The sequence below is a fragment of the Hemiscyllium ocellatum genome, chromosome 38 (assembly GCF_020745735.1).
Source record: "Hemiscyllium ocellatum isolate sHemOce1 chromosome 38, sHemOce1.pat.X.cur, whole genome shotgun sequence".
Classification (NCBI taxonomy): Eukaryota; Metazoa; Chordata; class Chondrichthyes; order Orectolobiformes; family Hemiscylliidae; genus Hemiscyllium; species Hemiscyllium ocellatum.
Genome location: NC_083438.1, coordinates 32475602 through 32619339, shown reverse-complemented (window position 1 = coordinate 32619339; position 143738 = coordinate 32475602). Strand labels below are relative to the sequence as shown.

Sequence of the window (143738 nt, the reverse complement as noted above, 5' to 3'; positions counted from 1 at the left end):
TTAAACCTGTTGGACTATAACCTGGTGTTGTGTGATTTTTAACTTTCTTCTATAGATTCATCTTTCTTGCGCCTGCTATTCCCCCCTTCATACAAGCCTCTCTCCACTCTTTCCCCGTCCTCTCCCTCCACCCCCAAACCCCCCTCCGACTCTACATCCCCGAGCACACACTCGCTCTTTCCCCGATTCCCAATCGATTTTGCTCCACTCACACTCTCCCTTGACCGTCTAGCCTCACTCGGTACCTGCTGTTCCTGTCCAGCCATTTCCAGGGCAGAGAGTGAACAACCAGCCCTTACTGTATCCCGGACTGGGAATGGGATCCCAAAAGAAAGGAGAATCCCGGAGATGCGAGGGGATCATGCGGTCCCCTGGATCACAGGGTAGGGGAGGAGAGTAATCCTGGAGCCTCAGGACACAGAGCTGGATCCCTGAGTGAGGGCTGCCACAAAAGATTGAATCCCACGAAGAACTGATTCATCTCGCAGCTCCTTTCGCGCTTTGAAATTTCCCCTTTCCGTGTGGCAGGTTCTGGTTGGTTAGTGTCCCGGCTTCTTGCGAAGTTGCAGTTTCAAATAAACCTGTTGGACTAGCCTAGTATTGGTGATTTTTGACTGATTGACGATAGAATCATTCAACTTTTAAATATAAGATATTGGAACAGAAATATGGCCATTCAGCCCAACAAGTTTGTTTCATCCCCATGACAGTTTTTAGATTAGATTACTTAGTGTGGAAACAGGCCCTTCGAGCCAACAAGTCCATACCGACCCGCCGAAGCGCAACCCTAACACTACGGGCAATTTAGCATGGCCAACTCACCTGGCCCGCACATCTTTGGACTGTGGGAGGAAACCGGAGCACACCCACGCAGACACGGGGAGAACATGCAAACTCCACACAGTCACCTGAGTCGGGAACTGAACCCGGGTCTCAGGCGCTGTGAGGCAGCAGTGCTAACCACTGTGCCACCGTGCCGCCCACTCAGCAGCTAGCAGCACGTGTGAAGAGAAAGCAGAGTTAATGACCCTTCTTCAAAGCCTATTCATATCCGTCTAACATACACACAGTGACTTCACCTCCACATTCTCTGCCACAATGAGTTCCACAGATCCACCCTCTGACTAAAGAAATTCCTCCTCATCTCAGGTCCCAACCTCTCCATCGAGTGGAAACATCTCCATGCCCACTCAGACTCATAATTCTGAGTATAGTATTTCTCAGAAACCTGATCCCAGGGTTCAGTTCTGATGAAGGGCTCTTGCCTGAAACTTCGATTCTCCTGCTCCTCGGATGCTGCCTGACCTGCTGTGCTTTTCCAGCACCACACTCTCAACCCAGTGTTCAATACCCGATCCCTCGAATCTCTGTGGTGTGGAAATAGGCCTTTTGACCCAACAAGTACACACCAACCCTCTGAAGAGTAACTCACCCAGAACCATTCCCTTACCCTTTTGCTCTACATTTAATACACCTGACTAATACACCCGACCCACATATCCCTGAACACCAGTTGCTCCAAACAACCATCTTGTAGACATTCCATGACTTCCCTTTCTTGAGATCCACTCTCAATCTGATTTTCCCAGTCCATCTGCTAACTGAAGCCCTCCCACCCTTGGTTCTTGTAACATTGCCTTTCTTACATGCCTTTTCCATCTCTGGATTTATTTTCTTCCCCACATCCTGACTACTACTAGGAGGCCTGTACACAGCTACCATCATTGTTTTATTTCCTTTATGGTTCTTCAACTCAACCCAGATGCGTGGACACTTTCTGACTCTATATCAATTCTTGCTTTTGATTGACATAGTGCGGGATCAATGACGATTAACAGGAGGTGGAATAGGTGCTGATTAGGGCAGCACAGTGGCTCAGTGGTTAGCACTGCTATGTCATAGTGCCAGGGATCTGGGTTTGATTCCACCTTGGGTGATTAAATGTGTGGAATTTGCACATTCTCCTAAAAGTCTGCATGGGTTTTGTCTGGGTGCTCCAGTTTTCTCCCACAGTCTAAAGATGTGCATGTTAGGTAGATTAGCCATAGTGTCCAGGATGTGTAGGTGAGGTGGATTAGCTGGGTTGAATATGGAGTTACGCGGATAGGGTTGGAACTGGACTTGGGCGGAATACTCTTTGGGGGTGTCGGTGTGGGAGCAGTGGGCCAAATTGTCTCCTTCTGCACTGAAGGGATGATATGATTGACAGAAGGTGGGGCCAGGGCTGATTGACAATGAGCGGGGCCAATGCTGACTGACAGCTGCAGGGTCAATGCTGATTGAAAAGTTTCCTCAATTGAGGCCATCCTGAGTCACCCAAACAGCACAAAATGGGACTTTGGCTTATCTAGTATCGAGAACTTAAGAACAAAAAGGAGACCATCACTTTGCTGATGGTACAGTATAGTCTCCACGAGATATGAAGGCTAATTTTGAAGTGTAAAAATGATATACTAATAGCAGAGGATTTAAGCTTTGCAAATATTAACTGGAATAAGCAAAACGTGAAAGTGTTAGTATAGGCAGGATTTTTAATATGAATTCCAGAGATCTTTTTAATCTAGCATGCAAGAAATTCCAGAAGAGAGGGGACAGTGCTGGGTCTAGATTGCAGAAATGAAACTGGTCAAGCAATGGAACTATCAATCAGAGGGTATTTGGTGTTAGCTATCAGAACTCAGTGAGATTTAAGGTAGTTATGAAAATGAGCAAAAACAAAACTTCTAAATCGGGGAAGGCAAACGTTAATATAAGAAGGTGCAAAGTAGTCTGGGAGCTACGACATGAGGAAAATCCAAATCCAACCAGTGAGAGTATTTCAACAAGGACATAGTAAGAGTACTGGGCCCAAATATGTCTGTGAAAGTGAAGGATGGGAAAAACATGTGCAGTGAACCCTAGATGTTGAAGAATGTAAAGGGTTGGATTAGGATAAAATGGAAGCTTATGGTAGATATCAAGGACTCAAAACACCAGGTCTCCCAGAGGAGAATAAGTGCAGGAGCTACTTAAACGGAACAGAGGCAAACCAAGAGGGCACATGGCATAACATTGGCAAGCAAATTACAGGTAAATCTAAAGTCACCTTTAGGAACATTAGGTCGAAGAAGATAACCAGGGAAAGAGTAGAACACTGGAAGGGCCAAAGTTGGAAACTGTATTTTGAATGAGAAGAGGTGACAAAGTTTGAAGCAAGTACTTTGCATCTGTATTCAGTGTTGAGGAGGATGAGGGAGGTCTGAATATCAGAGAGGAAGATTGTATTATACTTGAATAAATTGTAATTGGGATGCAGAAGGTATTAACAGCTTTAGATTAAATTTATATTAGGTTAGATTTATTGTCACTTAAAAAAAACAGTAGAAAGTATTGTTTTGCATGTTATTTGCAGAGTCACCACTCTCCAGCACCTGGTTGTATCTCTGTTTAAATACAAAATATTTCAGCAATAGCTTTGATATTTTACCCAACTATTCTTTGTAGAATGGTTTACTTCATACTTGACTGCAAACTCTTTGACTCTGCTGCCTGCTACTGGATATCAGCCGGTCTTGGTACAGTGCTGCACCTCAGTCTCTGCTTCAATGCCGTGTGTAACCTGCAAAACTTGGACAGGGCCCAGCGAGGGTCCTTGTTCCAGACCTCTCCTCCACTACCATTCCTGTGGCTGTGTCTGACCTGGTAACTTGCACAGGGCCCAGCGGGGTCCTTGTTCCAGACCCTCCTCCTCTACCATAGCTGTGGCTGTGTTTGAACTGGAAACCTGCACAGGACCAAGTGGGGGTCCTTGTTCCAGACTCTCCTGCTCCATCACTCCTGAGGCAGTGTCCAAGCTGAAGACAAACGTGAATAAATCCTCAGATCTCGATGAGATGCATCTCAGGATGCTGTGTGAGGGAGTGAAGAGATTACAGGGTCCCTGAAACTAATTTTAGAATTCACTGCAGACATGTACGAGCTACTGAGGACTGGAAGGCATATAATGTTGCACCTTTCTTATTGGTAAGGATGGTAAGGATAAAACAGAGAACTGTAAGCCAGTGAGTCTAACCTCTCTGCAAGGTAAACAATGAGAAAATATTCTCAGGGGCAGAATAAATCTCTGCTTGATGAGGCAAGAATTAACGAAGGATAGTCAGCAAGGCTTTGTCAGGGAGAAATAATATCAGAAACCTTTCAAGAAAGTGACCATACATATTGATGTCAGTAATACAGTGGATCTACGTTACATGAACTTCAGTAATGATTTTTAACAAGGTTCCAGTGTTCAAATAATTCAGGCAGACAAGCCCAAAGTCTGGTTCCTGTCTTGAAGGTGTTCAGTTAGATGTATACAGAATTTAGTTTCTGCATTGATGGGGTTGTGCAGTGACCAGGAGAGTCATTAAACATAAGACTGTACACTTACTAATATCAGCACCAATTTATCTCTTTATTCACAGTTCGGAGCAAAAACTTCAGATAGCAAAGTACAACTATCCAGGATGAAAATATAAATACATCCGTACATAAAATATTCACAGAATATATATCAAACATATCAGCACCAGTTTCCTTTATTCACACCCAAGAGCAGATAGTTCATATAGAAAAGGAACAACTCTATTAAATATTAACAGTACTTCTATTACAGTTAAATGTGCAGGACATATATTTAGCCAGATGTAGTTAAAAATCTATAAACCATACAGATTATTAATTCTGGAGACAAACTGTTTCTGGTAATCAAGTAGTTCCTGGCTTTGCCCAGTAAGTGCTGCTGCAGGGGGAGTTTCTGAAGCCTCTTCCCATGTTCCCCACTGTGGGAGCACCATCCCTACAATGACTGCAGTGGGTCAAGGCCTCATGGACAATAAATGGGGCTCTGGCACGAAGAAAAAGTTAATGACATATTAATTAAGCCATAAATAAGGAAACTACCTAAGAAAAATGATTCTTGGGGTTGAGTTTGAACACGCTCTGCATAAGGAATGCAGAGGATTAAGGAATGAGGCAGACATAGAGAGATAAAGCCCAGAGGCAGACCCATTGGTCCACTCGTCCATAACAGTCAGACATCTTCATCTGACTTAATACCATTTGCCAGAATTTGGTCCATATCCCTCGAAGCGCTTCCTTTTCATTTACCAATCCAGATGCCTTCCAAATGTAATTGTACCACCCTCTACCACTTCCTTTAGCAACGAGTTCCATACATACACCAATCATTTTATAAAAGGGATAACATTTCCACTGACAGTTTTCCACCTGAGATTGTGCTGATCAGAAGGGTCATGCAAAGTCGGATTGCTGATCCCAATCATGAGCTTAGACTTTCCACCAGGAATCACTCGATCCCCCCCCAACAACACTGGGCTGACTCCCCCCTCCCTGAGCCAGGCTCAGTGCAGTGGAAACTCAGTCAGTGCTGGACAGCCCCGTTCCCCAGAAGGTTTTGTTCTCCAGCCGCTCCATCCTGATGCTCAGGTGCTGTTGGTACAAGGCTCCGAGCTTCACCTGAACAGGTCACCTCTCTCAAAGGGACACCATGTGATGCTTCATTTCAAATGCTGGAGTATTGGTTGCAAGTACATTTCAAAGCAGCCCACTGGTGGTTGTTTCCAAGGAGATAGAAAACAGCAGTGAAGGGGTTAAAAGAAATCAATACTTTGAACATGTGTGTAAAGGAGCTGCTAAGGAGCACAGACCCATTAAATAACACTCAACATCCTGGGGAGCAATGGCAACTGGAAAATGGGTGACAGGAGCTGCACGGTGATGGAGCACAGAGTGTAGAGGAGAGGAGGCTTATAGGGGAGGCAATGGGCAAGAGCTGGGCACTCCACAAGAGCTGTGCTGACTGACAGAGGGAGGGCCAGAGGAGAGAGTGAGTGAACCCTGCAATAGTTCCTCCTCCCACTGTGAGGGCTGTGTGTGGGGAAAGGTGGGAGCGCAGAACTGTGGATATTGAGTGAAACAAGGATATTGAGATGGGCTTCCCAGTGAATGAACCCTGTGATGCCTGAGATAAAGGAGAGGGTTCAAAATGGCAAATGGAGAGGGAGAAACAACAACCTGAATTTATATAGCACCTTTAACATTGAACAGGGGATTGATAAAAAGCAATTTCACAGGGAGAAATTTAGGGTGATATTGAAGCTGAGGCTGGGGTTGAGAAGAGTAAGAGACATAGGAAGAGAGAGAGGAGTGGAGGGATACAGAGGTTTAGGTGAGGATTTGCAGACCTTCACGGCCAGGCAGCTGAAGGCACAGCCACCAACAAGGCAGCAATGGAAATATCAGGGAGACAGGAGCACAGAGATCTGAGGGCTGTACATGGAGGGAATTCAAAACTTTTGGGAATGTTCAAATGTTGAAATATGTTTAACGGTGGAACATCCACACCCACATGGAGTATAAACGTGAACCAGCATATCCCTGTTTGCAGCCTCTGTATCCTCCTCACAGCTTACTTTCCCACTGAGCTTTGTATCAGCAGCAAACTGGGACAATTCCACTCTATCTCCCCATCTCAGTCACTGATATAGATTGTGAGTCACTGAGGTCCCAGCACTGATCCTTGCAGCACCAGTTACATCCTGACAACTGACAATGACCCATTTGTTCCTGCTCTGTTCCTGTCCACAATCCATGCTATTTTACCCCTCATCTTGTACAACAACCTATTGTGTTGGCACCTTCTCAAATACCTCCTGAAATTCCCAATATATGCCCATCCTCTGGATCTCCAGTGGGGTAATATTTGCTCCTTTCCAATCCACGGGGACTGTTCAGCAGCGAGAGGATGACAAGCTGGAAGTGCCTGGATGCTGCTGCTCAATGACAGGCTGGATTGAAGCATCCTCACAGCTCAGGGAATGGACAGGGACAGAGCTCAGCAACATTTCACACAATGTTATACAAAGATCAAAGGGTTACCATGGAACTAGTGCAACATTCCAGAACTAGAATCATTGGGGTGTACAGCATGAAAACAGACCCTTTGGTCCAACCCGTCCATGCCGACCAGATATCCCAACCCAATCTTATCCCACCTGCCAGCACATGGCCCATATCCCTCCAAACCCTTCCTATTTATATACCCATCCAAATGCCTTTTAAAAGTTACAATTGTACCACCCTCCATCACATCCTCTGGCACCCTCCATACACGTACCACCCTCCGTGTGATAAAGCTGCCCCTTAGGTCTCTTTTATATCTTTCCCCTCTCCCCCATTGCCGCGGCAGCTCGGGCGAGCGAGATCTGGACTGAGAGACCCTGGAAACAAGACGGGCAGACGCGACGCGGCGGGTTGTGCACAAGATCCGGATATGAAAAAGGTCTTAAATAAGTATTATCCGGGCGACCGGGGTAGGCAGCAGGTTTTGTTTTGTTGACGAGCGAGGCACACTAAGACCTGGCAGGTTGGTCAGGTAACTCTTATGGACTTAAGACCCGCATTCGCGGGTGGCCAGGATTTGCAGCATTACTTGCTGTTTCGCCGCGGTGCGAAGGGCACTAAGACGTGGTGGTTCGGTCGGGTTACTCTTGTGTACATAAGACCCGGGTGAAGGTAAATTTTCGGGCGACCTAGATTGACAACAGTTTTCGCTGTCTGGTATGGCCGCGGGACGGGGCGCGCATTCGACCAGGTAACTTTTGTGCACAGAGCAAGGGATGAAAATTGACCTTTACGTATTACCTTGGTGGTCGGTTCTGTACGGGGGAATTGGCAACTTTAAAGAAAAGAGAATAATGGTCTTTAATTGGCTAGATTAATCTCACAAGTAAGGTGTCTAACTGATTGGATCACCCAGCCTTAGACCGGTTATTAAGAGGGGAAACCCCCACGCGGAGGCTAGGATCCTGAAGTGGATGTGGAAGAACGTAACACCGAACCTCAGAGAGGTTAATTAAAATTATATAAAGAAAACGGCCGAGTATTAAAATGGGAAATAAGAATAGCAATTCAGATGTCGAAAGAGAAATGAGAGAGACATCCGAAGGCTATATCCCAATGGACAGTCCTTTAGGAAAAATGCGAAGAGATTGGAAATACAATCCTCGGACGTGAGGAAAAGACCAAAAACAAATGATAAAACTTTGTTGTTTTGAGTGGACTAAGGAAAGCATTAAAGCCCCAAATGTATTTTGGCCTAAATATGGGTCAGACGAGGATTGGTTATGTCAAGATTTAAATATATATGTAAATAGGAAACATAAGTGCTCCTATAAAGAATCTGACTACGCCGCCTGTTATATAGGGAGCCCAAAAATTTTAAATCTGAAAAAGTCAAGAACGGAAGAAGGCAATGAGGAAACAAAGGATTCCCGCTGGGATCCTTTGTCAAGCTCCCCCCCCCCCCCCCCCCCCCCCCTCCATATAACAGTGATAATAATGGCCTGTCGTTTCCCTCTCCCACAGCACCCCCTCCGGTACAAGGACCTGAAAGGGGTCTGGTGGAAGACCTTCCCTTGAGTCCGATTAGAACGAGATCAGCAGTAAAAAGAAGTGAAGAGAGAGACATAGGTGGGGCATCGGTACAAATATATCCCCTTAGAGAAGCACCCGTTGTTAATGGCGAAATCGGCTATGTTAATGCACCGCTGACCAGTAGTGAAGTTAGGTGTGTATGTGTCTGTCTGGGGTGGGGGTTGTGAGTGTGAGAAAGTGTGTGTGTGTGTATATGTATATGTGTGTGTAGTGAGTGCAGAGTGTCTTAAGACTGTGAGGGGGTACATGTGTGAATTTGGGAGTGTGTGTGTCTATAAGGGTGTCTGACCCCAAGGTCCCAGTTGAAGCCCTCCCTATGGGAACCGAACTGAGCTATCAGCCTCTGCTCGGCCACTTTCCTCTGCTGCCTGTCCCGAAGTCCACCTTCATGTTTCCATCACCTCATAGCTTCTGAGGAGAAATGTTTGTGATCCCTGTCTCTCTCCCTCTGCACCCAAAGTTCTCCGGGAGTCCCCACTTGTCTCAATCTAATCCCTTCAGCTTTGCCAGCTTTGACCTGCATTTCCCGACAGAGGCTGCTACCGGATCCTTCAGTCACCCCTCTCCCTGTGTGAGAGTGGAAGAATTCATCTGTGGAAACAGAATGAATGTTTCCGTTCTGATTATAGCTGTTGTTCAGACCAGGAGTTCCCCTGAATGACGGTAAATCCAACTGCATTCTTTTCAAATGAACATTCTCTGTAGGCTGAAAGGTCACGTACAGACCGGGGGAGGGGAGTAGGGACAGGCCCCATTGACGTGGCCTTTCTGAGAGAGCCAGTGTGGGTGCTCTTTGGTTTGAAGCAAGTCAGTGAGTGAGATGTTGTTTAGTATCAGAATAAGTTCAGCCAGGCAGAAAGAGATGGTGATATAGACTGGAGGGAACCTGGCAGTGACCCAGAATGTATGCAGCTGTAATTAACTCACAAGGAAAAATACAAGTGTCACTTCAGTTTTATTTGGCGGTAGTTGTATGTGCTGTCCAAAATGGGTGTTGGGGAGGGAATCTGCAATTGGATTCCAGTGGTCTGCAACAACAGAAATTGCAGGAAAAACTCAGCACGTCTCACAGCATCTGTGGAAAGAAATCAGATTTAATGTTTTGGATCAAACGACCCTTCCTCAGAACCAGAGGAGGTTTTCCAAGAATTTCTGTTTTTGTTTCTGATTTACAACATCTGCAGTTCTTTCATTTTTTGTTCCTCTACACCATATTGTTAGCGCAGTCTCAGTCAATGGCTGGGAATCAGGAAGGTTCCCGATCCGATCTGGAGTCAGGCGGGGCTGCCCACTCTCTCCTGCCTTGTGTGTGGTTGTTGTATGGAGCCCTCTGCTGAGTCCATCAGGAAGGATGTGAGCCTCAGAGGGGTGATTATTCCAGGCAGCCGGGGGCCAGTGGGTCAAAGCCTCCCTGTACATGGATAATGTTGCCATTTTCTGCTCAGATCCATTATCAGTGCACAGACTGATGGGAATCTGTGACCTGTTCGAACTGGCCTTGGGAGCCAAGGTCAATCGAGGCAAGAACAAGGGCATGGTCTTTAGGAACTGGGCTGACCGATCTTTTATCTCTTTCCCTGGGACAGATTACTTGAAGGTGCTGGGAATATGGTTTGGAGGGGCCGGGGCATACACAATATCTTGGGAGAAGGCCATCGCCAAGGTGAAGCAGAAACTGGTCTTTTGAGAGCACTGCTCTCTCTCTATTGTGGATAAAAACCTGGTCATCAGCTGTGAGGCACTCTCTCTGTTGTTGTACGCAGCTCAAGTCTGGCCCACTCCCAGAATCTGCACCATTGCAGTCACCCGAGCCATCTTCCATTTCATCTGGAGGTCTAAGTTTGACCGTGTCTGCAGGACTGGGGAGGGGGTGGAGAATGTACCCAATGCCACCCTCATGCTGATGGCCACCTCTGTGTGTGGCTGCATCAAGCTGTGTGTAGACTCTCGATACACAAACACCAAGGGTCACCAGCTACTAAGGTTCCACCTGTCCCCAGCATTGTCAAGGTTGAGACTGACCTCGCTGTAACAGAACGCTCCAGGTATTTGGTCCGTTCCGTATCACCTGTATTTCATGGAGAAATTTACAAAGAAAACCATCTTGGACCACAGGTTCATCAGAAAGTGGTTAGCACATAGCAGCCTCGGGACCCTGAGAGAAAAGGAGAGAGTGTTTCCTGTTCCTTGGTTCCCTGAGCAGACTGTCAAAGTCATTTAGGTAAAAACAATGACTGCAGATGCTGGAAACCAGATTCTGGATTAGTGGTGCTGGAATAGCACAGCAGTTCAGGCAGCATCCAAGGAGCAGAAAAATTGACGTTTCGAGCAAAAGCCCTTCATCAGGAATAAAGGCAGTGAGCCTGAAGCGTGGAGAGATAAGCTAGAGGAGGGTGGGGGTGGGGAGAGAGTAGCATGGAGTACAATAGGTGAGTGGGGGAGGGGATGATGGTGATAGGTCAGGGAGGAGAGGATGGAGTGGATAGGTGGAAAAGGAGATAGGCAGGTAGGACAAGTTCGGACAAGGTATGGGGACAGTGCTGAGCTGGAAGTTTGGAACTAGGGTGAGGTGGGGGAAGGGGAATTGAGGAAGCGGTTGAAGTCCACATTGATGCCCTGGGGTTGCAGTGTTCCGAGGCGGAAGATGAGGAGTTCTTCCTCCAGGCGTCTGGTGGTGAGGGAGGGGCAGTGAAGGAGGCCCAGGACCTCCATGTCCTCGGCAGAGTGGGAGGGGGAGTTGAAATGTTGGGCCACGGGCGGTGTGTTTGATTGGTGCGGGTGTCCCGGAGATGTTCCCTAAAGCACTCTGCTAAGAGGCACCCAGTTTCCCCAATGTCGAGGAGACTGCATCGGGAGCAACGGATACAATAAATGATATTAGTGGATGTGCAGGTAAAACTTTGATGGATGTGGAAGGCTCCTTTAGGGCCTTGGATAGAGGTGAGGAAGGAGGTGTGGGCACAGGTTTTACAGTTCCTGCGGTGGCAGGGGAAAGTGCCAGGATGGGCGTGTGGGTTGTAGGGGAGGCGTGGACCTGACCAGGTAGTCACGGAGGGAACGGTCTTTGCGGAAGGTGGAAAGGGGTGGGGAGGGAAATATATCCCTGGTGGTGGTGGTAGTTGTAGGTGGTAGAAATGTCGGCAGATGATTTGGTTTATGTGAAGGTTTGTAGGGTGGAAGGTGAGCACCAGGGGCGTTCTGTCCTTGTTACGGTTGGAGGGGTGGGGTCTGAGGGCGGAGGTGCGGGATGTGGGCGAGATGCGTTGGAGGGCATCTTTAACCATGTGGTAAGGGAAATTGTGGTCTCTAAAGAAGGAGACCATCTGGTGTGTTCTGTGGTGGAACTGGTTCTCCTGGGAGCAGATACGGCGGTGGCGGAGGAATTGGGAATACGGGATGGCATTTTTGCAAGAGGTAGGGTGGGAAGAGGTGTATTCCAGGTAGCTGTGGGAGTCGTAGGCTTTGTAAAAAATGTCAGTGTCAAGTCGGTCGTCATTAATAGAGATGGAGAGGCCCAGGAAGGGGAGGGAGGTGTCAGAGATGGTCCAGGTAAATTTAAGGTCAGGGTGGACTGTGCCGGTGAAGTTGATGAATTGCTCAACTTCCTCGCGGGAGTACGAGGTGGCGCCAATGCAGTCATCAATGTGGCGGAGGAAGAGGTGGGGAGTGGTGCCGGTGTAATTACGGAAGATCAACTGTTCTACGTAGCCAACAAAGAAACAGGCGTAGCTGGGGCCCATACGTGTGCCCATGGCTACCCCTTTGGTCTGGAGGAAGTGGGAGGATTCGAAGGAGAAATTGTTAAGGGCGAGGACCAGTTCGGCCAAACGAATGAGAGTGTCGGTGGAAGGGTACTGTTAGGGATGTCTGGAGAGGAAAAAACCGAGGGCTTGGAGGCCCTGGTCATGGCAGATGGAGGTGTAGAGGGATTGGATATCCATGGTGAAGATGAGGCATTGGGGGCCGGGGAAACGGAAGTCTTGGAGGAGGTGGAGGGTGTGGGTGGTGTCTCAAACGTATGTGGGGAGTTCCTGGACTAGCGGGGATAGGACAATGTTGAGGTAGGTAGAGATGAGTTCAGCGGGGCAGGAGCATGCTGAGACAATGGGTCGGCCAGGGTGGTCAGGCTTGTGGATCTTGGGAAGGAGGTAGAACAGGGCAGTGCAGGGTTCCCAGACTATGAGGTTGGAAGCTGTGGGTGGGAGGTCTCCTGAGGTGATGAGGTTCTGTATGGTCTGGGAGATGATGGTTTGGTGAGGGGGGGTGGGGTCATGGTCGAGGGGGCAGTCGGAAGAGGTGTCATTGAGTTGGCATTTGGCTTCAGCGGTGCAGAGGTTTCATCACCAAAACTTCCCAACAAGCACCAAGACATCGCTTGGCTGGTGGTGGGAAGGAGACTACCAGTGAGATCCTTCATGTACACCCGGTCAGTCTGTGCCACCATATGCTGGGTTGAGGGGGGAAGGTGTAGAGATTGTCACACATCTCCTTCTGGAATGTGCCTTCACAAAGGAAGTCTGCAGAGAGATGCAGTGGTGCATGTTGAATATTGTCCTGAGGACCACCGTGGTCCAGGACTCTGTGCACTCCGGTCTGTTCCCCAGGATGCAAACCTAGACAAACATTGACTGTGCCTGGAGGACCATCAACTCAGTGAGAGGCACTCTCAAAGCTTGAGCCAAGGTGCTGCAGAGCAAGACACCATTAAAGGTCTTTCTGTCAAAGTTAAATGGAGGTCTGTACAATTATCTGACCTTCCTAATGCCCAAAGTTCATGTAACTGTTGTGTTATATAAGTAAGAAATTCCTTGGATTTGTTTGATTTTCATATGTAACAACAATGCAGAATTGAACTGCTCAAGTGACTATGTTTCTAAAGATTTTATGAATAAAGCATATTTTTGAAATTATTTTTTAAAATTTAAGACACCACCCCTCTCCGCCAAAACACCTACACTCCCCACCACCAGGAACATTGACAAGCTGATCATTCCCAGCCTCCTCCTGAGATTCCCACAATCACTGATCCCCGTCTTCAGCCAATTCCATTCACTCCAAGTGGTATCAGGGACTTACTGCCTGTAGACAGCAGCCCCTCTGTTCTTGCAGTGACCAGCAGAGTCAATAAACATAAGTCTGTAGACCCACAAATATCAGCAGCAGCTTCTCTTTAATCACAGCTTGGAGCTAAAACTACAAGTAGAAAAATACAAATATCCAATATAAAAGGTATTGTATTTCAATTGATAAAATATTGACAACATAAAATCCATTACTCCAGTGAAAAATATAACTATTGGAGCAAATGCCTCATATGTGAAACTAATACTGAAATATACAAGATGTATCCGTACAATCAGTACAGATATCCAGGATAGAAATATAGATATATCCAACTTTAAAATATTTACAGAATTTCATATATGTCACACATATTAACACTAGATCCTTTTGAATTGTACCCTGGAGCAAACAGCACACAAATAGAAAATGAATAGCTGTACCTGACAGATTCATATATAAAATAGTTATGATACAATTATATAGATATATTAGTCTTTAAAAATGTATTTTTTTATATTCGTATGCATAAACTCACAAAGATGGACAGCATGGAAACAGACCCTTCAGTCCAACTTGTCCATGCCGACCAGATATCCTAACCTAATCTAGTCCCATTTGCCAGCACTTCACCCATATCTCTCTAAACCATTCGTATTCATGTACCCATCAGATGTCTTTTAAATGCTGTAATTGTACCAGCCTACACCATTTCCTCTGGCAGCTCATTCAATACAGGCACCTCCCTCTGCATGAAAAAGCTGCTTCATATGCCCCTTTAATATCTTGCCCCTCTCATCCTAAACCTACGCCCTCTGGTTCTAGACTCCCCAACCCCAGGGAAAAGACTTTGTCTAATTATCCTATCCATGCATCTCATGATTTTAGAAACCTCTACAAGGTCACCCCTCAGCCTCCGACACTCCAGAGAAAACAGCCCCAGCATATTCAGCCTCTCCCTGTAGCTCGAATCCTACAACCTTGACAACATCCTAGTAAATCTTTTCTGAACGCTTTCAAGTTTCACAACATCCTTCTGACAGGAAGGAGACCAGAATTGCACGCAATATTCCAACAGTGGCCTAACCAATGTCCTGTACAGCCGCAACATGACCTCCCAACTCCTATAATCAATGGTCTGACCAATAAACGAAAACATACAAATACCTTCTTCACTATCCTATATACCTGTAACTCTACTTTCAAGGAGCTATGAACCTGCAACCCAAGGTCTCTTTGTTCAGCAACACTCCCTAGGACCTTACCATTAAGTGTATAAGTCCTGCTCAGATTTGCTTTCCCAAAATGCAGTACCTCACATTTATATGAATTAAATACCATCTGCCACTCCTCATCCCATTGGCCCATCAGATCAAGATCTGTTTGCAATCTGAGGTAACCTTCTTCACTGTTCACAACACCTCTAATTTTGGTGTCATCTGCAAACTTACTAACTATACTTCCTATGTTCACATCTAAATCATTTATATAAATAACAAAAAGCAGTGAACCCAACACCAATCCTTGTGGCATTCCACTGGTCACAGGCCTCCAGTCTGAAAAGCAATTTTCCACCTTTCACCTTCGAAGGTCTCCTACCTTCGAGCCGTACCAAATGGCTAGTTCTCTCTGTGTTCCATGAGGTCTAACCTTGCTAACCAGTCTCCTGTGAGGAACCTTGTCGAATGCCTTACCAAAGTCCATATAGATCACGTCCACCACTCGACCCTCTTCAATCCTCTTTGTTACTTCTTTAAAAAAACTCAATCATGCTCGTGAGATATTATTTCCCATGCACAAAGCCATGCTAACTATCCCTAATCAGTCCTTGCCTTTCCAAATACATGTAAATCCTGTCCCTCAGAATTCCCCTCCAAAAGCGTCAGGCTCACTGGTCTATAGTTCCCTGTCTTTCTCTTACCACCTTTCTTAAATAGTGGTATCACGTTAACCAACTTCCAGTCTTCAGGCACCACACCTGCGACTATCAATGATACAAATATCTCAGCAAGGGGCCCCGCAATCACTTCCCTGGCTTCCCACAGAGTTCTAGCGTACACCTGATCAGGTCCTAGGGATTTATCCACTTTTATGTGTTTGAAGACATGCATTCCAGCACTTCCTCCTCTGTAATGCGGACATTTTTCAAGATGTCACCATCTATTTCCCTACATTCTATATCTTCCACGCCCTTCTCCAAAGTAAACACTGATGTGAAATACTCTTTTGGTGTCTTCCCCATCTCCTGTAGCCTTGCTGATCTTTGAGGCCTATTCTCTCCCTAGTTACCCTTTTGTCCTTCATGTATTTATAAAAATCCTTTGGATTCTCCTTAACCCTATTTGCCAAATGTATCTCATGTCCCCTTTTTGCCCTCCTGATCTCCCTCTTAAGAATATTCCTACTGCCTTTACACTGTTTTGAATATTCTCGCAATATCTTCTGTCTGTGTCTGACATCTGCTTCCTTCTTTTTCTTAATCAAAACCTAATTTTCTCTAGTCATGCAGCATTCCCTATAGCTATCAGCCTTTCCTTTCACCCAAACAGGAATATACTGTCTCTGGACTCACGTTATCTCATTTTTGAAGGCCGTCCCTTTACCTGTGAACATCTACCCCAATCAGCTTGTGAAAGTTCTTGCCTAATATCATCAAAATTAGCCTTCCTCCAATTTAGAACTTCAGCTCCTAGAACCAGTCTATCCTTTTCCATCACTATTTAAAAATTAATAGAATTATGGTCGCTGGCCCCAAAGTGCTCTCCCACTGACTCCTCAGTCACCTGTCCTGCCTTATTTCCCAAGAGTAGGTCAAGTTTTGCACCTTCGCTCATTGATACTTCCAGATACTGAATCAAAACATTGTCTTGTACACACTTAATAAATTCCTCTCCATCTAAACCCTTAACACTATGGCAGTCCCAGTCTATGTTTGGAAAGTTAAAATCCCTACCATAACCACCCTATTATTCTTACAGATAACTGAAATCTTACAAATTTGTTTCTCAATTTCCCACTGACTATTGGGGATCTATAATACAATCCCAATAAAGTGATCATCCCTTTCTTATTTCTCAGTCCCACCCAAATAGCCTCCCTGGATGTGTTCCCAGGTATATCCTCCCTAAGTACAGCAGTAATGCTATCGCTCATCAGAAATGCCACTCCCCCTCCTCTCTTGCCTCCCTTTCTATCCTTCTTATAGCATTCGCATCCTGGAACATTAAGCGGCCAGCCCTCTCCACCCTTGAGCCACGTTTCTGTTATTGCTATGATATCTCAGTCTCATGTTGCTAACCATGCCCTGGGTTCATCTGCCTTCCTTGTTAGGCCTCTTTCATTGAAGTAAATTTATCAATCCTCCCTTGTTCTCTGCTTTGTTGCTGCCTGCCCTCGTTGTTTGACTCACTCCTTTTTCCACGTGTTCCAGTCTGAGATTGATCTATCTCCCTAGTCCCACTCCCCCACCTTACTAGCGTAACCCCTCCTGAGCAGCTCCAGCAAATCTCCCTGCCAGTATATTAGTCCCCTTCCAATTCAGGTGCAATCCATCCTTCTTGTACAGATGACTTCTATCCCAGAAGAGATTCCAATGATCCAAAAATGTGAACCTTTTTCCCATGCATCATCTCTTCAGCCATGCATTCATCTGCTCTATCCTCCTATTGCTACGCTCACTAGTTTGTAGCAGCAGGAGTAATCCAGATATTACTACCCTCAAGGGCCTTTTTAAATTCCTGCTTAATTTTCTATATTCTATCTTCAGAATCTCATGCTTTTCCCTGCCTGTGTCATTGGTTCCAATGTGTACAATGTCATCTTATTGGTCCCTCTCCCCTTTGAGAACACTCTGCACCTTCTTTGAGACATCCTTGATCCTGGCACCAGGGAGGCAACACACCATTCTGATTTTTTTGCTGCTGGCTGCAGAAACGTCAGTCTGTGCCTCTGACTAGAGTGTCCCCTGTTACAATTGATCGCTTGGAACCAGAAGTACCCCTCATTACATTAGAGCCTGTCTCAAAACCAGAAACTTGGCTGTTCTTGGTACATTCCCCTCAGAGTCCAGTGTTTACAGTAGAATTGTTAAAAATTCAAAGAAAATTAACAGTTTCACTTACAGGTCATATCAATACAAATGTTTGTCCAGATACAGTTTCATGATTCCTGATGAAGGGCTTATGCTCGAAACGTCGAATTCTCTATTCCTGAGATGCTGCCTAACCTGCTGTGTTTTGACCAGCAACACATTTGCAGCTGTGATCTCCAGCATCTGCAGACCTCATTTTTTACTTACAGTCTGTAAAGCAACCAGAATCTGAATTCTGGATATAAAACAGTTACTGGCAATAACGTAGTTCCTGGCTTTGCCCAGTAGGTGCTGCTGCAGGGTGAGTTTCTGAAGCCTCTTCCCATGTTCCCCACTGTAGGAGCACCATCACTACAAGGACTGCAGTGAGTCAAGGCTACATGGACAATAAATGGGGCCCTGGCAGTGTCACTCACACTGAGAACAACTTAATAAAGTTCTTAATTAAGAATAAAGAAATTACATGTGAAAAATATCTCACAGGATTAGCGTTGGGGACACAGCTGTTTGGACACAGTCTGTAACAGTACGACTGAAATATTAGCCAGAGAATGAAATACTTGGGATTTTTTTTTCTCGTAAACAGATAACAGTCACACTGGGAGTTTCTCTCCAGAGATTGTGCTGCTCAGAGGAGTTTGTGCAAAGTGGGAAGTGATTGTTGATCCCAATCCTGAACTCAGATCTTCCACTCGGAATCACTCTATCCCCCCAACACTGGGCTGATTCCCCCTTCCTGAGCCAGGCTCAGTGCGGTGGAAACTCAGTCAGTGCTGGGCAGCCCCGTTCCCCAGAAGGTTTTGTTCTCCAGCCGCTCCATCCTGATGCTCAGGTGCTGTTGGTACAAGGCTCCATGCTTCACCTGAACAGGTCACCTCTCTCAAAGGGTCACCATTCGATGCTCCATTTTGATTGCTGGTTTCAATATAGCCCATCTGGTGGTGTTTCCGAGGAGCAAGTACAGTACAGGTGACAAGAATTCAACACTTTGGACGCGTGTAACGTGTGTAACGGAGCTGTTCAGGAGCACAGACCCATTAAATGATGGTCATCATCCTGGGGACCAATGGCAGCTGGAAAATGGGTGACAGGAGCTGCACGGTGATGGAGCGCAGAGTGTAGAGGAGAGGAGGCTTATAGGGGAGGCAATGGGCAAGAGCTGGACACTGCACAGGAGCTGTGCTGACTGACAGAGGGAGGGCCAGAGGAGAGAGTGAGAGAACCCTGCAATAGTTCCTCCTCCCACTGTGAGGGGTATATGTGGGGAAAGGGGGTGAGCACAGAGATGTGATATTGAGGGAAACAAGGAAATCCGAGATGGACTTCCCAGTGACTGAACTCCCTGATGCCCAGGATAAGGGGAAGGTTTGAAAAGTCCAGGAGTAAAGTGAGTAACAACAACTTGCATTTATATTGTAACTTTACCATTGAACACAGGACTGATATAAAACAAAAATTGACACTAAACTACACAAACCACAACTCAGACAAAACTCAGTTTTCAAGAACCATCCCTGCTTTGGGACTGGGAGGGGAGGAGCTTAGAGGTGTAATGGTTAGAGGAAAAGCCAAAGAGAGACAGAAGGGAACAAAGAAAAAGTACAGACAGAGGAACACAGAGGGAGACAAACACAAAGAGGTTGAGGTGAGGAATTACAGAGCTTCAGAGCCAGGCAGCTGAAGGCACAGCCACCAATGGGGCAGCAATGGAAATATCAGGGATACAGGAGCACAGAGATCTGAGGGCTGTACAGCTGAAGGTGGTTACACATAGGGAGGGCTAAGGTCACAGAGGGGTTGGAAAAAGGATAGGAATGTTCAAATCTGTCCATCTCAGTCTGAAACAGATTTAATAATGGAGCATCCACGCCCACATGGAGAAGAAAATTTCAACCAGCAGGCATGGGGAAACAGAAGCTACCCTGTTCATAAGTCATAGGGGCAGAAGGAGGCCATTCGACCTATCGAGTGTTCTGTTAATTACTGAGACCATGACTGATCTGATCATCCTGGGCTCCATTTTCCTGCCTTTTCTCCATAATCCCTGATTCCCTTCCTGAATAAAAATGTATCTCTTTCAGCTTTGAATATACTTACTGTTCTACCCTTGACAGCTCTCTGTGAGATTCAGTAAGATCACTTCTCCTTCTGAACTCCTGTTAATACAGGCCCATTCATCCCAGGATTCTGTCTAATAAAGGAGACGGAGACTGTACACAGCCCTCCAGGTCGGGTCTTACCCATATCCCACAGAGACTGCAGCAAGATCTCCTTCCTCTGTCCCGGGTGACATCAAGCCACCCAAAATCCCATTTACCTCCCTTGTTTTCTACATGTTAACTTGGTGAATTATCCACAATTCTTTTCCATTCTTCCAAAGTGATTAGTTCACACTTTCCCCTGTTTTCTTTATCTACCACCAGTATTGCCCATATATTTATCCAGCATATCCCTGTTTGCAGCCTCTGTATCCCCCTCACAGCTTACTTTCCCACTGAGCTTTGTATCAGCAGCAAACTGGGACAATCCCACTCTATCCCCCCATCTCAGTCACTGATATAGATTGTGAGTCACTGAGGTCCCAGCACTGATCCTTGTAGCACCAGTTACATCCTGATAACTGACAATGACCCATTTGTTCCTGCTCTGTTCCTGTCCATTAACCAATCCTCAATCCATGCTATATTACCCCCCAATTCCCTGAGCCCTCATCTTGTACAACAACCTATTGTGTGGCACCTTCTCAAATACCTCCTGAAATTCCCAATATATGCCCCATCCTCTGGATCTCCAGTGGGATAATATTTGCTCCTTTCCAATCCACGAGGACTGTTCAGCAGCGAGAGGATGACAAGCTGGAAGTGACTGGATGATGCTGCTCAATGACAGGCTGGATTGAAGCATCCTCACAGCTCAGGGAATGGACAGGGACAGAGCTCAGCAACTATGTCCCACAGTCTCCCAAGTTGGACCCCAGTCCCCAGATATTAGTGAGGGGGACTTTGCAGGGTCAGCTGGGCTGGCTGTGATATTGCCAGTGACCCATTCGGTTTTATTGTGGATTTTCATGTCTTGGGGTTTGGTATAAACTGATTGATGTGCTCAGACAATTAAAGAGGGCAGTTAAATGTCAACCACGGTAATTTGGGACTGGAGTCACCCAGACATAGTAACTCACTCATTGCATTGCTGTTCCTGTAAAAATGGAGATTAAATAGAGAATACCTGGAACAAAGAATTCTAACCTGTTAGAGAGAGATGGATGAAGTCAGATTGCTCCAAGTCACAATCTGGGCTCATGCTTTCGTAAATCTGACACTGGTAGTCATTCTGGTCTGTCTCCCTGAGGTCAGAGATCAGAACTGACCAGTTGCCTTGTTCCAGTTGATCTTTGAACAGGTTTGTTCTGTTTCTGAACAGTGGGTCTTGTTCTCTCAAATCATCGCTCCCATTCACAAACTTGTGTACAAATTCACTCTTATGTGTCCCCCAGATTACCAGAGAGACTGGGACATTTCCTTTATAGATACAGGGCAGCACAACCTGCTCCCCAAGGAACCCAGAAACTGGGATAGGCGAGTCACCTGGAAACGATTGAAAGGATTTATCCACAGATAGACCCTTCCTGCTGGTATGTTACATCCCAAGCTTCACATGGTTACACTGAGATGCTGGAGCAGAGGGTGGTACGTTTATGGAGTGAGCTGCCAGAGGAAGTGGTGAAGGCTGGTACAATTACAACATTTAAGAGGAATTTGGATGGGTATATGAATAGGAAGGGTTTGGAGGGATATGGGCCAGGTGCTGGCAGGTGGGACTAGATTGAGTTGGGATATCTGGTCAGCATGGATAGGTTGGACCAAAGGGTCTGTTTCCATGTTGTACATCTCTATGACTCTAAAACTCAGATCAACAACTCACTGCTTTTATTTTTTGGACGGAAGCTTAAAAGTCAGAAATGTACAACTTACAAAGACACCCAGTGAGAAAACTGGGTGATTTCATAGAATCATACAGTGCAGAAGAAGCCCATCAGATCTCTACTCCAATACCACACTAATTCTGTAATTAGATCCACTTTTCAGCATTAGGCCCAGAGCCTTGAATAATATGTCTTTTCAAGTGGACATCCAAACACTTTGTAAAGGTTGTTATAGATCCCCCTACAGAATTAACCTTCCAGGTAGTGCATTTCAGACTTCTGCCACTCACCAGGTCAAAATATTTTTCCTCAATCTCTTTTACAATTCTGCTTACCACTTTGAAATGATGCCTCTTGTTGTTAACCCTTCAATGAAGAGGAACAGCTGTTTTCTATTAACTCTGTCCATGCCCCTCATATCTTATGGACCTCTATTAGGTCTCCCCTTCAAAAGAAACTAACCCAAGCTTATTTCATCAAAACATTTCAACATCACACATTGGACCATATAAAACTCCAAGCATTTGTAAAATCTACTTTTTCTACAGTAATATTGTTTTACTCCATGGTCAATACTGTCCACTGACTTCAATCAGCATCACTCCCAATCCTATCAGTTTCCGAGCAGGAGGGTTCCGTTAAAATTGTACCGAAATTTGTCACACAGATTTCCAGAAATATTAATGCTAGTAGGAAGCAGAAATCCCCAGTGTTCCAAATCTGAGGGATAGAAAGGTGTGTCTCAGGAACAGAAATAACAATTCTGGGATGTTTGAGGACAGGTTCCAGGTAACAGTGATCCACACCACTCACTCTCACTGAGTCATTCTTTGGTAAAGTATCACACAGGATTTCAAGCCTTCCAATGTTCCTCCCTGTCTATCCAGCATGATCCAATGTAAGAGCTGAAAACACATGTAGTAGTTTAGAAACAGATTTACCTGGTACAGGTGTGTTCAGTCCAGGTGAAGGAGCTCGCTCTAAAGAAAACATCATGTGTTTAGTATGATGTCTGAAACAAACTGCAGAAATGTTCAAAGTCTAGTGTAGTGACTGCACTGCACTACTATTCAGATCAGACCAGCTGAAAGAAAACACTTATGTGTGACAAGAGAGATGGACTGATACAACTCCCTCCCATTGAAAGCGATCTCCCATCTTGCTGTAAATCTGACATTGATACTGATCCTGGTCTGACTCCCTGAGGTCAGAGATCAGAACTGACCAGTTGCCTTGTTCCAGTTGAGCTTTGAACAGGTTTGTTCTGTTTCTGAACTGTGGGTCTTGTTCCCTAAATCTTCACTCCCATTCACTTGTGTACAAATTCATATTTGGGTGTCCCCCAGGTTACCAGTAAATCTGAGATTGGGACATTCCCTTTGTAGGTACAGGGCAACACAACCTGCTCCCCATGGAACCCAGAAACTGGGACAGGTGAGTCACCTGGAAAAGATGGAAAGTATTTATCCACAGATAGACCCTTCCTGCTGGTATGTTACATCCCAAGCTTCACATGGTTACACTGCGATGCTGGATTTACAAGAAGCTCTGATCAGTAACTCACTGCTTTCACTTCTGGGGGAAGGTTAAAGCTCAGACATTGAGGGTCTTCAACTAAAAGCAGCTTGTGCTGAATATTTGTCAGCACTGAGCAGCTGGACAGCACTTTGAATCACATGGTTCCCATTTGGACACTCACTGGGAAAGAACAGCTGGATACTGGTCACTCATTGACTCAGCCACAGCACAGAAGGAGGCCATTTGGCCCATCGTGTTTACATTACTCAATAAAGATCTGACCACAGCTACTGCATCTGCAGCTCCTGGCCATATCAGGAGGATATGGCAACATAAATGTCGGAGTGTGGGGGACAGGGAAAGCCGGTGGAACCCAAGTTCTGACCCAGAAATATAAAGACGGAAGTCAATGTGGGGAGAGGGTACCAGAGGAAGTGGAATGGGTTTGCACAGGTTGGGGACACAGTGACAATTGAGCACATTATTATTAGAGTGAGACAGCAGCTGAATGTCCGAAAGAGGCCGAGAAGCTGCTGAGAAACATTTGGTAAAACTCCGTGTTGGAGGGAGAGCAGGTTGTGTCTCAGTCAGATACAGCCCGGAGCCGGCCCTACAATCTCTCTGTCCTGGTTATTAAAACTTGCGCGCACAGCCGGGGTGGGGGGAGCTTGTCACAGACTGACCCACATTGTACTGTGAGATATGGGTGGGTGGGGGTTAGATCAATCCCTGTATCTCACCTCCTGTCAACTCCCCGGCTCTGGACCCACAGTTTTCCAGGAGTCTTGCACTCAGATCGGTATCTCACTCCAACCCCTCCAAGGGAAAAGCAGCTTTCACCCGGCTTTTCCCGACAGGGTTCTGCACCCGGATCCCTCACTCCTCCCTCCCCACCCCTCCCTGTGAGAATGGGAGTGTCACGCCCCCAGTGTAACAATATGTATGCACCAGAGCGGGTCATTGTAACACACCATGGTAACATGCTGCACTGCCTGTCCTCGGCACGCTGCAGTGTTCCAGTGAACCACAGTGAAAACTAGAGGGACAATATCCCATCGTTACACTTTACAGCCTTCTGGGCTCAATCCTGAGTTCAACACCTTCAGATTATGAGCCCACTTCTTCCCTTTCTTTTAATTTTACCTGTTGTATTTGCTGTCACCATGTCCTCTCTCCCCTCACCCCAGTGGGTCTGTCTGGTCCTTCCAGTCTGGCAGTGAGACACACCCATTGTTCTGCCTTTCTCACGTTTACCTCATCTAAACTATCGACATCCTTTCTCCAACCCCTCCCCCCACCCCCAATGCTGCCCCCCAACCACACTTCAGTTCCTGATGAAGGGCTTATGCTCGAAACGTCGAATTCTCTATTCCTGAGATGCTGCCTGGCCTGCTGTGCTTTGACCAGCAACACATTTGCAGCTGTGATCTCCAGCATCTGCAGACCTCATTTTTTACTCTGATGAAGAGTCACCGAGACTGGAAATGTGAGTTTACTCTCTCTCCATGGCTGCTGCCTGACTTTGCTGTGGTCTCCGGCATTGGTTGTTTTCAGTACAGATCTCAGTCTCTGCAGTAATTTGAATGTTGCAGGAAGAGCGGATTTGAGTCTCAGCCAGAAACAGCCTACACTCACGTTGATCGTAAATGTCATGATCCCTGAGTAATTCCGTGCTTTTCGAAACTAAACCTTTGTGTTTCGAAATGCAAATCAAACTGGGGATTCGCCCGGCTTTCCGGGACGCCTCGTCTTTCTGGGCTGTGCGGCTGCTCTCTTTTTATTGTTGGGGGTGGCCCCCTGTACGCCTTCATCGTCAGAGGACATGCTGATGTGTTTGACCTGCTTTTCTTTTCCAGTTGTTTCTCACCGATATTCACTCCCCTGTCTCCTCCATTGAGACTGTCAGCTCAGCTGGACTGATTTGGAGATGCCGGTGTTGGACTGGAGTGTGACAGAGTTAAAAATCACCCAACACCAGGTTATAGTCCAACAGGTTTAATAGGAAGCACTAGCTTGTGCCACTCCCTTAGCCCACCTGATAATCACCTGATGAAGGAGCGACGCTCCGAAAGCTAGTGCTTCCAATTAAACCTGTTGGACTATAACCTGGTGTTATGTGATTTTTAGCTGGAGGTTGACTCAGTTATTGTGCCTCCACGCTGACTAGCTTTTCCTCCTCTCCAGACTGTCCCTCTTTCTGGGGGCCCCTTGTTTCAGTTTTCTTGCTGGGGTAAGGGGTGGGCACCCTACCTGATGAAGGAGCAGTGCGCCAAAAAGTAGTGATTCTAAATAAACCTGTTGGATAGTAACCAGGTGTTGTGTGATCTTTAACCTTACCTCAATGCAGAATATCCCAACAGTTCGCCCACACCACGGGGATGCAGGGAGTCCTCAGTGACAACTCCACAGGTGAATGGACATGGAGTGTCCGGGTCAGTCCATAAGCTCTCAAAATAGGTTTTAAAATTGGCACTATCAATGTGTTTCGTGCTATACAATGTAGAGTCACAGAGCTCTACGGCATGGAAACTGACCCTTTGGTCCAACTCATCCATGCCGACCAGATATGCTAAATTAATCTAGTCCCATTTGCCAGCACCCGGCCCATATCCCTCTTAACCCTTCTTATTCATTTACCCATCCAGATGCCTTTTGAATGTTGTAATAGTACCAGTCTCCACTACTTCCTCTGGCAGCTCATTCTATGCACGCACCACCCTCTGTGCAAACCTTAGGTCTCTTTTAAATCTTTCCCCTCTCACCCTAAATCTATGCCTTTAGTTCTGGACTCGCACACCCTGGGAAAAAAAGACCTTGTCTGTCTTCCTTATCCATGCCCCTTATGATTTTATAAACCTCTATAAGGTCACCCCTCAGCCTCCTACACTCCCAGCCTGTTCAGCCTCTCCCTATAGCTCAAATCCTCCAACCCTGGCAACATCCTTGTAAATCTTTTCTGAACCCTTTCAAGTTTCACAACATCCTTCCTACAGGAGGGAGACCAGAATTACTCACAATATTCGAATAGTGGCCTAACCAATGTCCTGTACAGCCGCAACATGACCTCCCAACTCCTGTACTCAATACTCTGACCAATAAAGGAAAACATAAACATTCTACAGGATGTGTCTCCACAGTAGCTTACCTGACCAACATCAAAGTGAACCTCCTGTTTCTGCAGGAGTGTGGGATACTGTCCCTCAGCAGCTACAGGAGATGGTTAGGCATATGGGCCCACAGGCCTTCGATTTGGTTGGGGGGTGGGAGTGAGAGGGAGAACGATTGCTGTTTCTCCTGCCTGTGTATCCTGCTGTGAGGAGGCAACTTCACCCTCTCCAAGGTTAAGGAGGTGGTGGGTAGGCGCCTCCTTGTAGCAGGTGTTATGTTGAGAAATGCTCCCCTGAGACTAATTAATGTATACGCTCTGGTGGTAAAGAGTGAGCAGCTGACCATCCTGTAACTGCTCTGCCTACTGCTGGTGATGGCCAGGCCAGTCATCCTGGCTGGAACCTTTGGCTGCATCATCGATGTGGATGGACAATCTGGAGGGGCTGACAGTAAACCGGACTCCACATCTAGGTTCCTGATGGAAACAGTTAAAGTCACCAAGCTGCATGATATCTTCAGGCCCCCTAGAGACAGAGCGCAACGGAGTTCCATCTGGTCACAGACAGATAGGTCTATCCGCTCAAGTCATTCCTGTCCGGTATCACAGATGACAGCACACAGGGGAGGCTGAGCCAGCTGCTATCTCTGCAAGAGCTGACCAAGGCCCAAGAGTCCTTAAGAGGAGAAAGCGAGATTCCTGCACCTTGGATGCTGCCTGACCTGCTGCACTTTTCTAGCAACACACTTTCAGCCAAGAGTCCTTAATAAAACTTCCAGAACCAATGGCTTACCGGCCGAGTTATATTTGGCTCTGTGGGACTTGATTTGCCAGGATCTGCTGGAGGGAGATGACATTTTGCTTCTGGCACGTAGCATGTGGGAATCCATGAGGAAAAGTATCAGCACCCTCATCTACAATTGAATTGAATTGAATTTATTGTCATGTGTACCAATGAAAAGCTTTGTCAAGGGGAAGGGGAAATGGAGGAAATTAGAAATTAGCTATCCATTTCACTGCTGAATGCTGATTAAAAAGACCTATGTAAGGTCATTGCCAACCAGGTCAGGTCTACTTGGGATCGGTGATCCACCCTGACCAAACCTGTGCTGTACTCAGCAGGACGATGTCTGAAAACCTCACGTTCCTCAGGGATACGATCGCCTACGTGCAGGACAGTTGGGTGGATGCTTGCTTCATCAGCCTGGACCAGGAGAGGGCCTTTGACAAGATATTGCACATCTACATGTGGGACCTGCTGTCCAAAATGGGCTTTGGGGAGGGAATCTGTAACTGGATCCAACTGCTCTACACCAACATTGTCAGTGCAGTCTCAATCAATGGCTGGGAATCAGAAAGCTTCCCGATCAGATCCGGAGTCAGGCAGGGCTGCCCACTCTCTCCTGCCTTGTGTGTGTGTTGTATAGAGCCCTCTGCTGAGTCCATCAGGAAGGATGTGAGCCTCAGAAGGGCGACTATTCCAGGCACCAGGGGCCAGCAGGTCAAAACCTCTCTGTACATGGATGACGTCGCCATTTTCTGCTCAGATCTTCTGTCAGTGCACAGACTCATGGGAACCTGTGACCAGTTCAAACTGGCCTTGGGAGCCAAGGTAAATCGAGGCAAGAGCGAGGCTCTGTTCTTTACGAACTGGGTTGACCAATCCTTTAGGAGAAAGTGAGGACTACAGATGCTGGAGAGTCAGAATCAAAAACTGTGACGTTGGAAAAACCAAAGGAGGTCCGGCAGCAACTGAGGAGCAGGAGAGTCGATGTTTCAGCAGAAGCCCTTCATTAGGAATGTGGAGGGGGAAGAGGGCTGAGAGATAAATTGAGAGGGGGGGGGGGGGGGTTGCTGGTGCTGGGGAATCCTTTATCCCATTCACAATCGGGACAGATTACCTGAAGGTGCAGTTCCTGCAGAATGGAGAGTAGCTAATGTCACTCCAAAATTCAAAAAGAGAGGGAGAGAGAAACCAGGGAATTATAGATCAGTAAGCCTAATGTCGGTAGTGGGGAAAATTCTCGAATCCATTCTCAAGGACTTTATAGCAGTGTATTTAGAAAGCAGTGGCAGGGTCAGACAGAGTCAGCATGGACTTATGAAGGGGAAATCATGCTTGACAAATATGTTGGAATTCTATAAGATGTAACTTGGTGACAAGGGGGAGCCAGTTGATGTGGTATATTTGGACTTTCAGAAAGCGTTTGACAAAGTCTTGCATAAGAGATTATTGTGCAAGATTAAAGCGCATGAGACTAGGGGAAGTGTACTGAGATGGTGAGAAAACTGATCGGCAAAGTGGAAACAAAGGGTAAGAAGTCTCCAACCCCAGCTGCATCCTTGTAAATCTTTTCTGAACCCTTTCAAGTTTTTCAACATCCTTCCTGCTTGTAAAGAGACCAGAATTGAACACAGTATTCATCAGGTGTGCAACACACTCTCTGTTCTAGGTGATACAGGTGTGGCCCATTTCCTGAAACTGTGCTGTTGCATTCACCTGAGCTAACATGCACTTCATCTGGAGGTCTAAGATTGACCATGTCTGCAGGGACTCCATGTACGAAACGCTGGATAAGGGAGGGGCAACAAGGTACCCAACGTCACCCTCATCCTGATGGCCACCTCTGTGTGTGGCTGTATCAAGCTGTGTGTAGATTCTCAGTGTGCAAACACCAAGATATTTCTACCTTCCCTGGTGTTGCGAAGGACAGGACTGACCTCTTTGCCATGGAGTGTTCCAAATAGTTGGCCCGTTCCATATCACCTGTCCTTTGTGAAGAAATTTGCAAAGGGAAACACCTTTGACCACAAGTCCACCAGGAAATGGTCAGCACGTAGCATTCTTGAGACCCTGGGGGAAAAGGAAAGGCTGAATCCTGCCATGTGGTTCCCTGAGCAGAATGTCAACGTAACTTGGCAGAATGCTTCATCACCGAAACTTCCCAACAAGCACCAAGACATCGCCTGGCAGTGTTGGGAAAGGCACTACCAGTGAGATCCTTCATGTACACCCGGTCGGTCTGTGTCACCTCAGGCTGCCCTTGAAGCTACTGTGGGGGGTAGAGACTGTCACATGTCTCTTTCTGGCATGTGCCTTTGTTGAGGAAGTCTGGAGAAAGATGCAGTGGTTTTTGTTGAGGTTCATCCAAAGCAGCTACATGATACAGGACTCTGTGCTCTACAGTCTGTACCCTGGGATGCACAACAAGACAAACTTCGACTGTGCCTGGAGGACAATGAACTCAGTAAGAGACACTCTTTGGCTTTTTCCCAGGATGGAGAGGTCAATTACTCAGGTAAATGTACAGGGTGAGGGGGGAGTTTAAGAGATGTATGAGGCAAGTTTTTCACTCAAAGAGTGTTGAATGTCTGGCATACACTGCAAGAACGGTGGTGAAAGCAGACACAACAGCAGTATTCAAGAAGGACATGGGCATATACATGAATAGGAAGGGAATTGAGGAATACGGATAGTATGGAGCACAAAATGTGTCAACACAGGCGTGGAGGGCTGAAGGGTCTGTTCCTGTGCTTCTTTGTTCTTTGTATACACACACACACACACACACACACACACACACACACACACACACACACACCACGGTAGCTCAGTGGTTAGCACTACTTCCTCACACCATCAGGGACCCGAGTTTGATTCCACCCTCGGTCGACTGTCTGAGTTTGCACATTCTCCCTGTGTCTGCATGGGTTTCCTCTGGGTGCTCCAGTTTCCTCCCACAGTCCAAAGATATGCAGGTTGGTGTGGACAGGCCATGCTAAATTGTCCCATAGTGGTAGGGGATGTGAAGGTTAAGTGGATTGGCCATACTAAATTACCCTGCAGTGCCCAGGCTTGTGTAGACCACGTGGGTTAGCCATGGGAGGTGCAGGGATGGGACAGGGGGTGGGTCTAGATGTGATGCTCTCCAGAGGTTCAGTGTGGACTTGATAGGCCGAATGGCCTGCTTCTACACTGTAGGGATTCTATTATTATATAAGCAAGACACACATACACACACAAAATAATGTGCACACTCACACCCTTATACAAACTCATACACTAATGTACACCCTTTGTTAAAAGACCAATGAGGAAGGACTGTAATATTACAGCGAGAGGTCGGAGGTTTAGAGGGGGATTTGAAGAATTGATTTGCACCCAGCGGGTGATGAGGTCCAGAATGCACTGCCTTCAGAGGGGAGTTGAGGGGAGAAACTTCCCAAACCTTACAAAGTACTTGGATGATCACTCAAAGGGTCAGAACATTCAAGGCTGTGGAGTGTGGGAAAGCGGGACCGGTGTACTCACTCAATGGGCCGAGGGGCTTGTTCTGGACTTCCCGAATGAGGAGTCAATAAGACCATTCCATGGGTTAACTTTGACGGGCTGAACTGGAATAGCTGCGGCACAGACTTGCATAGGAAGGGGAAGTTGAGTGAGGAAGACCAATGGGCAGGAAGCAGAACTGGATGGTGCTGGTGGCTTTGCACAGTGTTGTCCAATCAAGGCTGGAAATGAAGTTAGGAGCTGAGTGGCCCTAACTGGGCCATCAAACTGGTCTCATAATTCTTTCAGTTTGGAAACCAATAAAAATGATCGTTCCCAAACGCATTGAGATTAAAACAGTTTTATTGATCCCATGTGAACTTAAAATCATTCACATTTCATGCAGTTTCCTTCTAGACAGAAAAGGCTTGTTCTTTTGCAGTTTCTGAGTAAATGCCTTAAACCATACCGTACAATGTAATTCTACTGTCTCTACATCTCAAATAAAGTTCAGCATTTGAAAATTGAACGGTAAAGCAGATAAAATGTTTAGACCGGTACGTTACCTTAATAGTGAGAGGTTATGGAGCTCTGAGGTGCAGAGAGAACTGAGTGAGCTTCTTCTTATTCATTCACAGGATGAGGTTATCACTGGCTGGGCTAGCATTTATTACCCAGAGGGCATTCAACAGTCAACCACATGGCTATGGGTCTGGAGTCACATGTAGGCCAGACCAGGTAAGGATGGCAGTTTCCTTCCCTGAAGGATACAGATGGATATTTCCAACAATGGATTAATGGTCAGCATTAAACCCTTAATTCCAGATTTTTATTGAATTCAAATTCCACCATCTGCCATGGCAGGATTCAAACCCAAATCCCCAGAACATTATCTGGGTCTCTGGATTAACAGTCCAGCAACAATACCACATGGCCATTGCCTCCCCACTAGATTCATGGACTCAGCCCATGAATCCCAGAAGGTTAGTTTGCAGGGACAGCGCGTAATCAGGAGAGCCAGTAGGCTGTTACGGTTTACTGTGAAAGGAGATTGAATGCAAGATTCAGGAGTTTATGCTTCAGTTCTACATGACGTGGAGTGCCGGTGTTGGACTGGGGTGAACAAAGTTAAAAATCACACATCAAAACCTGTTGGATTATAACCTGGTGTTGTATGATTTTTAACTTCAGTTCTACAGTTCATCCTTGTCTCTGCATCCAGGGTACTGTGCAGTACTGCTCCCCATCCTTGCAGAAGGATGTCAATGTTGGGGAAGCAGTTCAGAGAAGGCTTACCAGACTAATCCCTGGAATAATGAGGAAGAGGCTACTTAGGCCAGGCCCCTGTATCCTCTGGAGTTTTGAAAATTCAGGGGCAACTGAATTGGCATGGATAAGGGGGACGTGACCTGGTGGATATGGAGAGGTTGTTTCCCCTCGTGTGTGCGCAAGTCTGGGACCAGAGGGGTAGCGTCTCCGAGTAAGGGCAAAGACAGAGATGGGAAGAATTTCTTATCTTCGAGGGGGAATGAATCTGTGGAATTCTTTCCCACAGAGGCTGGATCATTGACTGCATTGAAGGCTGAGATTTTTAATCAGGAAGGGGATTTGAAAGTGAGGTGTGGAAAGTGGAGTTGAGGATGATCAGATCAACAGTGGTCTCATTAAATGGTGGAACAGGGTGGAGGGGCTGAATGACCTAATTCTGCTCTGATTTTCTATGTCTGGTCAACAATTGGAAAAAGGTAAACATTAAAAAGGCAAATGGAGGGTAGAGAAAATGACAATTTTCCCCTAATGTTTAAGGACAATTTGATTCTGTTCTTCCTGCACTTTCTTTTGTAAAAACATGATTTATATTCAAGTTCTGGAACTGATTGAACATTGTTGGGCTGGTAAAAACAATGACTGCAGGTGCTGGAAACCAGGTTCTAGATCAGTGGGTGCTGGAAGAGCACAGCAGTTCAGGCAGCATCCGAAGAGCAGTAAAATCGACGTTTCGGGCAAAAGCCCTTCATCAGGAATAAAGGCAGAGAGCCTGAAGGGTGGAGAGATAAGCTAGAGGAGGGTGGGGGTGGGGAGAAAGTAGCATAGAGGACAATAGGTGAGTGGGGGAGGGGATGAAGGTGATAGGTCAGGGAGGAGGGTGGAGTGGATAGGTGGAAAAGAAAATAGGCAGGTAGGACAAGTCATAGGGACAATGCTGAGCTGGAAGTTTGGAACTAGGCTGTGGTGGGGGAAGGGGAAATGAGGAAACTGTTGAAGTCCACATTGATGCCCTGGGGTTGAAGTGTTCCGAGGCGGAAGATGAGGCGTTCTTCCTCCAGGCGTCTGGTGGTGAGGGAGCAGCGGTGAAGGAGGCCCAGGACCTCCATGTCCTCGGCAGAGTGGGAGGGGGAGTTGAAATGTTGGGCCACGGGGCGGTGTGGTTAATTGGTGCAGGTGTCCCGGAGATGTTCCCTAAAGCGCTCTTGAGCTGAGGGGGAAAGGCTGAACAGGCTGGGGCTACTTTCCCTGGAGTGTTGGAGGCTGAGGGGTGACCTTAACAGAAGTTTATAAAATCGTGAAGGGCATGGATAGGGTGAATAGTCAAGGTCTTTTTTCCCCACTGGGTATGGGAGTCCAAAACTAGGGTTAAGATGAGAGGGGAAAGATTTAAAAGGCACCTAAGGGGCAACTCTTTTAAATGGTGCATGTAAGGAATGAGTTGCCAGAGGAAGTGGTGGAGGCTGGTACTATTACAGCATTTAAAAGGCACTTGGGTGGGTATATGAATAGGAAGGTTTAGAGGGATAGCTTTATTCCTGATGAAGGGCTTTTGCCCAAAGCGTCGATTTCGCTGCTCGTTGGATGCTGCCTGAACTGCTGTGCTCTTCCAGCACCACTGATCCAGAATTAGAGGGATATGGGCCAAATGTTGGGAAATTGTTCTCGATTAATTTAGGATATCTGTAAGTCCATACTGTCCGTGCTGTATATCTTTCTTTATGACTCTAAATGAGACCAGGTTAAATTAGGATATCTGGTCAGCATGGATGAGTTGGACCAAAGGGTCTGTTTCAGTGCTTACATCTCTGACTCTGGGAGATAAAGAGCTGGGTTCTAGATTAATGACATCGACATTTCAAGCAGCTCATTGTCTTGCCCTTGACTGAGAAATTCACGAGAAAGATTAAACTGATGAGGAAACGGCATGCATAATGAATGGGAGGCGAGCGCTCATAGCTCTGATCGCTGAGGGAGGGTTGTTTCAGCGGAGGATACACCAGCTGCCGATGTCCAATAGTTAACTCCCAAGTTTTGCCTCAACCTTCAAACCTTGGCACTCCGTTGAGGGCATTGCGCCCCCTGGTGGAGACCAACCAGAGAAAGGGCTGCCACCTCACGCCCGTCTGGAGGCAGTGCTCAGTCAGGTGTCCTGCATTCACATAGCCACCTCAGCAGAGGTGGGATTGAATCTCATGGTTGCATCCTCAGGCAAGTGACCAACAGACAGGAGAAGCAGGGTAAGCTGTCGCAAGCTGAGATCTTCCAGCGCTTAAGACCCAATGTCTGTGCTGTAGACTGGATTGATAATATCAAACTCTTCAGCATGTCCCTCCAATCTGAAATGACCTTGAGAGGACAGAATGCAAAAGACAATGAGTTTGGCTTGAGATAAGTTAAACACTGATCCCCAAACTAGCTCCGATATCAAATCCATTATTTCTCTGAACCATCTTTTCAAAACTGAAATGTCACTGTGGATAGGAGAGAAACAGACCTGAGACAGGTCATCTCTCAGAGAGTCATAGAGTTGTACAGCATGGAAACAGACCCTTTGGACCAACTCATCCATATAGCTGACCAGATATCCTAAATTAACCTAGTCCCATTTTCCAGCATTTGCCCACATACCTCCAAACCCTTCCTATTCTCAAATCCATCCAGATGTCTTTTAAATATTGCAATTATATTAGCCTCCACTATTTCCTCTAGCAGCTCATTCGCAATGTCTGCATGAAAAAGTTGCCCCTTAGGTCCCTTTCCCCTCTCACCTTAAACATATGTCCTCAAGTTTCAGACTCCCCCTACCCTGAGGAATAGATTTGGACTATTCACCCTATCCATGCCCTTCATGATTTCAATAAGATCACTCCTCAGCCTCTGATGGTCCAGTGAAAGTGGCTCCTGCATATTCAGCCTCTCCCTATAGCTCAAACCCTCCAACCCTGGCAAGATCCCTCTAAAACTCTTCTAAACACTTTCAAGTTTCACAACATCTTTCCTATAATAGGGAGACCAGAACTGAACACAGTATTCCAAAGGTGTCCTCACGAATGTCCTGTACAGCCGCAACATGACCCTCCCAACTCCTGTACTGAATGCAATGACCAATAAAGGCAAGCATACCAAACACTTTCCTCATTACCCTATCTACCTGTGACTCTACTTTCAAGGAGCTATGAATCTGCACTCCAAGGCCACACTTCCCAGGACCACGTCTTGACGTGGATGGCAGACAGGGAGCAGAGAGTTGGGTTCTTTTCAGAGTGGCAGGCAGTGACGAGTGTGGCACCGCCAGGTTCAGTGCTGGGACCCAAGCCATTTGCAATATACATGCACAATTTGGACAAAGGAACTGAGTGCCAGATCTCCACATTTGCAGACGATACTAAGCTGGATGGCACTAAGGAGGATGCCAGAAGCTGCAGGGTGACGTGGACAGACTGGCTGAGTGGGCAAAGATAATGTGGGTAAATGTGAGGTTATCCACTTTGGTCACTAATGCGGGAAGGCAGATTATTATTTGGAAACAGTGAGGTGCAATGAGCCCTGGGTGGAACAGTCGCTGAAGGTTGGCGTGGAGGTGCAGCAGACAGTGAGGAAAGCTAATGCTGCCTTCATAGTAAGAAGATTGGAGTATAGAAGTACAAGCCTTGGTGGGGCCACACTTATGTGCAGGATGGGTCTCCTAGTCTGAGTAAGGACATTCTTGCTGTTGAAGGAGTCCAATGAAAGCTCATCAGACTGATTCTTGGGAAGCCAGAACTGACATATGCAGAAAGACTGGATCGACTGGGCTTGTACTTGCTGGAATTTAGAAGAATAAGGGGGAATTTCCTAGAAACATCTCCAATCCTGATAGAACTGGACAGATTAGATGCAGGAAGAATGTTCCTAATATTGGGGACCCAGGAAAACACACCGTAGGAATAAGGGGGAAGCCATTCAGGACTGAGATGAGGAAGAGAATTTCTTTACTCGGAAAGTTTTGAACTTGTGGAATTCTCTCCCACCGACAGCCATTGGGGCCAGTTCATTCGACATATTCAAGAGGGAGTTGGATATAGCCCTGAAGCTAAAGGGATCAAGAGGTATGGAGACAGTGTGGGAGTTTGGAGACTGAAATTGCGTGATCCTATTGAACAGTAGTGCAGGCTTGAAGGGCCGATTGGCCTAATCCTGCACCTATTTTATGTTTCTATGCTAACTCTGACACCCCCAGCAGGCTGCTACCATCAAACACATCAGCCCAAGTCTTGATCTTCGAGATCCACTGTGCATTTTGTGATCCAGTGATAAACTTGTGTTGAATTTCAGCTCAGGGCTTTAGTCCCACACATGGCCCGGTGATGTGAGTCTTTCTCACGGTTAATGCCTCGATTGAATCAATGATCATTTCTGTGAAAGCACAGGCACAGCAGGCAATGAGAAAGGCAAATGGGATGTTGGCCTTCATAGAGAGTGGGCTTGTGTCTGCGAACAGGAATGTCCTGCATTGACTGTTCTGGACAAAACTGTCCCCTGGATTATCGCCTGTGTGGTTTCGGGGGTCTCCATATCTGAGGAGGGACATTCTGCAGGGAGCACAGACTGGTTCCTGGGTGACAGACGAAGAGAGGCCGAAGAAAATTAAGATTATATTCACTGGAGTTTAAAAGAACAAGGGGTTGGAATCTCATAGGGAATTCTAACAGCTGTAAAAGCAGGAAGGATATTCCTAACAACCAAAGGGACAGTCCAGAATCAGTGTAAAGGAGACTGGGCAGGACTACAATGAGGTCTTCACCCAGAGAGTGGGGGAGCCTGTGGAATTCTCTGCCACCGAATGCATTCAGGGAGGAGTTGGATGGTGTTCTTAAGGGTGAAAGCAAGGGGAAGATGGGACTGAATTGGAAAATTCTCATGAATAGAGGGAGGAGTTTAGAAGGGCTGAATGGCCAAATCCCACTCCCACTTCCTATGTTTTAGAGTCACAGAGATGTACAGGACGGAAATAGATCCTTCAGTCCAACCCGTCCATACTGACCGGATTACCTAAACTAATCTAGTCCCATTTTTCCAGCACTTGGCCCACTTTGATTCCACAAGACAAGATCATTGCTTTACCTTGCTTCGACTTGTTTCGAGCTCGGATTACAAGAACAATTGTGAGAACTGCTACCAACAAGGCTACCACAGCGATGACATAGTAATATCGTGGGACCGCATGCCTCCCTGATGGCTTCCTGTATTCTGGATTGGAGAAAAACATTTCAGTAACTTCTTCTGTTCGTCTCCTCTACCCGCAACTTGACTCCAAATTTGTGCCACACATAATCGGTTTAATCAACGCGTGATATTTATAGAGGCAGGTTGATCCTGGAATTTCACAATATACTTGTCAGACCTCAGCTGGAGTATTACAAGCAGTATGGGCCCCACATTGTAGGGAAGATGTCAATGCATTGGAGAGAGGAGCCCTGTCCCTAGTTGCCCCCTTGAGAAGCAGCCTTCTTGAGCCACTGCAGTTCCATGTGTTGCAGGTAGATCCTAAGGGAGGGAATTCCAGGGTTTTGATGCTGAAGGAACAGTGATATATTTCCAAGTCAGGGTGGGGAGTGGCTTAGAGGGACACTTGCAGGGGGTGTGTTCCCATGTATCTGCTGCCCTTGTCCTTCTAAATTGAAGTGTTCGTGGGCCTGGAAGGTGCTGACCGAGGATTTTTGGTGAATTTCTGCAGTGCATCGTGCAGAGGTACATACTACTGCCACTGACCATTGGTGGTGGAGGGAGGGGATGTTTGTGGATGGGGGGGCCAATGAAGTGGGGGCTGCTATGTCCCATTAATTCCTGGAGTGTTGTCAGAGCTGCACCCATCCAGGCAAGTGGGGAGTTGTCTCACTTGTGCTTTGTTGATGTTGGCACAGGCTTTGTCGGGGGGGAGAGTCAGGAGGTGAGTTCCTCACAGCAGGATTCTAGGCCTCTGACCGGCTCTTGTAGCCACCATGTCTATGTGGCAAGTCTAGTTCAGTTTCTGGTCAATGGTAATCCCCAGGATGTTGATCGTGGGGGGATTTCAGTGATGGTGACACCATTGAATGTCAAGGGGGCACAGATAGACTCTCTCTTATTGGAGATGGTCATTGCCTGGTGTTTGTGTGGCGTGAATGTTACTTGCCACATGTGAGCCCAAGCCTGAATATTGCCCAGATCTTGTTGCATTTGAACATGGAACTTTTTAGTATCTGAGGAACTGTGAGTGATGCTGAACATTGCGGAACCGTCAGCAAACACATAAACGACCCTCAATGCAATATCACCCAATATTGCAGACCTGTCAATTTCACTATCGACCCGTCAATCTCGCCCAGCCGCCACACTCAATCCAAGCGGTTTCTCCCCCAGCCAATGGTTTCGCCTTTTGCTACTTCCTCCTGTCCTATGACACCTACTCTCCCACCGTTGGGGTTAACCCATTCAACTGTTTCATCAGTTACACCTTCCTGTTGGGGAGCCCGGTTATCGCCTCCATCCTACTCACCGCTGACGGTCACTTGCATGCTTTCGCTGAAGACGGATGCCAACACTGTCCCGTTGACCGTCAGGTTGTAGCCACAGGAATAGTTCCCTGCATCATCCTGGCTCACATCGGTGATGATGAAGGTAACAGAACCATCTGCCTTCCATACCGTCCAGTAGTGAGGCAAGGAAGTGGCGCCATCCCTCTGCAGAAAGAACTCTTCACTGGGCTGACTCCCCTCGCTGAGGCAGGTTATCGAGAGGTTCCCTCCAAGCTCATCCACCGCCGACACTCCAGTTATCACCGGCTTCACCGCCTCTGAAAGTGAAAAAACAGGTGAGAGAGTGCGGGATCGCAAATTCTGACAGTGTGGCCCAATCCCTTCCCAATCTGTGACCAGGACTAGCAGAGGCATCCTTTCCATTTGACACGACCAGACAAGAATTTGAAAACCTCCATGAGGGAGGTTGGTTATGGGTTTTGGAAAATACAGGTAGAGTCGGTTATAGTTTTGGGAATTCAGATGGACTCAGTCACCATTCCAGTCAACACAGATGGAATTGGTTAGAGTTTCAGGCAACCACCTGAGAATTTTGTGAAGGCACAGATCAGTGGAATGATTATTGAGCTAGCAAATGACAATTCTTTTTCGATATACCCCATAACCCTGTCCGACTGTCCATGTGTGATTGAGCTTTAATTGATGATGTTAATTAGATTGCCTTGTGGTTTATCTTTGTTATCGAATCATAGAGATGTACAGCATGGATACAGACCCTTCGGTCCAACCCGTCCATGCCAACCAGATATCCCAATCCAATCTAGTCCCACCTGCCAGCACCTGGCCCATATCCCTCCTACGTTCAAGATGATAAATTCTTAATTTTTGTTTAAGTGACAAACTTGATGCCCAAGATTCGTTATTCAAAAAGCCTGTTTGGGGACAATTGAGCAATTTGGAGTGCCGTTCAATGTTGTAATTTCACTATATTGCATCTCCAGTGAAAGGGAGGTTGATTTGGTTCGGCTTGTTGTCCATGTGTTGGAATCAATTTGCCTTGAGTTTATCTGTGTTCTGCTAAAGTCTCATTCTATATAATAAATTTTTAATTTGCGTTTAAATTATAAACTTGGCAGCCAAGATCTGTTATTTGTAAAGAGGGTGTCATTTGGGGTGGCTCAGTGGTTAGTGCTGCAGCCTCATGGCGCCAGGGGTTTGGGTTTGATTCCAGCCCCTGTGTGGAGTTTGTACATTTTCCCCCGTGTCTGCGTGGGTTTCCTCTGGGTGCTCTGGTTTCCTCCCACAGTTCTAAAGGTGGATTGGTCATGCTAAATTGCCCTGTAGCATCCAAGGATGTGCAGGTTAGGGTGGATTGGCCATGCTAAATTGTCCCATAGTGTTCAGGGATGTGAGAATTAGGGTGGATTGGCCGTGCTAAATTGTCCCATAGTGCCCAGGGATGTGCAGGGTAGGATGGATTGGCCATACTAAATTGTCCCACAGTGTTCAGGGATGTGCAGGTTAGGGTGGATTGGCCATGCTAAATTGTCCCATAGTGCCCAGGGGTGTGCAGGTTAGGGTGGATTGGCCATGCTAAATTGTCTAGGCGAAAGTGAGGGCTGCAGATGCTTGAGATCAGAGTCTAAATTATAGTGGTGCTGGAAAAGCACAGCAGGTCATGCAGCATTCAAGAGCAGGAAAATGACATTTCAGGTAAAAGCCCTTCATCAGGAATGAGCCCTCATTCCTGATGTAGGGCATTTGCCTGAAACATTGATTTTTCTGCTCCTCGGATGCTGCCTGATATGCTGTGCTTTTCCAGCACCACTCTAATCTAGACCATGCGAAATTGTGCAGGTTAGGGTGGATTGGCCATGCTAAATTGCCCCATAGTGTCCAGGCTAAATTGTGCAGGTTAGTGTGGATTGGCCATGCTAAATTGTCCCATAGTGCCCAAGGATCTGCACGTTAGGGTGGATTGGCCATGGTAGTTGTGGGCATAGGGGGCCAGGGTGGGATGCTGCTCAGAAGGTCAGTGCAGACTCAACAGGCCAAATGGCCTCTTGCTGCACTGTCGGGATTCCAATAGTGACGATTGACAGGTTAAGCCCATGCGAATTATGGGTCGGAAATATATAGATTGCAACATCAGGAAGAAATAAATAAAGAGACATTGTTACCCTGTACGGTTATTGACACAGCGTTACTAAGACTGGATGTTAGGTGTCTCCCAGACACGGTCATTTCACACTGGCAAGTGTAACTCCCTCCGTTTGCGCGGGTGAGATTTCCGATGGAGATGGATGCCTCATGTTGATCAGGGCGCGCCTCCAGTGAATGTAAGAGCTCTCCGTCTTTGTAAAACATGACCGATTGGAGCTTGGACTGACTGGGATTGGAGCAGCTCACGGTCGCTGCACTCCCTGTCAGGTACAGGCCGGTCTGATGGTCCAGGGAGACAGTCACGGACAGAGTTAACCCTGGAACACCAACATAAGAGATTGTGAGCCTTCAGCTCCAGAAGTAGGTCTTCCAGCCCATCGAGTCTGCTGTGCTGTTCAATGGCTGATCTGATCTTCTTCAACTACAGCCCTCTCAACTCCCCCTTCCTGATGAAACATTTCAGCATCCTGTACACTCAATGACCCAGCCTCGGTGGGAAGGAATTCCACAGATTCGCTACTCTCCTCGGAGAGAGGAAATTCTTGTGTGTCTCTGTCTTTCCCCTTATTCTGAGGTGATGCCCCTCTGGTCCCAGAATCTCCCACATGCAATGAGAAACTAGGTCTCTCTCCGCATCTATCCTCAAATCAACTCATCTAAGAATCTTCAGTCAGCTTGCCTCTCATTCTTTTAAACTCCAATGAGGACTGGCCTGAGCCACTCAACCTCTCTTATTAGACAGTCCCTCCACACTCAGGATCAGTTGAATGGACCTTCTCTGGATTGCCTCCAATGCCCAGTCTATCTTTCCTTAGATATGGGATTCATGGGATATTGGCATCGCTGGCTGGGCCCAGCATTTATTGCCCTCTGTCCCCAAATGCCCCCTTGAGAAGGTTGGGGGTGAGCTACCTTCTTAAACCGCTGCAGTTCACATATGGTAGGTAGACCCACAATGCCCCTTAGGAAGGGAATTGCAGGATTTTGAGACTGTGGCTGACATATTTCCAAGTTAGGACGGAGAGTGGCTTGGAGAGGAACTTACAGGTGGTGGTGTTCCCAAGTCCTTGACCTTCTAGATGGAAGTGGTCATGGGTTTGGAATATGCTGCCTGAGGATCTTTGGTGACTTGCTGTGATGCATTTTGTAGATGGTACACACAGCTGCTACTGAGCGTTGGTGGGGGAGGGAGCAGATGGTTGTGGATGTGGTGCCAGTCAAGAGGGGGCTGCTTTGTCCTTGGAAGGTGTTGAGCTTCTTGAATGTTGTTGGAGCTCTCCCCATCCAGGGGAAGAATTCCATCTCACTCCTGACTTCTCTCAATGTAATCCCCAGGATGTTGATAGTGGGGGAATTCAGTGATAGTAGCACCATTGAACACCAAGGGGGTGATGGTTAGATTCTCTATCAATGGTAATGCCCAGAATATTAATGATGGGGTATTTAGTGATGGTAATGCCACTGAACATCAAGGGGCTGACAATTAAATTTTCTGTCAGTGGTAACACCCAGATGTTAATAGTGGGGGATTCAATGATGATAATACAATTGAACATCAAGGACATGATGGTTAGATTCTCTTTCAACGGTAATCCCCGGGATGTTTATAGTAGGGGAAATTGAGTAATGGTATCATCATTGAATGTCATGGGGTGGTGGTTAGCTTGTCTCTTCCTGGAGATGGTCATTGTCTGGCAATTGTGTGGTGTGAATGTTAATTGTGCAATGCCACTTGTCAGGACAGAACCCCACTGGTCCTCACCTACCACCCCACCAACCTCCAGATACATCGTATCATCCTTCATCATTTCCGCCACCTCCAAACAGAATCCACCACCAAGGAGATATTTCCCTCCCTTCCCCTATCAGCATTCCGGAGAGACCACTCCCTCCGCGACTCCTTCGTCAGGTCCACCCCCTCCACCAACCCAACCTTCACTCCCAGCACCATATCAGAGAGAGATAGAAACAGAGAGAGAGAGAGAGAGAGAGAGTAGAGAGAGACACACAGAGAGAAGCAGACATAGAGAAAGAGAGAGAGGGAGGGAGAGAAAGAGAAAGACACAGAGAGAGAGGCAGACATAGAGAGAAAGAGACTGAGAGAATGGGAGAGACGGAGACAGATGCAAAGAAAGAGAGAGATGGAGAGAGAGAGAGAGAGAGACAGAGGCACAGAAAGAGAGGGGGAGGCAGAGAGAGAGAGAGAGAGAGAAAGATAGAGGAAGAGAGAAAGAGACAGAGACAGAGAGGGAGAGAGAGAGACAGACAGACAGAGCGAGTACAGAAGCGATTTACGAGAAGGGTCCAGGGATAAGAAACGCCAGCGATGAGGATCAATCTAAGAAGCTGGGAACTGTTCTCCCTGGAAGGAGAAGGCTGAGAGAAGGAGGTCCCAGTGAGGAGGGGGAGGGAAAGGGGGCTGGAGAGAGATGGCAGGGGGAAGCTGTTCCCGCTTGGAAAAGGAACAAGAACGAGGGAGGCAGAAGGTGCATAGGTTTAAAGTAATGTGTAAATGGAGCAAGGTAGGGATAGGGAACGGAGGGAAAAATGTTCTCACCTAGTGAGTAGTTAGAGTGTGGAATGTAGTACCTGGAAATGTGCTGGGAGCAGGTTAAAAGGAAGCGTGCATTGGATGAGGCAGATGCATAAAGATGGGGTATGGTGCAGACTAGTTGGGGATAGAACCAATAAAAGCACGACTGGCCAAACTGTCTATTTCCACCTACTCCTGCTCCTATGTCTAAGGGAACAGGAATCCCCCAGGAAGCATTAACTTCACAGACCCAAGTGTAGCTGTGACCCACCTGTCAGAACGATGGAGACGGACCGACTGGAAGATGAAGTGACCCAGCGACCAGACACCATGGTCTTGTAGGAACACGTGTAGAGCCCCTGGCAGCTGTTAGTCAGGCTCTGAATGGTGTGTCTGAGGGACTGTTGGCTGGTGGTGTCCTCCACAATGGAGATCGAGTCCTTTCGCAAACAGACTTGAGCCGGGGAGATGCCGTTGGGAAGAACGCACTCAATGGTGACTGTCTCTCCCTCCAGATAGACAGGGAACACGGGACTCAGAGAGATGCTGGGCTCTGTTGGTGGATCTGAAACAGGAGGGACAGGCAAGATCATTTTCAACCAGCGTAGTAATTGGACCAGCCACCACCTCTTCCTCTGGCAGCTCATCTCATATGCGCAGCACCTTCTACATGAAAAGGTTGCCCCTCAGATCCCTTTCCCTTCTCACCTTAAACCTACGCCTCCTCTACCCTATGGGAAAAAGGTCTTGACTATTCACCTTATTTATGCCCCTCATGGATTTACAAACCTCTGTAAGGTCACCTCTCAGCCTCCGACTCTCCAGGGAAAATAGCCCCAGACTATTCAGCCTCTCCCTGTAGCTCAAACCCTCCATAATCATTGTAAATCTTGAACCCTTTCAATTTTAACATCTTTCCTATAGCAGGGAGACCAGAATTGAATGCAATATTCCAAAAGTGACTTCGCCAATGTCTTGTACAGCTACAACATGACCTCCTGACTCCTGTACTCAATGAACTGACCAATAAAGGCAATCATACCAAACGCCTTCTTCATTATCCTATCTGCCTGAAACTCTATTTTCAAGGAGCTATGAATATGCACCCAAAGGTCCCTCTGTTTGGCAACACTCCCCAGCATCCTATTATTAAGTATATTAGTCCTGCCCTGATTTGCCTTTCCAAAATGCAGCACCTCACATTTATCTAAATTAACTTCCATCGGCCACTCCTCAGCCCATTGGCCGATCTGATCAAGGTCCCATTTTGTACTCTGAGGTAATCTGCTTCATTGTCCACTACACCTCCAATTTTGGCGTCATCAGCAAACTTACTAACCATTTGTATTACGTTCACATCCAAATCATTTATATAAATGACGAAAAGCAGTGGACCCAGTACCAATCCTTGTGGCACTCCACTGCTCACAGGCCTCCAGTCTGAAAAGTAACTCCACCCTCTGTCTCTTATCTTTGAGCCAATTTTATATCCAATTGGCTAGGTCTCCCAGGAGGTAAAAACAATGACTGCAGATGCTGGAAATCAGATTCTGGATCAGTGGTGCTGGAAGAGCTCAGCAGTTCAGGCAGCATTCAATGAGCAGCGAAATCGACGTTTTGGGCAAAAGCCCTTCATCAGGAATACTAGTGAAGGGCTTTTGCCTGAAACGTCGATTTCGCTGCTCGTTGGATGCTGCTAGGTCTCCCAGGATATCAAGTGATCTAATCTTGCTAAGTTGGAGAAAGTGAGGACTGCAGATGCTGGAGATCAGTGTCAAAAAGTGTGGTGCTGGAAAAGCACAGCCAGTCAGGCAGCATCCGAGGAGCAGGAGAGTCAACATTTTGAGCATAAGCTTTTCATCATGAATGTTGAGGGGAGGGAGCCAATGGGGCTGAGAGATAAATGGGACAGGGTTGGCGCTGGGGGGAAGATAGCTGACAATGCAATGGGTAGATGAAGTTGGGGGGGTAGGGTTTGGTGTTAGGTCAGAGTGGAGGGTCACCTCCATCCAAGACCCCAAAAGATCCTTCCACACCCAACGGAGATTTTCCTGCACATCCAACTACCTCATCTATTGTGTCCATTGCTCTCGATGTGGTCTCCTCTACATTGGGGAGATAGGACGCCAACCTGTAGAACATTTCAAAGCACATCGTCGGGACACATGTACAAAACAACCCCATTGCCCTGTGGCCGACCACTTCAACTCCCCCTCCCACTCTCCTAAGAGCATGCAAGTCCTGAGCTCCTCCACAGCCAAATCCAGCCACCCGACACCTGGAGGAAGAACACCTCATCTTCTGCCTTGGGAACCTCTAACCACATGGAATCAATGTCGATTTCACCAGTTTCCTCATCTCCTCTCCCCCATGTTATCCCAGATCAAAACCCCCAACCCGGCACCGCCCTCTTGAATTGCCCTACATGTCCAGATGAAAGGGGTAGCCATGGGCATCCACATGGGCCCCAGCTATGCCTGTCTCTTTGCCAGCTATGTGGAACAGTCTATCTTCGGAGTTACACTGGCACCACTCCCCACCTCTTCCTCCGCTACGTTGATGACTGCATCAGCGCCACCTCGTGCTCCCGCGAGGAGGTTGAGCGATTCATCAACTTCACCAACACATTCCACCCTGACCTTAAATTCACCTGGACCATCTCTGACACCTCCCTCCCCTTCCTGGACCTCTCCATTTCCATCAACGGTGACCGACTCAACACTGACGTTTTTTTACAAACCCACTGACTCTCACAGCTCCCTGGTTTACACGTCCTCCCACCCTGCCTCCTGCAAAAATACTATCCTGTATTCCCAATTCCTCAGCCTCTGCTGCATCAGCTCTCAGGAGGATCAGTTCCACCACAGAACACACCAGATGGCCTCCTTCTTTAAAGACCGCAATTTCCCCTCCCACATGGTTGATGATGCCATCCAGCGCACCTCATCCACTTCCCGCACCTCAGCCCTCGAACCTCACCCCTCCAACCACAACAAGGACAGAACCCCACTGGTTCTCACCTTCCACCCACCAACCTCCATTACATTGCATCATCCTCTATCATTTCTTTCACCTACAAACGGACCCCACCACCAGAGATATATTTCCCTCCCCATCCCATCCACTTTCCCATCGTGACTACCTGGTCAGGTCCACACCCTCCAACAGCCCACCCTTCCCCCCTGGCACCTTCCCCTGCCACCACAGGAATTGCAAAACATACGCCCAACACCTCCCCCCTCACCTCCATCCAAGGCCCCTAAGGAGATTTCCACATCCATCAAAGTTTCACCTGCACTTCCACACAACATTTACTGTATCCACTGCTCCTGGTGCAGTCTCCTCTACTTTGGGGAGACAGAACTCCTACTCAAAGAACATCTCCAGGACACCCGCACCAATCAAGCCCAACGCCCCATGGCCGAACATTTCAACTCTCCCTCCCACTCTGCTGAGGACATGCAGGTCTATGGCCTCCTCCATCACCACTCCCTAACCACCCGACTCCTGGACGAGGAACACCTCATCTTCCACCTCGGGACCCTTCAATCTCATGGCATCAATGTGGACTTCACCAGTTTCCTCATTTTCCCTCCCCCCACCTTACCCCAGTTCCAACCTCCCAGCTCAGCACCACCCTCATGACTTGTCCCACCTGTCTATCTTCCTTCTCACCCTCACCTCTATCCACCTATTGCACTCAAAGCTACCTTCTCTCCACCCCCACCCACTCCCATTGATCTCTCCACCCCCGAGACTCCCAGCCTCATTCTTAATGAAAGGCTCCGGCTCGAAACATCAATTTTCCTGCTCCTTGGATGTGGCCTGACCTGCTGTGCTTTTCCAGTGCCTCACTCTCGACTGCAATCTCTACTATCTGCAGTCCTCACTTTTATCTTCCTTCCCACGTATCCGTTCCACCATCCCCACTGACCTATCACCTTCACCCTCCATCTTCATCAACCTATTGCATTTTCAGCTACCTTCCCCTTAGCCCCACCCCCTGCCATTTATCTCTCAGCCCCCCCCTCCCCACCCCACATTCTGGTGAAGAACTTATGCTTGAAATGTTGATTCTCCTGCTCCTTGGGTGCTGCCTGACAATCTGTGCTTTTCCAGCATCACACATTTTGACTCTAACCTTGCTAACTTGTCAAATGCCTTACTGTGGTCCTTATAGACAATGTTCACGGCTCTGCCTTCCTCAAGCTTCTTTATCATTCTTCAAAAGTCAGTTAGGTCAGTGAGACATGATTGCCCATGCACAAAGCTATGTTGACTATCCTTAATCAGTCCTTGCCTTTCCAAACACATGTAAATCCTGTCCCTTAGAATTCCCTCCAACAACTTGCTCACCACTGATGTCAGGCTCTCTGGTCTATAGTTCCCTGGCTTTTCCTCACCACCTTTCTGAAATAATGGCACCATGCTAGCAACCCTCCAGTCTTCCGGCACCTCACTTGTGATTATCAATGATGCAAATACCTCAGCAAGGGGCCTAGAAATCACTCCCCTAGCTTCCCACAGAGCTCTGGGATACACCTGATCAGGTCCTGGGGATTTATCCACCTTTAACTTGCTGCTTGCAAGGGTTGGAGAGACAGAAACCCTCATCAACTGAAGGAGACTTGAGATAGGCACTTGCAATACCAGGTCTATGTTCCAAAGCTTGGGGAAATATGATTGGAGATTATTGAGCTGCTGCTTTTTGATGCCCTAATCCTGCTCCTGTGTCTAAGGGAACAGGAATCCCTCAGGAAGCATTAACATGACAGACACAGGCGTAGCTGCGACTCACCTGTCAGAACGATGGGGACAGACCGACTGGGAGATGAAGTGACCCAGCGACCAGACACCATGGTCTTGTAGGAACACATGTAGAGTCCCTGGCTGCTGCTGATCAGGTTCTGAATGGTGTGTCTAAGGGACTGTTGGCTGGTGTTGTCCTCCACGATGGAGGTCGAGCCCTTTCGCAACCGGAATCGAGCCGGGGCAATTCCTTTGGGAAGAACGCACTCAATGGTGACTGTCTCTCCCTCCAGATAGACAGGGAACACAGGGCTCAGAGAGATGCTGGGCTCTGTTGGTGGATCTGAAACAGGAGGGACAGCAAGATCATTTTCAACCAGTGTAGTAATTGTACGAGCCATCACCTCTTCCTCTGGCAGCTCATTCCATACATGTACCACCCTCTGCATGAAAAGGTTGCCCCTCAGGTCCCTTTCTCCTCTCACTTTAAAGCTATGCCCTCTCGTTCTGGACTCACCGGCCCCTTTGGGAAAAACACTTTGACTATTCACCTTATCCATACCCCTCATGAACTTAACAACCTCAGCCTCCAATGCTCCAGGGAAAATCACCCCTGACTATTCAGCCTCTCCCTGTAGCTCAAACTCTCCAAATTCCTTGTGAATCTTTTCTGAACCCTTTCAATTTTAACAGCATCTTTCCAATAGCAGGGAGACCAGAATTGAATGCAGTATTCTAAAAGTGGCCTCATCAATATTGATGAAGGGCTTCTGCCCGAAACGTCGACTCTCCTGCTCTTCAGATGCTGCCTGACCTGCTGTGCTTTTCCTGCACCACACCTTTCGACTCACCAACGTCCTCTACAGCTGCAACATGACGTCCAAGCTCCTATATTCAATGCGGTGACCAATAAAGGAAAGCATATCAAACACCTGCTTCACTATCCTACTTAACTTTTAAGGAACTATGAACCTTGACTCCAAAGGCTCTCTGTTCGGTAACACTCCTCACAGATTTAATCATTAAGTGTATAAGTCCTGCCCTGATTTGCCTTTCCAAAATGTAGCATTTCACACTTATCTAAATTAAACTCCATCTGCCAATCCTCGGCCCATTGGCCCATCTGATCAAGCTCCTGTTGTACTCTGAGGTAACCTTGCTCACTGTCCATCACACTGCCAATTTTGGTGTCATCTGCAAACCTACTAACCATCACTCCTTTATTCAGATCAAAATCATTTATATAAATGATGAAAAGCAGTGGACCCAGCACCGATCCTTGTGGCACACCACTGGTCACAGACCTCCAGTCCGAAAAGCAACACTGCACTAACACCCTCTGTCTCCTAACATTGAGCCAATTTCGTATCCACTTGCCAACACTCCCTGGGTTCCAAGTGATGTAACCTTGCTAACTAGTCTGCCATGCAGAACATAAAACAGTACAGCATAGTACAGGCCTTTCAGCTCTTGATGTTGTGCCGATCTTTTATCCTACTCTAAGATCAAACTAACCTACATAACCCTTCATTGTACTATCCTCCATATGTCAATCCAAGAGTCGTTTAAATGTCGCTAATGTATCTGACTACTCCCACCGCTGCCAGTGCATTCCACACACCCACAACTCTTTGTGTAAAGAACTTCCCTCTGACATCTCCCTTAAACCTTCCTCCAATCACCTTAAAATTATGCCCCCTTGTGATAGCCATTTCTGCCCTGGGAAAAAGTCTCTGACCATTCACTCTGTCTGTGCTTCTTATCATCTTGTACACCTCCATCAAGTCACCTCTCATCCTTCTTCGTTCCAACGAGAAAAGCCTTAGCTCCGTCAACCTTTCCTCATAAGTCATGCCCTCCAGTCCAGGCAGCATCCTGGGAAATCTCCTCTGCACCCTCTCTAAACCTTCCACATCCTTCCTATAATGAGGCCATCAGAACTGAACACAATATTCCAAGTATAGTCTAACCGGGGCTTTATAGAGCTGCAACAAAATCTTGCGGTTCTCAAACTAAATCCCTCTACTATTGAAAGCCAACACACCATATGCCTTCTTAACAACCCTATCAACTTGGGGAGAGACAAAAAAGCTGCAGATGCTGGAATCCAAGTTAGACAAGAGGAGGCTGGAAGAACACAGCAAGCCAGGCAGCATCAGGAGGTGGAGAAGTCAATGTTTTGACCCTTCTTCAGGACTGGGAGTGGGTGTGGGGGAGTTGCAGATAAAGGGTGTGGGGGGCGGCGCAGGGTGGTGAAGTGGGAATAGGTGAAGGCAGGTAGAGGGTACGACCTGGTTGGTTGATGGGAGGGATGAATCCGGTTGGTAGCTGGAAGGAAGGGTCAATCAGAGGAATGGAACAGAGGGGAGATGCTGGGAGGGGAGTCGGGGGGATGGCAAGGGAGGTTATTTGAAATTGGAGAACTCAATTTTGAGTCCTCCAGGCTGTAGGCTGCCAGGGCAGCAGATGAGGTGTTGTTCCTCAACTTGGGTGGCAACTTTGTGGGATCTATGGGCATGGACCCCAAGATCCCTCTGTTCCTCCACACTGCCAAGAATCCTGCCTTTATGCAAAATCTGCATTCAAATTTGACCTTTCAAAATGCATCACTTCACACTTTTCCAGGTTGAACTCCATCTATCATTTACCAGCCCAGTTCTGCATCCTGTCAATGTCCTGTTGCAACCTACAATGGCCTCCACACTATCCACAACTCCACTAACCTTCATGTCATTGTCAAACTTGTGGACCCATTCTTCCACTTCCATATCCAAGTTATTTATAAAAATCACAAAGAGCAGAGGTCCCAGAATAGCTCCCTGCGGTCACTAAGCTCCAGGTTGAATACTTTCCATCTACGACCACCCTCTGTCTTCTATGGACCAGCCAATTCTGTGTCCAGACAAACAGCTTTCCCTGTATCTCATGCCTCTTTACTTTCTGAATGAACCTACCATGGGGAACCTTATCAAATGCCTTGCTAGAATCCATGTATGCCACATCCACTGCTCTACCTTCATCAATATGTTTTATCACATCCTCAAAGAATTCAATAAGGTTTGTGAGGCATGACCTATCCCTCACAAGGCCATGCTGACCATCTCTAATCATACAATGGTTTTCCAAGTCATCATAAATCCTGTCTCTCAGTTTCCTCTCCAATAATTTGCCCAGTACAGATGTAAGACTCACTGGTCCCTAATTCCCAGGATTATCCCTATTCCCTTTCTTGAACAAGGGTATAGCATTTGCTACCCTCCAAACGCCTGGCATTATTCCAGTGGACAGTAAGGATGCAAAGATCATTGCCAAAGGCACAGCAAACTCTCCCCTTGCTTCCTGTAGTAACCTTGGGTATATCCCGTCTAACCCAGGGGACTTACCTATCCTCCTGTTTTTCATCAGTTTCAGCACATCTTCCTTCTTAACATCAACCTGTTTGAGCATATCAGCCTGTTTCATGCTGTCCTCACAAACTACAAGGTCCCTCTCAGATGTGAATACTGAAGCAAAGTATTCATTAAAGAACCTCCCCTATCTCCTGCAACTCCAGGCACAAGTTCCCTTCATTATCCTTGACTGGCCCTACCCTCACTCTAGCCACCCTTTTGTTCCTCATAGAAGTGTAGAATGCCTTAGGGCTTCCCTTAGTCCTACCCACCAAGGCTTTTTCATGCCCCCTTCTGGCTCTCCTAAGTCCATTCTTCAATTCCTTCATGGCTACCTTGTAACCCTCTAGTCCCATCTGATCCTTGCCTCCTCAACCTTAAGTAAATGTCCTTCATCCTCTTGACGAGATGTTCCACGTCCATTGTCACCGAAGGTTCCTTCACCCTACCATCCCTTCCTTGCCTCAATGGGACAACTCTGTCCAGCACTATCAACAAGTGCTGCCTGACCAACCTCCACATTTCTGTTGTGCATTTTCCTGAGAACATCTGTTCCCAGTTTAGGCCCCCCTGTTCCTGCCTAATAGCATCGTAATTTCTCCTTCCCTAATTAAATACTTTCCCAAACCACCTGCCCCTATCCCTCTCCATAATAAAAGTCAGAGAGTTGTGATCACTATCACCAAAATGCTATCCCAGGAATAGTGTTGGGGATTAATGAGGTAGTGGTTTGTAACAGGAGTGGACTCAATGGGCTGAATGGCCTACTGCTGGCCTGGTCGTTGCCAAGCACCAAGTCTGATACGACCTCCTCTCTAGTCGGCCTTTCTACATATTGAGTCAGGAACACTTTCTGGACACATCTGACAAAAACTGCTCCATCCAAACTGTTTGAACTAAGGAGGTTCCAATCAATATCAGGGAAGTTACAATCACCCATGACAACAACCCTGATACTTCTGCACCCCAATCTCCTCCCAATCTGCTCCTCTGTGTCTCCGTTGCTATTGGGGCGGTCTGTAGAAAACTCCGAATAAAGTGACTCCTCCTTTCTTGTTTCTGACTTCCATCCAGACTGACTCTGCAGACAAACCCTCCTCGACGATCTCCCTTTCTGCATCTGTGATACTATCCTTGATTAGCAATGACAATCCCCCACCTCTTTTACCTCCCCCTCTGTTCCTTTTGAAACATCTAAACCCTGGAGCATCCAACAACCATTCTTGCCCCTGTGATATCCAAGTATCTGTCATGGCCACAATGTTGTAGCTCCAAGTACTGATCCATGCTCTAAGTTCTTCACCCTGATTTGTGACACTTCTTGCATTAAATAGACACACTTCAACCCATCACACTAACTGCAACTTTGCATGATCAAATGTCTATCCCTCATCACAGTCTCCCTGCATGCTAGATCTGGCTGTTCACTAGCTACTGAATCCTTTGATCCATGGATAGCTCTGGTTCCCATCCCCATGCCAAACTAGCTTAAACCCTCCCGAAGAGCTCCAGTAAACCATGTTTGAACCTTGTTGAACGCCTTGCTGAAGTCCTTATTGATAAGGTCCACCACTCTGCTTTCATCAATCTTCTTTGTCACCTCTTCAAAAAGCTCAATTAAGTTACTGAGACATGATTTCCCATGCAGAAAGGCATGTTGACTATTCCTAATCAGTCCTTGCCTTTCCAAATATATGTAAATCCTGTCCCTCAGAATTGCCTCCAGCAACTTACCCAGCACTGATGTCAGGCTGACCAATCTATAGTTCCCTGGCTTTTCATCAGTGCCTTTCTTAACTAACGGCACAACATTAGCCACCTTCCATTTTCCAGCACCTCACTTGTGTGGCTATTGACGATGCAAATATCTCAGCAATGGTCCAGCAATCACTTCCCTAGCTTCCCACAGAGTTCTGAGATACACCTGATCAGGTCCTAGACAACTTATCCACCTTTAATTGCTGCCTGTCAGGCCACGACAGACAGAAACCCTCAGCACATTGAAGAAGGTTCGAGATAAGACGGCACAGTGGCACAGTGGTTAGCACTGCTGCCTCACAGCGCCAGAGACCCGGGTTCAATTCCCGCCTCAGGCGACTGACTGTGTGGAGTTTGCACGTTCTCCCTGTGTCTGTGTAGGTTTCCTCCGGGTGCTCCAATTTCCTCCCACAGTCCAAAGATGTGCGGGTCAGGTGAATTGGCCATGCTAAATTGTCCGTAGTGTTAGGTAAGGGGTAAATGTAGGGGTATGGGTGGGTTGCGCTTCGGCGGGTCGGTGTGGACTTGTAGGGCCGAAGGGCCTGTTTCCACACTGTAAGTAACCTAATCTAATAAGCGCTTGTGATACCAAGGCTATGTGTCAAGGGCTGGGGGAATAGGGTTAGGGATTAATGAGGTAGTAGTTTGTAACAGGAGTGGACTCAATGGGCTGAATGGCCTACTGCTGTTCTTATGTCTAAGGGAACAGGAATACCTCAGGAAGCATTAACACCGCAAACCCAGGTGTAGCTGCGACTCACTTGTCAGAACGATGGGGACAGACTGACTGGGAGATGAAGTGACCCAGCGACCAGACACCATGGTCTTGTAGGAACACGTGTAGAGTCCTTGGCTGCTGTTGGTCAGGTTCTGAATTGTATGTCTGAGGGACCGTTGGCTGGTGGTGTCCTCTACGATGGAGATCATGTCCTTTCGCAAACAGACTCGAGCAGGGGAGATGCCGTTGGGAAGAACGCACTCAATGGTGACTGTCTCTCCCTCCAGATAGACAGGGAACACGGGACTCAGAGAGATGCTGGGCTCTGTTGGAGGATCTGAAACAGGAAGGACAGGCAAGATCATTTTCAACCAGTGTAGTAATTGTACCAGCCATCACCTCTTCCTCTGGCAGCTCATTCCATACATGCACCACCCTCTGTGTGAAAAAATTGCCCCTTAGGTCCCTTTTACATCCTTTCCCATTCACCCTAACCCTATGCCCTGTAATTCTGGACTCCCCCACTCCAGGGAAAAGACCTTGACTGTTCATCCTATCTACGCCCCTCATGATTTTATAAACTTCTATAAAGTCACCCCACAGCCTCTGACACTCCAGGGAAAATAGCCCCAGACTATTCAGCCTCCCCTATAGCTGAAACATTCGAATATCCTTGCAAGTCCTTTCTGAACACTTTCAATTTTAAAAGCACCTTTTCTATAGCAGGGAGACCAGGATTGAATGCAGCATCCTAAAAGTGGCCAGGCTATACATGTCCTGTATAGCCACAACCTGACCTCCCAGTTCTATACTGACCAATGGAAGCAAGCATACCAAATACCTCTTTCACTATCCAGTCTACCCATGACTCCACTTTTTAAAATTTTTTTTCCACAAGTTTACAAAAGAAAATTTAAAAAAAGACCCAAGTAGAAACATTGATATACAGTTAAATCTTAAATAAATGATAACCAAAATCTATCAAACAAGAAAACAGAAATAACAAGAGAAAAAAAAGACAAAACTCAACTAACTACTCATCTAACTTACAACTAACCAGAGTGTATCATTAAAATTCTTACATTATTCAAGAGAAAAAAAAAGAAAAAAAAATCCAACGGATAACACATAAATTGAGCAGTGATATACATGCTTGGAATGTGTTAACATCAGATCACAACAAAACCCGTATATGTCCAAAACATCCCGAGCATAGAGCATATAAAATACACAAAAATGAAAGCTCTGTAGTACATTCAGATCAATATAACAAAAAAATTTCTAAATAGTAAATAAAAGTATAAAACGTATTTACATGGAGATCTTCCCCCTTATTCCCAGGGGGCATCACTTCCTTTCCAAAAAACCCATGATAATCTTTCCCAACCAGTGCCCCACCCTTGACCCAGGCACCCACGATAGGATAAAGAAAATTCAAGTATACCAATGAACTAGAACTAACAGTGAGTACCCCATTCCCCACCTCCCCGCCCCACACCAACACCTGGATATATTTGGTAATGTTAATACCATATATGAACATATATGACTATAAAATTTACAGTGTCAGCAAATAATAATTAAATATATTAATACAAAATAACAGGGGAAAACAACCCCGCTCCCAAGGACAAAGATAAAATAAGATAAGGTAGCCACCTTCCTCCCATCTACATTAACTAGACCCCCTGGCCTATATATATATAAAGAAAAGGGGGGGAAAAGGAAATCGCTAAGTAAAGGATAAATAAATAAGCCTGTCTTCCCATCCCCCGGAGATATTATTAAACAGTAAGATAATGAAAGGAAAAAAGGGGGAGGGGGTGGGGGTAAAGCAAAACAACATCAATGAACTTTTATAGTTTGTCTAAAAGAGTCGCAAAGTTCCTTGGCCTTCTCCTGTTAAACATGGACCCTTCATGGCTGAAGCATAGTATAAGTGGGTAGCGCAAGGAGTATTGAATGTTTAAATCCCTTAAACGCTTCTTTGCTTCATCAAACACCTTCCTCTTTGAAACCAAAGCTGGGGAAACGTCCTGAAATAACATAATCTTGGATCCTTTCATAGTCATGGCTTGTGGATCTTTCCCAAGATTTCTGGAGGCTTCCAAAAGCATCTGCCTCACCTTATAGCTCTGCAGCCAGAACTGGACCGGGGTGGGGGGGGGCGCTGGTTCAAGCCGGGCCTACGAATTGCGACCCAGTAGGTCCATTCTACCCTTACCTGGCCTGATCCAGCTTCAGATTCAATAACTGTGGAAGCCACTGTTCAAGGAACCTTATAAGCTGGCCTTCTTGCTGTTTGGGAAGGCCCAGCAAACGAACATTTTTTCGACGACCTCAACCCAATCCACGGCCGATTCTGCAATGGTCTCGGAGGTTGCGGCCTTTAGCTCCACCCCTCTGACTCGGCATTCAATTTCTTCGATGTCTTGGCCGTGCTTTTGTAGCGCGGCCGAGAGTGAATTCCACCGACTTCGGGACTCTTCTATGAAAGCATCGGTCTTTGCGACGTGTTTGGAGATTATTTCCACGAGGCTTGCCACTGTAGGTAAGTCCCCCCGGGGCGGCTGCGGGCGCCGCTGCTGCAGCTGGGGAGGCTGGGGGAGGGGCTCCTTCCTGCCTGCTGAGAGCAGCAGGCTCTTTTCCCCCTAGTCATTTTTACAGGAGACTGAGCTGCATAAATTTAGTACTAAACCACTAATAACATTAAAGGAAAACTATTTTTAGTTGATTTGGTGAGTGTGGTGGGGGAGGGGGCCCACTTTGCCTAGGTCTTGGGAGGAGCACTATAGACTCAGACTTGCTGAGTTGCCGCCATCTTGGATCTCCATGACTCCACTTTCAAGGAGCTATGAACCTGCATCCCAAGGTCTCTGCGTTAGGCAACATTCCCCAGGTCACTATTATTAAGTGTATAAACCCTGCCCTCATTTGCCTTTCCAAAATACAGCACCTCACATTTATCTAAATTAAATTCCATCGGCCACCCCTCAGTCCATTAGCCCATCTGATCAAGGTCCTGTTGTACTCTGAGATAACCTTCTTCGCTGCTTGCTACACCACCAATCTTGGTGTCATCTGCAAGTGTACTAACCATCACTCCTATATTCAGATCCAAATCATTTATATAAATGATGACAAGCAGTGGGCCCTGCGCCAATCCTTGTGCACACCGCTGGTCACAGGCCTCCAGTCCGAAAAGCAACTTTCCACAAACACCCTGTCTCCTAACTTAGAGCCAATTTTGTGTCCAACTGGCCAACTCTCCCTGGATTCCACATGATCGAGCCCAGCTAACCAGTCTACCATACAGAACCATGTTGAACGCCTTACTGAAGTCCTTATAGACAATGTCGCCCTGCTCTCCTTTCATTCATCTTCTTTGTCACTTCTTCCAAAAACTCAGTCAAGTCGATGAGACATGACTTCCCACGCAGAAAGCCATGTTGACTGTCCCTAATCAGTCCTTGACTTTCCAAACTCAAATAAATCCTGACCCTCAGAATTCCCTCCAACAACTTACCCATCACCGATGTGAGGCTCACTGGTCTATAGTTCCCTGGCTTTTCCTTACCACCTGTCTTAAATAATGGCACCACATTAGCCACTGTCCAGTCTTTTGGCACCTCACTTGGGTCTATCGATGATCCAAATGTCTCAGCAAGGGGCCCAGCAATCACTTTCCTAGCTTCCCACAAAGTTCAAAACTCAATCGCCTGAGTTGAGGTCTCAGGCAATTTATCCACCTTTAACTTGCTGTCTGTCAGAGCAGGAGAGACAGAAACACTCAACACATTGAAGGAGGCTCAAGACAAGTGCTTGTGATGCCAAGGCCTATGGGCAAAGGGCTGGGCAAATAGAATTGGGGACTAGTGAGGTAGTGGCTTGTGACAGGAGTGGACTAAATGGGCTGAATGGCATACTCCTGCTACTACATCTAAGGGGGCAGGAATCCCTCAGAAAGCATTAACATCATAGACCCAGGCGGAGCTGCAACTCACCTGTCAGAACGATGGGGACAGACTGACTTGGAGATGAAGTGACCCAGAGACCAGACACCATGGTCTTGTAGGAACACGTGTAGAGTCCTTGGCTGCTGCTGGTCAGGTTCTGAATCGTGTGTCTGAGGGACTGTCGACTGGTGGTGTCATCCACGATGGAGATTGAGTCCTTTTGTAGCCGGAATCGAGCCGGGGACTTGCCGTTAGGAAGAGCGCACTCAATGGTGACCATCTCTCCCACCAGATAGACAGGGAACGCAGGGCTCAGAGAGATGCTGGGCTCTGTTGGAGGATCTGAAACACGAGGGACAGGCAAGATAATTTTCAACCAACTGAGCTCAGAGCTCATTCAAGAGAGCCGCATACATCAGGCCCAAAGAGCTGTGATATCTTTTAACAGAAGATCCATTATGAAGCTTTGATCTAATGTAAGGGCTTACTTTGTTCCCCAAAGCAACTCTGAGCAGGTAGACAGCATGGATAGGTAGACTCATGGAAGGTGATGCTGGAAGGTAAACCAGGCAGGACTTACACATTTAATGGTCAGGCCTTGAGGAGTGTTGTCAAACAGAGAGACCTAGGAGTGGAATAGTTAGTAAGTTTGCAGATGACACCAAAATTGGTGATGCAATATACAGTGAAGTTGGAGATAGAGTTTAATATAGATAAACATGACACATTGCATTTTGGTAAGGCAAATCAAGGTAGGGTTTAATGGTAAGGTCCTGCCGAACCAAGGGACTTTGGGATGTAGGTTTATAGTTCTTTGAAAGTGGAGTCACAGGTTAACAAGACAGTGAAGAAGGCATTTGGCATCCTTGCCTTCATCAGTCAGAGCAATGAGTGTAGCCATTGGGATGTGATGTTATGGCTGTATAGGACATTGATATGGTGCTTTTGGAATATTGCATTCAATACGGGTCACCCTGCTATACTGGTCACTTATTAAACTGGAAAGGATGAAATAAAGGATGTTACCAAGACTTTGAGTTACAAGGAGAGGCTGGGATGTTTTCCCCAGAGTATCAGAGACTGAAGGGTGACTTTATAGAGGTTGATAAAATCATGAGGACATAGAAAAAGTGAATAGCCAAGGTCTTTTCCCCAGGGAGGGAAGTCCAAAGTTGTACCAACAGATTCAAGAACAGCATATTCCTCGCTGTTATCAGACTCATGAATGGACTTCTCAGATGTTGGAGTTGGTCTTTCTCTGTCATTGTGACACTATATTCTACATTCTGTTCTGTTACCCATCTAAACTCCTATAGACCTAAAGTTCTCCATCTTTCTCCATAATTTGGAATTGATTGAGTGTACCTCCTCTGATCTCCGTCCAATACAACTCCATCCCTCCTCAAGTAAAGGGGACAAAAACTATACAGGGTACTCCAGGAACAGAAACAGTTGTACAGTTATGACACTTTAGCTACTCTCCCTCTTTTCTCTGAGCTACCTCTGATGCAACTCCATCTCTCCTCGAGTAAGAGAACCGGAACTCTACGCAGTACTCCAGGAGCAGAAATACCTGTACCGTTATGACACCACTTTAGCTACTTTTCCTCTTTTCTCTGAGCTACCTCCGATGCAACTCCATCCCTCCTCGAGTAAGAGAACCGGAACTCTATGCGGTACTCCGAGTGCGGAAGTGCCAATACCTTGTTCTGTTGTGACAACACTTTAGCTACTCCCCCGCCTTTCTCTGAACTGCTTCCAATATAACTCCATCGTTCCTCAAGTATAAGTATCAAAACTCCTCACCATGTCCCAGTTGTAGTCTGGCTAGTGCCTGGGACAGTTTTTGTTGTACCCCATTTGCTTCTTCTCCACAATCCCTCTGTCTTGGGGCTTTCCGCAGTCTTTCTCCTGTTTAATTAATCTTCATCTCCTCTCTTCCTCCTGCATCACCTCACACCTCCCCTCAATGCATTCCATCTGTTTACCCACCATTGAATCCTGTCTAAATCCCACTTTGCATCATCCTCAGCATCTACCTTCCCATCTATTTGAGGACAACTGCAAACTTGCTGACAGGCCATTCACTTTCCTTCATCCGGGTTGCTGATGTATATTGTGAATAATTATGTTCCTGGCATTGATTCCTGTGGCGCACCATTAACTACAGTTTGCCATACTAAAAAGATCCCAAATTTGGAAATTTACCACAATCTAAAGGTGACTAATACCTTTTTCTACCTGAAGAGTAGTTTGAGAGCAGAGAGCATCACCTCAGAGAATAAGGGTCATCAGTTTAAGATGGAGACAATGGTGCAAAGCCCTCTAAATCTTTTCTGCACACTTTCCAGTTTAATAACATCCTCCCTATAGCAGGGAGGCAGAATTGTACTCAGTTTTCCAAAAGTGGCCTCACCAATGTCTTGTCCAGCTGCAACATGACAACCCAACAGCTGTATTCAATGCTCTGACCAATGAAGGCAAGTGTGCCAAGTATATGAAATAGGAGCAGGAGTAGGCCATCTGGCCCATTGAGCCTACTCCGCCATTCGATAAGATCATGGCTGACCTTTCTTGTGGACTCAGCTTCACTTACACACCCACTCACCGTCACCCATAATTCCTTTACTGTTCAAAAATCTATCTTTACCTTAAAAACATTCAACAAGGTAGCCTCAACTGTTTCACTGGATGGGGAATTCCACAGATTCATAACCCTCTGGGTGAAGAAGTTCCTCCTCAACTCAATCCTAAATCTGCTCCCCCTTATTTGGAGTCTGTACTCCCCTAGTTCTATTTTCACTCACCAGATATTCCACCCCTCTCACTTCTAAATCCAAATTAATAAGCAGAAGGTGCTAGAAAAACTGAATGGCCTGAAGGTGGATATATCACCTGGACCAGATGGACTACACCGCAGAGTTCTGAGAGGTGAAAAATGTGTTGCTGGAAAAGCGCAGCTGGTCAGGCAGCATCCAAGGAGCAGGAGAATTGACGTTTCGGGCATAAGCCCTTCTTCAGGAATGAGGAAGGTGTGCCAAGCAGGCTAAGATAAAAGGTAGGGAGGAGGGACTTGGGGAGGGGTGTTGGGAATGCGATAGGTGGAAGGAGGTTAAGGTGAGGGTGATAGGCCGGAGAGGAGGTGGGTGCGGAGAGGTCGGGAAGAAGATTGCAGGTCAAGAAGGCGGTGCTGAGTCTGAGGATTGGGACTGAGATAAGGTGGGGGGAGGGGAAATGAGGAAGCTGGAGAAATCTGCATTCATCCCTTGTGATTGAAGAGTTCCAAGGCGGAGGATGAGGCGCTCTTCCTCCAGGCGTCATGTTGCCATGGCCTGGCAATGGAGGAGGCCAATGGCCTGCATGTCCTTGGCGGAGTGGGAGGGGGAGTTAAAGTGTTCAACCACAGGGCGGTTGGGTTGGTTGGTGCGGGTGTCCCAGAGGTGTTCTCTGAAACGTCCCGCAGGTAGGCAGCCTGTCTCCCCAATGTAGAGGAGGCCACATCGGGTGCAGCGGATGCAGTAAATGATGTGTGGGGAGGTGCAGGTGAAGGATCCCTTGGGGCCTTGGAGGGAAGTGAGGGGGGAGGTGTGGGCACACGTTTTGCATTTCTTCTGGTTGCAGATGAAAGTGCCGGGAGTGGAGGTTGGGTTGGTTGGGGGAGTGGTCTTTCCGGAACTCTGATAGGGGAGGGGAGGGAAATATATCCTTGGTGGTGGTGTTTGTTTGGAGGTGGCGGATATGACAAAGGATATACGATGTATCTGGAGGTTGGTGGGGTGGTAGGTGAGGACCAGTGGGGTTCTGTCCTGGTGGCGATCGGAGGGGAGGGGTTCAAGGGCGGAGGAGCGGGAAGTGGAGGAGATGCGATGGAGAGCATTGTCAACCACGTCTGAGGGGAAATTGCGGTCTTCGAAGAAGGAGGCCACCTGGGTTGTTCGGTATTGGAACTGGTCCTCCTGGGAGCAGATGTGGTGGAGGCAAAGGAATTGGGAATACGGGATGGCGATTTTACAGGGGGCAGGATGGGAGGAGGTGTAATCTAGGTAGCTGTGGGAGTTGGTCGGTTTATAGTAAATGTCTGTTTTGAGTCGGTCGCCCGTGATAGAAATGGAAAGGTCGAGGAAGGGGAGGGAGGAGTCTGAGACAGTCCAGGTAAATTTGAGGTCGGGATGGAAGGTGTTGGTAAAGTTGATGAACTGTTTAACCTCCTCATGGGAGCACGAGGCAGCGCCGATACAGTCATCGATGTAGCGGAGGCAAAGGTGGGGGGTGGTGCCAGTGTAGCTGCGGAAGATGGACTGTTCCACATATCCTACGAAGAGGCAGGCATAACTGGGGCCCATGCGGGTGCCCATGGCAACTCCTTTAGTTTGGAGGAAGTGGGAGGATTGAAAGGAGAAGTTGTTAAGAGTGAGGACCAGTTCAGTCAGTCGAAGGAGGGTGTCAGTGGAAGGGCACTGGTTGGGTCGGCGGGAAAGGAACGAGACAGGCCGCCTACTTGTGGAACGTTTCAGAGAACACCTCTGGGACACCTGCACCTACCAACCCATCCACCCTGTGGCTGAACACTTTAACTCCCCCTCCCACATGCAGGTCCTTGGCCTCCTCCATCGCCAGACCATGACAACACGACGCCTGGAGGAAAAGCGCCTCATCTTCCGCCTAGGAACCCTCCAACCACAAGGGATGAATGCAGATTTCTCCAGCTTCCTCATTTCCCTTCCCCCCACCTTATCTCAGTCCCAACCCTCGGACTCAGCACTGCCCTCTTGACCTGCAGTCTTCTTCTGGACCTCTCCGCCCCCACCCCCTCTCTGGCCTATCACTCTCACCTTAACCTCCTTCCATCTAAGACATTCCCAACGCCCCTCCCCCAAGTCCCTCCTCCCTACCTTTTATCTTAGCCTGCTTGGCACACCTTCCTCATTCCTGAAGCAGGGCTTATGCCCGAAACGTCGATTCTCCTGCTCCTTGGATGCTGCCTGACCTGCTGCGCTTTTCCAGCAACACATTTTTCAGCTCTAATCTCCAGCATCTGCAGTCCTCACTTTCTCCTTCTTTCAGAGTTCTGAGAGGGACAGCTGGAGAGATGGTGGAGGCATTAGTGGTGATCTTTTAGGAATCACTAGAGTTAGGGAAGTTACTGGAAGACTGGAAAATCGCTAGCGTGACACCCTTGTTTAAAAAGGGAGTAAGGCAAAAGATGGAGAATTACAGACCGGTTAGCCTAACCTCAGTCATGGGTAAGATCGTGGAATCCATTGTGAAGGATTAGATTTCTGAATAGTTGGAAGTGTGTGGTAAAATAGGGCAAAGTCAGCATGGTTTCATCAAGGATTGGTCCTGCCTGAAAGGGCAACTTTTTCACACAGAGGTGGTCTGTGTATGGAATGAGCTACCAAAGGATGTGGTGGAGGCTGGTACAATTGCAACATTTAAGAGGCATTTAGATGGGTATATGAATAGGAAGGGTTTGGAGGGAAATGGGGCAGGTGCTAGCAGGTGGGACTAGATTGGGTTGGGATATCTGGTCGGCATGGACAGGTTGGACCGAAGGGTCTGTTTCCATGCTGTACATCTCTATGACTAAGTAACGACCAGATTAGACCAAGGAGAGCCAATGGATGTTATCCACCTGGACCTTACAAAGGTCTTTGACAAGGTGGCATACAGGAGGATACTGAGTAAGATAAGGGCCCATGGTATTAGAGGCAAGATGCTAGTATGGCTGAAGTCTGGCTGTCTGACAGAAAGCAGAGACTGGGGATAAAAGGGTCTTTCTCAGGATGGCAGCTGGTGACAAGTGGTGTTTCTCAAGGCCCAGTGTTGGGACCACAGCTTTTCACTTTATACATTAATGATCTAGATGAAGGAACTGGGGGGGTTCTGACAAAGTTTGCAGATGATACAAAGATAGGAAGAGCGACAGGTAGGCATTGAGGAGGTGGGGAGGCTGCAGAATGATTTTGACAGGTTAGGAGATGGGTTCTTGAGTGTGAAGGGTTATGTGAAGAAAGTGTGAGAATGGGGTTGAGAAACTTATCAGCCATGATGAAATGGCGAAGCAAAGTCGATGGGCTGAATGGCCTAATTTCTGTTCCTTATGGTTTCAAGGAATATTGTCCCAGTCTACTCAATCTCTCCTCATAAACTAACCGTGTCAACTCCAGATTCGACCCCGTGAACCTTCTCTACACCCCCTCCAGTACCGGTACTGTAACGCAATGGTAGTGTTCTTGTGTAACCCCCATGTTATAGAAAAGTCACATTGTAAAACAGCGCTTAAAGTGTTGGTGCCATAATCACGTTACAGCTAACACAGGTTTAAAACGTTCGCGCTTTAGATACAGCATCCCCAATTTGTAATTCCCATTATGGTGAACCCGTTCTGAAGAAACACGTGTTATCACGGAATGACACATAAACCCTTTCTCAAGTAAGGAGACCAAAACTGTACACAGTGATCCAGATGTGACCTGACCAGCACCCTATACAGCTGCAGCATCACCTCCCTGTTTTAGATTCCGCCCCCCTTGCAACGAAGGACAATATTCCAGTCGCCTCCTTAACTACCTGCTGCACCTGCAAACCAACTTTTGTTTGCGATCCATGCTCCTTCTCCGCTCTACCTCCCTGCAATTCCACTTTCATGGAACTTTGTCCCTGCACCACCCTGGGTCTCTCTGTTCTACAACACTCTAGCAATGGAGGACAATATTCCAGCTGCCTGCTTCAATACTTGCTGCACCTGCAAATACCAATGTGATTTTACGGTTCCACGCCTCCTTCGACACCCTGTCTCCCCATTGATGGAAGAGCTGGCACAGCGAGTTCCAAAGACGGAGATGGGAAAGGCACTGAAACGTGACTCACCTACGACCCGGATGGGAATGGAGGGGCTGGCCCGGAAGGTGACCCAGAAGCCAGCGACCAGCCTCTGGTACAGGCAGCTGTAGCTCCCCCCGATGCTGGTGCTCACGTTACGGTACAGGAAAATAGCTCCGTTTCTCCCGGGGTCCAGCTGGTGCTCCTTGGCCACAGACGTACCCCTCAGGATACGGAAGCGGCCCCCACGGTACCCCTTCGGAGCCAGGCACTGGATTGCCAGGGGGATCCCAGACACGTGGAGGGGGCTGTCCGGTGTGATTGTGATGAAGGGTCGGAGCAGGAAGCCTGGTGGGAGGGAGAAGGGACAGAAGGTCATCAGGATTAGTGTCGCATTCACTCCCCTTCACCCCTCACCGCTATCACTGTGGAACACATCCATCACAGTCTCTGCTCCCCCCTCATGGGGAGAGTTGGGCTGTTGTCGTTGGTTTGTGAAGGGAGAGGGATTGGGGTTATCATGGGAGAGGCTATATGAGACAGACAGAGGGAGAGGGTGGGAGAGAGGGAGGGAATGTGAAAGAGAAGGATTGGGGGAGGAAAAGGGGGACTGAGAGGGATGGGGGGAGAGAAAGGGGTGAGAGGGAGAGTGTGTGTGTATGAGAGACACAGTGTGCAAGAGAAAGTGTGTGAGAGAAAGAGAGTGTGAGTGAGAAAGTGTAAAAGAGAGAGAGTCAGGCTGTGGGAGAGAGTATGAGAGGAGTGAGAGAGAGAAACTGAAAAAGCGATAGAGTGAGAGAGACAGAGACAGAGAGAGTGAGTTTATGAGGCAGAGTATTTATGAGCAAGAAAGAGAGTGTGAGTGAGACAATGTGTGAGAGTGAATGTGAGAGAGGGAGAGAGTGAGCGTGTGTTTGTGCAAGTGTGGGTGTGGACATGAATATACGTGAATGTGAGAGTCTGCGTGAGTATGAGTGTGTGTGAAAGTGAGTAAGAGTGTGGTGGGATTGTATGAGAGAGTGTGTGAGTGTGTGAGTGAGTGTGTGAGTGTGTGAGTGAGTGAGTGAGTGAGTGAGTGTGTGTGTGTGAGTGTATGTGTGTGTGTGTGTGACAGTAACTCCCGCCCACTCCCCCCGCTCCTTTCCCAGATGGTTCCCCCTGCCCCATTCCTTACTGGGGTTACAGACCACACTGGCATCTTCCTGGTGCCCACAGTTGCCCCGGCCCCATCCACTGAATGGACACGACCAGAGGCTCGGCTCTGTCCCTCCGCAGGACACCTCGTCCATCCAGACCGTTCCTGACCCATGTCCGAACCCAGCCCCGGGAAGTGCAGCCACAGCTGACCCACACCCCAGCTGGCGGCACACCACCCTGGCTTCCGAGATGTTCCAGGAACGGTCGCACACTGTCCCCCACTCTCCGTTGTACTGCACCTCCACTCTCCCCGAACACGAGTCGCTGCCATTCACCAGCCTGACACGGGGCTCTGTAAGATCAGAGAGAGAGAGAGAGACAGGGCATTATCACAGCAGGAGACATAGAAGCAGAAGGAGGCCATTCAGCCCATCGAGCCTGCTCCACCATTCAATAGGAATGGATTAGAATAGATTCCCTATCGTGTGGAAACAGGCCCTTCGGCCCAACAAATCCACACCGTCCCTCCGAAGAGCAAACCATTCCCCTACATTTACTGCTGACTAATCCACCTAACATTACAGGCAATTTAACATGGCCAATTCACCTAATCTGCACATCTTTGGACCGTGGGAGGAAACTGGAGCACCCGGAGGAAACCCACGCAGACACGGGGAGAATGTGCAAACTCCAAACAGACAGTCACCCGAGGCGAGAAGTTGCCCGAGGATCATGGCTGATGTGATCATCCTCAACCCCACTTCTCCTGTATCCCCCTTGATTCCCCCTTCCTGATTAATAATTTCTCCATTTTAGCTTTCAATATACACTCAATGACCCAGCCTCAACAGTCCTCTGCAGTAAAGAATTCAACACTCCCCATCTCGGAGAGCCTCTCTGATCCCAGACTCTCTCACATGAAGGGAAACAACTTCTCTCTCCATCATCTTTCAAATCAAGTTACCTAAGAATCTTCAACCTGGTCACTGCTCATTCTTCTAAACTGGAATGAGGACAGGGCAAACCTATTCAACCCTCTCCCTCATTTGAGGGTCCCTCCTTACATGGGACCAGCCAATCGAACCTTCTGTCAACTGCCTCTGAAGCCTTCTGAAGAACGTTCCACCCAGACGCATCCTTACCCCGTCCCGATAACCCTGCTTTATCCTCTTCACTCATCCACCTAACCCACACATTTGTGTACACTTCAGGGCAGGTCCCTATGGCCAATCCACCCTAACCTGCATATCTTTGGACTGTGGGATGAAATCGGAGCACCCGAAGGAAACCCACACTGACAGTCGCCCAAGGGTGGAAGTGAACCCAGGTCCCTGGTGCTGTGAGGTAAAAATAATGACTGCAGATGCTGGAAACCTGATTCTGGATTAGTGGTACTGGAAGAGCACAGCAGTTCAGGCAACATCTGAGGAGCAGTAAAATCGACGTTTCAGGCAAAAGCCCTTCATCAGGAATCTGGTGCTGTGAGGCAGCAGTGCTAACCACTGAGCCACCATGCCTCTCTGTAAATTTATACTCTGTTTCTTTTCCTCTCTTGCTCCACAGAGTTGCTGACTTTCTCCAGCAATTTTCTGTGTTTATAACCTGAAAAGTTAACTCTGCCTCTCTCTTTCTGCGTTAATCAGATTAATGTTAATGTGCAACACAGCGGGTGTTCATACTCACGAGTGAGGGCGATTTTCACTGGGAGGCTGGGGGCTGATGAGAACAACTGTCCATACTCCAGGGTCTGGTAAGAACACGTGTAGTTCCCCACATCGACGGAGGTGAGGTGGAGGACATTGTGGGTGAATCGCCGTTGGTTCCCAGTGCTGTTGGTGACGAGGGCAGAGTCTTTCAGAAACTGGATGTGAGCGGGTGTGTAACGGTTTGGGATTACACACGTCAGGGTGACATTTTCTCCCACCAGATAGGCCGGGTGCGAGGGAGCGGCTGTAATCTCCGGCCGGGCCGGTGTATCTGCAAGAAGAACATGAGAAATCTTCAGAAACGGACTCTCCGAAGTACACTGTTAACAGAAAATGAAACAACACAGATAGGTGCCGGGAACAGAGTGCAGAACGTAACCGTGGAGGATAAAAGCAGGGAAGCTGTTGTTTATAGGGTCTTCGAGATGTACAGCATGGAAGCAGACCCTCCGACCAGATATCCCAACCCAATCTAGTCCCATCTGCCATCACCCTCCAAACCCTTCCTATTCATATACCCATCCAAATGCCTCTTCAATGTTGCAATTGTACCAGCCTCCACCACATCCCCTGGCAGCTCATTCCATACCCATACCACCCTCTGTGTGAAAGCGTTGCTCCTAAGATCTCTTTATATCTTTCCCCTCTCACTCTAAACCCATGCCCTCCAGTTCTGGACTCCCCGACCCCAGGGAAAAGACTCTGCCTATTTACCCTATCCATGCCCCTCATAATTTTGTAAGCCTCTATAAGGTCACCCCTCAGCCTCTGATGCTCCAGGGAAAACAGCCCCAGCCTGTTCAGCCTCTCCCTGGACAAATCCTCAACTCTAGCAACATCCTTGTAAATCTTTTCTGAACCCTTTCAAGTTTCACAACATCTTTCTGATAGGAAGGAGACCAGAATTGCACGCAATATTCCAACAGTGGCCTAACCAATGTGCTGTACAGCCACAACATGACCTCCTAACTCCTGTACTCAATACTCTGACCAATAAAGGAAAGCATACCAAACGCCTTCTCCACTATCCTACTACCTGCGACTCCACTTTCAAGGAGCTATGAATCTGCACTCCAAGGTCTCTTTGTTCAGCAACACTCCCTTGGACCTTACCATTAAGTGTATAAGTCCTGCTAAGATTTGCTTTCCCAAAATGAAGCACCTCGCATTTATTTGAATTAAACTCCGTCTGCCACTTCTCAGCCCATTGGCCCATCTGATCAAGATCTGTTGTAATCTGAGGAAACCCTCTTCGCTATCCACTACACCTTCAACTTTGGTGTCATCTGCAAACTTACTAATGGTACTTCTTATGCTCGCATCCAAATCATTTATGTAAATAACAAAAAGTAGAGGGCCCAGCACCGATCCTTGTGGCACTTCACTGGTCACAGGCCTCCAGTCTGAAAAACAACCCTCCACCACCACCCTCTGTCTCCTACCTTTGAGCCAGTTCTGTATCCAAATGGCTAGTTCCCCCTGTATTCCATGAGATCTAACCTTGCTAATCCGTCTCCCATGGGGAACCTTGTCGAACGCCTTACTGAAGTCCATATAGATCACATCTACCACTCTGCCTTCATCAATCTTCTTGTTACTTCCCCAAAAAGCTCAATCAAGTTTGTGAGACATGATTTCCCACGCACAAAGCCATGTTGACTATCCCTAATCGGCCCTTGCCTTTCCAAATACATGTACATCCTGTCCCTCAGGATTCCCTCCAACAACTTGCTCACCACCGAGGTCAGGCTCACCAGTCTATAGTTCTCTGGCTTGTCCTTACCACCCTTCTTAAACAGTGGCACCAAGTTTGCCAACTTCCAGTCTTCTGGCACTTCACCTGTGGCAATCGATGATACAAATATCTCAGCAAGAGGCCCAGCAATCACATCTCTAGCTTCCTACAGAGTTCTCAGGTACACCTGATCAGGTCCTGGGGATTTATCCACCTTTACCTGTTTCAAGACATCCAGCACTTCCTCCCCTGCAATATGGACAATTTGCAAGATGCCACCATCTATTTCCCTACATTTTATATCTTCCATATCCTTTTCCACAGTAAATACTGTTGCAAAATATTCATTTAGTATCTCCCCCATTTTCTGTGGTTCCACACAAAGGCCGCCTTGCTGATCTTTGAGGCGCCCTATTCTCTCCCTAGTTACCCTTTTATCCTTAATGTATTTGTAAAAACTCTTTAGATTTTGCTTAATTCTATTTGCCAAAGTTATTTCATGCCTCATTTTTGCCCTCCTGATTTCCCTCTTAAGTATACTCCTACTTCCTTTATACTTTTCTAAGGATTCACTCGATCTATCCTGTCTATACCTTACATATGCTTCCTTCTTTTTCTTAACCAAATCCTCAATTTCTTTAGTCATCCAATATTCCCTATTCCTACTAGCCTTTCCTTTCACCCTAACAGGAATATACTTTCTCTGGATTCTCATTATCTCATTTCTGAAGGCTTCCCATTTTCCAGCTGTGCCTTAACCAGCGAATATCTGCCCCCAAACAGCTTTCGAAAGTTCTTGCCTAATACCGTCAAAATTGGCCTTTCTCCAGTTTAGAACTTCAACTTTTAGATCTGGTCTATCCTTTTCCATCTCTATTTTAAAATGAATAGAATTACGGTCGCTGGCCTCAAAGTGCTCCCCCACTCACACCTCAGTCACCTGCCCTGCCTTATTTCCCAAGAGTAGGTCAAGTTTTGCACCTTCTCTAGTAGGTGCATTCACATGCTGAATCAGAAAGTTGTCTTGTACGCACTTAACAAATTCCTCTCCATCTAAACCCTTAACTCTCTGGCAGTCCCAGTTGATGTTTGGAAAGTTAAAATCCCCTACCATAACCACCCTATTATTCTTACAGATAACTGAAATCTTACAAATTTGTTTCTCAATTTCCTTCTGACTGTTAGGGGGTCTATAATACAATCCAAATAAGGTGATCATCCCTTTCTTATTTCTCAGTTCCACCCAAATAACTTCCCTGGATGTATTTCTGTGAATATCCTCCATCAGTACATAAGTATAAAAGGAATTGGCGTTTCCTCACCTGGAGAACCGTGGAGAATTTTGGTTCCCTGTACTTGAGGAGAGATGGAGTTGCATCGGAGGTAGTTCAGAGAAAAGTGGGAGAGTAGCTAAAGTGTTGTAAATGTATAAAGGAATTGGCATTTCCGAACCCGGAGTACAGTGTAAAGTTTCAGTTCCCTTTTACTTGAGGAGGGATGGAGTTGTATCAGAGACAATTTGGAGGAGATTCACAAAATTCCAGGAACAAGGAGTTTGTCTGATAGAAGAGACAGTTTCTCAGGAATTTGGAAGAATGAGACGAGTTCTAAATGAATGATGTAAGACACCAAAGGGAAGGATTGACAAAGGAGACAGAGAGAGAATGTTTCCTCATGTGGGACAGTCTACAACAAGACAAACATCGCTTGAGGATGGGGTAACACAGGGAGTCAGTGGTAAGCACTGCTGTCTCACAGTACCAGGGACTTAGGTTCAATTCTATTCTCAGGTGACTGTCTGTGTGGAGTTTGCATATTCTCCCTGTCTCTGTGTGGGTTACCTCAGTTTCTTCCCATTGTCCAAAGATGTGCAGGTTAGGGTGGATTGGCCATGCTAAATTGTCCCACAATGTCTGGTGATGGGCAGGCTGGGTGGGTTAGTCAGGGGAAATATAGGGTTACAGGGATAGGGGGCTGGGTCTAAGTGGAACATTCCTTGGAAGGTGAGTGTAGACTCGGTGTTTCCGTACTGCAGCAATTCCATCAATTTTATGAATGGCCTGTATGCTGATAAATCCTCCCTATTCATGTACCTTTTAAATGTTATTATTACACCAATCTCCACCACCACCTCTGACAGCTCATTCCATACACATATGACATGGGAACGTTTCCCCTCAGGTCCTTTTTCCCTCTCACCCTAAACCTATACACTCTAGTTCTGGACTCCCCCACCCAGGGAAAAGAGCTTGTCTATTTACCCTGTCCATGCCCCACATGATTTTATAAACCTCTGTGAGGTCACCCCTCAGCCTCTGACACACCAGGGAAAAATGCCCATCTGATTCAGCCTCTCCCTATAACTCAGACCCTCCAGTTCCAGTAACATCTTTGTCAATGCTTTCCTGCACCCTTTCCAGTTTAATAACATCCTTTCTATAGCAGGACCACCAGAATTGTACACAGTCATCCAAAAGCGGCCTCACCAATGTCTTGAACAACCACAACATGACATCCCAACTGCTGTAGTCAATGCTCTGACCGATGAAGGCAAGTGTGCCAAGGATACTGAATAGGAGCAGGTGTAGGCTATCTGGCCCATTAAGCCTGCTCCGCCAGTCAATAAGATCATGGCTGACCTTTCTTGTGGAGCTGAAAATGTGTTGCTGGAAAAGCGCAGCAGGTCAGGCAGCATCCAAGGAGCAGGAGATTCGACGTTTCAGGCATAAGTCCTTCTTCAGGAATGTGGAGTCAGTCCCACTTTCTTATGGAGTCAGTCCCACGTACCCACCCACTCACCGTCACCCGAAATTCCTTTACTGTTCAGAAATCTATCTTTACCGGATAAATATTGAACGATTTAGCCTCAACTGTTTCACTGGGCAGGGATTCCACAGACTAACAACCCTCTGGGTGAAAAGGTTGTTCCTCAACTGAGTCCTAAATCTGCACCCCTTTATTTGGAGGCGATGCCCCTAGTTCTAGTTTCAGCCACCAGTAGAAACAAACTCCTGCTTCTATCCTAACCATTCCCTTCATAAGTTTATGTTTCTATGAGATCCACCCCTTCTGAATCCACGTGAGTATATAATCCCAGTCAACTCAGTCTCTCCTCATAAGCCAACCCTCTCACCTCTGGAACCAATCCAGTGAGCCTCCTCTGCATGTTCTCCAGAGCCAGATCTTCCACAACGTGCTGGTGGTATTCTTGTACAACCCCGTGCTATAGAACATCACACTGTAGAACAGTGCGTAAAGTGTTGGTGCTGTAACTGCGTTACAGCCAACACATGTTTAAAACATTTGTACTTTAGAAACAGCACCCCAAATTTGTGAATCCCATTGCGGCGAATTGACGTTGATGAAACACGTGTTATAATGGAATGACATATAAACCCTATCTCAAGTAAGGAGACCAAAACTGTACACAGTGATCCAGATGTGACCTGACCAGCACCCTATACAGCTGCAGAAGCACCTCCCTGTTTTAGACTCTGCCACTCCTTCAATGAAGGACAATATTCCAGTCGTCTCCTTAATTACCTGCTGCACCTGCAAACCAACTTTTGTTTGCGATCCAAGCTCCTTCTCGGCTCTGCCTCCCTGCAATTCCACTTTCATGGAACTTTGTCCCTGCACCACCCTGGGTCTCTCTGTTCTACAACACTCTAGCAATGGAGGACAATATTCCAGCTGCCTGCTTCAATACTTGCTGCACCTGCAAATACCAATGTGATTTTACGGTTCCACGCCTCCTTCGACACCCTGTCTCCCCGTTGATGTAAGAGCTGGCACGGAGGGTTCCAAAGATGGAGACGGGAAAGGCACCGAAACGTGACTCACCTACAACCCGGATGGGAATGGAGGGGCTGGCCCGGAAGGTGACCCAGAAGCCAGCGACCAGCCTCTGGTACAGGCAGCTGTAGCTCCCCCTGTTGCTGGTGCTCACGTTACGGTACAGGAAAACAGCTCCGTTTCTACCGGAGTCCAGCCGGTGCTCCTTGGCCACAGACGTACCCCTCAGGATGCGGAAGCGGCCCCCACGGTATCCCTTCGGAGCCAGGCACTGGATTGCCAGGGGGATCCCAGACGTGTGGAGGGGGCTGTTCGGTGTGATTGTGATGAAGGGTCGGAGCAGGGAGCCTGGGGGGGGGAGGGAGCGAGGACACAAGGTCATCAGGATTAGTGTCTCATTCACTCCCCCCCCCCCCCCCACTCCCCTCACCGCTATCACTGTGGGACACATCCATCACAGTCACCACTCCCCCCTCATGGGGAGAGGGTATGCAGTTTGTAAAGAGAGAGGGATTGGGGTTATTGTGAGAGAGGCCGTGTGAGACTGACAGAGAGAGGGAGAGACAGAGGGAGTGGGAGAGAGAGGGGGAGAAAGAGACTGAGAGAGAAAGGGGTGAGAGAGAGAGAGGGAGAGAGTATTTGTGTTTGAGGGACAGACAGTGTGCAAAAAAAAAGTGTGAGAGAGCGTGTGTGAGATAGAAAGGGAGAGTATGTGAGAGAAAGAGAGACAGAGAGAGAGACAGAGAGGGTTTGTGAGAGAGGCACTGTGAGAGAAATGTGAGACAGTGTGTGAGAGAGTATGGGTGAAAGACAGTGTGTGAGACAGAGTGTGTGAGAGTGAAAGAGTGTGAGTGAGAGTGTAAGACTGTGTGAGAGAGGCTGCTGAAGAGTGTGTGATAGAGAGTATGAGAAAGGCAGTGTGAGAGAGAATGTGAAAGAGAGACACACTTTAAGAGAGAGACTTTGAGAGAGTTTAAGAGGGAGAGTATTTACGAGAGAAAGAGAAAATGTGAGAGAGACAATGTGTGAGAATGAACGTGAGTGAGGGAGATTGTGAGTGAGTGTGAGTGTGACAATATGTGTCAGTGTATGTTAGAGTCTGTGTGTGTGAGTGTGACTCTGTGTGGGGGGAGGGGTGTGGGGGTGTGAACGTGAATGTGTGTACGTGTGGGTGTGAATGTGAGTGTGAAAGTGTGTGAGAGCGTGAGAGTATTTGTGTGAGTGTGTGTGTGTGTGTGTGAGTGTGTGTGTGTGAGTGTGAGAGACAGTAACTCCCGCCCATTCCCCCCGCTCCTTTCCCAGATGGTTCCCCCTGCCCCATTCCTTACTGGGGTTACAGACCACACTGGCATCTTCCTGGTGCCCACAATTGCCCCGGCCCCATCCACTGAATGGACACGCCCAGAGGCTCGGCTCTGTCCCTCCGCAGGACACCTCGTCCATCCAGACCATTCCTGACCCATGTCCGAACCCAGCCCCGGGAAGTGCAGCCACGGCTGACCCACACCCCAGCTGGCGACACACCACACTGGCTTCCGAGATGTTCCAGGAACGGTCGCACACTGTCCCCCACTCTCCATTGTACTGCACCTCCACTCTCCCCGAACACGAGTCGCTGCCATTCACCAGCCTGACACGGGGCTCTGTAAGATCAGAGAGAGAGAGAGAGAGACAGGACGTTACCACAGCGGGAGACATAGAAGCAGAAGGAGGCCATTCAGCCCATCGAACCTGCTCCACCATTCAATAGGATAACAGCTGATCTGATCATCCTCAGCCCCACTTCCCCCCCAGCCCACTCGATTCCCCCTTCCTGATTAATAATCTCTCCATTTCAGCTTTCAATATACACTCAATGATCCAACCTCGTCAGCTCTCTGCAGTAAAGAATTCAACAAATACGCTCCCTGTCTCAGAGAGAAGAAATTCCTCCTTGTCTCTGTCTTCCCCTTTCTTCTGAGATGATACACCTCTGGTCCCAGACTCTCTCTCCATCGTCCTTCAAATCAAGTTATCTAAGAATCTTCAACCTGGTCATTCTTCTGAACTGGATTGTGGACAGGGCCGACCTATTCAACCCCTCCCTTATCAGACAGTCCCTCCTTCTGTGAGATTAGCCAAGACTATCTTTGATCGGGTACAGGGCCCCAAACCTGCTCCCAGTTCCAGTACTCTCTCTGTTTATAATCTGTAATCATAGAATCCCTACAGTGTGGGAGCATCAGGTCCACACTGACCTTCTGAAGTATATCTCACCCAGATGTATCCCTATCCTATCCTATCCTATCCCTGTAACTCTGCTTTACCCCGTGGCTAATCCACCCTAATCTACATATCCCTGGGCACTTTGGGGCAATTCCCCAAATTAATTTACCTCTTCATGCACATCTTTGCACTGTGAGAGGAAACATGGAGTTAACCCGCACAGACACAGGGAGAACATGCAAACTCCACATGGATAATCACCCGAGGTTGGATATGATCCTGTGTCCCTGGCGTTTGAGGCAGCAGTGCTAACCACTGAGCCACTGTACAACTCTGTCATATTAGCTCTGTTTCTGTCTCTCTCATTCCACAGACTTCAGACTTGCTGACTTTCTCTAACAGCTTTCTATGTTTATAACCAGCAATGTTAACTCCGTCTCTCTCTTTCTGCGTTAATCAGATTCGGAAATCATCTGATGTGCGACGCGGCAGGAATTCAGACTCACGAGTGAGGGCGATTTTCACTGGGAGACTGGGGGCTGATGAGAACAATTGTCCATACTCCAGGGTCTGGTAGGAACATGTGTAGTTCCCCACGTCAACGGAGGTGAGGTGGAGGACATTGTGGGTGAATCGCCGTTGGTTCCCAGTGCTGTTAGTGACGAGGGCAGAGTCTTTCAGAAACTGGATGTGAGCGGGTGTGTAACGGTTTGGGATTACACACGTCAGGGTGATGTTTTCTCCCACCAGATACGCCGGGTATGAGGGAGCGGCCGTAATCTCTGGCCGGACCGGTGGCTCTGAAAGTAGAACATGAGAAATCTTCAGAAACGGACTCTCCGAAGTACACAGTGGACAGCAAATAAAACAACACAGATAGGCGCCAGCAACAGAGTGCAGAACGTAACCGTGGAGGATAAAAGCAGGGAAGCTGTTGTTACAAATATACAAGGAATTTGCGTTTCCATGGAGTACCAGGGAGAGTTTTGGTTCCCTGTACTAAAGGAGGGATGGAGTTGCATCAGACGTAATTTAGAGAAAAGTGGAAGAGTAGCTAAAGTGTTGTAACTATATAAGGCATTGGCATTTCCACACTCGGAGTACAGTGTCAAGTTTCAGTACCCCTTTACTTGAGGAGGGATGGAGTTTTATTGGAGACAGTTCAGAGGAGATTCACTCAATTCCAGGGATGAGGAATTTGTCTGATAGAAGAGACAGTTTCTCTGGAATTTGGAAGAATGAGACGAATTCTAACTGAGGGATGTAAGACACCAAAGGGAAGGATTGACAAAGGAGATGGAGGGGGAATGTTTCCTCATGTGGGACAGTCTACAACAAGACAAACATCGCTTCAGGATGGGGTAGCACAGGGAGTCAGTGGTAAGCACTGCTGTCTCACAGTACCAGGGACCTGCGTTCGATTCTACTCTCAGGTGATTGTCTGTGTGGAGTTTGCATGTTCTCCCTGTCTCTGTGTGGGTTACCTCAGTTTCCTCCCATTGTCCAAAGATGTGTAGGTTAGGGTGGATTGGCCATGCTAAATTGTCTCACAATGTCTGGTGATGTGCAGGCTGGGTAGTTTAGTCAGGGGAAATGTAGGGTTACAGGGATAGGGGGGTGGGTCTAAGTGGACCATTCCTTGGAAGGTCAGCATAGACTCGATGTTTCCATCATTTTTATGAATGGCCTGTATGCCTCTAAATCCTCCTATTCATGTACCTTTTAAATGTTGTTATTACAGCAATCTCCACCACCACCTCTGACAGCTCATTCCATAAACATATCAAATGGGAACGTTTCCCCTCAGGTCCCTTTTCCCTCTCACCCTAAACCTATACACTCAAGTTTTGGACTCCCCCACCCAGGGAAAAAGGCCCTATCCATGCCCCTCATCATTTTGTAAATTTCGATAGGGTCACACGTCAGCCTCCAACACACAGGGAAAAATGCCCATCTGATTCAGCCTCTCCCTATAACTCAGACCCTCCAGTTCCAGTAACATCTTTGTAAATCCTTTCCTGCACCCTTTCCAGTTTAATAACATCCTTTCTATAGCAGGACCACCAGAATTGTACACAGTCATCCAAAAGTGGCCTCACCAACGTCTTGAACAACCACAACATGACATCCCAACTGCTGTAGTCAATGCTCTGACCGACGAAGGCAAGTGTGCCCAGGATACTGAATAGGAGCAGGAGTCGGCTATCTTGCCCATCGATCCTGCTCCGCCATTCAATAAGATCATGGCTGACCTTTCTTGTGGAGTCAGTCCCACTTACCCACCCACTCACCGTCACCTGAAATTCCTTTACTGTTCAAAAATCTATCTTTACCTTTTCAACATTCAGCGAGGTAGCCTCAACTGTTTCACTGGGCAGGGAATTCCACACATTCACAACCCTCTGGGTGAAAAGGTTCTTCCTCAACAGAGTCCTAAATCAGCACCCCTTAATTTGGAGGCTATGCCCCTATTTCTAGTTTCAGCCACCAGTAGAAACAAACTCCCTGTTTCTATCTTATCCATTCCCTTCATAAGTTTACATTTCCATGATAACCTGCCCTTCTAAATCAAAGTGAGTATAATCCTAGTCGACTCAGTCTCTCCTAATAAATCAACCCTCTCAACTCTGGAATTAATCCAGTGAACCTCCTCTGCATGTTCTCCAGTGCCAGATCTTCTGTAACACGATGGAAATGTTCTTGTGCAACCCAGTCTGATAGAAAAATCACGCTGTGGAACAGAGATTAAAGTGTTGGCACCGTAATCGTGTTATCATGGAACAACACATAAACCCTTTCTCAAGTAAGGAGACCAAAACTGTACACAGTGATCCAGATGTGACCTGACCAGCACCCTATACAGCTGCAGAAGCACCTCCCTGTTTTAGACTCTGCCCCTCCTTCAATGAAGGACAATATTCCAGTCGTCTCCTTAATTACCTGCTGCAACTGCAAACCAACTTTTGTTTGCGATCCATGCTCCTTCTCGGCTCTGCCTCCCTGCAATTCCACTTTCATGGAACTTTGTCCCTGCACCACCCTGGGTCTCTCTGTTCTACAACACTCTAGCAATGGAGGACAATATTCCAGCTGCCTGCTTCAATACTTGCTGCACCTGCAAATACCAATGTGATTTTACGGTTCCACGCCTCCTTCGACACCCTGTCTCCCCGTTGATGGAAGAGCTGGCACAGCGAGTTCCAAAGACGGAGATGTGAAAGGCACCGAAACATGACTCACCTATGACCCGGATGGGAATGGAGGGGCTGGCCCGGAAGGTGACCCAGAAGCCAGCGACCAGCCTCTGGTACAGGCAGCTGTAGCTCCCCCTGTTGCTGGTGCTCACGTTACGGAACAGGAAAACAGCTCCGTTTCTCCCGGAGTCCAGCCGGTGCTCCTTGGCCACAGACGTACCCCTCAGGATGCGGAAGCGGCCCCCAAGGTACCCCGTTGGAGCCAGGCACTGGATTGCCAGGGGGATCCCAGACACGTGGAGGGGGCTGTTCGGTGTGATTGTGATGAAAGGTCGGAGCAGGGAGCCTGGGGGGGGGTGGAAACGGAGGACACAGGTCATCAGGATTAGTGTCGCATTCACTCCCCTTCACCCCTCCCCTCACCACCATCACTGTGGGACACATCCATCACAGTCTCTGCTCCCCCTTCATGGGGTGAGTTGGGCTGTTGTCATCAGTTTATAAAGGGAGAGGGATTGGGGTTATCATGGGACAGGCTGTACGAGATAGAGAGAGAGGAAGAGAGGGATGGAGTGTGAGAGATAGGGGGAGAGAGAGAGACGGAGAGAGCATCTGTATGTGGGAGACAGTGTGCAACAGAAAGAGAATGACAGAGAGTTTGTGAGATAGAAAGATAGAGAGTGTATGTGAGAGAGAGAGCCTGTGAGAGAAATGTGAGACAGTGTGTGGGAGAGCATGAGTGAGAAAGAGAGTGTGAGTGAGAAATAGTGTGTGAGAGATAGTGTGTGTGAAAGGGAGTGTGTGTGAGAGACAGTGTGTGAGAGTGAAAGAGTGTGAGAGAGAATGTGTAAGACAGTGTGAGAGGGAGGCTGCTGGAAAGTGTGTGATAGAGAGTATGAGAAAGGGAATGTGAGAGGAAAAGTAAAAGAGAGACACAGTTTGAGAGAGAGACTTTGAGAGAGTTTATGAGGGAGAGTATTTATGAAAGAAAGAGAAAATGTGAGAGAGACAATATGTGAGAATGAATGTGAGAGAGGGAGATTGTGAGTGAGTGTATGATAATGTATGTCAGTGTCAGTGTATGTTAGAGTCTGTGTGTGTGAGTGTGACTCTGTGGGGGAGAAAGTGAGGTCTGCAGATGCTGGAGATCAGAGCTGAAAATGTGTTACTGGAAAAGCGCAGCAGGTCAGGCAGCGTCCATGGAGAAGGGGAATCGACGTTTCGGGCATGAGCCCTTCATCAGGAATGAGGAAAGTGTGCCCAGCAGGCTAAGATAAAAGGTAGGGAGGAGGGACTTGGGGGAGGGGCGTTGGAAATGCGATTGGTGGAAGGAGGTTAAGGTGAGGGTGATAGGCCGGGATGGGGGCGGAGAGGTCGGGAAGAAGATTGCAGGTTAGGAAGGTGATGCTGAGTTCGAGGGATTAGACTGAGACAATTTCGGGGGGGAGGGGAAATGAGGAATGGAGAAATCTAGGTTCATCCCTTGTGGTTGGAGGGTTCCCAGGCGGAAGATGAGGCGCTCCTCCTCCAGCCGTCGTGTTGCTATGGTCTGGCGATGGAGGAGTCCAAGGACCTGCATGTCCTTGGTGGAGTGGGAGGGGGAGTTGAAGTGTTGAGCCACGGGGTGGTTGGGTTGGTTGTTGTGGGTGTCCCAGAGGTGTTCCCTGAAACATTCCGCAACTAGGCGGCCTGTCTCCCCAATATAGAGGAGGCCACATTGAGTGCAGCGGATGCAGTAAATGATGTGTGTGGAGGTGCAGGTGAATTTGTGACGGATATGGAAGGTTACCTTGGGGCCTTGGAGGGAAGCAAAGGGGGAGGTGTGGGAACAGGTTTTGCATTTCTTGCAGTTGCAGGGGAAGGTGCCGGGAGTAGAGGTTGGTTGGTGGGGGGTGAGGACCTGACAAGGGAGGCACGGAGGGAGTGGTCTTTTCGGAACGCTGATAGGGGAGGGGAGGGAAATATATCCCTGGTGGTGGGGTGTGAGTGTTGGTTTGAATGTGAGTGTGTGGAAGAGTGTGTAAGAGTGTGTGTGAATGTGTGTGTGTGAGACAAAGTATGTGAGAGTGCATGTTTGAGTGGGAATGTGTGTGTGTCTGTGAGTGTGTGTGCGAATGTGTGTATCTGTGTGTGTAAATGTGTGTGAATGTGAGTGTGAAAGTGTCTAAGTGTGTGTATGTGAGTGTGTGTGTTCGTGAGACAGTACACCCCCTCCGAATACCCCACCCCTTTCCCAGATGGTTCCCCCTGCCCCATTCCTTACTGGGGTTACAGACCACACTGGCATCTTCCTGGTGCCCACAATTGCCCCGGCCCCATCCACTGAATGGACACGCCCAGAGGCTCGGCTCTGTCCCTCCGCAGGACACTTCGTCCATCCAGACCGTTCCTGACCCATGTCCGAACCCAGCCCCGGGAAGTGCAGCCACGGCTGACCCACACCCCAGCTGGCGGCACACCACCCTGGCTTCCGAGATGTCCCAGGAACGGTCGCACACTGTCCCCCACTCTCCGTTGTACTGCACCTCCACTCTCCCCGAACACCAGTCGCTGCCATTCACCAGCCTGACACGGGGCTCTGTAAGATCAGAGAGAGAGAGAGAGACAGGACGTTACCACAGCGGGAGACATAGAAGCAGAAGGAGGCCATTCAGCCCATCGAGCCTGCTCCACCATTGAATAGGATAACAGCTGATCTGATCATCCTCAACCCCACTTCTCCCCCAGCCCCCTCGATTCCCCCTTCCTGATTAATAATCTCTCCATTTCAGTTTTCAATATACACTCAATGACCCAACCTCGACAGCTCTCTGCAGTAAAGAATTCAACAGATACGCTCCCCGTCTCAGAGAGAAGAAATTCCTCCTTGTCTCTATCTTCCCCTTTCCTCTGAGATGATACACCTCTGGTCCCAGACTCTCTCTCCATCGTCCTTCAAATCAAGTTATCTAAGAATCTTCAACCTGGTCATTCTTCTGAACTGGAATGTGGACAGGGCCGACCTATTCAACCTTCTCCCTTATTAAACAGTCCCTCTTTACATGGGATCAGCCATTCAAACCTTCTGTAGACTGCCTCTGAAGCCAAGATCAGATACAGGGCCCAAACCTGCGCTTAGCTCCAATACTCTCTCTGTAATTTATAACCTTTAATCATAGAATCCTTACAGTGTGGGAGCATCCCACCGTCCACACTGACCTTCTGAAGAACATCCCACCCAGACGCATCCCTATCCTATCCTATCCTATCCCTGTAACACTGCTTTACCCTGTGGTTAATCCACCCTAATCTACATATCTCTGGACATTTTGGGGCAAGTCCCCATAATGAATTCACCCCTTCATGCACATCTTTGGACTGTGGGAGGTAACCCGCACAGACACAGGGAGAACATGCAAACTCCACATGGATAGTCACCCGAGGTTGGATATGACCCTGGGTCCCTAGCACTGTGTGGCAGCAGTGCTAACCACTGAGCCACTGTACAACTCTGTCATATTAGCTCTGTTTCTGTCTCTCTCATTCCGCAGACTTGCTGACTTTCTCTAACAACTTTCTGTATGTATCACCAGCAATGTTAACTCCATCTCTCTCTTTCTACATTAATCAGATTCGGAAATCATCTGATGTACGACGCGGCAGGAATTCAGACTCACGAGTGAGGGCGATTTTCACTGGGAGACTGGGGGCTGACGAGAGCAACCGTCCAAACTTCAGGGTCTGGTAGGAACACGTGTAGTTCCCCACGTCGATGGAGGTGAGGTGGAGAACATTGTGGGTGAAACGCCGCTGGTTCCCAGTGCTGTTGGTGATGAGGGCAGAGTCTTTCAGAAACTGGATGTGAGCGGGTGTGTAACGGTTTGGGATTACACACGTCAGGGTGACGTTTTCTCCCACCAGATACGCCTGGTATGAGGGAGCGGCTGTAATCTCCGGCCGGGCCGATTGTTCTGAAAGAAGAACATGAGAAATATTCAGAAACGGACTCTCTGAATTACACAGTGCACAGAAAATAAAGCCACATAGATAGGCGCCGGGAACAGAATGCAGAATGCAAGCGTGGACGATAAAAGCAGGGAAGCTGTTGTTGCAAATATACAGGAATTAGTGTTTCCGCACCCAGAGTACCATGGAGAGTTTTGGTTCCCTGTACTTGAGGAGGGATGGAGTTGCAACGGAGTTAGTTTAGAGAAAAGTGGGAGAGTAGCTAAAGTGTTGTAACTGTATAAGGCATTGGCATTTCTGCACCCAGAGTACAGTGTAAGTTTCAGTACCCCTTTACTTGAGGAGGGATGGAGTTGTACCAGAGGCAGTTCAGAGGAGATTCACTCCATTCCAGGGTCGAGGAATTTGTCTGATAGAAGAGACAGTTTCTCTGGAATTTGGAATAATGAGACGAGTTCTAACTGGGGGATGTAAGACACAAAAGGGAAGGATTGACAAAGGAGATGGAGAGAGAATGTTTCCTCATGTGGGACAGTCTACAACACGACAAACATCGCTTCAGGATGGGGTAGCACAGGGAGTCAGTGGTTAGCACTGCTGCCTCACAGTACCAGGGACCTGGGTTCGATTCTACTCTCAGGTGACTGTCTGTGTAGAGTTTGCATGTTCTCCCTGTCTCTGTGTAGGCTACCTCTGGGTGCTCCAGTTTCCTCCCATTGTCCAAAGATGTGTAGGTTAGGGTGGATTGGCCATGCTAAATTGTCCCACAATGTCTGGTGATGTGCAGGCTGGGTAGGTTAGTCAGGGGAAATGTAGGGTTACAGGGATAGGGGGCTGGGTCTAAGTGGACCATTCCTTGGAAGGTCAGCGTAGGCTCGATGTTTCCATCATTTTTATGAATGGCCTGTATGCCTCTAAATCCTCCCTATTCATGTACCTTTTAAATGTTATTATTACACCAATCTCCACCACCACCTCTGGCAGTTCATTCCATACACATATCACATGGGAATGTTACCCCTCAGGTCCTTTTTCCCTCTCACCCTAAACCTATATCCTCAAGTTTTTGACTCCCCCAACCTGGGGAAAAGAGCTTGTCTATTTACCCTATCCATGCCCCTCATGATTTTATAAACCTCTGTGAGGTCACCCCTCAGCCTCTGACACACCAGGGAAAAATGCCCACCTGATTCAGCCTCTTCCTATAACTCAGACCCTCCAGTTCCAGTAACATCTTTGTAAATCCTTTCCTGCACCCTTTCCAGTTTAATAACATCCTTTCTATAGCAGGACCACCAGAATTGTACACAGTAATCCAAATGCGGCCTCACCAATGTCTTAAGCAACCATAACATGACATCCCAACTGCTGTAGTCAATGCTCTGACCGATGAAGGCAAGTGTGCCCAGGATACTGAATAGGAGCAGGAGTAGGGTATCTGGCCCATCGAGCCTGCTCCGCCAGTCAATAAGATCGTGGCTGACCTTTCTTATGTAGTCAGTCCCACGTACCCACCCACTCACCGTCACCCGAAATTCCTGTACTGTTCAGAAATCTATCTTTACCTGATAAATATTGAACGATTTAGCCTCAACTGTTTTACTGGGCAGGGAATTCCACAGATTCACAACCCTCTGGGTGAAAAGGTTCCTCCTCAACTGAGTCCTAAACCTGAACCTCTTTATTTGGAGGCTACGCCCCTATGCCCCTATTTCTAGTTTCAGCCACCAGTAGAAACAAACTCCCTGCTTTTATCTTATCCATTCCCTTCATAATTTTACATTTCTATGAGATCCCCCCTTCTAAATCAAAGTGAGTATAATCCTAGTTGACTCAGTCTCTCCTAATAAACCAACCCTCTCAACTCTGGAATTAATCCAGTGAACCTCCTCTGCACGTTCTCCAGTGCCAGATCTTCAGTAACGTGATGGTAATGTTCTTATGCAACTCAGTCTGATAGAAAAATCACGCTGTAGAACAGAGATTAAAGTGTTGGCACCGTAATCACGTTACAGCCAACACACGTTTAAAACATTCATGCTTTCGAAACAGCGTCTCCAATTTAGCAATCGCATTATGGCAAATTGGCGTTGACAGAACACGTGTTATAATGGAACAACACATAAACTCTTTCTCAAGTAAGGAGACCAAAACTATACACAGTGATCCAGATGTGACCTGACCAGCACCCTATACAGCTGCAGCATCACCTCCCTGTTTTAGACTCCTGCAATGAAGGACAATATTCCAGTCATCTCCTTAATTACCTGCTGCACCTGCAAACCAACTTTTGTTTGCGATCCAAGCTCCTTCTCGGCTCTGCCTCCCTGCGATTCCACTTTCATGGAACTTTGTCCCTGCACCACCCTGGGCTCTCTGTTCTACAACACTCTAGCAATGGAGGACTATAGTCCAGCTGCTGCTTCAATACTTGCTGCACCTGCAAATACCAATGTGACTTTACGGTTCCACGCCTCCTTCGACACCCTGTCTCCCCGTTGATGGAAGACCTGGCACAGCGAGTTCCAAAGATGGAGACGGGAAAGGCACCGAAACATGACTCACCTATGACCCGGATGGAAATGGAGGGGCTGGCCCGGAAGGTGACCCAGAAGCCAGCGACCAGCCTCTGGTACAGGCAGCTGTAGCTCCCCCCGATGCTGGTGCTCACGTTACGGTACAGGAAAACAGCTCCGTTTCTCCCAGGGTCCAGCCGGTGTTCCTTGGCCACAGACGTACCCCTCAGGATGCGGAAGCGGCCCCCAAGGTACCCTGTCGGAGCCAGGCACTGGATTGCCAGGGGGATCCCAGACACGTGGAGGGGGCTGTCCGGTGTGATTGTGATGAAGGGTCGGAGCAGGGAGCCTGCGGGGGGGAGGGAGGACACAAGGTCATCAGGATTAGTGTCTCATTCACTCCTCTCCCCTTCCCCCTCCCCCCCAAGCCTTCACCACTGTCACTGTGGGGCATGTCCATCACAGTCTCCGCTCCCCAATCATGGGGTTTTGTCATCCGTTTGTTCAGGGACACAGATTGGGGTTATCGTGAGAGAGGCTGTATGAGACAGACGGAGAGAGGGAAGGAGTGTGAGAGAGAGAGGGGGAGAGATGGAGAGAGAAAGGGAGGAGAGAAAGAGGGAGAGAGCATCTGTGTGTGAGAGAGAGATACTCTGCAAGATAAAGAGTGTGAGAGAGAGTGTGTGAGATAGAAAGAAAGGGTGTGTATGTGAGAGAAAGAGAGAGAGAGAGAGGGCCTGTGAGAAAGGGCCTGTGAAAGAGGGACTGTGACACAGTGTGTGGGAGAGCGTGTGTGAGAAAAAGAGAGTGTGACAGTGTGTGTGAAAGAGAGTGTGAGTGAGAGACAGAATGTGTGAGAGTGAAAGAGTGTGAGAGAGTGTGTAAGACAGTGAGAGAGAGAGAGGCTGCTGGAGGGCCTGTGATATAGAGTATGAGAAAGGGGGTATGAGAGAAAGAAAATGAAAGAGAGACAGTTTGAGAGAGAGAGAGAGAGAGAGACTTTGAGAGAGTTTATGAGGGAGAGTGTTTATGAGAGAAAAAGAGAATGTGAGAGAGACAATGTGTGAGAATGAACGTGAGTGAGGGAGAGAGTGTGTGAATGAGTGTGAGTGTGACAATGTACGTCAGTGTTAGTGTATGTTTGGGTCTGTGTGTAAGTGTGAGTGTGACTCTGTGTGGAGGGAGGAGTGTGAGTATGGGTGCAATGAATGTGAGTGTGAGAATGTGTGCCTGTGTGTGAGTGTATGTGAGTGTGTGTGTGTGTCTGTGTGTGTGACAGTAACTCCCGCCAACCCCCCCCCCCGCCCCTTTCCCAGATGGTTCCCCCTGCCCCATTCCTTACTGGGGTTACAGACCACACTGGCATCTTCCTGGTGCCCACAATTGCCCCGGCCCCATCCACTGAATGGACACGCCCAGAGGCTCGGCTCTGTCCCTCCGCAGGACACCTCGTCCATCCAGACCATTCCTGACCCATGTCCGAACCCAGCCCCGGGAAGTGCAGCCACGGCTGACCCACACCCCAGCTGGCGGCACACCACACTGGCTTCCGAGATGTCCCAGGAACGGTCGCACACTGTCCCCCACTCTCCGTTGTACTGCACCTCCACTCTCCCCGAACACGAGTCGCTGCCATTCACCAGCCTGACACGGGGCTCTGTAAGATCAGAGAGAGAGAGAGAGAGACAGGACGTTACCACAGCGGGAGACATAGAAGCAGAAGGAGGCCATTCAGCCCATCGAGCCTGCTCCACCATTGAATAGGATAACAGCTGATCTGATCATCCTCAACCCCACTTCTCCCCCAGCCTCCTCGATTCCCCCTTCCTGATTAATAATCTCTCCATTTCAGCTTTCAATATACACTCAAAGCCCCAGCCTCGACAGCCCTCTGCAGTAAAGAATTCAACAGATACGCTCCCCGTCTCGGAGAGCCTCTCTGGTCCCAGACTCTCACACGAAGGGAAACAACTTCTCTCTCCATCATCCTTCAAATCAAGTTACCTAAGAATCTTCACCTGGTCACTGCTCATTCTTCTAAACTGGAATGAGGAGAGGGCCAACCTATTCAACCCTCTTCCTCATCTGACGGTCGCTCCTTACGTGGGACCAGCCAATCGAACTTTCTGTAGACTGCCTCTGAAGCCAAGTGTATCTTTGGCTGCTCCCAGCTCCAATACTCTCTGTGTTTCTAACCTGTAATCATAGTGTGAGCATCCGGTCCACACTGACCTTCTGAAGAACATCCCACCCAGACACATCCCTATCCTACCCTATCCCTGTAACCTTGCTTTACCCTGTGGCTAATCTGCCCTAACCTACACATCGCTGGACACTTTGGGGCAATTCCCCATCATTAATCCAACTCATCATGCACATCTTTGGACTGTGGGAGGAAACTGGACCACACGGAGGTATAGACATAGAGTCATGAAAACAGACCCTTTGGTCCAACCCGTCCATGCTGACCAGATATCCCAACTCAATCTCGCCCCACCTGCCAGCGCCCAGCCCATATCCCTCCAAATCCTCCCTATTCATATACCTAACCAAATGCCTCTTAAGTGTTGCAATTGTACCAGCCTCCACCACTTCCTCTGGCAGCTCATTCCATACACGTACCACCCTCTGTGTGAAAAAGCTGCCCCTTAGGTCTCTTTTATATCTTTCCCCTCTCACCCTAAACCTATGCCCTCTAGTTCTGGACTCCCCCACCCCAGGGAAAAGACTTTGCCTATTTAGCCTATCCATGCCCCTCATGATTTTATAACCCTCTATAAGGTTACCCCTCAGCCTCCAACGCTCCAGGGAAAACAGCCCTAGCTTATTCAATCTCTCCCTATAGCTCAAGCCCTCCAACCCTGGCAACATCCTTGTAAATCTTTTCTGAACCCTTTCAAGTTTCACAATATCTTTCTGAGAGGAAGGAGACCAGAATTACATGCAATATTCCAACAGTGGCCTAACCAATGTCCTGTACAGCCGCAACGTGACCTCCCAACTCCTGTACTCAATACTCTGACCGATAAAAGAAAGCATACCAAACGCCTTCTTCACTATCCCATCCACATGTGAGTCCACTTTCAAGGAGCTATGAACCTGCACTCCAAGGTCTCTTTGTTCAGCAACATTCCCTAGTACCTTACCATTAAGTGTGTAACCTGCACAGACACAGGGAGAACATGCAATCTTCAAATGGACAGTCGCTCGAGGGTGGATTTAGACCCCAGGTCCCTGGCACTGTGAGGCATCAGTGCTAACCACTGAGCCACCTTGCCTCTCTGTCATATTACCTCTGTTTCTATCTCTCTCACTCCACAGACTCGCTGACTTTCTCCAGCAACTTCTGGTGTTTATAACCTGAAAAGTTAACTCTGTCTCTCTCTTTCTGCGTTAATCAGATTCGGAGAGCGTACAATGTGCAACACAGCGGGTGTTCAGACTCACGAGTGAGGGCGATTTTCACTGGGAGACTGGGGGCTGATGAGAGCGATCGTCCAAACTTCAGGGTCTGGTAGGAACAAGTGTAGTTCCCCACTTCGACGGAGGTGAGATGGAGGACATTGTGGGTGAATCGCCACTGGTTCCCAGTGCTGTTGGTGACGAGGGCAGAGTCTTTCAGAAACTGGATGTGAGCGGGAGTGTAACGGTTTGGGATTACACACGTCAGGGTGACATTTTCTCCCACCAGATACGCCGGGTATGAGGGAGCGGCTGTAATCTCTGGCCGGGCTGGTGGCTCTGTAAGTAGAACATGAGAAATCTTCAGAATTAAGCTCTCCGAAGTACACAGTGGACAGAAAATGAAACAACACAGATAGGCGCCAGCAACAGAGTGCAGAACGTAACCGTGGAGGATAAAAGCAGGGAAGCTGTTGTTGTAAATATACAAGGAATTGACGTTTCCGCACCTGGAGTACCGTGGAGAGTTTTGCACATTCTCCCTGTGTCTGTGTGGCTTTCCAGCCCCACAGTCCAAAGATGGACAGGTTAGGGTATGATTAGGATTGGCCATGCTAAATTGCCCATAGTGTTCAGGGGTGTGCAGTTTAGGTGCATTAGTCAGGAGTAAATATAGGGTAGGAAGATGGGTTACTCTTCAGAGGGTTAGTGTGTACTTGTTGGGCTGAAGGGCCTGTTTCCACACTGTTGGGAATCTATGATTTTCTTTCTGACTCTGTCTTTGTCACTCACTCTGTCTTTATCCTTCACGCTTATCTCTATCCCTGTGTGTCTCTCTCTCCCTCCCTCTTTATATCAGTCATTCTCTCTCTGCCTCACTCATTCTCTCAGTCTCATCCCCAATACGTTCCCATCTTCTCTATAATGTCGTGCCCAAGACTGTATACAGCATGCTAGCTGAGCTCTAACAAGTGTCTTGTGTAAGTTCAGCATCACCTCCCTGCACTTGGTCTCTACACCCCTATGAACAAATCCAAGGGTGCTGTGTGCTTTAGTAACTGCTGTCTCTTCCTCTATCCTACCACCTTCACTAAGCAGGGTAGACAAATGGAGTTCATTCCCAGCCAATGAGAGTCCATTCGATCCCTCATTCCCATCCCAGACTGGGAAGTCCAATTCCCCTTCTCAGATTTCCATCTCTGTCCCGATTGGAAATCACTCTCTGGAAAATTTCAACCTCTGCTGGCATTTGAGCTCTCCGTAATCTTCCCTCATTTGTCCTTTGCTCCCTCATCCAGTTCTGCCCATTGGCCTTTTCCGAAGGTTTTCAATGAGGGAAATGTGGGAAGTGGGGTTTAATGCAATGGCGGGGGTGGGTGGACCGGAAACCGAGAGTGTGGGAACAAACGGGGGACCTTTGGACTTCTATGTCTGGCGGGTACCACAACTGATTGGCACTTGGTGCTGTAGCAATCCCCTTGTCTTCATAGAGCGCCTCCTTTACAATGTCTAGAGAGCGTAGCGCCTCTCGATGTCTGTTGTAACACGTGCGGCCTTATGAGGAGACGGAAAACCGGGACTTATCCACCACTCGGAGTCGCTGGGCAGGAAACATTGCCAGTTCCCACTGGCAGTTGCTTTATAGAGACATGTGTAATTGCCCGTATGGAGCAGGGCCATCTTCCCCAGCTAGAAGTTGACGCTCTGGCTCCCGGCTGGCACCACTTGCCAGTGGATCATGGGGGGACCTTTCGCTGTTCCAAAGCATCCCTGCTGTATCCCTCCAGAGCTGTGCACCTGAATTCCACGTTACTCCCCACCAGGAGCATTGGGTCGTTGGGCTTCAGAGAGATTGAGGGACGGGAAGATTTATCTCGGTGGGGCGGTGAGAAAAAGGGGGAAACAGGTTGTGAGATGGTCCGAATCTCTGTGAAAAAAACTGGGTGACATCACAGGGAAGCCCCCACCATGTTGGAATTCAAATTCAATGGAAAATCTGGAATTCACGAATCCATTGTTGGGAAAGAAACCTGTCTGATTCACCAATGCCCACCAGGGACAGGAATTTGCCATCTGCGTCTGATCTGGGTCTACACATGAATCCAGTCTCTTAGCTAGGTCAGTTGACTCTTTACTGCCCCCCGCTGGGCAATATATGCTGACCCAACCAGCATGGCCCAACCAGCAATGTCCACACATCCTGCACACGAATAAAACCAAAGGACGTGTCGGGAAATGCTTGCGTTGAGAGAAACAAGTTCCCACAGGCTCCAGAGAGAGAGAGAGAGAGGTGGAGAGAGGACTAGGGGTGGTTTAACCTGAGGGTCACCTCGCCTCAGGCAGGGCAGAGGGGTGTGACAAGATATGCCATACAGGAGGGAGTTGCACCATCCTGTTTCTCCTGAAGGGGGAGTATTGTCACCTGGATGGCATGGAAAGCCGGATAAATGGCCTCGTGTTTGTCTTTGAAATGAGACCGAGGTAGCCTGAACGGGTGGATTCAGGTTCACAGAGACCCAGGATTTTAGTCTTTGCTTCCAATTTCGAAATCAGGGGTTGAAGCTGCTAGATACAACCCTCTCTCTGCTGCTGAAAAAAAAACAAGAGTTTGAGTTCTCTCTCTCGCTGTTAGGTTCATCCTTCCTTCTCCTGGACTGGAAGAGGCAGCAAAGTGAGGGAAATCTGTCTCGCTGGACCTGCCTTTCCCAAGGGCGTGTTTATGGGATGCTGGGATGATGAGTTAAATAACACATTATTTTGTGAAGTTTTTCAATAAAGTTCTGCCAATTCTTTTACTTGGGGTGTCAGAATCAAATGTGTTTTACCTAAAGCCAAATAGTTTGCCCAATTGAATCACAGCTGGAACACAGCACCTTACACTTGCCTGAAAATGAGATAAGTGTGAGGCTGTCTCCTCGGTTAGTTTTGAGGGGGTTTGATCTGCCCCATAGCAAGAGTGAGGAAATGGGCCCTTTAGGGTAACCTCAGTCGATGCAGAGATTGAACCCGCGCTGTTGGTGACTCTCCGTATTGCAAAAACATCCATCTGAGTTAACCTTGCCCATAGACCCTCGAAGTAGAGTGGAGATCAACGCGAGGCAAAGCACTTGGGTACGACAAACAAGGCAAGGGAATACAGGATGGGACCCTGGGAAGCATTGAGGATCAGAAGGACCTCAGTGTCCATGTACACTGATCCCTTAAGGTATCAGGCCAAGTGGATAAGAAGGTGTAAGGGGATATTTGTCTTTATTAGCTGTAAGATTAAGATCAGGGAGGCAACTCAGTGATCAAAACTCCATTGAATGTCGAGGGGATGATGGTTGGTTTCTCTCCACTGGTAACCCCCAGGATGTTGATAGTGGGGGTTTCAGAGAAGGTAACACCATTGAATGTCAAGGGAATGATGGTTAGATTCTCTGTCACTGGTAACTGCCAGGATGTTGATGGTGAGGGGGCGGGGAGGCAGGGGGGTGGAATTCAGTGGTGGTAACACTATCGAATGTCAAGGGGGCAATGGTTAGACTCTCTGTCAGTGGTAATCCCCAGGATGTTGATAGTGGGGGTTTCAGTGATGGTAACACCATTGAATGTCAAGGAGGCAATGGTTAGATTCTGTCTCAATGGCAATCCCCAGAATGTTGATAGTGCGGGTTTCAGTAATGCTAACACCATTGGACATCATGGGGGTAATGGTTAGATTCTCTCTCAGTTTGGATGGTCATTGCTTGGCGTTGGGGTGGCATGAACACACCAGCCTGAGACTGGTATGAAAATAGAGAGTGACACCTTACCTCCTTGTTGACAGGTCACTCCAGCGTCTTCGTTGTGGTTGCAGTTGTGTTTATTCCAACCTTGAAATGAGCAGGTGGACAGTTGGAGCTCCGTACCCCGACACCAGACTTCATCCATCCAGATCTTTCCAGTGCCAACTGGGTAAGACCCACCCCTGAGCGCCGAGATGGCAGGGCCACACCCGAGTTGGCGACACACCACCCTGGCATCTTTAATGCCCCAGCTGTCATCACACACGGTGCCCCACTCTCCCGAGTGGTAAACCTCCACTCTCCCAGAGCACGGGGTCGGGCCGTCACTCAGCCTCACTAGAACGAGAAAGGGAGGGGGATGAGGGCAAGGAACAAAAACATTGGCTTGTATCTGTCTCTGTCTCTCTCTCTGTCTCAGTCTGTCTGTCTATGTGTCTCTGACTCTGTCTGTCTCTGTCTCTCTCTCTCTCTGTGTCTCTATCTGTCTCTCTGTTTCTCTATGTTTTCTCTGTCTCTCTCACTGTCTATCTCTCTGTCTCTCTCTCTGTCTCTCTATCTCTGTGACTGTTTGTCTGCTTCATCCTGTCTCTATCTGTCTGCGCACTCTCTATCTTCCTCTCTCTGTCTCTCTCCTATCCTTTCTCTCCCTCTCATCTCTCCCTCTCTCTCCTCACTTTCTTTCTCATCCCTTTCTCTCCCTCTCTCTCCTTCTCTATCTGTCTGCGCTCTCTATCTCTCTCTCTCCTATCCTTTGTCTCCCTCTCGTCTATCTCCCCTCTCCTTCCTTTCTCTCTCTTTCTCACTTCTCTCTCTGTCCCTTTCTCATACCCTCTGTCTATCTTTCTCTCTGTTCCTCGATGTTGATAGTGGGGGATTCAGTGATGATAACAGCATTGAATGTGAAGGGGGCAATGGTTAGATTCTCTCTCAATGGTAACCCCCAGAATGTTGATAGTGGGGGTTTCAGTGATAGTAACACCATTGAATATGAAGGGGGCGATGGTTAGATTCTCTTTCAATGGTAAGCCCCAGGATGTTGATAGTGGGGGGAATCCGGTAATGGTAACACCATCAAATGTCAAGGGAGCGATGGTTAGATTCTCTCTCAATGGTAATCCCCAGAATGTTGAAGTGGGGCTTTCAGTAATGGTAACACCATTGAACATCATGGGGGTAATGGTTAGATTCTCTCTCAGTTTGGATGGTCATTGCTTGGCGCTGGGGTGGCATGAACACACCAGCCTGAGACTGGTATGAAAATAGAGAGTGACATCTTACCTCCTTGTTGACAGGTCACTCCAGCGTCTTCGTTGTGGTTGCAGTTGTGTTTATTCCAACCTTGAAATGAGCAGGTGGACAGTTGGAGCTCTGTACCCTGACATTGGACTTCGTCCATCCAGATCTTTCCAGTGCCAACTGGGTAAGACCCACCCCTGAGCGCCGAGATGGCAGGGCCACACCCGAGTTGGCGACACACCACCCTGGCATCTTTAATGCCCCAGCTGTCATCACACACGGTGCCCCACTCTCCCGAGTGGTAAACCTCCACTCTCCCAGAGCACGGGGTCGGGCCGTCACTCAGCCTCACTAGAACGAGAACGGGAGGGGGATGAGGGCAAGGAACAAAAACATTGGCTTGTATCTGTCTCTGTCTCTCTCTCTGTCTCAGTCTGTCTCTGTGTCTCCATCTCTCTCTCGCTCTGTCTATGTCTCTCTATCTGTCTCTCTGTCTCTCCATGTTTTCTCTGTCTCTCTCACTGCGTCTATCTATCTCTCTCTCTCTCTCTCTGTCTCCCTGTCTGTCTCTCTATCTCTGTCTCTGTCTGTCATTCTCTGTCTCTCTATCTTTGTGTCTGTCTGTCCACCTCACACTGTGTCTCTCTTTCCACGCTCTCTATCTCTCTCTATCTATCTTTCCTACCCTTTCTCTCCCTCTCGTCTTTCCCCCTCTCTCCTACCTTTCTCTCTCTTTCTCACCCCTCTCTTTCCCTCTCTGTCTGTCCCTTTCTCATACCCTCTGTCTATCTCTCTCTCTTTCTCACCCTTTCTCTCTATTTCTCTATGTCTCTCTCTTTCTGTCTGTCTATATATCTCTCTCTCTCTCACTCACTCTGTCTCTCACGACCTCTGGCTCTGTCCCTCTCTCTGTCTCTGTCTGCATCTCTGTCTATCTTTCTTTCCTTCCAACCCTCTCCCTTCCTCTCTCTCTTCAGCCGTTTGTCACTCTTTATGACCCTCTATCTCTCACTCTCCGTCAATGTCTCTCCTGCTCTCCCTCTCCCTTCCTCTGTCTCCCTTATGAGGCAGGGAGGGTGGTGGAGAGTTTTAGTGATGGAGGGAGATTGGATAGACTGGGGTTATTTCCCATCAAGCAGGGCAGATTGAGAGAGGGAGGGGATGACTAAGATGTATAAAGTGATGCAGGGGGCATCGATAGAGTAGGCAGGTAGAAACATCCCCTCCCTTGATGGAATGATCAATGACTGAGGGGGGAGAGGGGTAAAGATAGCTTGAAGGGAAGAGGCAGGAGGTGGTAAGGGGCAACATGTTTGCTCAGACGAACTCACTAGCTGTAAGAGTGGGAGAGGCAGGCATTCTCATTGCATTAGAGAAAGAGTTCAATAGCTACCTGTGATGCCAAGGCTGTGGGCCAAGGGTTGGGAAAATGGGAATTGGAATACACGGATATTTGAGGGCCATTGAGGCTATGATGGGACAGGGCGAGGGGACAGATTCTGAAATCCGGAAGATGAGGCCCAGTATGGGGTTTGATGTCCACTTGGAAACCTTCACGTGTACGATGGCGGAGAGTTTGCGTCAGAAACATTAATGTAATTTTTTTTCACTGATTGTAGTAATGTCACTGACCTTGAGAGTCAATTGCCTGCTGTGAACTCTGGAACACTGCAAGAGAAAACAGCGAAAAGGTTAGATCTCAGACGAGATGGGAAAGTGCGATGGAACGGGGGGAAACTGATGAACCAATTGCACCAACATTGGTTCTGTAATCTACCCCCACATCACCAATCCCCTGTTTTTACTCCATCCCCAATCCCTTCATACCCCATTTCTATCCAACTCCCCATCTAATGCCCCCTCTCCATTTATCCTGCCCCCAGCACATATCCAGGCAGTACGTGCCACACCCTAACAATTTGCTGGGTGGGAACACTTTTTCCTTAATTTTCCCAACCCCTCCCTCATTCCGTTTATACCTCACTTGAAATCTTTGCCCCTCCCTTTCTCATTCGTGTTCCTTTTCCAAGTGAGAACAGCTTCTCCGTATCGTCTCTCTCCAGCCCCCTCCCCCTTCCCCTTTGTGATTTTGAAAACCTTGCTGGATCTCCCTCTCTCAGCCTTCTCCTCCCCCAGGGCGAACACTCCCCATCTTTTTCAATTAATCCTTATTGCCTGAATTTCTCATCCCTGGGACTCTTCTTGTAAATCATTTCTGCACTCTCTCAGTCTCTCTCTCTCTCTGTCTCTCTCTCTCTCTGTCTCTCAGTCTCGCTCTCTCTGTCTCTTTCTCCCTCTCTGTCTTTCTTTGTCTCCCTCTCTCTCTCTCCCTATCTTCCTGTCTCTCTCTCTCTCTCTTTCTGTCTTATTGTCACTCTCTCTCACTGTTTTTCTCTCTCTGTCTCCCCTCTGTCACTCTGTCACTGTCGCTCTTTGTCAGTCTCACTTTCCAGCTCTCTCTCCCTCTCTCTCTCCCTCTCTCTCTCTCTCTGTCTCCCTCTCTCTGTCTCTTTCTCTCCCTCTGTCTTTCTCTGTCTCCCTCTCTCTCTCCCTATCTTCCTGTCTCTCTCTCTTTCTGTCTTATTGTCACTCTCTCTCACTGTTTCTCCCTCTGTCTCCCCTCCCTCTGTCACTCTGTCACTGTCGCTCTTTGTCAGTCTCACTTTCCAGCTCTCTTTATCTCTCTCTGTCCCGCTCTCTCTCACTCACTCTCTCTTTCTTTCTCTCTCTCAGTCCCTCTCCCTGTCTCACTCTCTCTCCGTCTCCCCAGTGTGGTCCCATCTTCCCTATAATGTGGTGTCCGCACTGTACACAATATTCAGCTGAGGTCTAATGAGTGTATTGTACAAGTTCGGCATCATCTCCCTCCTCGCAGATTCTGCACCCCTAGGACAATTCTGGATAATCCAAGATGGGAGAATGGGAAAAAATTGTGACTATTAGAGCTGCTCCTTTTTTGAGATATTGTAGGTGATTTCCTCAAATTCCAAGAGCAGCAATTACTGTTTTATATTCCATTGCATTGTTTTGGAACTTAGGAGAGAAAAAAAGTCAAAACAACGGCACTTTTAAGAGAGAGAAAGACAAAGAGAGAAAGCACATGATATAAAATTATGAGGGGCATGGATAGGACAAATAGACAAAGTATTTTCCCTTGGGTGGGGGAGAAGTAGAGGGCATAGATTTAGGGTGAGAGGAGCAAGATATAAAAGGGACCTAAGGGGCAACGGTTTCACACAGCGGGTGGTACGTGTATGGAATGAACTGCCAGAGGAAGTGGTGGAGGCTGGTACAATACAACATTTAAAAGGCATCTGGATGGGTATATGAATAAGAAGGGTTTGGAGGGATATGGACCAAGTGCTGACAAATGGGACTAGATTAGGTTAGGGTATCTGGTCGCTATGGACGAGGTTGGGCCGAAGGATGAAATGTGCTGTACATCTCTATGACTCTATGAATAAATTCAAGGGAGCTGTGTGCTTTAGTGACTGCTGTCTCTCAGTCTGTCCTACAATACACCCACTCAATCTGCCTACCTAACCATTCAGTCCATCACATCTGCTCCAGTTTTCAATTGGATCACAACTGATCTGATCATCTTGCACTCTCCCCATCTCCCAGCCTGATTTCTCTTCTTGATTATCTCAAATATACTCACAGACCCAATCTTGACAGCCTTCTATGGAAAAGAATTCCACAGATTCCTCCTCCCCCTCGGAGAGGAGTCATCCCTCCCCATCTCTGTCTTCTCCCTTATTCTCAAACAATGTCCCTTTGGTCCCAGACTCTCCCACAATGCAAGGGGAAACAAGCTCTCTCCCTCATTTACTCTCAAATCAAGTCATCTGAAAGTCTTCAATCAGGTCACCTCTCATTCTTCCAATCTCCAATGAGAACAGACCTGACTGACTCAAACTCTCCCTCACCAGACAGTCTCTCTGTACCTGCAATCAGCTGAGTGAACCTACTCTGTATTGCCTCCAATGCCCAGTCTATCTTTTCTTGGATACAAGGCCATAAGATTCCTCACCGTATCCCGGCTCTGGTCTGGCCTTAAACTGTTTTAGAAAAAGCCTTCCAACTTTTATACCCTATTCCCTTTGAAACAAAGACCGTTTGCCTTCCTGTGACCCACTGAACTGGATCCTAGCATTTTATGTGACTCACAGATGTTGTTTCCCCTAAATCCCCCTGAACCTGTGGCTTTCCGCGGTCTTTCTCCGATTCAATAATTTTCTGCTCCTCTCTTCCTCCTGCCAAAGCGAGTCCCCTCATGTCTCACAGTTATTAAATCCCACAGTAGCCACTACCTCCATGTTAGATGTGCCCCAGCAAGGTCACGCACGGCCAGGCAGATTTCGAACAGGGATCTGGAGATCCGCGGCCAGGATTTTACCAGGAAGCAATCGGCACATGACGGAGTCACTCACCCATCACCTGGAGGAGGAGGAGGAGGAGGAGCTGGGCCCCGCTCATGGTAACCTTCGCCCCGAGGGGACCACGCACTCTCTCTCTCTCCCTGATGTGAGGGAGATGAAACAGCGATATGTGAAACCACTAGCTTCTGAGGAACATACAGTTTCGACTCCGGGGAAAAACGTGTTGGATTCTTGTGACATCCCATGTGATCTGTTCTCTTCCCATTCCGCACGTGCCTGTCCCTTCAGCAGCAGTTCCACACCACAATTAATCTAAGGAGGCTGTGTCCTTTATTAACTGCACTCTCTCTCTCTCAATCTCTCTCCCCCTCCACCCTGGCTCCCCCCCAACCAGCCTCTGTCCTTCAATAATCTGTGCACACATTGCCCCAGCTCTCTCTGCAACACACCACTTTTCCAATCTTAGCCTGCATCTTGTGTTATTCAGCAATATGACTGGCAGGGAGGATGAGAGTTTTAGACACTCAGACCTAGTCCAACCTCAGGGCGAGAGCGAGAGGTCGAGAAGGAGAGTATTCAAGAGTGACCTCAGCCAGTACAGGAATCGAAACTGTTGGTATCGTGCTGCATTGCAAAGCAGCTGCCCACGCAACTGAGTGAACTCAGTCCCTAACTAACACACACACTCAAAAACACACACACTCGCACACGAACACACACACACAAAAACATTCACACATACACACACATACACTCAGAAACACACATACACACACATATACACTTAGGCACACATTCTGACTTACACACTCACACAGTCACACACACTCTCACCCACACATAGACTCATATGCACACCCATACACATACACATACAGTCATCCATACACACACTCACCCACACATACACCCACACTGACACAAACTCACCCACACACTCTCTCAGACTGACACACAGGTGCATCAAAGTGGTTAGCACTACTGCCTCACAGTGCCAGGGACCCAGGTTCAATTCCACCCATGGGGACTGTCTGTGTGAAATTTGCACACTCTCCCTGTAGCTGCATGGGTTTCCTACGGGTGCTCCGGTTTCCTCCCACGATCCAAAGATGTGCAGGTTGGGGTGGATTGGCCATGGGAAATACAGGGCTACAGAGATGGGGTAAGGGGGTTGGATTTGGGTGAGCCATTCTGCAGAGGGATCAGTATGGACTTGATAGGCCAAATGGCCTGCTCCCACACTGTCAGAATTCTGTGATTATGTAAGTCACATAAACGTATACACACACACAAATGGTCACATTCAAACACTCACACCCTTATACAAACATATTGTTGAAAGAGGAGAAAGTAAGGACTGCAGATGCTGGAGATCAGAGCTGAAAATATGTTGCTGGAAAAGCGCAGCAGGTCAGGCAGCATCCAAGGAACAGGAGATTCGACATTTTGGGCATAAGCCTGAAGAAGGGTTTATGCCCAAAACATCGAATCTCCTGTTCCTTGGATGCTGCCTGACCTGCTGCGCTTTTCCAGCAACACATTTTCAGCAATGTTGAAAGACCCTTTGTTGAATGATCAATGAGGAAGGGCTTGTAATATCACAGGGAGAGGCCGGAGGTTTAGAGGGGGATTTGAAGTAATGATTTGCGCCCGGAGGGTGGTGGGGTCCAGAATGCACTGCCTGGGAGGGGAGTTGACGGGGGTAAACCTCCCAAACTTTACAAAGTACTTGGATGATCACTCGAAGGGTCAGAACATTCGAGGCTGCGGAGTGTGGGAAAGTGCGACCGGTGTAGATTTAGAGTACTGACTCAATGGGCCAAGGGGGCCCATTCTGGACTTTCTGAATGAGGAGCCGTTAAGGCCATTCCATGGGTTAACTTCAACGGCTGAACTGGAATAGCCTCAGCACATATGTGAGTAGGAAGAGGAAGTTGAGTGATGAAGACCAATGGTCAGGAAGCAGAACCGGATGGTACTGGCAGCTTTGCAGAGTCAGTGTTCTCGGAATTCAGATGGAGGCTACTGCAAGTCAGGGGATCGTGAATGACCCTGAATGTGTCCCCAGAGGGATATAGGAGCTGGTCACCGGGTTTAAAAAGTGGCATCTCTGGTCTAGTCATCGAGAGAGGGGCCTATGGTGGTGGTCTCGAGCTTAACTGTGGATCCTGGAGGACAATAAAGCCACAACAGAAGCAGAAATAGGGCATTCAGCCCATCGGCTTCATCATTCTATCATGGCTGACATGTTTCTCAACCCCATTCTAACCCTCTTGAAACGAATGCTAACACTGCATCAACTGCCAACTGCACCTGCATGTCAACCTTAAGAGAAATCTAAGTCCCTTGGTGCCTCCGATTTCTGAAGCCTTTCCTCATTTAGAAAATAGTCTACACCTCTATTCTTCCTCCCAAAGTGTAACCTCCCTGGATCCCCTCAAAGGCCTTCCTTGGATACAGGGCCCAAAACAGTTCACAATATTCCAAATGCGGTCTGACCAGAACCTAACGGAGTGTCACCAGTACATTGCTGCTCATGTTTTCCAGCCCTCTCAAAATAGCTTTCAAAAGTGTCCTAAAACATACAGGGGCTACTGGAGTAGGATCGGGCAGATGGACAGACAAGTCTATATACTCTTGTACAAATTAACAATAACTAGCAAGGTTTAAGAGATGTACCCTGCCAACCACTGAGAGTTATCGACCATTCTTTCCACTGTTGGCATCTTGGGGTTCAGGGACGTCGTTCTTTGAAAGTGGAGTCACAGGATGGAAGAAGGTGTTTGGTACACTTGCCTTTATTGGTCAGTGCATTGAGTTGGGCTGTCAGGTTGCAGCTGTAGAGGACATTAGTTAGGCCACTTTTGGAATATTGTGTAAATTGTGGTCTCCTGTTCTAGGAAGATGTTGTTAAACTTGAAAGTGTTCAGAAAAGATTTGCAGGGCTTTTGCAGGGATGCAGGAGGGTTTGAGCTATGGGCGAGGCTGAATAGATCGGGGCTAATTTCATTGGAGCATTGAAGGCTAAAGAGGTGACCTTATAGAGATTTATAAAATCATGGATAAGGTGAATAGACAAGGTCTTTACCCTAGAGTACGGGATCCAAAACTAGAGGTGTAAGGTGAAAGGGGAAAGATTTAAAAGGGACCTGAGGGTTAAATTTTTCACACAGAGGGTGCTGCGTGTATGGAATGAGCTGCCAGAGGAAGTGGTGGAGGCTGGTAGAGTTGCAACATTTAAAAGACATCTGGATGGGTATATGAATAGGAAGGGTTTGGAGGGATATGGGCCAAGTGCTGGCAAATGGGACTAGATTAATTTAGGATGTGTGGTCAGCACGGATGAGTTGGACCAAAGGGTCTGTTTCCGTGCTGGACATCTCTATGACTCTAGAGAAGATGAGGTTTGAACTCAGGACGCCTCAATATTGAGGCAAGGAATACTCCCACTGTGGCACAAGGCACTTGAAGCTTACTGGTTTATAATTTATTGCTGTCTATGACGGTCATGTTGAAAGAAGATTAGCCTTTGGGGAGCCAGGGATTAATTTAAAAATAAAAACCACCGGGGATTAATTTAAAATAAGAAGTGGCAGTGTAGAGTCACTTCTGCAGAGTCTTTCAGCTGAGCGTCTGTATCATTGGCACGCTGACAATATTCTTGCATCATTGTCAATCTCTCTCCTCTATATTTAGAAAACCAGTTATTGCACATTCCTGGCAAAATATTATGAAAAAAAACCCCTTTATACAACCATGCCTTATTTCTCTGCCTTCAGTCTTTGCAGAATCCAATATCGACCATTCACTTGAATACGCTTCACACAGTTCCGAATTAAATCAGCGAAATATCTCAACCTTTTGCGCTCTTCGGTTCAATCCAATCTCTTTCTGGTCTGAGGGAATAACCCTCTCAAAATCTCCAACATTTCTGAGATCAAGCCTTCCCTGTTTCTTTTCGTCCCCACACAGAGGCACGATTAGTAAGTTTGAAGGTGACACCAATTGTGGACAGTGAAGATGATGACCTAAGATCATGGCCTGAGGAGTGGCAGGTGGAGATTAATTTGGAGAAATGTTAAGTATTGCATTTTAGTAAAAGACACAAGGGCAGGACTTACACAGTTACAGTTACGTTCTTGCCTGATATTGAAGGACACAGAAAGCTAGGGGATCAGGCACATAATTCTTTGAAGTTTGCACCACAAGATGGTTAAGAAAGTGTTTAGCACATTTGCCTCCATTGCTCAGGAATTTGGAGCTCATGTTGAGATTGGACAGAACGTTGGTGAGGCCTCCTCTGGAACATTGCGTGTGGTTCTGGTCATCCTGTTATAAGAAAGATATTATTAAGTTGGAGAGGGTTCAAAAGAGATTTACCAAGATGTTGCTGGGGATGGAGGTTTGTGTTATAAGGTGACTCTTTTCACCAAAGTTGAAGGGTGACCTTATCAAGGTTAATTAAACCATGAGGGGTGTAGCTCAGGCAAAGGTCAGGTGTCTTTTCCCTAGGACGGGGGATTTCTGGACTAGGGTGCGCATTTTTATGGTCAGAGGAGAAAGATTTAAAAGGGACCTGAGAGGCAACTTCTTTCACACAGAGAGTGGTTGATATGTGGAACAAACTTCCTGAGGAAGTGGTAGATGTGGGTCCACGTATAATGTTTAGAAGACGTGAATAGGAAAGATTTGGAGGGATATGAGCCAGGAGCAAGCAGGCAGGTGGGACTAGTTGAGTTTGGGAACATGCCCAGCGTGGACTGGGTCTGTTCCCAAGCTGTGTGACTGTATGATTAAGCAGAAGGTAGTGGTCCAGGGGGTGATTTTCTGACTGGAATTCCATAATGAGTGGGATCCCACAGGGCTCAGTGTTGGGGGAACGATGCTGTTTGTGGCTTATACAAAGGATTTGGACTGGAATGTGGGAGGGTCGCTCAATCAGTTACGATGTGGAAATTGGTGGGGTGGCATGAAGTGAGGAAGATAGCCTTGTGCCAAGGAGGGTATAGACAGGGCTGGTCAGAGTGGGCCAATCAGGGGGCAGGTGGATATAGATAAGGGTGAAGTTATGCTCTTGGGCAGGCTAAATTGGGCAAGGGAAGCCATGATGCACAGTCGGAGCCTGGGAAGCTCTGAGGATCAATGGGGTCTTGTTGTCCACTGGACCCTGAAGGACTTGGGAACAGGTGGATAAAATAGTTAAGAATGCTTGTGGGGGACATTTGCCTTTATTAGCTGAGAGTTTAAGAGCAGGGAGGTGATGTGAACTGCAGAACATGTCAGTGAGGCCACAAAGCAAGAGTATTGTGTGGAATCCGCATTCTAGGAGGGAGGTCAGGAAGTGGTGTTGGACTGGGGTTCTCAAAGTTACAAATCACACGAGACTGGATTATAGTGCAACAGGTTCATTTGGAAGCACAAGCTGTCGGAGCGCTGCTCCTTCATCAGCAACTGCTTCACCAGCTACCTGACAAAGGAGCAGCTCTCCAAATGCTTGTACTTCCAAATAAACCTTTTGGTCTAATATCTGGTGTTGTGTGATGTTTAACCAGGAGGGAGGTGACAGCATTGGGAGAGGGTGCAGAGGGAGATTTACCAGGATGTTGCCTTGTGAGGGGGCTGGGGAGTTTCAGTGATGGAAAGTGATGAGACAGACTGGGGTTGTTTTTCTTCAAGCAGGGGAGATTCAGAGAGAGGGGTTGGTTGGGGAGGGTCATGACTGAGATGTATAAAATAATGAGGGAGGCACAGATAGGGTAGATGAGAAGGAACGTGGATCAGTGGTTAGCACTGCTGCCTCACCACATCAGGGACCCGGGTTCGATTCCAGCCTCGGGCGACTGACTGTGTGGAGTTTGCACCTTCTCCCCGTGTCTGTGTGGGTTTCCTCCGGGTGCTCCAGTTTCCTCCCACAGTCCAAAGCTGTGCAGGTTAGGGTGGATTGGCCATGCTAAATTGTCCCAGAGTGTTCAGGGATGTGCAGGTTAGGGTGGATTGGCCATGCTAAATTGTTCCATAGTGTCCAGGGATGTGTAGGTTAGGGTGGATTGGCCATGCTAAATTGTCCCATAGTGTTCAGGGATGTGCAGGTTAGGGTGGATTGGCCATGCTAAATTGTTCCATAGTGTTCAGGGATGTGTAGGTTAGGGTGGATTGGCCATGCTAAATTGTTCCATAGTGTTCAGGGATGTGTAGGTTAGGGTGGATTGGCCATGCTAAATTGTTCCATAGTGTCCAGGGATGTGTAGGTTAGGGCGGATTGGCCATGCTAAATTGTTCCATAGTGTTCAGGGATATGTAGGTTAGGGCGGATTGGCTATGCTAAATTGTTCCATAGTGTCCAGGGATGTGTAGGTTAGGGTGGATTGGCCATGCTAAATTGTTCCATAGTGTTCAGGGATGTGTAGGTTAGGGTGGATTGGCCATGCTAAATTGTTCCATAGTGTCCAGGGATGTGTAGGTTAGGGTGGATTGGCCATGCTAAATTGTTCCATAGTGTTCAGGGATGAGTAGGTTAGGGTGGATTGGCCATGCTAAATTGTTCCATAGTGTCCAGGGATGTGTAGGTTAGGGTGGATTGGCCATGCTAAATTGTTCCATAGTGTTCAGGGATGAGTAGGTTAGGGTGGATTGGCCATGCTAAATTGTTCCATAGTGTTCAGGGATGTGTAGGTTAGGGTGGATTGGCCATGCTAAATTGTTCCATAGTGTCCAGGGATGTGCAGGTTAGGGTGGATTGGCCATGCTAAATTGTCCCATAGTGTTCAGGGATGTGCAGGTTAGGGTGGATTGGCCATGCTAAATTGTTCCATAGTGTTCAGGGATGTGTAGGTTAGGGTGGATTGGCCATGCTAAATTGTTCCATAGTGTCCAGGGATGTGTAGGTTAGGGTGGATTGGCCATGCTAAATTGTTCCATAGTGTTCAGGGATGTGTAGGTTAGGGTGGATTGGCCATGCTAAATTGTTCCATAGTGTTCAGGGATGAGTAGGTTAGGGTGGATTGGCCATGCTAAATTGTTCCATAGTGTTCAGGGAAGTGTAGGTTAGGGTGGATTGGCCATGCTAAATTGTTCCATAGTGTCCAGGGATGTGTAGGTTAGGTGCATTAGTCAGGGGTAAATATAGTGTAGGGGAATGGTCCTGGGTGGGTGACTCTTCAGAGGACTTGTTGGGCTGGAGGGCCTGTTTCTACACTGTAGACATTCTATGAATTTCTATGGGGTTTCCTCTTTGATGCAGGGAATCAATGACCGAGGTGGGTGAAAGATTGAAGGAAGGGGGCAAGAGGTTTCGAGGGGGATGTGAGGGATAACGTTTTCACCCAGAGGGCCTTGAACTCACTGCCTGTAAGTGTGGGAGTGGCCAAAACCCTCATCACATTGGAGAAAGATTTCAATGGGCATTCGTGGTGCCAAGGCTGGGTTGGGGTTTGGAGAGTAGTAAGGTGGTTACTACTCAATGGGTCAAAGGGCCTGTTTCCACGCTGCAGACCTGTCAAAATGTACAGCACCAAATGAGACATTTCAGTCCCTCTTAGCGTGGTGTCTCGAAACAGGTCAGCCATGAAGGAATGGCCGAGCAGCCTAGATGGGCTGAATGGCCGAATTCTGCTCCTGCACATTACCATCAGTGTAAGTGTTCGGTCATGGTGAAGCATGATGAATTAATTCTGCATGTTTCTCTCCCTCTGTCTGCTGCACAAGTTGGGGTGTCGCAGACATACACATCGATTACAGACGAGTTGGTGGATCTGATTGGGGTCGAGCTAGAATTCCAAGGTCCAGGACTATGTGCTACAGGACACACCAAAACTTGGGGAAGCTGCCACCAAGGCACAGTGGGGAAAGACCACCGTCTGAGGTCTTCCTGCTGAAGGCAAATAGTGATCCGTTCAGTTATCAGACCCTCCTAGTGCCTCAAATGCATGTAACTAGAGTTCTTATATGTGTAAGACATGTCTATGACTTGTTTGGATAGAGTCAAACTCCAAAGTTTGTTTGTTTCCTTGATATGTTACTGTACAGAACTGAACTGTTTATGACTATGCATATATTTAAAGATATTTATTATGTATATTTTTGAAATATAAAAAAGTGTGAAGAGTGTGGACAGCAGATAGTGACATCCTCCACCTCCACTGACTAATAGACACCGACAAACAAGTGTACACAAGATAGCAATTCCCCTAAAACCTTGGAATAATTTCAACAACAAAGATTTACATTTCTACAGCACCATTTGTGGCCAGTGTCCCAGAGTGATTTATAGCCAATGAAATACTACAATGAATTCAGGTGTTCTGAACTAGAGTCTTCCTAAAACTACAATGAAATCAGAAAATGACACTAATTCAGCTGTTAAATTTCCCAGAGGAAGAGGTGAGGTAGGGGAGTTAGAGCAGAACTGAACCAAGGGAAGGGCCACCTATTGGACAAAAAAAAATCAGTGGAAGCCAATTCCCTTGTGCGTGCTCATAGCTCATACCTTTGGTTTGGAGCAAGTGAGTGAGTGAAAGGAGATGTAGGGCAGCCAGACAGACAGAAAGAGATGGTGACGGAGACTGGAGGGAACCTGGCAGTGACAGGGAATGTAGTTTGGGATGTAACGTTATAGAATCAGAGATGTACAGCACAGAAACAGACCCTTCGGTCCAACCAGTCCATGCTGACCAGATATCCCAACCCAATCTAGTCCCACCTGCCAGCACCCGGCCCATATCCCTCCAAACCCTTCCTATTCATAAACCCATCCAAATGACTTTTAAATGTTGCAATTGTACCAGCCTCCACCACATCCTCTGGCAGCTCATTCCATACACATACCACCCTCTGCATGAAAAAGTCACTCCTTAGGTCTCTTTTATATCTTTCCCCCCCTCACCCTAAACCTATGTCCTAGACAAATGTGACAAAAATTATATTTGGGATAACAAACTCTCACATTCTCTCCTCCTCTGCAAACACCTACACTCCCAGTCACCAGGAACACCAACTGGATGTTCAAACCCAGCCTCCTCCTGAGATTCCCACAATCACTGATCCCAGTCTTTAGCCAATTCCATTCACTCCAATTCATAGTCAGGGACTTACTGCCTGACAGCCCCTTTGTTCATGTAGTGACCAACAGAGTCAATAAACGTCAGACTGTAGACGCACCAATCTCAGCATCAGCTTCTCTTTAATCACAGCTTGGAGCAAAAACTACAGGTAGAAAAAAGTTACAAATATCAGGGTAGAAATACAGATATATCCATAATTAATGTTTTTACAACAAATGCAATTATATAGAAAAATCACATATTTAAACATGGATGACACCTCTGTACAGTATAAATACAAATAACCAGAACAGAAATACATGTGTATCAATATAAAATATTTACAGAATTCTATATACACACATCAATACCAGGTTCCCTTGAATCACACTCTGGCACAGTACACAGAAAAAGGAACTGTACATGAAAGATTCACAACATGCAATGATTGAATTGTACACAGATAATTTCTGTATGAATAATCTGTACACAGGGTATACATTTGTCCGATGCAATTTCAATCCATAAACCAGCTGGAATCTGAATCTTGGATATGAAACAATTGCTGGCAGTAATGCAGTTCCTGGCTTTGCCCAGTAGGTGCTGCTGCAGGGGGAGTTTCTGAAGCCTCTTCCCATGTTCCCCAGTGTGGGGGCACCATCACTACAAGGACTGCAGTGGGTCAAGGCCACATGGACAATAAATGGGGCCCTGGCAGTATCACCCACACTGAGAACAAGTTAATAATGTCATCAGGAACTAACTGATGTTCCTAGTCATTTGCCACAGTACTGGGCTGACTGCCCCTGCCACTCCCTGAGCCAGGCTCAGTGCGGTGGAAACTCAGTCAGTGCTGGGCAGCCCCGTTCCCCAGAAGGTTTTGTTCTCCAGCCGCTCCATCCTGATGCTCAGGTGCTGCTGGTACAAGGCTCCGTGCTTCACCCAAAACGGTAACCCCTGTCAGTCAGAGGATCTATTCTTGATTTGTGATTGCTGGTGCACTGTTTTTGGTCACAATTCCTAGGGGAGAGAGAAACCAGCAGAGTACAGGTTAGAAGAATCCAACACTTTGGACGCATGTGTAAAAGGAGCTGTTCAGGAGCACAGACACATTAAATCACCCTCAACATCCTGGGGACCAAATGGCAGCTGGAAAATGGGTCTCAGGAGCTGCACGGTGATGGAGCACAGAGTGTAGAGGAGAGGACGCTTATAGGCAATGGGCAAGAGCTGGACACTCTACAGGAGCTGTGCTAACTGACAGAGGGAGGGCCAGAGGAGAGAGAGAGAGAACCCTGCAATAGTTCCTCCTCCCACGGTGAGGAAAAGCAGGGAGCATAGAGATGTGGATATGGAGGGAAACAAGGCAATCTAAGATGGACTTCTCTATGTGAATCCTGGATGGATTGATGGAACAGACACAAGGAAAGTGAGGAGAGGCAGAGGGACACAGAGGGAGGAGAAACACTGACAAAGGTTTAGGTGAGGAATTACAAGTTTCCGAGCCAGGCAGCTGAAGGCGCAGCCACCAATGGGGCAGCAATGAAAATACCAGGGATACAGGAGCACAGAGATTGGAGGGCTGTACAGCTGAAGGTGGTTACACATAGGGAGGGCTGAGGATATGGAGGGATTGGAAGAAGGATGGGAATGTTCAAATCTGTCCATCTCAGTGTGAAACAGATTTAACAATGGAGCATCCACACCCACATGGGGAAAATTTCAACCTGGGCAGCGGGAGACACCAGAACCTCCCCAGTCCACGAGACGGAGCAGCAGACGTAGGCCATTCGGCCAAATCGATCAATTAGTCTGTGGCTGATCTGAAAATGATCAACCCCTGTGTTTCTCGTGTAGCCCTTCAGTCTCAGCCTCAAAATATACTGAATGATCCAGCCTCCAGTCCTGTGGTACAGAATTCCACAGAATCACTTCCTCTGAGAAAATAAATTCCTCTCCATCTCTGTCTTAAGAAGACCCCTCAGAATGTTCTGTTTCAAGAAAATCACTTCTCCTTCTGAACTCCAGTGAGTACAGATCCATTGATCCCAGGATTCTGTGTAATGGAGGAAACAGACAGTACATAGCCCTCCAGGTTGGGTCTTACCCCTATCTTCTTGAAACTGCAGTAACATCTCCTTCCTCTGACCCACTTGCAATCAAGGCCACCATCCCATCTCCCTCCCTCATTTCATACATGTTAAGTTGGAGATTTAGCTACAAATTCCTGATTTACATTCACTGGCCTTTCACATTAAAAACACCAATTTTTCCAAAGTGGATACTTCACACTTCCCACGTTATTATTGTCCCAAATGTTTCTCCAGCGTACCCCTGTTTGCAGCCTCTGTATCCTCCTCACAGCTTACTTTCCCACTGAGCTTTGTATCAGCAGCAAACTGGGACAATCCCACTCTATCCCCCCATCTCAGTCACTGATATAGATTGTGAGTCACTGAGGTCCCAGCACTGATCCTTGCAGCACCAGTTACATCCTGACAACTGACAATGACCCATTTGTTCCTGCTCTGTTCCTGCCCATTAACCAATCCTCAATCCATGCTATATCACCCCCCCTATCCCCTGGGCCCTCATCTTGTACAACAACCTATTGTGTGGCACCTTCTCAAATACTTCCTGATATTCCCAATATATGTCCCATCCTCTGGTTCTCCAGTGGGATAATATTTGCTCCTTTCCAATCCACAGGGACTGTTCAGCAGCAAGAGGATGACGAGCTGGAAGTGACTGGATGATGCTGCTCAATGGCAGGCTGGATTGAAGCATCCTCACAGCTCAGGGAATGGACAGGGACAGAGCTCAGCAACATTTCACACAATGTTATACAAAGATCAAAGGGTTAAATTGGAAATTCCAGAACTTACCATCTTTGTCGCTCTAGGATGATGTAACCCATAATTCCACCAACTACAACAATAGCAACAATCACAGCAACAATCCCAATTCCCAATCCAACTCTTGCTCGAATGGCAAGTCCAGGACCTAGAGACAGAGTGAAGCCATTAACAGACTGGGACACACAAAACTAACAGCAGAGACCTTCAGCACCTAGTGCTTCAGAACCAGCCCCAGTACAAACAGATCCCTGGGTAATTCTAGTCCTGGAGGAATATGGGAGGTTAGATCCCAATATTCACACACACACCAGACCACCCCACAGCTGCACACACGCACGCACACACAATGAGATGGATACATGCTTTCCAATAGCGAGAACTGGACACTGGCCAGCAGCAGTTTCCCTTCAATTAAATACAACAGCTGTTGAAAGTATTTTAATTTTATGATGTTCCTGTGGAGAAGTTGACAGCGTTGAAAGGTAAGTGTTTCACACAATGTTCAATGTTATATTGCACTGCCTTTAATCCAGGGTCACTCCCTCCAGACTGTATCTCACTGTGCCCTCACCCCTGGTGGGACAGGACATACCCAGGGATGGTGATAGGGGAGTCTGGGATGTTGTGTTATTTCTGTGGGACATAATCACACTGACAGTCTCCCAAGTTGGACCCCAGTCCCCAGATGTTAGTGAGGGAGACTTTGCAGGGTCAGCTGGGCTGGATGTCCTTACTGTGTCCTGATTAGATGCCCGGCTCACAGTTTTTAAAAAATTTGTTTTTTTAATTTTTATTCCCACAGTACTGCTTAACTGCGGTAGTGCTTATTTTTCCCCAGCACCCATGGTGTGTGTGTGCAGGTGTGAGACACAGTGAGACACACAAGGTGCACAAATCTTTATTCAGTTTCCACCACCAGGAAGAAAGGAAACACCCAAGTGGCCAGTGACAAGCAGTGCCCTTCACATCAAAGGGCAATGCTGTGTGATCAAACAGTGAAGGGGAGGGCAGGGATTAACTCAAAATAGAGTTGGACAGGGAAATCACACCCCATTCCCTGTGGTGCCTCAAGGGTGTTGGCGGACACCGTGTGCTCCTTCTCCAGAGACACCCGGACTCTAACATAACCACGGAAGAGGGGCAGACGGTCCCCTCCACTGCCTCGACCTGTTTATGGCCAGTTTGGCCAGGCCCAGGAGCCCATTCAGTTATATTGTGGATTTTCCTGTCTAGGGGTTTGGTACAAACTGACTGATGTGCTCAGACAATTAAACAGGGCAGTTAAACTTTCCCCAGGTTAATGTGGGACTGGAGTCACAGAGACCAGGCCGGGTAAGGACGGCAGGTTTCCTTCCCTAAAGGGACATGAGGGAATTAGTTAGGGTTTTACAACAAGCCAACAGCTTCATGGTCACTTTTATTGGGAATAATTTTCTATTTCCAGGTTTCTATTGAATAAACTGACTTGAATCTAAAGCACCAATACCAGATTTTGAAGAAGCTCTGATCTATAACTCTGCTTTCCTTTCCGTGGAAAGTGTAAAGCTCAGATTTGTAGTATTTATAATGACAACTTCCTTACAGTGTACTCAACACTCTAAAAACTGGAAACAGTAGAGCCACGTGGAACCAAGTAAACCTCAAACTGAGAAAATTCCCTTTCTCCCCTGGACTAGGTGAAAGACCAGGTTACACCAGGATGAATATTACTCTCCACTGTCTTCACTCCCAATCCCAGTCTTCCCAACAGGAGGGTCTTGTTCACACGGAACAGAGACTCTCCACACAGAATTCCAGAAAAACTAATGCTAATGGAAGCAGGGATTCTCAGTTCTATATCTGAGGGGAGTCTCAGAAACAGAAAGAACAATTCCAGGGAGTTTAAGGACCAGTTCCAGGTTACAGTGACCCACTCCACTCACTCAGATTCATTCTTTGGTAAAATATCACACAGCATTTCAAACTTTCCAATGTTCCTCCCTGTCTATCCAGCATGATCCAATGTAAGAGCTGAAAACACATGCAGTAGTTTAGAAACAGATTTACCTGGTACAGGTGTGTACGGTCCAGGTGTAGGAGCTCGCTCTAAAGGAAACATCGTGTGGTTAGTACGGTGTGTGAAACAAACTGCAGAAATGTGCAGAGACTCTAGCCCAGTCAATTAACAATGAATGTGCCATCTCAAGTCATATGAAACAATAGCTGAAAAATAGACCTCTCACCTGTCACAGAGAGATTGACTTGAACAACGTTCTCCCAATGAAGTTGATCTCCCACCTTTCTGTAAATCTGACAATCGTACTCAGCCTGGTCTGACTCCCTGAGGTCAGAGATCAGAACTGACCAGTTGCCTTGTTCCAGTTGATCTTTGAACAGGTTTGTTCTGTTTCTGAATCGTGGGTCTTGTTCCCTCAAATCTTCACTCCCATTGACAAACTGGTGTAAAAATTCATATTTGAGTGTTCCCCAGATAACCAGTAAATCAGAGACTGGGACATTCCCACTGTAGGTACAGGGCAGCACAACCTGTTCCCCAAGGAACCCAGAAACTGGGACAGGCGAGTCACCTGGAAAAGATTGGAAGTATTTGTCCAGTATTCACTGCTACTACATTATATCCCAATCCCATACCCAGTCCTATTCACAGATTCTAAAATTATAATCTGCACTTACAAATTACTTCAAAATAAAATTAGATATGGAAATAGGTGGCAATTTAGGATTAACTGATTTGGTCTGTGGATTAAAGTAAATAGCTACCAACTCAAACAGACAAAATAACCCAATGTCCAAAAGGTACCACTCCCCACCTCCTGAAACTGATCTCATCTCCCTTCACCATTAATCTGACACACTTGGCACCTCTTGTCTGGATGGTGTGAAGTCAAACACAGTAATTATCCAAAGAGACTTGGGGGTTCAAGTGGATAGATATTTAAAATGGCAAGAAATAAATGAGAAGTAATTGAGTTCTAGTCTTTAAATCCAGAGGACTGGAGTATAGGAATGCAGTCATTATGCTTAGACCCCACTTGGAATACTGTGAGCAGATCTGGGAACCGCAACGTAGGAAGGATAGACTGGCCTTGGAATGATACCAGGACTTCAGGGGTTAAAGTATAAAAGAGATTACACAAATTATATCTTTTCTCTAGAACTTCAAAAGGTTGAGGTGATATGATTGACATCTTTGAAATATTAAAGGGAGGGGGATTGTAAAATTTCTCATACGCCTGAACCCAGTGCTTAGTACTCAATCCCAATCCCACAGTACCAAACTGTCCCATCCCAGTGTCACTGAGTGTTGCTCAGGGTCCAGATGCCAGTGTTCCCATTCCTGGGGTTAATCTGAAGACATTAAGTGCCTTCTTGACAGCTCTCTCTCTCATGATCACAGTGTGTAATGTGAATCTATTGTGACCAACTCCCTCAGTGGGTCCACTTGCAGCCCACACAGCACCTTAAAGCAAGAGGAATTCCTAATTCCCCCCACCCCCAGCCTTTGATCCTGCTGAAATGTTCCAGCACTCACAGCACTGACCTGAAACAGCAGCAACAACATTTAGCAGCAGCAGCAGCAGCGGGGGGAGTAGTTTCTGTGAGCTGGGTTCCTGCAACAAGAAAGCACAGTGAGTCCCTTTATAACCAATTCTTCTTTGTGCCCCCTCCTCGCACCCTCCCTGTACAGACCTCTCCCCTCCCCCCTGCTCCCATCCTTTCTGTCTCCTCCCAAACGCCATATCCATTCCCCCCTGACCTCAGTACCCAGCTTTCCCCCATCAGTCCTGTATCCCCAGGCCCACTCTTTCCCCCCTCCCTCCACCCTCTCCCCCTTGCACACCCCCACCCTCCCTCCACCCTCTCCCCCTTGCACACCCCCACCCTCCCTCCACCCTCTCCCCCTTGCACACCCCCACCCTCCCTCCACCCTCTCCCCCTTGCACACCCCCACCCTCCCTCCACCCTCTCCCCCTTGCAGCCCCCTCCCTCCACCCTCTCCCCCTTGCAGCCCCCTCCCTCCACCCTCTCCCCCTTGCAGCCCCCTCCCTCCACCCTCTGTCAGTACCTGTTGCTCCTCTCCAGCCATTTCCGCGGCCAGATTAAGGATGAGAGCGACGAACCAGACACGGGTTGGGGTCCCAGGGAGGTGGGGTGGGGAGAGGGCGTGCTGATCGCCCGATCACGGACCAGCGTCTACACCCCGTGGAGAAGGGGAGTGATCCTGTGGATTCCGGACACGGGTCTGTATCTCAGAGAAGGGGAGTGATCCAGTGGATTCCGGACACGGGTCTGGATCCCGGGAAGGCGAGGGAGTGAGATTGAGGATCACGGAGTGAGAGGGGAATAACGATGTGAATTCTCGGGGACTTTAAATATTCCGCCGCTGAGACTGGCTCCTGATTGGTCAGTGAGACTGCTCTATGATTGGTACATTTGTGTTCAATTAGAAACATGTTGTGAGGTTGCCATGACAACCGGTAATCCGAAACTGAGAGGAAAGATCTGATAGGCAGAGGCGTGGACTTCCCCCTCCCCCCCCGAATGAGGGGGCGGGGCTCCCGCTGATTGACAGGGACGGGGACACCCTCTGATTGACAGGGGCGGGGACACCCTCTGATTGACGGGGGCGGGGACACTCTCTGATTGGTGCATGGACACCCTCTGATTGACGGGGGCGGGGACACCCTCTGATTGACAGGTGCGGGGACGCCCTCTGATTGGTGCATGGACACCCTCTGATTGACGGGGCGGGGACACCCTCTGATTGACAGGTGCGGGGACGCCCTCTGATTGGTGCATGGACACCCTCTGATTGACGGGGGCGGGGACTCTGTCTGATTGACAGGGGGCGGGGCCTGATGCACACATGGGCCAGCAGCAGGAGTGGGCCATTTGGTCCTTTTCCAGGATTTGACCCAGACATTGACTCCTTCCACCCTTTGATGCTGCCAGGATTGCTGTGTTTTCCCAGCCTCCTGCTTGGCTGCTTTGATTCCAGCATCTGTAGATTTTTTTTGTCTCTAACCTTTATTTTGAGGCTATATCCCCCTTTGTTCTCGTTTCACCCACCAATGGAAACAACCTCCCTGCTTCTATCCCATCTATTCACTTCATAATTTAATATGTTTCTACAAGATACCTCCTCTTTCTTCTAAAGTCCACTTAATTGCTCCTCGTAGGCCAACCCTCTCAACTCTGGTGTCAACAATTGAACCTCTTTTGCATCACTTCAGTGCCAATAAATCCTTTCTTAAGTAAGGAGACCAAAACTATAGATGACTCAAGGTGTGGCCTCACCAGCTCCCTAAACAGCTGCAGCATAACTGCCCTGTTTTTAAACTCCATCCCTCGAGCATTGAGGGACAATATTCTATTTGCTTTCATAATTCATTTGTGGGACTTGGGCGTTGCTGGCTGGCCAGCATTGATAGCCCATCCCCATTTGCCCTTGAGAAGGTAGTGGGGATCTGCCTTCCTGAATCACTGCAGTCCACTTGCTGTAGGTTGACCTACAATGTCAGTGGGAGGGACTTCCAGGAATGTGACCCAAGGACTGTGAAGGAAAAGCGGTATGTTTCCAAGTCAGGGTGGTGAGTGACTTGGAGAGGAACTTGCAGGTGATAGTGTTCCAAAGTACCTGCTGCCCTTGTCCTTCTGGACGGAAGTGGTCATGGGTTTGGAAGGTGCTGTTGAAGGATCTTTGGTGAATTTCTGCAGTGCATCTTGTAAATAGTACACACTACTGCTACTGAGCGCTGGTGGTGGAGGGATTAAATGTTTGTGGATGTGGTCCCAATCAAGCAGATTGCTTTATCCTGGATGGTGTCAAATTGCTTGAGTGTTGTTGGAACTGCACGCATCTAGGCAAGTGGGAAGTATTCCATCACACTCCTGACTTGTGCCTTGTAGATGGTGGTTTGACTTTGGGGTGTCAAGAGGTGAGTTATTCACCGCAGTATCCCTAGTCTCCGACCTGCTCTTGTAGCCACTGTGTTTATGTGGTGAGTCCAGTTGAGTTTCTGATCAATGGTAACCCCAAGGATGTTGTCGGTAGGGGAATTCAGTGATGGTAATACCGTTGAATGTTAGAATTACCTGCCACCCATAACAACCAACTTTGTATGATTCACGCACAAGGTCACCCAGGTCCACCTACACAGCAGCTGCTGCAATTTTTCATGATTTAAATATAGTCCTTTTTGCTGTCATTCCAACAAATGGAGGACCTCACGTTTCCCAACATTGACTCCAACTGCCAGACCCTTGCCCACTCACATGACCTATCTATATTCCTCTGTGTACACTTTCAGTGTCCTCTGCTCAACCACTCACCTTAGTGTCATTTGTGAACTTTGAATGTCAAATACATTCAAACTCTAAATCATCGATGGAAATTGTAAACAATTGCTGATCCCTGAGGCACATCCTACCACTGATCGCCAACCAGAACAATATTCATTTATGCCCTCTCATAGAGGCATAGAGATATACAGCATGGAAACAGACCCTTTGTCCAAGTCATCCAGATACCCTAACCTTATCTAGTCCCATTTGCCTGCGCTTGGCCGATATCCCTCTAAACTCTTCCTATTCATGTGCCCATCCTGTTGCCTTTTAAATGCTGTAATTTTACCAGCCTCCATCACTTCCATCAATGGCAGCTCATTCCATACACTCACCACCCTCTGTATGAAAATGTTGCCCCTTAGGTCCCTTTTATATCTTTCCTCTAGTTCTGGACTCCCCACTCCAGGGAAAATACCTGGTCTGTCCATGCCCCGCATGATTTTGTTAACCTCAAGAAAGTCACCTCTTAGCCTGACACTCCAGGGAAAGCGGCATGGTGGCACAGTGGTTAGCACTGCTGCCTCACAGCGCCAGAGACCCGGGTTCAATTCCTGCCTCAGGTGACTGTCTGTGTGGAGTTTGCACATTTTCCCCATGTCTGCATGGGTTTCCTCCGGATGCTCCGGTTTCCTCCCACAGTCCAAAAATGTGCAGGTTAGGTGAATTGGCCATGCTAAATTGCCTATAGTGTTAGGTGAAGGGGTAAATGTAGGGGAATGGGTCTGGGTGGGTTGCGCTTCGGCGGGTCGGTGTGGACTTGTTGGGCCGAAGGGCCTGTTTCCACACTGTAAGTAATCTAATCTCAAAATAGCCTCAGCCAATTCAGCCTCTCCCGATAGCTCAAATCTTCCATCCCTGGCAACATCCTTGTAAATCTTTTCTGAAGCCTTTCAAGTTTCACAACATCCTTCTGATAGGAAGGACATCAGAATTGCACACAATATTCTAAAAGTAGCTAAACCAAAGTCCTGTACAGCCAAAACATGACCTCCAATCTCACACACTCAATGTTCTGACCAATAACGAAAGCATCCCAAACACCTTCTTCACTATTCTATCGAGCTGTGATGCTACTGTCAAGGAACAATGGACCTGCACTCTAATGTCTCTTTGTTCAGTACCACTGCCTAGGACCTTACCATTAAGTGTATAGATAAGTCCTAATCTGATTTGCTTTTCCAAAATGGAGCACCTCACATTTACCTAAATTAAACTCCATCTGCCACTCCTCAGCCCATTGACCCATCTAATCAAGATCCTGTTGTAATGTGAGGTAATATTCCTCGCTGTCCACTACACCTCCAATTTTGGTGTCATCTGCAAACTTACGAACTATACCTCCTATGTTCACATCCAAATCATTTATATAAATGACGAAACATAGTGGATCCATCACTGATCCTTGTGACACTCCACTGGTCACAGGTCTCCAGTCTGAAAAGCAATCCTCCACCACCACTCTCTGTCTTCTACCTTCAAACCAGTTCTATATCCAAATGGCTAATTCTCCCTGTATCCCACGTGATCTAACCTTGCTAACTGGTCTACCATGAGAAATCTTGTCGAATGCCTTGCTGAAGTCCATATAGATCACATCTACTGCTCTGTCCTCATCAATCCTCTTTGTTACTTCAAAAAACTCAATCAAGTTTGTGAGACATGATTTCCCATGCACAAAGTCATGCTGACTATCCCTAATCAGTCCTTGCCTTTCCAAATACATGTACAACCTGTCCCTCAAGATTCCCTCCAACAACTTGCCCACTAGCAATGTCAGGCTCACTGATCTATAGTTCCCTGGCTTTTCCTTACCACCTTTCTTAAACAGTGGCACTGTGTTAGCCAACCTCCTGTCTCTGGCATCTCACCTGTGACTATCGATGATACAAATATCTCAGCAAGAGGCCCAGCAATCACTTCCCTAGTTTCCCACAGAGTTCTACGGTACACCTGATCAGGTCTCAGGGATTTATCAACTTTTATGTGTTTCAAGACATCCAGCACCTCCTCCGCTGTAATATGGACATTTTTCAAGATGTCACCATCTATTTCCCCACTTTTTATATCTTCCATGTCCTTCTCCACAGTAAATATTGATGCAAGATACTTGTTTAGTATCTTCCCCATCTCCTCACATAGGCTGCCTTGCTGATCTTTGCAGGGCCCTATTCTCTCCCTAGATACCCTTAAATCCTGAATGTATTTTGCTTTCTGTTAGTTAATCAATCTTCTATCTATGCTAATACGTAACCTGTAACACCGAATGCTTTTACCTTACACAGCAGCCTTTTGTGCAGCACTTTGTTGAATGCCTTCTGGAATCCAGATACACCGGTTCCCCACTATCCATCGCACTCATAATGTCCACAACAAACTCCAGTAAATTACTTCAACATGATCTGGCTTTCATGAACCCATGCTGTGTCTGCCTGATGGGACAATTTCTATCCAGCCATCTTGCTATTTCTTTCCTCAATGACTGGGGGTGGCATGGTGGCTCAGTAGTTAGCACTGCTGCCTCACAGCGCCAGGGACCCAGGTTCAATTCCAGCCTCAGGTGACTGTCTGTGTGGAGTTTGCACATTCTCCCCGTGTCTGTGTGGGTTTGCTCTGGTTTCCTCCCACGGTCCAGGTCGAGTAGATTGGCCATGCTAAATTGCCCATAGTGTTCAGTGCACTATTCAGAGGGAAATGGGTCTGTGTGGGTAATTCTTTGGAGGGTCAGTGTAGACTTGTTGGGTTGAAGGGTCTGTTTCCATACTAATCTAATCTCATAACTTCGGTCGTGGGGAAAATGCTTGAATCTAAGCAAAGGGGCCGACAGTTACTCATGTTTTGTCCACCAGCTTTTGTTATGGGAAGACCTGGCAGTAATTTTAACAACAAAGATTTACATTTCTACAGCATCCTCCAGACCCAAAGTCATCAATTAATAGTAAAGTTTGAACTCGGTATTGCCACAAATACGACACAGCAGACTCCCACAAAATCTGGGTCCAGTAAATTAAAGTCTATGTGACAGAACTTGTCTACAAATTTCACAATTTCAGTCAACCTTTGAAGAAGGACTGACATGTTCCCCTTTGATCTGTCATTTGTCACTTGGGGAGGTGGGGCAGTGTACGAGGAGCTCAATTTGTTCCTTTAAAGTCAGCTGGCATCAACATTTACAAACTGGGAGCATTGAAACTGAAACCAAGTCTTACAAGAAAAGGTACATTCCTCATTTGTACAGAGCAGGTCCTGTCCTGAACAAGTTCTCGATCAGCATCAGGATATTGAGCAATGTCTCCTCACTTCTCTGCTGAACACCGAGCATAGTATCATTTCTGTCAAGCGACGGGGCAGGGCAGACTCTCTGATTCAAGGTGAATGAGAGGAAAGACCATCTGTTCTAACCTGGCATTCTCTTACCGTGGAACTCGATTCTCCTCTTATCGCCTCACTCAGGCTCTGATTGGTTTTGTGGATTCGATCAGTTCGGAAGACAGGGAGGCGTGAAACTGAAAGGAAGAGTGAGTAAATAAAACTTCTTTAAAGGAAAGAAAGTGGAAATCTGGAACTCTGTCCCTCAAAAAGTACCCGAGGATCGGAGAAGTTAACTGAGACTGAGATTGACAGGTTTTTGTTTTGAGTAAAGGGAGTGAGAGATATGGAACCCAGGAGGATAGAGTTAATTTTATTTGTTTTCAGGATGTGGGTGTTGCTGGTGAGAACGTAGAACATTACAGCACAGTCCAGGTCCTTCAGCCCTCGATGTTGCTCCAACCTGTGTAACCAATGTGCAGCCCCTCTACCCTGCACTATTCCAGTATGATCCATATGTTTATCTAGAGACCATATAAATGCCTGTAGAATTGGCGAGTTGGGCCCAGCATTTATTGCCAACCCATTATTGCCCTTTAGAAGGTGGGGGTGTGCTGCCTTCCTGACCCGCTGCAGTCTATGGGTTGGAGAGAGTCCCACAATGCCTTGGTTAATGTACAGAGAAATCAAATTCCAAGGTGATTGGAAGAACAGGCTGCAGGATCGCAGGATAATGATTTTTCGTCCACAGGGTGGAGGCACTGCTGACGAGGCCAGTGTTTTATTGCCCGTCCCTAGTTGCCCTTGAGAAGGTGGTGGTGAGCTGCCTTGTTGAACCACTGCAGTCCATGTGCTGTAAGTATATGTGGGGTTGCTGGGCTGGGGGTTCCAGAATTTTAACCCAGCAACAATGATATAAGTCAGGATGGTGAGTGACTTGGAGGGGAACTTGTCAGGAGTGGTGTTACCTTCTATCTGCTATTTTTGTCTTTCTAGGTGGTAGATGCCCCAAGTACAGAAGGGGATCACCTCAGGAATATTATTATTGAGTTGTAACAATGCATCTTACAGTTGGTACACACTGCTGCTACTGTACATTGTGAGTGGTGGGAGTGAATGTTGGAAGTCATTGATACAAAGCAAGTCACCCTTGAATTGTGTCAAATGTCTTTAATGTTGTTGAAGAGTACTCCACCACACCCCTGATCCGTGCGTTATAGAAATATGGACCATCCTTATGGAGACAAGAGTTGAGTCACTCTCTGAAGAATTGCCTGCCCCCAATCAGGTCTTGTAGTCTATGCCAGATCAGTTTCTGATCAATGGTAACCCTCAGGATGTTGATAATGGGGAATTCAGCAACGGTAACCCCATTGAACATCAGAGTATGGTTAGTTGGAGATTGGCATCACACAAGTACCAGGCAATGACAATGTTACTTGTCCCTTGCCAGCCCAAGCCTTAATGTTATCCAGCTCTGACTTTGCTTTGAAGTGACGAATGATGCTGAACATTGTGCAACCATCAGCCAACTTCCCCATTCCTGACCTTACAATCAACATTGAATCCCTACAGTGTGGAAACAAGCCATTTGGCCCAACAAGTCCATACTGATGCTCCTAAGAGTACCCCACCCAGACCTATACATTTCCCATGACTCATGCACCTCACCGATACTACCCTCAACAACATGGGACAATTTAGTACAGCCAATTCACCCTAACCTGCACATCTTCAGAGCACCCAGCGGAAACCCGCACAGACACGGGGAGAATGTGCAAACTCCACACAGACAGTCACACAAGGCTGTGAATCGAACTCGGTTCCCTGGCGCCATGAGACAGTAGTGCTAACCTCTAAGCCACCGTGCTGCTGCATGGAAGGAAGGTCATAGAGACACAGGAGTAGGCCATTTGTTCTGTAATTCAATGTGATCATGGCTGATCATCCAACTCAGTATCCAGTCCCTGCTTTCACCCCATTCCCTTTGATCCCTTAGGTGCTTAGAACTATATCTAACTCAATCTTGAAAACACTCAATGATTTAACCTCAGTTGCTCTCTGGTAGAGAATCCCTCAGGTTCACCACTCTCTGGGTGAAGATTTTTCTCTTCATCTCAGTCCTAAATGGCCCACCCCAATATCCTTCAATGGATTCTGGGCTTCCTCACCATTGGGATCATCTTTCCCGCATCTAACCATGTTCGAGTTTTATAGGTTTCCAGAAGATATCCCCGCAACCCCACAGCCCCCAAACCCTCCCCCCTCCCCCTCCCCCCCCGACACCCCCTTCCCCCCCCCGGCTCCCATTCTCTTCAACTCCAGCGAACATAGCCCTAACCAATCAAGACTCTTTTCATACATCTGCCCTGCATCCCATGAATTAGTCTCGTATACACCTCCATCACTAGAAAATCCTTCCTTGAATAGAGAAACCAAACCTGCACACAATAGCCCAGGTGTGGTCTCACCTGTACAATTGCAGCAAGACCTTCCTGCCCCAGTATTTCAATCCTCTCACTACGAAGGGAGCTGCCTTCCTCACCACCTGCTGCACCTCGACGCTTACTTTCAGCGACTGGTGTACAAGGGCATCCTGGTCTCTTTGCACCTACCCCCTTCCCAATCTGGAACATAGAAGGTTACAGAGCAGTACAGGCCCTTCGGCCCGCGATGTTGCGCAGCCCTATGAAACTAATCTGAAGCCCATCTAACCTCCACCAGTCCATTCTTGTCCACATCTAATGACCATTTAAACACCCGTAAAGTTAATGAATCTACAACCATTGCAGACAGTGCATTCCACACCCACTACTACTCTCTGAGTAAAGAAACTACCTCGGACATTTGTCCTACACCTATCACCCCTCAATTTAAAGCTATGTCCCCTTGTGCTAGCCATCACCATCCGAGGAAAAAGGATCTACTCAGAGAAAGGAAGTCCTGGGACGAGATTTAATCGAAATGATGGAAGTCCTAAGGGTCCGGGCAGAGTAGAAAGGGAGACATTATTCCCATTGGTGCGGGAATGATAATCATATGGAGTTGAGACAGAATGCAATAGAAGTAATGGCAACGTGAGAACAAACCTGTTTCTGAAAGTGCCGAGGGTCTGGAATATGCTGCCTCAGAGTGTGTCCGAGGCAGGTTCAATTGTGGCTTTCCATGTGTCATGGACATGATGGGCTGAATGGCCTCAACATGTTGGAAACATTCCCGATGTTTTAATCAGCATTCTCTAATCCTGTGAGTGATTTCAAATTAAAATCAGCCTGAGGGCAGAACCACCTTATAACTTAAACCTGCAATTGATTCAGTGTCAACACTGTCAATTTGTCTTCAAAATATAGTTCCTGGTATTATCCAGCCGCAATAAGCAAGCATTAAAAAAACTCATTTCGAACCGGTGTGGAACATGCTTTTAGCTCAATGTTTGTGCACGCATCACACAAAAATACAACGCAAGAGGAGACCACTGGCCCAACTCTTTCCCACACTGCCCTGAAAATCTTTCCCAATCTACCTCCTCCCTCCTCCCCAACCTGGTCACAAAACATTTTACATTAGGTTAGATTACTTACAGTGTGGAAACAGGCCCTTCAGCCCAACAAGTCCACACTGACCTCCAACCCCTCCTTACCTAACACTATGGGCAATTTAACATGGCCAATTCTCCTGACCCGCACATCTTTGGACTGTGGGAGGAAACCGGAGGCACCCAGAGGAAACCCACACAGACACAGGGAGAATGTGCAAACTCCACACAGTCAGTTGCCTGAGGCAGGAATTGAACCCGGGTCTCTGGCGCTGTGAGGTAGTAGTGCTAACCACTGTGCCACCCCAGAGATGGGGCTCTGTTTGCAGTCACATCTGTATGATAACTCTGACAGTGCGGCGCTCCCTCAGCACTGACCCTCTGACAGTGTGGTACTCCCTCAGCACTGACCCTCTGACAGCGTGGCGTTCCCTCAGCACTGACCCTCCGACAGTGCGGCGCTCCCTCAGCACTGACCCTCTGACAGCGTGGCGTTCCCTCAGCACTGACCCTCCGACAGTGCGGCGCTCCCTCAGCACTGACCCTCCGACAGTGCGGCACTCCCTCAGCACTGACCCTCCGACAGTGCGGCGCTTCCTCACCACTGACCCTCCCACAGTGCAGCACTCCCTCAGCACTAACCCTCTGACAGTGCGGCACTCCCTCAGCGCTGACCCTCTGACAGTGCAGCACTCTCTCAGCACTGACCCTCCGACAGTGCCCACTTCCTCAGTACTGACCCTCTGACAGTGCGGCACTCCCTCAGCACTGTCCCTCCGACAGTGCGGCACTCCCTCAGCACTGACCCTCCGACAGTGCGGTACTCCCTCAGTACTGACCCTCTGACAGTGTGGCGCTCCCTCAGCACTGTCCCTCCGACAGTGCCCACTTCCTCAGTACTGACCCTCCGACAGTGCGGCACTCCCTCAGTACTGACCCTCCGACAGTGCCCACTCCCTCAGCGAGGGAGTAAATGAATGTCTGTAAGGTACATTATCAGACATGATTGCAAGGCCCTCACTGTGCAGATATTTTCTGCTAGTGTTCCTGTACCACTACACTGATCACTTTTCAGAAAATCGATTCCATTGGCTGTGAAGTTAATTGGCATGTGCTGAGCTGGTCAATGTCACTGTCTCAATGTTTCTCTTCCAGACATGTTGGTTCTTGGGGTAATCACTGTCCTGGCTCTGAGTCAACAACGTGTTTGTGGTAATGACTCAGGTAAGGTGTTTCATCAGGGAGCAGTTTGCTCACGATCACTCTGAACATGTTCAGTGTAAGATCTGGTGGAATCTCAAGATCTGAGCTCCCTTGGACCGGGGGAACCTGTGGATAAAAGTGGAAATGTCCCAGAATTAATACCTTGGAAAGAAGGATGTACAGATATAAAACAGCAGAGGGCAGCACTGAGGGAGTGCCGCACTGTCAGAGGGTCAGTGCTGAGGGAGAGCCGCACTGTTGGAGGGTCAGTGCTGAGGGAGTGGGCACTGTCGGAGGGTCAGTGCTGAGGGAGAGCCGCACTGTCAGAGGGTTAGTGCTGAGGGAGTGCCGCACTGTCGGAGGGTCAGTGCTGAGGGAGTGCCGCACTGTCGGAGGGTCAGCGCTGAGGGAGTGGGCACTGTCGGAGGGTCAGTGCTGAGGGAGTGCCGCACTGTCAGAGGGTCAGTGCTGAGGGAGTGCCGCCCTGTCGGAGGGTCAGCGCTGAGGGAGTGGGCACTGTCGGAGGGTCAGTGCTGAGGGAGTGCCGCACTGTCAGAGGGTCAGTGCTGAGGGAGTGCCGCCCTGTCGGAGGGTCAGTGCTGAGGGAGTGTCGCACTGTCGAAGGGTCAGTGCTGAGGGAGTGGGCACTGTCGGATGGTCAGCGCTGAGGGAGTGGGCACTGTCGGAGGGTCAGTGCTGAGGGAGTGCCGCACTGTCGGAGGGTCAGCGCTGAGGGAGTGCCGCACTGTCGGAGGGTCAGCGCTGAGGGAGTGCCGCACTGTCGGAGGGTCAGTGCTGAGGGAGTGCTGCACTGTAGGAGGGTCAGTGCTGAGGGAGAGCTGCACTGTCAGAGGGTCAGTGCTGAGGGAGTGGCTGGACCATTGTTTAGCAGCACAATAACCAGGGTGGTCCTTGCTGGTGTTCTGGGACTGAACCTTGTAGCTTTGAGTCCAGGAGCTGTTCATCCAGGCTGACCCTCCCTTGTGCCTGTAACTCAGGGTGCACTCCATTGTCAGAGAGGCAGCGGGATAGTTACAGATTTATTCAGGTTGGTGCTTGATGGAGGGTTTTAGATTTCTGGGACATAAACATAGAACATTACAGCGCAGTAAGGCCCTCGATGTTGCATGGACCTGTGAAACCAATCAAAAGCCCACCTAACCTCCAACATTCTGTTACTCTCCGTATGTTTATCCAATGACCATTTCAATGTCCTGAAAGTTGGTGAGTCCACTCCTGTTGCAGGCAGGGCATTCCACACCATTGCAATATCCAGTGTCTTCAACCATTTCTTGATATCACTGAGAACGATAGAGATGTGCAGCACAGAAACAGACCCCTCAGTCTGATTCATCAATGCTAACTAGATATCCCAACCCAATCTAGTCCCATTTGCCAGCATTTGGTCCATATCACCCTAAACCCTTCCTATTCATATACCTTTTAAAAGATGCCTTTTAAATGTTGCATTTGTACCAGTCTCCACCGTCTCCTCTGGCAGCGCATTCCGTCCACACACCACCCCCGTGTGAAAACGTTGCCCCTTAGTTCTCTTTCAAATCATCCCCCTCTCACCTTAAATGCCCTCTAGTTTTGACCTTGTCTACTTACCCTATCCATGCCCCTCATGATTTTATAAGCCTCTATAAGGTCACCCCTCAGCTCCAGGGAAAACAGCTGCAAATGTGTTGCTGGTCAAAGCACAGCAGGTTAGGCAGCATCTCAGGAATAGAGAATTCGACGTTTCGAGCATGAGCCCTTCATCAGGCTCATGCTCGAAACGTCGAATTCTCTATTCCTGAGATGCTGCCTAACCTGCTGTGCTTTGACCAGCAACACATTTGCAGCTGTGATCTCCAGCATCTGCAGACCTCATTTTTTACTCCAGGGAAAACAGCCCCAGATTCTCCAGTCTCTCCCTAAAGCTCAATCTCACTATTCCGAAATCTTTCAAGTTTCACAACATAATTCTGACAGCAGGGAGACCAGAACTGAATAAAGTATTCCAGAAATGTCCATACCAATGTCCTGGATAGCTACAACATGACCTCCCGGCTCCTACACTCAATGCTCTGTCTCATAAAGGCAAGCAATCCCAAACACCTTCTTCACTAGAGAGGAGAAAGTGAGGCTGGAGGAACACAGCAAGCCAGGCAGATGTTGGCGATCAGAGTCAAAAAGTGTGGCGCTGGAAAAGCACAGCAGGTCAGGCAGCATCCGAGGAGCAGGAGAGTCAATGTTTACAAGCATGAGTTCTTCTTCAGGAAGAAGAGCTCAGGCTGATGAAGGACTTACATTCAAACATCGACTCTCCTGCTCCTTGGATGCTGCCTGACCGGCTGTGCCTTCTTCACTACCCTGGCTCCCAGGGCACTCCACGTTCAAGGAACAATGAACTTGTCCCCCAAGGTCTCTTTGTTCAGCATCATTCCCCAGGGACTTCTCATAAGCATGGAACTCCTGTCCTGATCTGCCTTTCCAAAATGCAGCAATTAGTTGCCAGCCCCAACTGGATCCACCCTCCCATCGACCAAGCAGGTCGTAGCTTCTACCTGTGTAAACCTTTCCCTACCTCACCACCCAGATCCCCCACACCCCACCTTTATCTGCAGCTCCCCTTACACCCACTCCCAGTCCTGAAGAAGGGTTACTATCAAAACGTTGGCTTCTCACATCCTGGTGCTGCCTGCCTTGCTGTGTTCTCCCAGCCTCCTGCCTGTCCCTCCTGATGCTGCCTGCCTTGCTGTGTTCTCCCAGTCTCCTGCCTGTCCCTCCTGATGCTGCCTGCCTTGCTGCGTTCTTCCAGCCTCCTGCCTGTCCCTCCTGATGCTGCCTGCCTTGCTGTGTTCTCCCAGTCTCCTGCCTGTCCCTCCTGATGCTGCCTGCCTTGCTGCGTTCTTCCAGTCTCCTGCCTGTCCCTCCTGATGCTGCCTGCCTTGCTGTGTTCTCCCAGCCTCCTGCCTGTCCCTCCTGATGCTGCCTGCCTTGCTGTGTTCTCCCAGCCTCCTGCCTGTTCCTCCTGATGCTGCCTGCCTTGCTGTGTTCCCCCAGCCTCCTGCCTGTCCCTCCTGATACTGCCTGCCTTGCTGTGTTCCCCCAGCCTCCTGCCTGTCCCTCCTGATGCTGCCTGCCTTGCTGTGTTCCCCCAGCCTCCTGCCTGTCCCTCCTGGACGAGTTGGACCGAAGGGTCTGTTTCCGCACAGGACAACTCTCTGACTCTACACCTCTATGACTATTATTTACCTTTTAATTCTTTTTTGTTTTATATGTCAGTAGAAAGTTCTCAGTTGGTTTATTCTCATAATCCATCTTACTGTTCTTTAAAGCTTTCTTTCATGGCTTTCTGTTGACCTTTAAAAGATTTCCCAATCCCCAAGTTCCCCACTAATATTTGCCATTTTGTATGCGTTTGCGTCATTCCCCCCTCCTTTATTTCCTAACCTATTCACAGCTGGTAATCCCTTTACCTACAGTCCTTCCTTTAAACTCGTGGATAAAGTGATGGGGGGAGGGGAGTGAGGAGAGGCTCAGGGGCAGCAAAAACCACCATCACTCAACAGAGGGGCTGAAGGGCTGTTTCTGCGCCAGAGAATTCTCCACACTTCCAGGAAAGCCATTGGTACATTGAAGGTAATTGGCTGTTTCTGTCTCAGATACGCAGACTGTGTGCCTGGGGGACTCTGTGACCATGACATTCCCAAGCTGTGCCAAAGAATCAACGAAACCACTATTGAGATTTGGTTTTCCCGGTGAGATTCTCTGCAATGCCAAAAACTGTAACAAAGAATCATACACCAGCAAATATAATGACAGCGGTTGTTACACAATTGTCATCACAGAAGTTTCAGGCGATCATCATGGAGATTACTACTTAGAATATGGACAATTTGCTCAAATACCCAAGAATCTACATGTGAAAAGTGAGTTTGATTCATAATAATCTTCAACGGTGTGCAATACAACACACATTTCGAGAAACCTCGAAGGGGATAAAATGAGAAATTGCGGACCATTGTCTTGAGGGAGACGAGAGAAACTGGGACAGTTCTCCTTAGGGCCGAAAAGGTTAGAGGTCAGATTGAATTGAGGCATTCAAAATCACGAAGGGCCACGACAGGGAAAATCGGGAGAAATAATTTCCAAAGACCCAGGGGTTGGGCACCAGAGGGAAAGAGATCGAAGCGAATTGGAAGAGGACCCCGGGGTGGTTTTCTGAGGGCAGAGGAGAATTTGTTTCTGATGCAGCGGATTGTTGTGGCCTGGGGCATGTTGCCTGAAAGGGCCCTGGGAGGAGACACAACAGGAACTTTCCAATGAGGAACTAGATCAAAGTCCTCACTTTGAATAATCTCAGCCTTGTTTTCAAATTGTTTTATACTCCTCCCGAGCTTTGTAACCTCCTCCACTACTTGAACTCTCCACCTTTCTAACCTCCTTCAACCCCAACACCCCTCCCTATCTCTTTCACTTCCTCTAACCCATCCCTATCTCATTAACCCCCTCCAGCCCCTACATCCCTCCCTATCCCTTTCACCTCCCCCAGCCCCTACATCCCTCCCAATCTCTGTAACTCCCTCCAGCCCCTATACTCCTCCCTATCTCTGTAACCCCCTCCACCCCTACATCCCTCCCTATCTCTGTAACCTCCTCCAGCCCCTACACCCCTCCCTATCTCTGTAACCCCCTCCAGCCCCTATACCACTCTCTAGCTCTATAACCACCTCCAGCCCCTACACCCCCTCCCAACTCTGTAACCCCCTCCAGCCCCTACATCCCTCCCTATCTTTGTAATCTCCTTCAGCCCCTACACCCCCTCCCTGTCTCTGTAACCCCCTCCAGCCCCTACACCCCTCCCTATCTCTGTAATCTCCTTCAGCCCCTACACCCCCTATCTCTGTAACCCCCTCCAGCCCCTACACCCCTCCCTATCTCTGTATGCCCCTCCAGCCCCTACACCCCTCCTGACCTCTATAACCTCCTCCCTACCTCTGTAACCCCCTCCAGCCCCTACTGTCCCCACTATCTCTGTCACCATTTCCAATGCATCAAGGTTGCTGTGTAGCTCCTAATATGGTCACTTTCAGATTCGCTGATTTTTTAAAAATTTGTAACTCCACCATGTTGACCATGTCCCATTAACTTTGGCGCTCCCTCTCTCAACCTCCCATCCTCCCTCTCTCAACCTCCCCTCCTCCCTCTCTCAACCTCCCCTCCTCCCTCTCTCAACCTCCCCTCCTCCCTCTCTCAACCTCCCCTCCTCCCTCTATCCTCCTTTCAAACTGTCCTTCAATAATTCCCTCTTGGACCAAAGGATTCTGGGTAATCCAAGATGGAGGACGGGAAAAATTTGTGGCTGTAAGAGCCACCTTTTTTGAGGTATTTTAAGGACTGGAGGTGATTTCCTCAAATTCCGGGATTATACTATAAGCTGTTGCATTGTTTAGGAACTTTGGGGGTGAAAAGATCAAAACAACAGCACTTTTAAAAGGAAGAAAACAGACAAAGATAACAACCACATGTTCAGAGAAAGAAGCTGTTCAGATATCTCCTTATGTGACTTGTTACAAAAGGTTTCTGTGATTTGTGCTCTTGTGAAGATCGGTTTAGGGACTATGGGAATGTGAGTGACTGGTTAACCAAGCCCCAGGTTAAAAGCAGTCCTGATGAAGGTCTTTTTCCCGAAACGTGCTCTTCCAGCACCACTAATCCAGAATCTGGTTTCCAGCATCTACAGTCATTGTTTTTACCAATGTAAGATCAGTCAAGTCTGTATAACCTGTAAGATCAGGCCTGAATCAAAACTGAAACAGCTCAGTCTGTGCTGTAAGAGTGACTTAATGGATGGAATTTTACCTTCCAGATTGCTCAAAATCATCTGCAAAAAGTCCACTAGGCGGTGCAGCAGAGAATCAGACAACATCCAACACCACTTCAGGTAAATAACACCTCAAATTGTGGTGACAAATCTGCTAAGGGAGTCTGCCACCTGCTGGATAAAGTTATTGTTGCGGGTCGTCCATTCCTCAGAGTGAGGATGATGCTTGCTGAAAGCAAGACCCTGTGTGTGGAGTCTCAATGTGGGGAGTCTTAACTTTCCACATCAGCTGGGCCACCTGTTTTTGCCAGACCTGGAGACTAGGTGTATCGAAAGGATTTACAGGTCGGTAATCAATCTGTTTGGCCACATTATGACACACATTCTGTTGCCAGGAAATCTTTGAGCTAATGGCCCCAAAGACAAGGACACAACTGGGACACAAGGTTTCCATGTTTTACAAAGTTACGGAGCCTCACCGAGGGCTTTGGGTGGTTTGTATTTACAGTGTTGGTGGTAAAAAGCTGTACCTGAACAAGCAGAGATGGTTGCAAGCTTGCTCGCTGAGCTGGAAGGCTTGTTTTCAGATGTTTTGTCACCATACTAGGTGACACTATCACTGAGCCCCCGGTGAAACGCTGGTGTTATGTCTCGCTTGCTATTTATGTGACTTGGATTCTTAAGGTGGGCGAAATCATTTCCAGTTCTTTTTCTCAGAGAATGGTAGATGGGGTTCAAATCGTTGTGTTTATTGATGGAGTTCTGGTTAGGCCTCTCAGGATTTCCATGAGTGTCTCTGTTTGGCTTGTCCTAGGACGGAAGCATTCTCCCAGTCAAAGTGGTGTCCTTCCTGATCTGTATGTAAGGATACTAATGGTGGCAGATATGATCCTGACACTGTGAAAGTATGTCCCCTCAAAAGTGAAAGGTGTGGCAAACACATCCAGAGCTCCCTAGATGAAAAGAAAGAGAGCAAATTAAGATAAAGCAGAAAAAGTTTGTTTCTGATAGGTGTCAGGTGGAACATACAATCGAGAACCAATAGGAATACTGAACGTTCAAAGGGGAGGTGGAAAAAATATTAGAGAAGCAAAGAGTGATGATGGAAAAGGACTAGCAGTAAACATAAAGGAGAAACCATCTTCAAATGGCAAATAAGGAGTGAAAGGATGCTAACAGGAGAGGTAGGCCCGATTTGGAACCAAAAAAAGAATCTAAACATGAAGACAAGAGGCAGAGCTGAGTTAGCGTGAAATGATTACTGTATGTGTATCTTCACCTTGGTCACGGCATCAGAGGAACAAAGTCTGTCTCTGGAAATGTTCAAAATTGATGAGAAGGTTGTATTGGATAAATTATTGGTTCTTAGAATTGACCAAATGAGGTTCATTCAAGGATGTTTCTATACGGAAGAGGCACAATGAGGTTTATACATAGAATACCAGATATCTGGGAGTTGTTACAGATTGGAAATGGACCAAAGAGGTCAAAGAATTTTTAAACAGAATAAAAGATACCTGGGATTGAGTCACAGACTGCAAACTAATCAAGGGATTCATGATGTTTATTTGTGGAATAACAGATACCTGGGAACGAGTTACAGGCTAGACTTGCGTTAATGGATTTGGGGTGGATTATGTATAGAATAACAGATTGCCTGGGGAGTGATGGTTTAGTGGTATTATCACTAGATTGTTAATCCAGAGACCCAGATTATGTTCTGGAGGCCCGAGTTTGAATCCTGCCATGGCAGATGGTGGAAGTTGAATCTAACAGAAAAAAAATTGGGAATTAAAGTCTGATAATGACCATAATTTCCATTGTCGATTGTTGGGAAAATCCATTGGGTTCACTATTGTCCTTCAGGGAACGAAACTGCCATCCTCACCTGGTCTGGGCCTACACCCGACTCCAGACCCACAGCCATGGGGGTTGACTCTCACCTGCCCTCTGGGCAATAAATACTGGCCTAGCCAGTGACACCCTCATCCCATGACTTAATAAACAAAAAGCTACTCAGAAGTGGGTTTTAGCTTAGGATGTCAAGCAGGGCTTTGAGCTGTTTATACGTAGAATAACAGGTACCAGGATTCTGTTGCAATTGGAATCCGATCAAAGGGTGTGTGCTGATTAGATTACTTACAGTGTGGAAACAGGCCCTTCGGCCCAACAAGTCCACTACTGACCCGAAACCCACCCATAGCTCTACATTTGCCCCTTACCTAACACTACAGGCAATTAGCATCTGGAGGAAACCCACACAGACACGGGGAGAACGTGCAAACTTCACACAGTCAGTCGCCTGAGGCGGGAATTGAACCCGGGTCTCTGGCGCTGCGAGGCAGCAGCACTAACCACTGTGCCACCGTGCCGCCCGCCAATTTCTTGAGCCATAGAAACCCAAGTGTCAGTTACAAACTGGAATCTAATCTTCAAGGGTTTCATAAACACATCAAATAATGTACTTGGGAGTGAGTTAGAGAGACTGGAATCTCATCAAGGACTTCCAAGGAGATTTTGGGGAAAACTTTCTTTTATCCTGCCCAGGTCAGCCTCTTTATTGTTTCTCCCAAAAGTGGGAGAAGATTTATTTCATTTCTGCTGTTTTCTGATCCTGATCCATGGGACAGGGTCTCAATTACTACCCTCTCAAGGGCAATTGGGCATTAACGATAAATACCAGCCCTGCCGTTAATCCCCACACCCTGACAATGGTGTAAATATCAGATGTTCATTCGAAGAATTGGGGAAAATCCGTTTCCCATGACTGAGAGCATTATGAATGAATACAACCCTTGGGGTTATGACCAAGTTCGATCAGCTTGGGGGTAAGCTTGAAGCAAATGGTGAGGCTTTGTTTTCGAAGGCCATTCAATTGGACATTGGTTTGCTTTGTAGGAAAGTCATTTTATAAACTGGTCCAACAATTTCTCACGGCCGTATCCTTCAGTAGAATTTGTTTTTGCAGCTGTTTTGACCCACTTTGTAAATTGAGCCTCATTATTCACAGAATTGGACCAAATATTAATGATATTTTAAAGTATTCACCAGACTCCAATTCAGATCAAGCTTAGAGCAGGCTTCTGTGCTTAAGAAGAAATGCTATTTATTACAAGTAATTAGGCTGTAATTACATGTGAACAGATATAAATCATCGGCATATAACAATGACGAACTCAAACTCTAATCCCCTTCTAAACTCCCTCTTACATGTATACTCCCTCCCCTTCTCCCTCCCTCCCCCTCTCCTTCTCCCTCTCCTTCCCCTTCCCCCCTCTCCCTGTCCCTCTCTCCCTGTCACAAACAGGCAAGTAGTGAACAATAGCTGATTGGCAGAGGTAGTAACACTGGAAAGTCAGGACAGTTCTCTTTGCTTCCCAGTTTTGCTGTTGAAATGTTTCGTCTTTCTAGCCTTCTAGTGGACGGCATGGTGGCACAGTGGTTAGCATTGCTGTCTCACAGCGCCTGAGACCCGGGTTCAATTCCCAACTCAGGCGACTGACTGTGTGGAGTTTGCATATTCTCCCTGTGTCTGTGTGGGTTTGCTCCGGTTTCCTCCCACAGTCCAAAGATGTGCGGGTCAGGTGAATTGGCCATGCTAAATTGCCCGTAGTGTTAGGTAAGGAGTAAATGTAGGTGTATGGGTGGGTTGCACTTCAGCGGGTTGATGTGGACTTGTTGGGCCGAAGGGCCTGTTTCCACACTGTAAGTAATCCAATCTAGCCAGAGCCCTTGTCGTTTAGACATCTTTCTCTGAATGCTTCCCCTGTTTGTAAGATGGACTGATTAACTTGTAAAATGTTCCTTATTTATCATTTCAAAAGTTACAGCTTCACAGCAACAGCTGTAAGAAAGGTAACTGGTGTTGTTCAAGTTGAGGCAGAGTTCTGTTTTATTGCAGAGAACTGACTTCTGCAGGGGAGAACAATAAGAAACTTTCTCTCTCTCTCTCTCTCGGTCTCTCTCTCGCTCTCGCTCTCTCTCTCTCTCTCTGTCGCTGTGACTCTATAACTTGTTTCCCACTCCAACCTGCTCAGTTCACTGAGTACCCACCAGCTTCACTTGTAAACATGCCTCGGTTCCTGATCAGCTGCACACTGTAGGATCCCACAGCCGCAAACACAAAATAGAGTTCACAACAGGTATCAAACTCCTTGTTTTCAAGTTTTGGAGTCATCCTGGTAAAGCTTTTTTTTAAAAACCTGTGTTCCACAATGAGAAAGGATTGTTTTTAAAAACACAAAAATAAAAAGATGCAGTCCACACTGTCTCCATCCTTAAGAGAATGAAATGTCATTTTATTAAACGTGTTTAATTATAAACATGTAATACACAACATCAAAACAAGATCTACATGCTTTTATTTGTCCTCCCACTTTATGAAACCTTACACAGTCTGAAAATTTCCTGAATGTTTAACTTATTCTAACATTTTACATTTGGGATAATGTTGTTATGGACTAAGTCAGACCACTCAAAACATTCTTAACCAGGCAGCCCAGACCATAACTTTGTAATTTGTTTTGCTGAGTGTACAGTGAAAACTACGCAGAGTAAGTTAGCGAGGTTGACTACCAGGATTTAAAACAGACAAAAATTTATTCACAAAATTACACAATGAAACATAAAGAACAGAATAAAGAAGCCCTACACACCTCAGTCTATCCAAACTAGACTTAATCATGCTGTTCTGAACATACACAACAGACCCAATAAGCAAACCCACTTTAAATAACAGTAAAAATGAAACAAACACTTACAGGTTGAAGTTAGAAGGGCAGAAGGAGAGAGAGAGGTTAGCAACCTGTTTCCATACAGCTCACTGTTGAACTCCCAACCAGTTCTGGACTGAACTGCTCAGCTAGAGAGCTGACCACTGTCCTTTCCTTATACAGGTCACTTCTAAAACATGACCACTTTAGCCTGAAGTCTCATCCAGTTACATATAAACAAAAAGGCCTCTCAATACCCTTTAATCTCTTTACCAAACCAGTCTAATCAGAACCGGGAGCTGTTTAGGAACCCTCTGAAAGAAACCAATATCCTTGAGAAAAGGAACAGCTTTTCAAAAAAAGGCACCAGCTTTGTGACAATGTATCTGTAATTATACTGTCTTTCCCATCATTATGAATGTGATCACTCACAGTCCATTGACACTTGGCTATAAAGTTCTTCAAAACCTGGTGTGGCTATCAAATGGGCAGGTCTGATTACATGCTGAAATGTCCTGACCTCCTGACCTGTATGGTATATTTTACAGAACTGCACAATGTCATGATGAAGTCCTGGCCCTTGTAAAATACTTGTTGCTGGATGTTTTTGTTTCTTATATTCCTATATCCCCTGCTTTTGGAATTTCATGTGCTATTCGCAATATTTCCCTCAGATATCCGGATGGTACCAGTATTTGATGACCAGCCATCTGTTTGTCATTCATAGGTTTGTGATGATGTCTCCATGTCCTCATCCCAGAACTCAATTTCTATATACTGACACTCCAGCCTCAGTGGGATCTGTCTGTGCTGTCTTACTCAGGTCTGGCTCTGCATCCTGGGTCTAAGTTCATAAAGACATATCCAACACATCCTTTGAATTATCCTCATTCTTAACTACAGCTTCAGTGACCCGAACATCTGCGTGTGGAATTACTGGGACCTCTGGTGGTGGACTTTGTTTAGCAATTGCTCTGATCACGCCCCATGTTGGAAAATACCCAGGATCTGTTCCTCTTACTGTTCTGTCTTTTAAGCCTCAACTAGACTTCCTGTCATCAAAAGCAAAACTGCGACTCTCACATCTGCCAAACCATTCCCCAGGAGCAAAACAATTCCGTCTTCAGGTAATTTTTTTAACTGCCCCAACTACCACGAGTCCAGACAACCCGAGTCACACTTCTGTTGGACTTTGGACAAAGGCAAGTGGGATAGACTCTCCATCCATCCCATTTCCCAACACTTTGGCTTCATCCTTCTCCATCAAGTAGCTCCTGTATCTGTGAGAATAGTGACTGGCTTGGAGTCTTCCTTTGAAGAAAAAGGTGCTACCTTGTATTTACATAACAATCCTCCATATTGTCTCATCCATCCTGCACTCACCGTAGTGTCTACCTCTGGCCATGAATTGTAAGTAAATCTACAACTCGTTTCCTTTCTTTTTACAAACTCTAATCTATCCCATTGAACCTCCAACTTTCCTCCAAATTTCCTTGTTACCATGGAAACACCTTAGCTTGCACCCTCCACCTTCAGTACTTTTCTTTTTGGTCTGAGGGGGAGGCCTTGGGGTGTTCCCAGCTCTCCATTTCTTACCTCTTGTCTTACGTTCACTCTCCCATTTTCTAGCCCTTTTGAATTTGAGGGCAATGGAAAACAAGTCCCAGAAACACGGGCACACTGAACAAAGGAGACAGAAGATTGTGCTGCTGTTCTCTGCAGACGCTGTCTGTTCTCTGCAGTAAACATTCAGTTTAAACGTGTATTTACATAAAACTTACCTTTCCATTTACTTTCCTGCGGCTGGTGCTGTGAGTGGTGATTTTTGAATTGATCAATCAGAGACTCTCTTTCTCTAGAAATTAAACACTGATGATGTCAAGTAAGATGATCTCAAATCAGGATCAGGAAGGAATGATACTTAGACTCACTTTCCAGCTTTCTCCACTTCCGCTAGGAATCTATTTTCCCCACTTGTTTTGTCCGTGTGTGTAAAGGAGGATTTTATAATTGTGATTGTGCTAAATGCTAATGGTTTATATCTGTTTACCGACAGCTATAGTCCAGTTACTTCAGCAAAGAATGACCCTGTGAGAGTGAGTGATGTGGGTCACCATTGCCTAGAACTGGTCCTTAAACTCCCTGGAATTGTTATTTCAGTTTCTCAGACTCCCCCTACTGTCCCTCAGATACTGAACTCTGAGGATTCCTGCTTCCCACTTGAATCTGCGTTTCTGGAATTCTGTGTGGAGAGTCTCGGTACAATGTGAATGGGACTCTCCTGTTGGGAAACTGATGGAATTGGGAGTAATGCTGGTTGAAGTCAGTGTCAACCAATGTTCCACCAATTGCGTGGTTTTCCAAATTGGTAAGTTACACACTCCTGCTGTTGTGTTTAACTGAAAGGAAACTGCTGCTGGTCAGTGTCCAGTTCTTGCTATTGGGAAGCATGTATCAATCACTGTGTGTGTGTGTGTGTGTGTGTGTGTGTGTGTAAGGAGCTGTGGGGTGGTCTGGTGTGTGAGATTATTGGGATCTAACCTCCCACATCCCTCCAGGACTAGAATTACCCAGGGATCTGTTTGTACTGGGGCTGGTTCTGAATCACTAGGTGCTGAAGGTCTCTGCTGTTAGTTTTGTTTGTGTGTCCCAGTCTGTTAATGGCTTCATTCTGTCTCTAGGTCCTGGACTCTCCACTGGAGCAAGAGTTGGATTGGGAATCGGGATTGGTACTGTTTTTGTTGTTGGAATTGTGGGTTACATTGTCCTAAAGCGACAAAGATGGTGAGTTCTGGAATGTTGCACTGTTTCCATGGTAACCCTTTGATCTTTGTATAACATTGTGTGAAATGTTGCTGAGCTCTGTCCCTGTCCATTCCCTGAGCTGTGAGGATGCTTCAATCCAGCCTGTCATTGAGCAGCATCATCCAGTCACTTCCAGCTTGTCATCCTCTCGCTGCTGAACAGTCCCCATGGATTGGAAAGGAGCAAATATTATCCCACTGGAGAACCAGAGGATGGGGCATATATTGGGAATTTCAGGAGGTATTTGAGAAGGTGCCACACAATAGGTTGTTGTACAAGATGAGGGCCCAGGGGACTGGGGGGTGATATAGCATGGATTGAGGATTGGTTAATGGACAGGAACAGAGCAGGAACAAATGGGTCATTGTCAGTTGTCAGGATGTAACTGGTGCTGCAAGGATCAGTGCTGGGACCTCAGTGACTCACAATCTATATCAGTGACTGAGATGGGGGGATAGAGTGGGATTGTCCCAGTTTGCTACTGATACTTTCCCACGGAGCTTTGTAAGCTGTGAGGGGGATACAGAGGCTGCAAACAGGAATACGCTGGAGAAATATATGGATAATAACTGCAGTCGTTTGTGTTTTTTAAAAAAAGTGAAGTGTGAATAGAAAAGAAGAATATTTTTACAAGGAGAAAGGCCAGTGAATGTCATTCAGAGGAATTTGTAGATAAATCTCCAAATTACAGGTAGGATGAGGGAGGTAAATGGGATGGTTGGCTTTATTGCAAATGGGTCAGAGGAAAGAGATGTGCTGCAGTTTCTCTTGGATTTGGGAGAGCTGTGTACGGTCTTGGTCCCTTTCGTAAAGACTGGATGGTGTTTGGGTTTATGGGAATGTCATTCTGTTGAACACTGGGGTCAATGGGCCCTCAGCCCCACCCATCCTGTGCTCATTGAAGCTGGCTGTTAAGGTACAGGTATCCCTCACTGTCCGAAAGCAGAGTGTTCCTATGAAACCTTTCGTAAGCTGAAATGGCGTCAAGCAAAGAAGCAGTAATTTATATGGGAAATCCTTTTCAGTTCCCACACCCAAAAATACCCAACCAAGTCATACCAAATAGCACACAAAACCTAAAACAACACCAACGTATAGAAAAAGCAGCAATGATACAATAAATACACAGCCTGCAGAAAGAGGAAATGATGTATGTACAGTGTAGTTTCATTCACCAGACTGAGGAAACGCAGTGAGCACACTGGAAGGCTGAGAGCTGGTGATGATGATGATGATGATGGTATGTTAGACTGAGAGGTCTGAGGTTGGGGTAGGTGGGAGACTGGGGTGCAGGAGAAAGAGGAAGAGGGTCATCTATTAATACGTTCGGGGAAGGAGTTGTGTGTGCTTTTTTGTAAAAGCCGAAAATCCTCTTTCAGTTCGCAAAAACAGGTCCCAATGTCGGTCTCTGGTAAAAGCACATTGGCATAAAGTGAACATTCGAAAAGCAGGGGCTGCCTGTATACCTCATTCTTAAATTCCTGTGTGTCACTCAGGGTCAGATTGTGTTTTACCTCTCCTATATTCTGTGTTAAAGCTGCTAAATAAATGCTCTGTTGCCTCCAGGATTTTCAAAGCTCCCCTTTATCCTAGGCATCAGATGCATCAGTCACTGGGAATACCCTTTCAGATTTCCTTGTTTTCCTCAACATTCACATCCCTGTGCTCCCCACATGCACCCTTCACTGTGGGAGGAGGAACTATTAAGATCTATTAAGAACTATTAACTATTGGATTAGGTGAACCACCTGCCTGTCCACCCAACTTCATATCATTAGCCAGAATGCCCCCAGTTCATCCAGATCAGTAATTTCTATAGTGAACAGCTGCAGCCCCAGTACTGAACCCTGCGAGGCACCACTTGTCACGAGCTGCCATTCTGAAAGAGAACCTTTTATCCCAACTCTCTGCCTTCTGTCAGACAGCCAATCCTCAATCCATGCCAGCAGCTCACCTTGAAAACCATACTCAGTAACCTCCCACAGCCCCTAATTGCAGGGTTCTCTCACTTCTCTGTCAGTCAGCACAGCTCCTGTGCAGTGCCCAGCTCTTGCCCATTGCCTCCCCTATAAGCCTCCTCTCCTCTACACTCTGTGCTCCATCACCGTGCAGCTCCTGTCACCCATTTTCCAGCTGCCATTGGTCCCCAGGATGTTGAGGGTGATTTAATGGGTCTGTGCTCCTGAACAGTTCCTTTACACACGTGTTCAAATGTAACATGAATTCTTGTTGATTTTTCTTCTAGGAATACAAACAGACGACCTGCACAAATCCCTTTGAGAGATGTGTCTCATCCGAGTGAAGGGGAAGCACTTTGTCCAACATCAGCCGATCATCAGGATGGAGCGGCTGGAGAACGAGCCCCTCTGGGGGCTGGAGCTGTCGATGAAACCCCCATGAGTTACTCTAACCCTGTGACCGAGTCACTGAGGGAACAATCAGCTCTTTCCATGAGCTGCTCAGTGAATATCCACGGAGAGGCTGGGATCAGCGATGACAACCCAAGGCCCAAGTCCTGGCCACCAACACAATCCCGTAAAGTTCGGCGTCGGTTTTCAGAAACTCAGATCCACTCTGGGGGCCATTAAAAATGGCTGGTGAGATCCGATTCCTTGATTCCGATGATTCCAGCAATGTTTAATCCTGCTCCCTGCACTCACCACTTGGCCATCTTCACAGGAGGGGGTCATTATCTCCAACCCCATGGATTGTTTGTCAAGTTGGGCCAACCCTTCGATGATTGATAGTTGATGGGAGTTGTGAACTCTAGCCTGCATTCAGAAACCTGAAGTTTGAAAGCTATTCCCCATGCCTGCTCTGTCCTGCTCAGCCCAGTCCACACTCTGTACTGAATCAATTCGCCAGCTCTAGTGATGTCAAGTTTCAATGCAGATTGAAAAGAATTAGACATCAGTTTTGAAAAAAGTTCTACCTGTCTAATGTCAGCAGCTTTCCATCATTTCACACCCTCGCATATAGACAGGATAGATCGAGTGAATCCTTAGAAGACTATAAAGGAAGTAGGAGTTTACTTAAGAGGGAAATCAGGAGGGCAAAAAGGGGACATGAGATAGTTTTGGCAAATAGAATTAAGGAGAATCCAAAGGGTTTTTACAAATATATTAAGGACAAAAGGGTAACTAGGGAGAGAATAGGGCCCCTCAAAGATCAGCAAGGCGGCCTTTGTGTGGAGCCACAGAAAAAGGGGGAGATACTAAATGAATATTTTGCAACAGTATTTACTGTGGAAAAGGATATGGAAGATATAGACTGTAGGAAAATAATTGGTGACACCTTGCAAAATGTCCAGATTACGGAGGAGGGAGTGCTGGATATCTTGAAAAGTGGATAAATCTCCAGGACCCGATCAGGTGTACCCGAGAACTCTGTGGGAAGCTAGAGAAGTGATTGCTGGGCCTCTTGCTGAGATATTTGTATCATTCATAGTCACAGGTCAGATGCCGGAAGACTGGAGGTTAGCAAACATGGTGCCACTGTTTAAGAAGGACGGTAAAGACAAGCCGACGGTAAAAACAAGGGAATTATAGACCGGTGAGCCTGACCTCAGTGGTGGGCAAGTTGTTGCAGGGAATCCTGAGGGACAGGATGTACATGTATTTGGAAAGGCAAAGACTGATTAGGGATGGTCAACATGGTTTTGTGCATGGGGAATCATGTCGCACAAACTTGATTGAGCTTTTTGAAGAAGTAACAAAAAAGATTGATGAGGGCAGAGCAGTAGATGTGATCTATATGGAATTCAGTAAGGCGTTCGACAAGGTTCCCCATGGGAGACTGATTAGCAAGGTTAGATCTCATGGAATAACAGGAAAACTAGCCATTTGGATACAGAACTGGCTCAAAGGTAGAAGACAGAGAGTGGTGGTGGAGGGTTGTTTTTCAGACTGGAGGCCTGTGAATTGCACACAAGGATCAGTGCTGGGCCCTCTACGTTTTCTTATTTACATAAATGATTTGGATGTGAACATAGCAGGTATAGTTAGTAAGTTTGCAGATGACACTAAAGTTGGAGGTGCAGTGGACAGTGAAGAGGGTTACCTCAGATTACAACAGGATCTGGACCAGATGGGCCAATGGGCTGAGAAGTGGCAGATGGAGTTTAATTCAGATAAATGTGAAGTGCTGTATTTTGGGAAAACAAATCTTAGCAGGACTTATACACTTAATGGTAAAGTCCTAGGGAGTGTTGCTGAACAAAGAGACCTTGGAGTGCAGGTTCATAGCTCCTTAAAAGTGGAGTCGCAGGTAGATAGGATAGTGAAGAAGGCGTTTGGTATGCTTTCCTTTATTGGTCAGAGTATTGAGTACAGGAGTTGGGAGGTCATGTTGCGGCTGTACAGGACATTGGTTAGGCCACTGTTGGAATATTGCGTGCAATTCTGGTCTTCCTATCGGAAAGATGTTGTGAAACTTGAAAGGGTTCAGAAAAGATTTACAAGGATGTTGCCAGCGTTGGAGGATTTGAGTTAGAGGGAGAGGCTGAACAGGCTGGGGCTGTTTTCCCTGGGATCGGGGAGTCCAGAACTAGAGGGCATAAGTTTAGGGTGAGAGGGGAAAGATTTAAAAAAGACCTAAGGGGCAACTTTTTCACGCAAAGGGTGGTACGTGTATGGAATGAGCTGCCAGAGGATGTGGTGGAGGCTGGTACAATTGGAACATTTAAGAGGCATTTGGATGGGTATATGAATATGTAGGGTTTGGAGGGATATGGGTTGGATGCTGGCAGCTGGGAATAGATTGGGTTGGGATATCTGGTCGGCATGGACAGGTTGGACCGAGGGATCTGTTTCCATGCTGTACATCTCTATGACTCTTAAACCTGTCCAAATGCACCTACAGATGCTGAAACAGCATATCAAAGATCAATGAAAAACATACACTTCACTTCAACCTGTCAAAACAAACCCTGGCCTGAGCTCCATCAATTGGTGGCTCTTGGAGCTCAGCCGAGCATTCCCAATGAAACCCCCTGGAGAAACTGAGATGTCTGACAATCAGTTTCATTTCTCCGCCTTACTTCTGCAGACTGTTTCCAAACACAGTCTCAGGAACAAAGAGGACCACCTTTCACCATGTAGATCATTGATCACACTTTGTGCTGGTGTGTGAGATAGTAACTTCCAGAATGTTCCATGGATATGAACTTCACAAACAGGAGCAGGAATACATCATTCCGCTCCTCCAACCTTCCCCATCGGTGATGTTCGACCCCGTCTCCAGTTTCGTGCCCTCCCAGTGTCCAAGAATTGATGGATCTCCGTCGTTAATCACCTCAGTAACTGAGCATTCACAGCTCTATGGGGGTGAGAACTCCAAAGGTCCACAGGCCTCTGGGTGAGGAATTCTTTCCCTCATCTCATTCTGCAATTGGCCAGTCCCTTATCCTGAGGCTGGGACCTTGGGTTGTAGACTCTCCTGCCAGGGGCACCAGCTTATCAGCATTGACCCTGTCAAACCTCCTGGGACAAGGCTGTCCCTTCCAAATCCTATGCCCCTCCCTGTGGGATCACAAACTGAGAGTTGAGGGCGGTGAGCTGTGAGGCAGGAATGGCTGCCATGAGGATGGACTGAGTGCTAATCGCACAAAGTCCCTTCCAATCCTCACAGCTTTTCTCTGGGTAGGTGGGGGAGATGAAGGGAGAGGGGATCCTAATGAGTTGATCTCTCAGGCCCAATCCCTGCTGCAAAAACAAAGCCGGTGAAGAGGTCAGGGTTTGTGTTTTGGTCTAAACCTTGACTTTTCGTCAGTTCTCACCTCACTCAACCTTTGTTCCCTCCCACCCCCATCCCAATCAAGGTGTGGTGAGCAGGAATCGATGCTTCCTTTCCAATTCCATTCCCAATCATCCCAGCGTGATGTCAGTTGTCCAAAGTCAAAATGGGATCGTGGTGGGAAAAAGCTTGGGAAGTTAAACATATGAGTTTCAATGGGATTCTCTCTCATTCTTATAAAATCTCGAGAATATAGACCCATTCCATTCAATCTGTCTTCACAGAACAGCCCTTTCATCCCAGGAAACACTGTCCTTGTACAACCCTGTCTCAGGATCCTTCTTTGAGTAGGGAGACCTGAAGTGTAACACAGTACTCAAGATGTGGTTTCACCAGAGCCTTACATCACTGCAGCAAGATGTCCTCACTCTCCAACTCCCTTGTAACGAATCATTTGCTTTCCTAGTTGTTTCCTAGTTATTGAGCTAAAGCCCACCTTGGAGCATCTGCAGTCCCATGGCTTAGGGAAGGATTGTAATGCTTGACTTCTTAAATTTATTTCTTTGTTTTTATGTCCTAGTGTGGAACTTTTTAAAACTTATTTTTTCATTTTTCTGCTTTTATGCAGTTGTATGGAATTATTTTAAAACCTATTTCTTTGTTTTTCTATTTTTGTCTCAAAGATAGTGCCAGGAATGATGGCGTTGGACACTTTTCACTGTACTCCTGTACCTGGCAATAAACACCAAATCAAATAAACTCAAACCAGTTTGCGGGCCTTATTTGTAAAAGGATATAACTGCAGTTCAGAGAAGGTTCATTCCTGGGATGAAGGAAAGACTGAGTCGGTTGGGTTTGTACTGAGTGGAGTTTAGAAGAATGAAAGGTGAGATTATTGGAATAATACAGAAGACACTGAGTGGACCAGATACTGGGAGGATGTTTCCTCTGTTCAAGGAGACTAGGACTAGAGCACACAGTTTAAGACTGAGGTCTCCCTTTTGTTAGGAGAATAAAGAGGCATGTTCCCTCTGCACAAGTTATGAGTCTGTGGAATTCTCTTACC

At 47.5% G+C, this 143738-nt stretch overlaps 4 protein-coding genes across 6 annotated transcripts in view; 1 reads left to right on the top strand and 3 right to left on the bottom strand.

Moving 5' to 3' along the window:
- The window catches only part of LOC132833918 (CD276 antigen homolog), a 4785-nt gene extending 4350 nt beyond the window's left edge, over nucleotides 1-435 (bottom strand). Inside the window, exon 1 of the mRNA XM_060852579.1 lies at nucleotides 246-435. Coding sequence (XP_060708562.1) covers nucleotides 246-266 — 21 coding nt within the window. The 5' untranslated portion in view covers nucleotides 267-435. The remainder of the gene's footprint in view (nucleotides 1-245) is intronic.
- A 32873-nt stretch (nucleotides 436-33308) lies between these two features.
- LOC132833917 (uncharacterized) lies at nucleotides 33309-97449 on the bottom strand. Its single transcript, XM_060852578.1, has 24 exons — nucleotides 97371-97449; nucleotides 94570-94605; nucleotides 92980-93288; nucleotides 91729-92037; nucleotides 87980-88273; nucleotides 85875-86189; nucleotides 84582-84881; nucleotides 81728-82021; nucleotides 80335-80649; nucleotides 78118-78417; nucleotides 75384-75677; nucleotides 74001-74315; nucleotides 72721-73020; nucleotides 67120-67413; nucleotides 65474-65788; nucleotides 64348-64647; nucleotides 57523-57816; nucleotides 53562-53855; nucleotides 47703-47996; nucleotides 43176-43469; nucleotides 40389-40688; nucleotides 38229-38525; nucleotides 36815-36940; nucleotides 33309-34057 (listed from the first exon to the last, which is right to left on the bottom strand). The coding sequence occupies exons 1-24, from the start codon at nucleotides 97414-97416 to the stop codon at nucleotides 33981-33983; spliced, it is 6312 nt and encodes a 2103-aa protein (XP_060708561.1). The 5' UTR covers nucleotides 97417-97449; the 3' UTR covers nucleotides 33309-33980.
- Nucleotides 97450-106514: 9065 nt separating this feature from the next.
- LOC132833885 (ICOS ligand-like) lies at nucleotides 106515-113575 on the bottom strand. Its single transcript, XM_060852541.1, has 6 exons — nucleotides 113282-113575; nucleotides 112757-112826; nucleotides 111438-111782; nucleotides 111262-111300; nucleotides 109243-109360; nucleotides 106515-107377 (listed from the first exon to the last, which is right to left on the bottom strand). Exons 1-6 carry the CDS (start codon nucleotides 113300-113302, stop codon nucleotides 107296-107298), a joined length of 675 nt encoding a protein of 224 aa, XP_060708524.1. The 5' UTR covers nucleotides 113303-113575; the 3' UTR covers nucleotides 106515-107295.
- Nucleotides 113576-118791: 5216 nt separating this feature from the next.
- LOC132833867 (uncharacterized) lies at nucleotides 118792-143416 on the top strand. Of its 3 annotated transcripts, XM_060852502.1 has the most exons (7): nucleotides 118792-119078; nucleotides 123560-123628; nucleotides 127261-127527; nucleotides 129468-129542; nucleotides 136816-136918; nucleotides 139185-139536; nucleotides 143356-143416. In XM_060852502.1, exons 2-6 carry the CDS (start codon nucleotides 123562-123564, stop codon nucleotides 139525-139527), a joined length of 855 nt encoding a protein of 284 aa, XP_060708485.1. In that variant the 5' UTR covers nucleotides 118792-119078; nucleotides 123560-123561; the 3' UTR covers nucleotides 139528-139536; nucleotides 143356-143416. The 3 variants fall into 3 exon arrangements, with proteins under 3 accessions (XP_060708485.1, XP_060708484.1, XP_060708486.1); XM_060852501.1 differs by lacking the exon at nucleotides 143356-143416 and having other exon boundaries at nucleotides 139185-143344; XM_060852503.1 differs by lacking the exons at nucleotides 123560-123628; nucleotides 143356-143416 and having other exon boundaries at nucleotides 139185-143344.
- Nucleotides 143417-143738: the final 322 nt, after the last annotated feature.

Excerpts from the sequence above, each read along its gene's own strand:
- LOC132833885 (XM_060852541.1), bottom strand. The coding sequence starts at position 113,302 with ATGGCTGGAGAGGAGCAACAG. Across the intron at positions 111,783-112,756 it reads TGTTGTTGCTGCTGTTTCAG|GTGACTCGCCTGTCCCAGTT; the intron begins GTCAGTGCTGTG and ends AATCTTTTCCAG. Across the intron at positions 111,301-111,437 it reads AGTCAATCTCTCTGTGACAG|AGCGAGCTCCTACACCTGGA; the intron begins GTGAGAGGTCTA and ends TGTTTCCTTTAG.
- LOC132833917 (XM_060852578.1), bottom strand. The coding sequence starts at position 97,416 with ATGAGCGGGGCCCAGCTCCTCCTCCTCCTCCTCCTCCAGGTGATGG. Across the intron at positions 74,316-75,383 it reads AGTGAAAATCGCCCTCACTC|AGCCCCGTGTCAGGCTGGTG; the intron begins GTGAGTCTGAAT and ends CTGATCTTACAG. Across the intron at positions 65,789-67,119 it reads AGTGAAAATCGCCCTCACTC|AGCCCCGTGTCAGGCTGGTG; the intron begins GTGAGTATGAAC and ends CTGATCTTACAG.
- LOC132833867 (XM_060852502.1), top strand. The coding sequence starts at position 123,562 with ATGTTGGTTCTTGGGGTAATCACTGTCCTGGCTCTGAGTCAACAACGT. Across the intron at positions 127,528-129,467 it reads CAAGAATCTACATGTGAAAA|ATTGCTCAAAATCATCTGCA; the intron begins GTGAGTTTGATT and ends TTTACCTTCCAG. Across the intron at positions 129,543-136,815 it reads AACATCCAACACCACTTCAG|GTCCTGGACTCTCCACTGGA; the intron begins GTAAATAACACC and ends TTCTGTCTCTAG.